This window comes from Poecilia reticulata, linkage group LG9, assembly GCF_000633615.1.
Source record: "Poecilia reticulata strain Guanapo linkage group LG9, Guppy_female_1.0+MT, whole genome shotgun sequence".
Classification (NCBI taxonomy): Eukaryota; Metazoa; Chordata; class Actinopteri; order Cyprinodontiformes; family Poeciliidae; genus Poecilia; species Poecilia reticulata.
Window position 1 is genome coordinate 22,348,897 of NC_024339.1, and position 137,497 is coordinate 22,486,393.

Below are 137,497 nucleotides of genomic sequence, written 5' to 3' on the forward strand. Positions count from 1 at the left end.
GGTCTTGTGTTTTAGCAGAAATGGTTATTTCTGGTTTTGTTGGGGCGAGTCTGACCAAACAGTCCCTGCCTCCCACCGAGTCCTTTCTAATTAAGACCGTGGTGATTACAGCCTTACTCTGGAAGGCAGCACAGGGAAGAAAAAGCACCAGTTTCCTCCCAAAAACACACCAAACTAAGTGAACATATAAACTTAAGGACCATTTTTGTGTCCTTACCTTTGAACATGAAAGGCTTTTGTTCAAAGCTGTTCATGTCCCTTTGAGTGAAATTAATTCTTTCACAAGACCTCGACTTTAGGTTATGAGCAGTGATTTACCGCCTCGCAGAAAACGAGCCGTTTGGTTGTCCGTTTTTGCCTTTAAGGGCTATGCTTCAGTTTAAAACGCTTTTTTTTAATACTAAAATATCAATCGTTTTAAAATGAAGCAAATTAGAAAAATGTTCCACATATTTGTAATTATCCATGTTTAGTCAGTTCTATGTGGAAAACCATTTTTCACTCCAGCTACAGCTGAATGTTTGAAATGGGTCTAGCAGTTTGGCACAGCTGGAGACTGAAATCTTCACTCATTTATTGAAGCAAAATATCACAATTTCAGTGCAGATTTAGGTCTGGACTTTGACTGGGCCAAACACAAAATATACCCTCATCTGTAAACCCTTTAATTGTGGCTCTGGCTGTATGTTTGGAGTGTTGGATCTACTGGAAGGTGAACTAAAACACCAGGCTCAAGTCTTTCGCTCTGTTCTTATCCCTTTCCAGGTTCACCGTCTCTGCTGAAGAGAAGTAATCCCACATCATGATGCCGTCACCGCTTTGTTTCAACTAGGATGCCGTGTTCAAGGTGATGCGTAATGTTAGTTTTCCACCACACAGTCATGCGTATCAGCTGAAAAGATTTATTTTGGTCTCATCTTGCCAGAGCACCCTCCTGGCTAACTGCAAATGCAGCTCTTTCATAAAGGCCAGACTGGTGGAGTATACAACAAATATTACTTGAAGTACTTCCATTTGAGCTGCAGATCGGTAGCTTAAACAAATAAACATCTAATTCTTGAGACATCATTTTATAAACTACACTTTATATCCAACTTGTCTTGTGTGTTCTTTGGTCATGAAAATGAAAGAACATACCAGGAGATTAAACACTTTTGCAAGGCCTTGGCAGCTGGTCAGTTCAATGCCAAAAGCCTCACTAGCCTGTAAATAAAGTTTTTTTTATTTTTTTAACTTCACTCATATTCAGCTAAACTTTCTAAACGTTTAAAAAAAGTCATCTGTCAATCCACAGCTTCGTCACTAGAGGGTGCTGGAGGTACCGTCACAGCTCTCGTCCATCCTCCCTCAATTTACGACTCATTCTTCACTCTAAGAGACGGATCAATGCTTTATTTACTAGTTCCCGTTTTACGTGTCCATTTGGCATCCAGAGTTCATTTTCATCCCAGGAATGGAAGGCAACTTCTTCGTCACAACTGGAGATCTGCAATGATATTTTGTGCATCATAATTGCTGTCCAACATACCACTAACTACTTAATGGATATAAAATGTAATGAATAATTGTCTAAAACATGCTTCATCAGATCACAGTGATCTTATTTCATGTTTGTTTAGGAAGACAAGTAAACACTTTTGACAATACGGAGTACGAGAAACGTCCTGCGGTGATTCAAACTGTTACAATCTGAAATCAATGCAGGCCTTTTCCCATCAAGCCCTCCAATCCCACTCAATAAATACTTGGACAAATAATTCAAAATCAGCAGCGAGTTCATTTTAAAAATTCTTTATTAATTTTCTTATAATCAATGTCCAATATTTGAAGCAAGGATAATGAACAAAAGAAGCTGAGCAGACCTCACCGAGGCTTTCGTCCTGGTTGGTTTTTGTCTGATCTAGTTTCTCATTTTTCATATGCGATGGAGGTTCTGCTTTTCTCTTATGGTGGTACGGGGGCAAAGGTGCAAGGAACACAAAACAGGAGGGGAGGGGGAAGACGTTTAAAACCCATCACCCATACAAACACCCTCTTTAGCACAACCACAAAAAAACAAAAATGATTCCTGATCATATTTACACAGCTTTCACTCATTTTTCTAAACCTTAATTACAAACATACACCTATCTTTCAGCGCCACTTCCACCTACATTATCCCTTTGGATTGCTGTTAGATACTAAAGTTTTTGCACCAACCATGCTATAAAATAAAATCTATGGAGCGGCAGCCTCATTAGATTTCCTGTTACCGTTAATGTACAACTCGCTGCTCAAAGTGCATCCCGATGGCCGCCGACTTCCAAGGCCGTGCTACAGCCGCAAAATTCTTGGTTTGAAATCAATTTTAAAAAGATTTTTATACCCGTACCAAGAAGAAAAACGCCAGAATGTCAGTGGCTCAATGCTCAGATTGAACGGAGAGCAAAGACGCTGCCTGGTGTACGTGTCAGAATGACTGGCAGGACTCGGTGGTGTCATCAGCACTTTAGGAACAGGGTGTCAGTACAAAGTTTAGCACCTCAAAGTGGTTTTAAAATCCAGGCACCTTTCAATTCGTCCATTCACTACACAACCTCCAACACACACTTTCAGGGTTTCCTCTATGGCACTTTCAGGTCTGTACAGTGTTAATTAACGAAGGCAAACAACAGACTGAACCATTAACCCGTCTCATCTTCCCACTGGGAAACAAATCTAAAACCTCAGAAAAATAGAGCTTCTTTTGGACCGCAACGACTCCGGTTGGACAATCCAATGGTTCTGGTATTTGGAATAACTACACTGATTTAAGGACAGAATTAACTCTCAGGATTTAAAAAGTGGAAGTGCTAAGAGGGAGACAAGCACAGCTGGAACAAGAAACAGAATAGTAATAATAAAAACAAAAAAAACAGGTAAGCGGTATCCAAACTGTTCGTTTTTTCCCAAATTATAGTCAGGTAATGTACCTTCATTTTGCTTTGAGCTGGAAACAAAGCAGGGACATCCAGGCCCGTGATTTTCATCATGAACAGCTTCTTCTATAACATCCACCTTTATCATAAGATGCTCTGAAATAAATCAGTTTGTTGTTGGTGTTTTTTTCTTCTCTAATTATACAGAAAACATAAACTAACTACATGTGGGTTTAGCAAGACCGTTTACAACAAACACTGAGATTGGAAGCTGCAGGTCCTACAAAAACAAATCAGTTTTTGTGGTAAAGACGGAAGAAAAAAAGCTCTTCTTATTCTTTCCATGTGCAGCACATAAAGCATGAACTAGGTGACCAGCGCCACAGAGCTGCTACAGCAGACCGTTTGCAGAGAGAGGAGGCGGGAACTTTTCTTGGTCCTTTCATGAACGTCTAAATAAGATCAGTGGAATGTGATTTTCTACAATAATTTCAGAATTCATGTGAATGTAGCGGGAAGGGAAGGTATGCATGTCTACATGGAGGTCAATGGAAAAGAAAGCATGGATAGATTTGTGCAGGTTTAACTAAGACAAGGGATTTGTCGTTTGGGATATTATCCGTTTAATGTTGACTGGAAAACTGGAATGCGTTTTCTTTAAACGGTATCTAAATTTCAATCATTTTACAGCTACGTTACCCGTTTTCATAGTATTAAAATGATTAAATTCTCCTCTTTATATAAACGGTCCACTTCACCAAACGTCACTGTTTGAGTCTAAAACAGTCTCACAGAAAGAGAAAGGAAATACTGTTCAGGAGGTGTAAACAATTTCAATTTGGCAACATTTTCGTTTTGGGACACGCCAACACAAAACACTGGCACCTACTTAAAAATGTGGAACTGTTGTCGATTTGGTCAGTCTAAAATGAGACGAATTAAGACCTCTTTTTTTAAATCAGCTAGGGGAAATAAAAGACTGAAACAGAATAAAAGGAATGTTCTTTTCATCAAAAAGCTAAAGTACTTTCTGCTAAATTTACCAAATCCTTCTTATTCCACCTGTGTTAGACTGAGGGTTGGGATCTGGCTAAGAAAAAGTTCATCTGGAATGTCGCTGGGGATCGTTGGCTGGCAGGATTCAGACCAAACGCCGTCAGACAGACGGAGGATTACTGCTCCCGCTCACCCTGAAGTCCCCAGCTAAAGGAACGTCCTGAATTGTAGTGGGATGGGGGGATAAATGGCCCCTAAATGGCAACTTTGGACATCTGCTCTTCAAGTTTGATGATTCGCTTCTCCTGACTGCTGATCAGGTCCTTGAGGGATTTGATTTCTTTCAAGATCTCCTCCATCTTTGCCTCAGATTTCTGTAAAGAACAAGAGACAGATGAGAATCTTACCGTTTTTGATAAAAACAGGGCACCAATTTCGCTTTTTCAGGCTGATTTCTAGCTATCCTATCTGTAAATTAATTTGTTTTCAAAAGATCACACGTTAAAAGAGAGAAATACTACAGAAAACAGCCAGTTCTGGATATATAAATGCTTTGAGTATTTAAGTCGTCCAGAAATAGTTTCAAACCAACACGCCTTTTTTCCATCCAACCAAAGTTTTTGGGGAAAAATATCAGTAAATCCAATTTTAAAATTATACATTTCTTCTTCAGTCTACCCACAAAACTTTCAAATATTTCTTAATTACTCTTTTACTCCTCCAGACTCAAGGTGCAGCAGTTTAAAGTCACAACAGACCAGACATTTTAAAGTGACAATCTTACACATAGGAAAACACAGAAAAAATTATGCAACTCACAATTGATGGAGTTGGAGAAGCAGACTTGTTGGCAGGGCTCGTTTTCTCCGTGTTCTTGTTGACCTTGCTGTCCAAAATGTTCTTTTTGACGACCTTGAACTCTCGGTTCTTGCCGGGAACGTAGCCGTTCTTTAGGGATATGAGAATGGGGTCTCCGTTCTTGCCCTCGAACCACTCCTCCGCCTCCACGGCAGGGTCCGGTCCCGCTGTGTCCGGGTACAAGTCGTCCTGGAACAGGTCCGACTGGCAAGGAAGGACAAGATATTAAAAACGACATCTACAACAAGACCAACACACAATGATGGAGAAAGAAGATTTTAAGCCAACTTGGTTGTGGACTCACCTTCCTTGGTACAGTCATCACAATAGGCTCACACTTCCTTTCATGCAGTTTATAGAACCTGACAACACAAATACACACTGCTTTATTCACAGTCCAGTGCATTACATGACAGCATAACACCATGATTTGGATATAAGTGCATCATTATGACTTTACTGCCTCCTAGTGGTGAAGTCATTAAGTGGCTACAGCATTAAATGAGGTTATGGAAAGAACACGAGGGATGTCCTTCCTCCCATCTTTGCTTACCTTGCGATTTCACACTTATTGACATCAAGGCCTCTCTTGGGCATGTAGCCCATGCCCCTCTGTGGCTCCTTGCTCACAAAGGTGTTCAGAAAGTGAACGTACGGAGCCTCATCCGTGATCTCAAAGTAACGAATGCTGCTGTCACCCTGCAGAGAAATAAAGCCGTTGGTTTATTCCTGCTGCTTAAAAGATCAAATAAAATCTTTTCCTACTAATCTAATAATGTCAGTTATGCGAGTAACAGATGGCTGAAAAGAAAAGGCACCTTTCCACAGAGGTAAACAACATTGGTGTCTGGATCATAGAAGGGCAGCAGCACCCCATTGCTCGTGTCCATCTCGTTGACGGTCATCGGCTCCTCCATGTTTTGCTGGAGAAACAGGACAAAAATATATAAATATAGTCGGAGCTTTACGAAACAAAGCTGTTTAGGATCCTTCCGATTCTTGAGGGACACACAAGAGAATAACTTTGCATGTGTGGGGCCTGGAGGGGATATGAAACAACTCACCACATTCCAGAGAGCCAGCTGCCTCTCACTCATTCGACTGAAGCCGGTGGTGAGGATGTCGCCGTTGGAGAGGAAAATGGCCCTCATGGGTCGAGCGCCCTCGTGTGCCTTTTCCTTCTCCTGCGAAGTACAAAGAGGCGCTTATTGATGATACCATTATTACCAGTTTGTGTTACTCTATGCTACATGATCAGAGTGAAAATATTAGCGTATAAAAGTGTTCCTACATATTTCTCGTTTTAAACATTTTCTGATTGTTCCAGAATCAAATTTCAAGACTTTTTTTCTAGGTATTTGATTATAACGTATTCAAACTAAACTGCTTTAATAGTTTCCTTATCTGCAGATTCCACAGATCATGAAGCACAATAAAAATGTCTTCTAATTTGGTTGGTTTTAGGACATTATGCTGCTTTCCCAGCATCTGGACTAACCAATTGCTCCTTTCAAAATCTGCAATCCTCTACTTGTCTACTTGTATCTGACAGTTAATTCGGATTCTTTAAAAATAATTTACCAATTGTGGTGCCTTTCCCAAAACAGCAGTTTTCATAGGCTGTTGTTTTAACCAGACCAAGTTTAGGACTGCAGCTAAACCTGAATTTAAATGTGTTTGAAAACATTTTTGAAAAAAATAAAATCACCTTTTTTGAGTTTTGAATGCATGTGCATGCAGTCAGGAAGTTGAAAACCAAAATTACAGAAAATGATATCCTGATTGTATAAAGTTAAAACCAAGGTGTGATGTGGTTTTCATTTCTCCAAATGTATTCATTTGTTGTCTCCAATCGGGCTCTTGATGTTTGCAGCAATCAGACAACACCTAGTTTTAGCATAATTGTGCAATAAAATAAATCTGCATTCTGTACCACAATAACAACAACCAACCCAGTTCTAATGCATTTTTAAAATCCACTTCTAATTACCTCTGACTTTGAGCAAAATAAACAGACAGAACAATTTATCTGGAAGTGGCTTACAGCAACAATGGTCTCCTTGCGGGGATCGATGACACGGATTGACTTGTCCTTGCAGGAAGTGCAGATAAGGCTACCGTTGCGGTTCCAGCTCACATTGTAAATGACATCAGGATGCATGTCCTCCAAGGAGATCATGGCCTCTCCTGTGCCCACATTCCAGATGATTATCTGGTTGTCGCAACCTGGTGAGAGCAGCGATAAATCAGACAACATGCACCTGTACAGCCACTTGGCCTTAAAAAGCTGAAGACAAATGCAGCGCTCTTACCTGCACTAAGGAGGACATTTCGTGCTGTTGGGTGCCATGTGATGATTCCCACACGCTTTGAGTGGCCTTCCAGGACCACCACTGGTTCAGACATGGCGGTCACGAGGCCATTCTCAGGAATCTGCCACACCTACAATGGACAAGGATATGAATGAGGCTCAGGAGAAAAGCACACTCACCAAGAGCCGTTCTGTATTAAAATACATTTTTAGTGTGTGTAAAGTCCAGGATGTATTGTATCACCAAAACTAATGACACGCTTTCCTTTAAATATTCATGATCTTTAATGACATCCCAATCTTGATACGGAGGCTTCAGCCTTTGCAGCTATAACAGCTTCAAGTCTTCAGAAAGTGAACAAATGTTCACAGGGATATTTGACAATTCTTCCAGAGGTACATTTGTGAGGTCAGACACTGATGTTGGACAAGAAGGCCTGGCACAGTGTCTCTGCTCAAATTCATCACAAAGTTGTACAACTGGGTTGAGGTCAGGCATCTGTGAAGACCAGTAAAGTTCCTCCACACCAAACTTACACAATGTCCTTATGGACCAAATCTTTGTGCCCTCATGGGCAGGCAAGTTATCCAATGTGGTTTTGTGTGCAGTAGTATTAAGAGTTTCCTGTGACTTGAGCCGTGCCTCTGAAAAAAATGCAACCCAAACCATAGTACCACCTCTAAAATCTAAACTTGGCACAATGCAGTCAACTAAGAACTGTTGAATTTTAATTTCTTTTGGGATTAATAAAGTATTTTTGTTCCGAATTGAAAACCAGCAGTAAGTGTATCCTGCTTCAGAGTCCAGCAGTAATGCTAAATCTGACACAACTACAACAATTCTTCGTTGGTTAAAGTTAAATCTGACACTTTGTAGTAGTAGTAGTTACATCTACATRGAAAAGTTAATGAAAAGATTAACTGCACAGGTTGCATCTCATCCTTCACTGTGCTCCTGAAAGCAACCAGCATGGAATTGACTCAATACAGTGTTGCAGGCTATAAATACCCTAAATATTATTAGGAACCTGCAGGGGGCAGCATTGACTAAGACATGGGATAAAGTCACCTTAAAGGGAAGTACAACACCAAACCAACAGAAACTTAATGTATGAAATGCTCAATAAAAAACAAAAACAAATATTGAAATCAACTGCACAGAAACAGAAGAGATTAAAGTGTTATGCCATAGAACAATGATCTAGAATCACAAAAAATAAAAGGCACAACAAAAATGTATTTTAATTTTAAAAAGCATGAAAAAAAATGCAATGCTACAGGGAAAGTTATCCTCAGCATCATCACAAGATCCCAAATTTTATGCACTTTTCTTCAACTTTCAAAGCTGGTATGTTTCATCTGTGAAAACTAATCTCTGCATTCAACAGCCCAAATAAGGACATGTGGAGGAAAGAGGAACAACAGTCTCAAAAGAAGTCAGTGACCTCAGCTCAATAAACAGCTAAATCATTCCCCTCCTCTGATTCCTATAACACATATTTCAGTCTAATCTAATCCAGAGGGTGAGGCCTGCACCCATCTGCGAGTTACAACAGCCAGGCCTCTTCCAATAAAATAAAAAAAACATGCGACCTTTAATCACTCATTAACCAAATTGTGAGCATTACAGTTTTCTCACAATTAAGATACGTGATTTTAGGTAGAACAGGGAAGGTAAACCTTACCATCACTGTGCAGTCCTCAGAGCCGCTGGCTATGATCTGGTCGTTGTGTGGGCACCAGTCGATGTCCAACACAGGGCCTGTGTGACCACATACTGTTGGGTAGGATTTGTCAATGCGTCCTGACTGTAAAGATAAACAGAACAACAAGATTAGTCTGAATCAGGTCTGTGTTTTGAAACAGGACAATTCTTCTTCCCAGCTACAGGAAGAAGCTTTCACCTACACAGCTGGATTCTTCCCACATAAAAACAATAGATGAGTGACGCGAGCAAGAAATAAAGGAAATATTCTGAATGTTGTCCAATAAAGAACCAAAATAATAATAATAATAATAAAAAAAAAAAAAACATACAAATCTTTTTCATTCATTCAAAAAAAAAAAACTCCCCAGTGTTTCTGGAGCTACGCAGAAGTAAACTCAGATTAGATTCAGCTCCAACATCTAAGCCATTGTAATTAAAGAACGTCATTAGTGGTGATGCCATGCCAAGACTTAGTTTTACATTTAAGCTAAAAACCCTAAATCAAGCAATGAACTGTGGCCTTTACATAATCTACTTATGCAACTCGTAAACTACACGGGTTGGAAATTTCTGACATACAAACACAAAGCTTTATTAAACACAACAGGTTCCGACACGTTCTCTCCAAATACTAAGCTACCTTAGCGAGCCTTTAGGTTAATGTCTTGGGTGTCTAAGACACACCCTAGTCTGCGTTTACTTCCAGTACCACCACAGGGCCAGATGATGTCACTTGCTGAGCAGCCCTGCAGCAGCGGCTCTATTTAAAGCTCAACAGTCAAATAGCAGAAACAGTCTCGCACTGCCTGCAGATACTCCACCATCGTACCGGGAAGAAAAGCAGGAACGACTGAAGGATAGCTATTAAAACTTAAAAACTGAATATTCTGTAATGGACAAACTAGAGACTAAATGGTCTCTGGACAACTTTGCTGTCCCATTCTTGTTTCACCAGCAAAAGCTTTGGTTTTTAAGAAGGACGGTTTGTACACTAGTCATGTCTGAATGATGCCTGATTCAAAAATAAAATGTGATGGTCATCAAAAAATGGCATCGCAACCAAAGTCCCCCAAAAATATAACTTTAAAAAAAAAAAAAAACACTGGAGATCATAAAATTAAGAGTTTGAGAATAAATACCATCATCCTCCCACCTGCTTTAACTTGATCCTATCAAAAAACAGGCAGTAAATGCCCAAACAGTCTAAAGTGGATTTGTGAACGCAGCAGAACTGAAGTGTTTGACTCGTACGTTTGCCTTGTTTTTGTCAGGTTTAGTGGAGAGGTTGTGAACATTCAATATCTTGCCTCTGGTTGATAATTCTGGTTGACTTCACTTTAGATAACAGATTTTGCCTGGAGACATGAGCTAAATGATGAATGGAGCCATTTCCAAAGCAGATCTCTTTACACTACCACCACTTTAGCATGTGTCTATTATTTAAATAGAACTAGTTTTAGACTGAAGACTGTACTGGCCTATACTCTACTGCAATACTTTTTTCATGTAAACAAATAAATAAAAAACGCATGTTAAGCAGACCACATTTTCAGCTCTGAAGCCGAGTTAAAACTTAATCCCTGGACAAATACTGTCACCAAATCAAATGGTCTTCACTGCATCCATGTAAATTATAGTCAAATGTAAAGAGACAACAGCAAAGGTTTGATAATGTGAAGTACTTCGACATGTTGGAGATTTAAATTCTCTTTGGAACTGGTTTCCTTTGTCTAGCTGCAAGGCTAAGTCTCTCAGGGAAACTAATCTCTTCATCCAAAACAAAATTGATCAGAACGTCATCTACTCTCTATCAAGATATTTGATGTATATTTGAATATCACATTTGACAAAATGTACTGTTTATCGCTTGTAACTGTATCATGTTTTTATGGTGTAAGGTTTGAACTGCTTTGTTGCCGAGATATCTATACAAATAAACGTAATATACTCCAATTAAAATATAAGCAGCAAGTTCATTTTTACAGAATCACTTCTAAAATGCCATCTATTTATTTATTTTTTGCTTTGGTTAAACAAAAGCTTGGTGCTTTTGGAGAAATTGTTTCCTTACTTGGAAGAAAATGATTTTGTTTCTAAATCAGACACTGGTTAGGAACCTTGACAGAAGCGTTTTGGTTTTTGACTTGATAAATAGTGGCAAACTATAAAGATTCTGCCTGGAAACCAGAGTCTACAATTAGCAAACAAAACTTTTAACATATGAACATATTTAATGCAAAAATGAAAGGATCTTTGCATTAAATGATATTTGCATTATGTTCTAAACCTTACCATGAACACGTCACCTAGAAACCTACTCTGCCCTAGAGCTGGCAAAAAGCTAAATCTGACGCCACTGTTGGCAGGAATTTCTGATCCACCATTCAGTGTCAGATAACACTTGTAGTTTATGAGAAAAATGTGGCCTTACATGTAGCAGAGTCCACTGGAAATTCCTCTTTCAACAAATAAAACTTTCAACAAAAGGACGAGACTAAATTCCTGCACACCGGACATATTAGATTCTAATGTACTTAACAGCTTATATCAACGTATTCCTGTTCTTCCATTTCCTGAAGGCAACTGGAGCAGGATGCAAAGCAGGAAGGAAATGGACTGAATACCAGGTGTAGCGACAGAAACTACATAAACAAGTGTGAGAATAAATCCTCTGATTAAGATACTGGAGTATTGAAAATACAAAACACTATCCAAATGATACGGTGGATCGCGTTCAGTCTAGTTCAACATCCCTTAGAGTATCATCACAGTCTAACCAGTTCTGGCATGCAAGAATATTTTCACAATAATTAGTACTGTACACATGTCTCATCCTTCACATTGCCAAATACTTTAGGAACAGAATGTGCAGGGTCAATGAACAAAAACTAACAATGAATTTAACTTCTACCACATAAACCATCTCAAAATGTCAATGCTTTAATCTATTGTTATCCAGCACATTCTAAAATGAAATGGGAAAAAGCTGGACAAAATAACTTTAATCAGATATCAGATTAGACCTATTGATTTTCTCAAGAGGAGTGGAACCAAGCAGCAAAACCTTCCTCACCTTTCATAGCTTGGCCAAAAGCATCCAAAAATATGTGACTACTAAGAGCAAAGATACGTCAAAAACTTCACCCTTTGATGCAACGCTGCAGCAAACAGGTTTTAGTGGCAAACACCAATTTGCTGTAACCTCTGAGGTCTGATCAGCCGATTCAGAGTTATGGCATTTCAAATTACAAATGCAAACTAATTTGTTTTAAGATTTATAATTCAACAGAAAATGTAGTGCAGGTCAAGGTAATAATCTGAAATTAAAACAATTCAGGGTTTATACAATTTTCCCCTTATAGTAAATGTAATTTTTTGAGGAAGCAAGGCACAATATTAGAAATGAACAGCCCAGAAAGAGTTGGCGTTTTTATTGTGTGTTATTGGATCAATAGAGACGTCCCATATTTGCAATGCCAAACAACTCTGGACAAAGGAGCATCGGTAAAGAAAAGAAGTTGAAGAAAAACTTTTACTGTTAAGTCAGAGTAGACAAGAGATTCAAGGTCACCTCCGTGACCGCTACTCCTGGTTATGATAGGGCTTGGTAGCAAACCTGACAAAAGGGTGATGCGCTTTATTACTGTCGTTTCTTCAAAGGGCAACAAAATTGGTTCTAAATTTGCTTGGCTGTGTAAAACAGCTTTATGCAGATTTTTAGCCGATCTTATTTCTTCTGAAATTGTCGCCACGACTTAGGTTTTAATTAATGCATTTTACTTTTTTGAGGAATTTCCCTGTTACTTTGTAAGTCATTTTAAAAGCAAACATTTCTGTTCGTCATTTAAACAGAAATAAATCATATTGTTTTGTCTGATATGATTTAAACAAGCTTTATTCTCACCTTTGCATTGCTGTGTTATGATTGTTGCAGGTTCATTGGGAACAGTTATGGCTCCTAATGCTATAAGCAGAGGTCATTTATGTTTCCAGTCCCATTGTACTTTATTCAAAAACTAAAGATGAAATGGGGCAAGTGCTTAAAAAGCTGCTCTTCCTCTTGACCGCCTGACTTCAATCGTTCAGCTATATTACTACATTTAGTCATGTCCATTAATCTTTATTTAAAACATGTTTACTAAAAGTGACTTGCAGATATCCTAATTTACCCAAATTTAAACTCAATATCAAACTGACTTTGCTTCAGTAGAGGACACAAAACCATTTCTAAAACTTCTAGTTACCAGCCAGCTAATAGGTCTGCTCAATTTTAGGAAAAAAAAAAAGATAATACGCAAAAATACTGATCAATGTTGTGATATCACATACAATAGATTCAGTATTGTGAAATGTTGAAATCTTTCTGCTTTGGGTTTCATTCTATCCAGCTCCTGTAAAATACAAGTAAATACACAATTCAAAGTTTAAATAAGTTGCTTTCGGCTGCCATCTGCTCTTTCACTACTGAAACAACTTTGTTTTACTTTTTCTTTTGCTCAAGTGTCAAAATAAATGACAAGAAAAGAGACTGGATGCATATTATTTCATCTAATTCTTTTTGCAGTCCAAGCAATTTGCATGTTACATATTGTAATTTTTCATGCAATACATTGAGCCCTAATATCTAAGGTTATTAAATTGTAAATAGTGTAGGTTTGAGTCTTCCCTAACAAACTGTAACCTTAGCTAACACTAACCAGTGCTAAACATGACACTACCAGACTGTGTTAGTGAGTCACTTTCAAATAAGGTGGCCACCAAGTAAAAGAATATCCAAAAAGTGAAATGCACTCACACCTAAAAGCCATAAAGCAGCTACCCATACAAGATGCAGGGGCTACACGCTCACACACTGCAGCCAAGCAGCTGAATATCTAACATGTTCATGACTAAACTACACTTCTTTTAAGAGGAATGTCTGTCTGAGGCCTCAAAACAACCAGTTGCATGGCAACACGTATGGTTGCAGAAAATGAGTGAATCACAAGGCGGTGGATACAAAGCACAGCACTGAAACACACACACACACACACACACACACACAGGGAAAAAAAAAACCATGAACAATATTCCCTCAAGGCAAGAGAGGACATTCTTTTCATTCAAATAAGAGGGCTGCACACTTCCTTTTCTTGCAGTTCAACATGTGATTCTCTTACACACACACGCACACACACCACTGAAGGGTCTTCATGCATACTGTCCAGAGCTCCATGGAAATTTCCACTTTTACAAGCCTTCCAATGGATGTTTAATGCAAACAGCCGAGGCAGCGAAGGTAACAATGTTACACCTGGATTTTTTTTTTTTTTAAACAATTTATGATTTGGCCTATCTTTATGATGGGGAACAATGCCATGCAATAAATACACACAATAAAACTGCCTTCTACAAGTACCAAGCATACGAGTGGTGCATACTCCATTGTGCGAGAAGACTGACTTGATTAAATTCAGAGAAATTGAGCCAAGAGCTAATTTACTGATTTGGAAGTGCGTGTGGAACAAAGGAGAAATAATAAAGATAACTTTCAGTATTGAAGTTCTTCAGATAGATGCTGTTGAGAGAAAACCAAGTATGCTCCCGCTCTGCAAACACACATGCCACAGCATGTTGCTGCCAATCGGGGGCAGTCTCAACAACACAATGATCTTCAGTTTAGCGTGGGCTAGTCTTGGTTGAGCTGTAGATCCTGTCATTCTGCTTGGGAAGGGAGAAAACTCAAATGAGCTTCCAAGTGGGAAGGAATGACATTAAAGATTGAAAAGTCCTTCATGACAATAGTACCAGAGTGTGAAGCTATTGTTTTGGTATGAAAGACATGGTGCTTAAAAAAGAAGAAAAAAAAATCTGAAGAGTTGACGACACCCTGTAGGTGAGAGCAAAGTGACGTTTTTTGAGACGACATCTTAAATCTGTCCTTCATACAGTTCGCATTACTAACTAATCAGACTGTATTAATTTTAGAATGGAGGCCTTTCACCGTTTCATTTCCAAAATTGAGCACGTTTCCTAACAGAATCACTCAGTAGTAATTTTCACACAGAGTGCTCTTAGCAATACATAATGTTTCTAGTGTATGGTGTGTGTAGTGAGAAGAAAAAGGTCTTCAGTCAAGCTGAACATATTCAAATTGTGTCCGCCGTCTGATTTCTCTGTCCATTTCTAAAGGTAGCTATGTGGAAGACTGCATCTGAATATCCAGACGTCTTTCACTCTGGAATGTGTGATCAACTCAGAAATAAATACACAGACTGTTGAGTTCAATATTATTTATATACGTCACATATTTAGGTTTAAAGTTACCTTTTAATTTACTGAATATAAAAATGTTGCATTGGCCCATGAAGAGTCAGAACTGACTGATAGAGAATCTTCAGATTGGGGTGTTGGCAAGAAGGCCTTCCAGCATGAAAGGCCGAGTTCATTAAGGAAAGGTAAAGCATCAAAGTACAAGTCCAAACAAGCTGGTCAGCAAACACGAGGAGAGTTTGATTGCCACAATGTTAATTTTTTTTTAATACAATTAATAAGGATATACAGGTACATGACTTTTGACAATCAAGATTTCTACATATTTTACATTGATTTATTATCATCACTTTCCATCAGATACAAACTTTTTGGTTGAACCAACTTAATTTTAAACCCAAATCTGCAAGTATGAATAATTGTGGACTTGACTATAACGATTTCCATGTCCAATTGTGTTGCCAGTTTGTTCAAGGTCCAAGTGCTGAGATCAGACGGTTCATGCAAGTTAAATCTTCAATGAATTTCACATTCAGGGGTCATCGGGTTTCTGCTGTATTATTGATCAAAAAGCTCATAAAGGATATTGTACATCCACAGAGGGAAATACATTTGTGCAAATGTTATCAAAATCTATGTGCAGACAGTTTAGCTAAAATTAGTCCACATTACTACAAATAATCTGGAGTACATAAAAAATGCATCTTATCTGTAAAAACGGACAGCCAGATTGGAGCAGTAATATCAACTCCAGATGTATTTTGAAGTTGTGCCATTTACAGCATGCTTTTAATTAGTCAGACGTGGAGGGAGAGGATGAGGGGGGGAAACGCACTGGAGTCTGCACCTGTTTTTAGTAAAAAATGAAGCAGATTAAATTCAGGGCTTGCTGCTTAAAAATAAATAAATATGAAAAACTTTAAGCCCAGACAGACTAAATTAAAACAACTATTTAAATATGGGCTATGAACACAATGAATGTCTTTCTGATAGAGACGACATCCGACTTCAACCCAGTTCTATCATCTTGAGCGCTTCTCTCATTTTGACCTATCCCAGATTTCAGAATTGCACCGACACGGCATGAAGCAGCCAATGGCAGAGCATGAGGAAATGGTCTTGGAAGCCTGTCAGGCAGGGAGCAGTGAATGACCATATATGGTAAAATCTGCAGTCAGCAGGAATGGGCGGTAAAGGCAGAGGGAACTGAGCAATACAGAAGTCTTTAAACACAAACTGACCAAAGTATTGTGAAAGATGTGGGATATAATGTACATCCAAAAGGTTTATGCACTCAAAGGCTGAATGAAGCTCGGTTAGAACTAAAGATGGTGTGAAAGGACAAATATTGTGTCATTGTACACACACCCTGGGATTACTAAAAGCTAAGACTGAGCACAGGATGAATGGATCATTGAGGGACTGAATCCAAATCAAATAAACTCCACATACAGTGGATAACAGTGGGCACGCACAGCATGGAAAATAAATGTTTCAGCTAAAACAATGTTAAAAATGTTCCGATGCATGTATAAATCACTGTCAATTTTTTTCCCGCAGATTTAAATCAAAGTATTTGGAATCACTTCCCTTTTCCTATTAAGTACATACAGAAAGGAATCACCAAATACTTGCTAGTTACCATCACTCCCACAACTTCCTTCATATGGAAATCAGGGAATAAATTAGCTGGTGTTCAACTAAGAATGAGAAGTGGAGATTCAAAGCATGAGGGACGAGAAAAGAAATCTGTTTAGCTGGACATCTGATCCCCCCTGAGTGTGTGTGTGTGTGTGTGTGAGTATACATGTATATACTCTTGTTCTGACAGAATGAATAGCAATAATCATATCTGTGATGAGTCAGGGGAACCTGCTGCATTAACCCACAGCCTAAGGAGTCAAACAAAGAGTCATCACAATATGAGACTTAAAATTTGCTCAAAAACCTGCAAGTACCTCTGAATTATTGATGACACTCAAATTTCTAATAAAAAAAGAAACTGATATATGAGAACATAGGAATGTAGAAAGACATTTCTTTCAACTCCTATTGTTACACCACTATAACAATGACTGGCTTAATTGTGAAGGGGGAAGGAGCATGATCATACTTCTCTTAGCAAACTAAACCCCCAGCCCCTCCTCCCAATACTAAAATGCAATAATGACAAAAGGCTTCAGAGGGAGTAAGTGCAGGACAAAGGCCCAGAGCAGCTGGCTGCCTATAGAGACGTATAGCTGCACAGCACAAGCAGATGGGCTAACAGAACAGATGCATTAAAGATGGGACAGGGTGAGACGATTGCAGCAGTGACAGCACTAAAATAAAACAAAACCCAAATAAATCACACTTTCAGTTTTAAGCATCGATTATGGCTTACTGCTAAGGGGAACTGGAAACTAGAGTAACACTTAATAAAAATTTACGTATAATTTAACAATGACCTACAAGATGATGAAGAAAACTCTAGACATGTCCATATCATGAACTCCTACCGCAAAGAGGGTAAAACATGGAAGATCAACAAAGTTGAGTTTCACAGAGTACTTTATCAAACAAAAGAAAAAGAAAGTTAAGGGGAAGAAAAAAGTACAGGAGAAGGTTGGCACAAGCAACAAGAAAAACCACAGCCATGAGAGCACTGTGAAGCTATGCCAATTCACAGAAACACAAGCTACAAACGCTGAATGGAGTCACTGCTTCAGTGGCCACCAAACAGCAGCCACATCCAGGAGACAATCACAGCCATGTTAATAAACCGCTCCAAAACCAGAGATACCAACACAGGTCTCTATTAGAGCTAAAGAGTAAAATGACTATCTTGTTGCTCAATGGGCCAAAATTCTCTTTAGATGCAGATTTAATTTTCCAGCTGGACAGCCCACACTTCCAAAAGTACCCATTTCTGGTTTAATACCCATCACTGTCCGTGTTTGGCCAGCAAACGCTCTTGACTTAAGGACCAAGAGGAATATGGGATACAGGAAGCCCAACAAGACATTCAAGCTGACGGCCACTATTAAAGCAACCCAGGCTCCCTTAACCAGTCCCTCCAGGATGCTGCAATGTTTTTTTGTGATTGATGCAGCCTAAAATTACCGATTTTGTGGCACCTTTTTCAAAAAGATGTAGTCAAAGTTACAGATTTTTTCTTAAACCTTTATTTAGCCAGGATAAAACCCTGTGAGATCAAAGATGTCTTTCACAAGAGTGTCCGAGCATATAGTTAAAACAGTTATAAGCTTTAGCTTAGCCATAATATGGTATTACAATAAAGCTGAAGTTGTTGCACATAACCTCCTCTTTCCTTCTCTTTCTCTCAATTATAATCCCTCCTTACCTGAGAAAACCCTGCATCATCATCCTGCTGCTGGCCTCTGGTCTAATGTCTCCTCCCTGACTGATCTCTCTAGTGTGACAAACATTTCTGTTAAATATGTGGAAAGCAACAGAGGGCATAACTTCTGTACAGAAATTAAAGAGGATTGGGTTTATTCCTGGCATTAAGAAGCAAGGAGTGTAAAATAGATAACATTAGTATTCTTCTTAACCAGCTTAATATTATAAACTAAAATTGATTAATGATTTAGCCAACATTTGCTGCATGTAGCAGCATTACTCAGCTTACAGTTTGTTTGGAAGAAAACGGCGAAGTCTTTTGTGCTTTTTGACTCTGGCTAGTTGAACATGACAGACCCTGGAGCTCTCCCTTCGCTGATCAGTTCCACAGGTATAACCTGCGTCAGCCTGTGAACGCGTGGCTCGCGGTGCGTTGTGAAACAGGAAATTAAATCAGAAATTATCTACCCGGTTAAAATTTAGCTGAGTTGCAGTGATTAGTCAGAAAAGAAGGAAACACAGAAACTATTAAGGTGATTGGTCAGATTTGCACAAGAGATGGCGAAAATTGTATGTTCGCACAAAATTTGCAAATGAAAAGTAAATTTGTGTCAATAGTTGCGATCGCAACATTGCAACTTCCTGAAGGGACCTCATCACAACCACAGGCTGATCGAATCCACCGATGTGGGGGTAAAAAAAAAATTAATCAGACATAACAGACTACCCTGCTGCTGCAGTTCATCACTTAAAATGTACACATACACACAGAAATTGTACGGGGTTGCTGCTGTGTAGTTTTGTTAACAGTACAAAAATACGTTTTGCAAACAAGGAAGTGACTTACATTTTCTATTTTTATAAGGGTGAATTTCCATTTAGTTATTAGTTTTGTCCTAATCAAGGAAGTTAAAACATGACCACTGTAATAAAATATGTAAAAATGAGCTTGTAGCTGTAAAAAATGTCACAGCATCAACACTTGTAGAAGATCATTCTTGGTATTGGCAGGATAATGTGCAGTGGATCCATATAAAATGAATTACTTAAATGTAAATTTTTTATGAAATTCTGGTTTCCTGAAATGAACTTTTGGTTTATTGGAACATAACACACACAGAGTCCAGGTTTACAAGAGTAATTCACCGTTTCTACTGTTTGCAGGAACAGTTTTTGTCCCACTTCTGAGAGCTGTACAGCCTCCTGACACTACATAGTTTTATTTTTGTCAACAAACTTTTTATAATTCAGAAACCTATTTAAGAATTATACAATGATAAAAGGCTGAAATGATCTAAAGAAAAAAATAAATTAAAAAAGGCAATCTACATCCAGGGGAAAAAAAAAAAAAAAAGCATTCAAGTTGGTAAAACCTTTTCACTAGCCAAATTGTGAACCCGGCTCATTTGCTGTACTCTGCAAAATGTCTCAAGTCACAGAATACATACAAAGTTCTTCTGAAAGATAGTGTTCCCTTTCAGCTCCAGTTTCTCAATGAATAGGTCAAACGCTACAGCTGAAGGACTGGTCTTTCAAGTTCAACCCCATCAACCTAAATGCAAGGCGGTCTGAAAATGTATCCGTTCTTCCCACTGTCCGATTTGAGGTAATTGCCCGGGGTTTTCTTCAGCAGCAGATGTAGTCGGGAAAGCAGAGTTTGTTCTCTGGCTGCACCACCGCTGTGCATTCACATGGCATGCAGAGGGCAGCTCACACAAAGATAGACGCAGAAGGAAGGGCAGCAGGAACGTGAAAGCCCTGAGCCAAACAGCCCACCTCCAGCACAAGCCCTACATTGAATGAGGTGCTGAGAGGTGTAAGCTGTGCGATGACAGCCCTGAGGATCCAGTTCCCATGCCAGATCCTTCTCATATGACATGGCAGAGTACCACTGTACACTAATTACAGACTTTGGGCAGATCTGTCAACAGATTGCAGTGCTTATGTCGCTCATAGTGTTAGAACCTGCCACCTCGCCAGTGTCTGCCTCTGCTGAAAAGAAACGAGAGGCTAAACAGTTAACTGCCATTAACTATGATGACATCTAATTTGGTGTTTTTCAACCTTTTTTGAGCCAAGGTACGTTGTTTCAATTGAAAAAATCACGAGGCACACCACCAACCAAAAATGTAAACAAAGATACTCTGTAGCCGCCTATATTACATGTATAATCATTCTTATCAAAATGTCTTGAATAAGAATCAAACACAAAAAATTATCATATTTTACATTTCTTATTTCAAATTGCACTTAACATGTCCACTTCAAAAATACACCTGAACAGTGCCACAACACTGTCGTGTGTGATGGTAACATTCATGAATCACTAATTCTCGTTTTAATGTAAAATGCTCTGTACTACTGTGATAATAAAATTACATGATTACGCTGCTAGTCACTACTACAGCAAAGACACTCAAAGTCAAAGATGGCAGATAATTTGCATCTTTGAATTAATTAAAGAATTAATTATTACGAATTAATTATTTGTAGATAATTCGTTTTCAAAAAATCTTTTAAGACCAATTACCGTATTTTCCGGACTATGTGTGCACCATATATAACCCTTCAAATTTTTTGAAACCTCCCTCCCCTCTGGAAACATATATACATCAGCCGCACCGGGCTACAGGCCGCTGGTAACTCCGACGCTCTCGGTTTCCCATAAGGACCCAGCAGAGGGAAGCAGAGGGCTGAGTCCTAATAACTGCAGGTTATATTAAGGACGCAGTTCTCCGTCAACAAATCCGATTTTGTTCACGCCGAGTTTACGTGCAGCGGCTCCATTTCCCTCCTGTACTGCCAGATCGAAACTCCTCAACTTAGAAGCTGCATCATATGAGTTTGAAAACATTCCTCTGTCGTGCCTGCTGCTAGCATGTGCTTGTTCTAATTGAAAATTAGCGCGTTCTTCTTTGATTTCTAATTTTGACTTCCAATGATTCACTTCCTGCTGAAAAGCCCCCTGGTGGTCGAAGAAATATCCACCAAAAAACCACACCGGGCTATAAGCCACATGGTTCAAAGCTTAGAAAAAAAAGTAGCGTCTTATAGTCTGGAAAATACGGTAGGTGAAATTGGATAATTTCCACGGCACGCCTGACGATCACTCACGGTACACTAGTGTGCCGCGGCACAGTGGTTGAAAAACTCCGATCTAAGGGTTTGGGCTTTTTTGCTTTTAAGTAGAACAGAGGCTGGTTTAAGATGTGGTTTAACCTCTGCCACACATTAATTAATCCCATTATGACAGCACATTTAAAGACAAAAAGCAAGTACACTCAGTTACTTTGTTTACATCAAGACGCTCTATAAAAGCAGTCTTGCCCAACAAAAGTCTTAAATCTTAGGAATGATTCCTTATATGGAGAAAAGAATCAGGACACTGTTAACTTCAGAGCTCTGGAGTAGTTTCAGGTTTACACATAAGGGCGTGTCAAGCAGCCTGCTGGTAAATATTAATCCCAGAATACACCGACTGGATGGTTCAGCAGAAACGAGGTAATGCTCGCTACAAATGACCATTTGTTTTATTTTAAAAAAGTGGAAACTAAACCAGTGCATCCCTTTAAAATAAAACCAGATATTTCATGTTAATTTTGCATTCATCCAAATATGCGTTCAATTTAACTTGACAATAAAGTAATCATATGTATGTAACACCAACAGGACAACAGGACTTCTTTAAGCTAAAGATAATGATGCACTGGGAAAAATAAATAAATAAATAAATAAATAAATGAATAAATAGTCATTGATCAGCACAAGTCCTAACAGGGCACTTAGAGAGGAAAGGAGACTTGAAGTTGAGAGTTTCTTCATCAGTGAGGGTTTGAAAATTCATGTTGGAAAAAGAAAACCATATTTTCTGTGACAAATTAAGACGTACAGGCTGCAAAATAAAGCACAAGTTAAAGGCTGATTAGACGAGCACAGAGTTGCTCAGTTTCAGCCTTTTTAGCTTTCAACAAGCTCCGTCTTTCATGAAGCATGTAAAATGTCTTAACCCTTCCAAAAATCTCAGAACGAAGGTATGATCTATAATCTACTGTCGAGCCAGAAATCAAGCTTTAAGCAAAAAAAAAAACAAAACAAAAAAAAAAAACTTATCAGCTAATCTGGATCTCTCCATCTTCTTCCAGCGCCGCATGTACAGTAAAAACAAACATTCTCTAAATTATCGAAAACTTACCTTATGAAGAGGGAGAACGAGAAAAGCTCCACCGCCGCTGGCCTCAATAATTATGGCAACAAACTTGGGGTTGACTGCACAGAAGGAGCTGTCCCATGTGACCCTTGAGACCCGAATGTCATCGTAGCATTGGTCATACTTCACTGCCTGGCCAAAGATATGACGGAATTTGCTCTGTCGTACAACTCGTCTCATATCTGCAGGGGGAGAAAGAAAAAAAGTTACATGCAACATCTGGAAAATTAAGGCTCGCTTTGCTGAAATGAATGAATATAAAGAAAAGCAACAAAATTCAGCAGAGTTGTAGTGAGGAGAGTGAAATATTTAAGACGTTCAAACTTCGGTGAACTCCTTACTGCAAACTGAAAGCATTTCTTTCACTTGAAAGTAACATGTTTGTAGATGTGTTAGGTTACTGTGTGTTTGTGGTTTTTTAAAAAACATTATCACTGGTTATTTTGACAGCTGAAAGCAAGCCAATGTTATGTAAACTGTACATATATTTTATGGGGAAAAAAGTGTAATATCTTAAAGCCTTTATACAGGTTTCTTAGTTATTTTAGGGTCCCATCTTCTAATAGGTCAAATATTAAACAAGAACGTTTATCAGTGGAACAGGACAGAAAGGTCCACTTCCAGAGGAGGATATGCCATACCCAACCCAAACAAAAACAGACTTTGTGGTTGTTTCAAGGAAAATCCTCACCAAGACAAAAATCTGCTGGCAGACAAGAGCTTTGGAAAACATGCTCATTCAGAGGATCGGGTCCCATAGCTCTCTCTACAATAACACACCACTTCCAAAGATAATGGAAAAGCTGGCCAACATCAGATTAAAAAGGAAAAAAAAGGGGGGAAAAAAACCAGGTCCGACTTCACCTACAACCTACAGAGACAACTTCCATAAATCACTTTCAAAAGCTCCTCGCGTCTTATTTTGAAAATTTTCTTTGATACGCCCCACAAACGCATTTCCAGGCTGAGTCACCACGACCAAAACAACCCACAGGATGTGGGACATGTTTTGCAGGTGGTTTTCCCATTGTGTGCGTACATGCAGACAAAAAAGAAAAGAATCAGCAATGAGGAGAGATAAAGAATGTGATTTAAGCTCGGTGAATCGTTTTCTGACACAAAACAAGAATTGCAACACAAGAAGCGTGTTGATTCTGCTAAAAGAGAGGAGTGACCAAACGCTGCCATAAAACAAAAGTCATGTGGGATGGTAATCAAGCAATAGTGCGGGGTGGGGCTTGTTTGCTTACACCAATATCCACTTATACAACATAAAACGCGGGCTAGAAGCACCTTTTAACCCAAACTGCACAATTAGCTAACACACAGGTCAGTAATGCATCAAAACAAGTGAAAAAGTAAACATAAATGCATTCTGATCATTTATAAACCGTTTCTCTCATGTATCCAACATGAAATCTGCTGACTGTCGCGTTGACTGTGTGGCCTGATCGTCAGGAATGTCTGCACACGTACACAAGGCAGCTCCAAGGAAGTCAGACGTCATTCTGCTCAACGAAGGTGAAATGGTGTAAGGAAATAACACTGACCTGAGGACATTTTTGACAAGAGACAACATGTTGGTGCCTGCATTAAAGAAATGAGATGTGATGGCACAACTGCCTTCAGATCAGATTATGGTGAATGCTGGTGTGACACAGTACCCAGGAGGCTTGAGACGGGGATAAAGGAAAAAAACGTCTCACTGGGAAGGATTTTTAAATATAGATAACTTAATTTCTTTTCTGTTGTTTCCCTGGAACTCATTTCTCTCTGCACCCGTTGTATGAAGCAAGAAATGTTTTCAGGTTCCTTTGAAAAGCAACTGTTAAACGTGCAGCTCAACTAAACCAGAGCTGGTGAGACAGGAAAAACTGGCCTTCAGTTTCCAAAGTGGGAGGCGGTTAGAGTTTTACAGGACGTCAGCAAATCATTCAATGCAACGCTTACAACTTCCACAGATGTGTGATCCAGAGGATCGAAAGAACAAAAAGAGGAACAAAAAAGGAATTACAAAAATAGGTACATCTACCACCAGACCAGAGGTCAACGAGCTAAAAAACTTTTGGTACAGACAAAGTTAAAACAACAATATGACCTCCAAAAGGCAAAAAAATGGCTTAAAAATAAATTCAAGAGAGTGAGGTGATCTGTCCATTTATCTGAAGTAAAATTTTTCATAAAGACTCTAACATGCTCTAGCTTCCTTCTTTTAGCAGCCCTCCTCCAGAGCAAATATGGATACTCTGGTTTCCTGCCAGTGTTGGAAAAACATGCATGTCAGGCTAAATGGTCTCTCTAAATTGATCTTATGAGTAAGTGTGTATGCACATGGTTGCTGATCCGGTGTCTTCATGTTGACCTGTGAATGAAGACTGACCTGTCAGGGATGTCCCTTGCCTCTTGCCCCAATGGCCACAGGACACAAGTACCAGTCCTCTAGCAAGACTACGCTGAAAACTGTGTGTAAACTATAGATGAACCAACATAGTAAATCAAAAATGTGACTGTGTAATAATACATTAGAAAAGTTAAAAGCTTAATAATGAAATTATTTTAATTTGACCATTCCTATATAGCTGGAGCTCAATCTATTACCAAGTTATGTCATAAAAGCAGCTGCATATTCACCTCAATCTATGTTTTTCCTCCTTGCAATTTCTGATGTTTGTCTTCTGTAGGGTTTTCAAAAATTAGCCCAACAGCTAAAAGTTTTGGTCTTTCGTGTGTGTGTATATATATATATATATATATATATATATATATATATATAAGAATCCCTGAGGACACCGTGTGATACCTGAACACATTTTTTAAAAGCTTTTGCAGCAGTGGTAGTCCTTACTGTGTTTTCAGTAAGAGAAGACGGGTGTGTATTAAAGATCCTACAGTGGAGACATGAAGTTTCTCACTGCATCAGATGTCTAGCATTTGTTTGTTTAAAACACTGAAAACTTTGTTCAGCTAAATTCTTAACAGAAGTAAATTCAAATGTAAAAAAAATAATAAGGTTTTACTTCCGTCTCTGCTTTGCTAGTCTAGTTCTTTTTGTTTAGCCAGCGTAGCAAAATATTAGTCCTTTTAACATTTAAAGTGCAACAGCCGTTTCTGTTCCTTGAGTTGCAAAGCATTTTAGTAATGAATTATCACCCAACTGAGCATAGAAAAGCCAAGTTTGACAATATTTCGTCCTTTTACTGTACTTTAAGTTTAATCAAACCTTAAAGTACAGATCTAGAGCACAAGCTTAGTGTCGGAACATATTTGCTGCAACCTTTGCTGAAGATATGTGCTGCTTAAAAACAAACTTATTAAAAAGTCTTTAAAATACATTTGCCAGAAAAACCAGTAGAGTAACTGGAGTTAGCTATAAGTAATCCAGTATAGCTCCTCCCCCAATCGTTGCTGCCAACTGCTAGTCAGCAGGATGCAGAAAGTCTATATACGCAACACTTTCAACTCTGTTACAATCGAGACAAATTCTCATCAGTCTGAAAATAGTTTTGATAATGAAAAGCAGGTGTGAAATCTAAAACAGCAGCACAATTTCTGTTTTAAAACTACAGCTGCCAAGCTATGAGTGGCATGTTTGTCAAGCAATCAGCAGGAGGACGTCTACCAAAGAAAATAACTTAACCAACATCAACTTGTTAGGCTTGTGTTACCGGAAAGCAAAAATATTCTGCAATCTATTTTTATGTCATTGATTTGATAACATGGTATTTTTTAAGACAAACCTAAGGCATACCAGCAAATGTCTAGTACGCTATAGTATTTTTGTTACATTGAAGATGTTATTACTGCTGCCATTTTTAAAGTTATTGCAAGAAAAGCATTTCAGATTTTATTCCAGTTACACTTGTAAAGGGGGCTGAACACAATGCATAAAAATCCAGAAGAATCACATTTTAAAAATCCTAGCTATAGTAATGTTTAGTCTTCTTTATTCAAGACGAAAACAATCAAACTTCACTGATGACATTTTCCATGTCCTTGCTGTTTATTCATGCACTCTACAAAGAAGCACTCACAATGTATTAAGGAAAATTGTTTGCAACTTCTATAAACATTGCCAAGTGCTTTAATATGAGCACTTAAGACATTGCTTTAGTTAAAAATGCAAAAAGTTCACAAAAATCAACTCTTTAAAATTGTATTCTTAAACTAGAATGCAATGGCTCACAAGTGGATTTGCAGATATAACACAGACAAGTAATTTCTCTGAAAGCACAGGGAAGCTCAATATTAAATTAAACCAGATAATGTACATTGATTAAGCTGATCTAATAAATACAAAGAAATATGTCACAATCCCCCAAGTCTGAGTTGCATCCGGCTGACAACAGCAGCAAAAATCTGGAAGTGTTTTACGTTCATCTTTTTTGAGTCCTTTCTTAAAAATGCTTACAGACCTATTTTACCCACACTTGGCTTCCCCTGTCATAACACACACTTCCGTGATGCCACCTCAGAGCGCTCCACACTGTGTCTGTTCTTTGCCTTTTGTTACCAAGACCACAGATAACTGGCAGCTAAATCCTCTTCCTGTAAGTGAGGCCACAGGCCGCTCTGGAAGCCAGATTCCAGTCAGATTCCACTGAATCGCAGATAAGGAACTTTTTTTTTTTTTCCAGCTCTGCTCAACGCCACATGACTGTGATAGAGTACCATACTGACAAGTCAGGCAACAACCAGTCCGAAATATTTCCAATACTTTATCCATCACCTCTTTTTCCAATATGCACTCCACCGGGGAAAGCCTTGTTGCTGGGCTATAAACGGGTTATACAGCAGACGAGTTGCCAGTTCTTCAGAAACTTGATCTAATATTTACAAATACAACATTTTCAGCTCTTAACTTCCTCTTTCTTGAACAGGAATAACAGACTCCTTTGGTTCAGACATAGAAAAATGAACTAGATAAAGTCTGGAAGTTTAGTGTGAAACCGACTATGGTTTAAGCTCAACTGCCTCCTTTCTCACTTCAACTTTCTGCATTGAGAGACTTAAAACTAAATCTTAAACTTCTTATCCTACTTAAGTCCCGGTTTACAAAGATCACTTATAGTAATGCAAAACCAATCAAAAACAGGGAAAGGTCCTGTTTTTTTGCCAGCAACAGTGTGCGCACATGTATCAAGTTGCAACTGTATGAAAAGCCACGTAAGTAGAACATCTGCCTGCTTACAGCTTAGATCCTAAGAAAAAAAAAGTCCTGAGGACAAAGCAGTCGCCTCCTCTTCCTGATCAGCCACTTCCCCCTTCCCCTAATGAATTATGCACAAAACAGCACTCCGTTTCAACACATGTCACTGGTTTTGGTGGGAGACGACAATGCAAGAAATGATTTTGCACCTGCCTGAACTGTTAGGCTTGAAAGAAGACAAGAATCAGAGATGATTCAGCCATTCACAATGCAGCATAGTCTCTATGCTTCACTAAAGAGACATTGTGTCAAACATGTAAATACCTACGGTTCATTTAGTGACAAAAATATCGTCTACATTTACATCAGGAAAGACCCATTGTAATTATAAATCTCATTTACCAGGATGTCCTGGACAATACGACTGCATTAAAACAACACACACGCTGTAAAAATTGTCAGTCAAGGGTCATTAAAAAAAATAAAGAAACTATAACCAGTCCAATAACATGTTCAACAGTGGAATAAAAAAAAAATAGATTAACAGATTAGCTTAAATGCAGCCATGTTCTCCTGAGTAGTTCTGAAACCGGCTGCATAATATTTAGAAAAATATTGCTGAAAAATGCAACGATGACACCGATTGCTATTAACCCACATTCACACAATTACTGATGTCCCCACCATTTTGTCAACTTTAGGATCTTTGTCACTGAAATCCATTTCAGACGTGACAGTAATGGACCATCCAAGTGGATATTATTAGCAATTAGAGTTTTAAAACATTGCAGCCCAAATAATACAACATTCCAAATATTTCATCCAAGCAGTTGATTTATTGGACACACTGATGCATCTTGTAGCTGTATCTTTTAGTAGTGCAAATATTTTGATACAAAGTTTCATCTTCTGCAAGCTGGGTAAAAAAAAAAAAACTTAGCAGATTAAGATCCACCTAATCTACAAGTTTTTAACAGGAAACAGCAGCTGAGCCTGTTCAGTTGTGCTTAAAAACCCCAAAAGAAATCTCTATTGATTTAAAAAAAAAAAAAAAGCACATCATGCAACATTAACATTGCATTTTGAATAATATTTCCTCCATTTAATGTTCTTCTTGAAAACATAGTCGAGATAAAATCAGACAAGACTGGACACCACCTGAGGTATGTCATACATGTCAGAGGAATGTAATCTATGACGAGACAAGTCAGTTCTTTCCAAAGAACATGTTCTAGCAGACAGAGGTTTTGTGGTTTTAATAAAGTGCCTTGTTATGCAATTATTTTTTTTTAATCTTTTTTTTTTTTTTTTTTACACACTGTAAATATGACCACATCGGCAACATGTCAATTCTTAAATGCGTTCAAAAATTAACCCCAGCCCTCACACCATGCTGCAGTTCACAGGACCAAGCCCTCCATTACATCTTCTGCTTGGTTTGCCTCCGCTTCCTGACCCACTTCCTCAGTCCACAAAGCCATAGGAAGACAGGTTGTGCACTTCTAAAGGCTTCGTGCCGCACCATAACCAGCGGAGGCTGCCGTGTCTGAGACAGCTAACATATCCAAACACAGCTGTACTACTGTTGACCCCTGGGTGCCCTCTCGGTCAGCCTTCACCTCCGTTGAGACTCACAGCAACGTTCGAGAAGGGTTAGATTAATACCGGAGAGAGTAGTAACCCATTTCGGCTAAGAGGGCAAATGTATATTTTTCTGGCAGACTAACCAATTGTTACAGACTAAACTATCCTACATTTGTGGACAAGAAACGTGCAAAAAAATGAAGAGTATGACATACTTCACTAAAGAATTTACGACTGCTAGGCCATTCATTCATTCGTTCATTCATTCATCCAACACCTTACAGGTGAATTAATTTCCCACCATAAATTTTTGGAGAATCAGAATACTTTGACTCCAGGGACTAATTATGTTGCGTCAGCCACTTATTCTAATTGTACATCTGAAACAAAATAAATATAAAATAATTAAACTGGTCAAGAATGAGTATAAAAACGTGAACAATTTAATGACATATCATCTTAGCTTGATTTGATCACATTAAGATACTTAAAATTAAATGCATCACTTCTGATTGGGCTCGTTTCAGAAAACTACCGCTGACTTGAACTCCCCCAAAAATAATCAGGAATTCACCGAGACGCAAACTCAAGATATTTCCCTTGTCTGTCCTCAGTGAGCGAGATTAAGACAGACCGACCCCAAAGGATTTCACACCAACAATTCTCCACCTGTGATAGCTAAAAGAAGCAGAACCGGTGGAGGATGTAGTGTTTGTATCCAGCTGGGAAAGCAGCCGTGAAGTCGGTCACCCTCACCTTTTTTCCCTCTTTTCTCTCATAAACCATGATGTTAATGGGTCAAGTCCGAATTACGCATCTCGACGGAGACATTTTACTGAGGATATCCGATTTCATTCTAACGGTCTGCGGAAAATACAAGAGTTAACCACTGCATATTTCTGTATGGAGAAGCTATTGTTCAGTTAGGAGAGAAAGCCAGGGGCCAGGGCGCGGTTGTACTGACTGCACCTCGGTCTGTGTGTGGATATATCGTTCCGGAGATAAGTTTTGCTGCCGCACTACGGTTAGCCTACCCCACCCCGCTCAATAACGAACTACAGCACATTTCAGCTTCAGGAGTTGGCAAAAGGAGCACAAACATTGCACCTAGACATGTAATCCATTTGCCTTTTGATTGGGAACTTCTCAAAGATGTCGGTTGATAGCTGTTTTAAAGGCCGCCGCTAGCTAAGAAACAATTCCCATTAAACCGACTATCCTGATTCATTTTAGCTAGCGCATGCACTTTCCTGTCTGGACTGCTGTGGTTAGATGGAGGAAAAGAAGAGCACTAGTACCAATGCAAGATAAAAATGCACATACAAAAACACTAAAACAAAGCAAACAATATATTACCCACCTTCCTAGAGGGGAAATAAAGGTATTCCTGAACGGGAATTGATAGAACACAGCCAAACGCGAATCCCACTTTATTCCTCCCTCTACCGGAGCCGCTGCTGACACAACAAGGCGTTCTGTGCTCTTTCGCCTCTGTGTCATAAGCCCCGCCCCATCACTCCTTATAAGGAGTCATGTTGTTCCCAATTTTCTTTGACAGACAGCTTCATCAGCCAATCAGTGACATTATGTATTGAAGGGATCGGAGTTCACGCTCTCTCTTTTTTTCCTGTCGTGATGGAAATTGCGGCTCTTTTCCGGGAGCCGGAACATTTTGCTCAGTTTTACAAGAGCCGACCTTTTTGGCTCCCCAACGTCTCATCTCTCATTATCGCTTCTAGATCCTTCGATACTTAATTACTATGAATGTATCTCGTACATAGATACTAATAATATTAACCGACAGACTCTGTAAGATATAAACTGATCGACACTGTTTAGTGTAAAATTTACAAAACTCAATTTAGGTATAGTTTGCCACATGATAGAACAGCCTGTCATGGTCAGTTTTTCTTTGTTCTGCTATTTTGTTGTGAATTGTTCACAATAAAAACAACCAAAGGCAAACTTTCCAAGCACGCGTTTGATGACGTCACATACAGTCAAAGTTGGGGCTACTTTAGTTTTTTCTTCTTTATTTACATGATTTTAAACAAATCATACTTTAAAAAGTGTCTACTCGAATTCTGCCCAGTAAGAGAAACATTTCTGAGTGGTATATGAGAATTCGTAGCTATAAAACTCGCAAATTAAGGGGATGCAGGCAGAAGATGACATTTAAAAAAAAAAATTATCAGTTATGGAGACCAACCAATTGGGCTGAAAGAAAAAAAAAACTATCTGTTCAATGAAATTTGCAGTTCTTTCTTAAATTAACTGACAAATGCATATTATTGACAAACAATATTCCCATGCAATTATGTGCCATGGGATCCACATTGTGGTTTCCTTGTAATTTTGAATTATTATATTTTCTGCATGTTTAAATATAAAACCTTTAAATATAATAATCATATATGATGTCATGCAGATGACTTTATTGCTCTATTGTAAAAAGTAATGGAGTTCCAACAGAGATAAATAAATTTATATTTTGGTCATGGATTGTTTCCAGTAAGAAAAAAGCAAAGCAACAGCACATATGTTATTATTTATTCAACAAATCACCTGGTATGATAAGAAGAGTTTAAATCTCTTGAAAAAACTCTTTTCTATTGAGGGCAAAATTGCCCCACAAGATGGCGCTATTCTGCTAATTCAGAGTGAAGCAGATCCAACATCTGTTTTCATTAACTTCCTTCATTTTAGCTGGGAAGGTGATGTATGAGATTGTGGTCAGCCTGGGAACCAAGCCATTTACATTTCATAAACAGAGAAAGCAGACCTTTTGTCCAGCTATTAATGTATTTGTTGTCCTGGACGTCCTAAAGTAGGTACTTTCCTTGGCATCAATGTGATCAGTGTGATCATATGAAGAGAGAGGAGTAAATGAAAAGCCTAAATCCAATGGATAGGGAAATTCAGGGAAATTCCTAACTTAAAGAGTTTAAAACTGAGAGTTTGAGATCATTATGTTCAGAAAAGCACTGTGAAAAGTATTTGACCCCTTGGAGTTTTCCTACCGTTTCAGTTAATACAATTGAAATATTAGACAAAAATAATAATCTGGGCAAATACCAAAATCAGTTTTTAAATAATGGTTACATTTATTACATTAAAAAAAATAAAAATCAAATCAGCCCAGCTTGATGAAAATAAGCCAGAGTTTGATTTTAGAAGACACATCCAGGACTGATTATACTGAATGTAGAATAAAGAAATACCTTAAGTCAGGGTTGCCCAAGTCCAGTTCAAGCCAGTGTCTTTGACTGACTAGAGTTGGACACCCCTTACCTAAAATACCAGGCTGAAAACAAGAATAAAGCTGCAATGTGTCAAAACACGACTCCTCATGCTCAGATATGAAGATATTCCAAAGCAGATGAGAAAAAAAAAATTTATTAGCCTGGAAATGACCATGAAGCCATTTCTAAAGCTTGGAACTTCAGTGAACCACAAAAAGAAACACCATCCACACATGCAGAAAACATGGAATGGGGTGTACCTTCTCAGGAGTGACCAGCTTGCATTAATTATTCATCCAGGAGGCTACAAAACATTCAGAACAACTCTGTAGACTTCACATGTCTCAGTTATAGTTAGTGTCTCAGTTATAGTTAGTGTCCATGATTCAACAAAGTCAGAGCTACAAGGCCAACAACACTGCTCACTGATTGTCTCACAATTGCCAAGAAACATATTTTTGATTCTGAAGTTTTATGGAAGATGTGCGACCTGTTACATCTGAGAGTTTACATAATATGACAGAAAACGAGCATAACATTGACAGTAAAAATAGATTTTTGTAGTCTGGAGTTGCTTTGCTGCTTCAGGACCTGGACAATAACCAGTCATTCATGAAAAAAAAAATTCTGCTTCAGAAAATCCTGAAGAAGAATGCCAGACTTTCAATTGGGGCCATAAGCTCAAGCCCACTTGGGTTATGCCACAAGAACATGGTCCAAAACACACTCGCAAGTCCACTTCAGACAGGCCCCAAAATAAACAAATAAAGATTTTGGAGTGGCCTAGTCAAAGTTTGGTCCAAAATATAATTCCACAACACTGTTTAATTACCTTAAACAGGCTGTTGTTGCCTAAAAACCTTTGAAAATGGCTCAAATAAAACCATTGAGGAAAGAAAAGTGGAGCTATCTCTTCAAAGTGTTTTTTTTTTTTTTTGTGCTTTTTTGCCTAAATCCATCTTTTGGCAATAAAAATTGTGTTTTTTTTTTTTTTTTGCTAAAAGGCTTTTTTATCAGAACTGTTGGCATTTCTTTCTGCCATGAGTTGAGCAACCAAAGGTTTAGGGAGCAACGGATATTTAAAAATAGTTTAAATAATTAATTTCAATTATACTTTAAAAACTATAATCTGCATCTACCCTGGCTAACTTTGTGTGATATTAAAATGTGATGAACTTAAGCATCTAAATGCAACAGAACAAAAATTCAAAACAAGACACACCTGTTAAGGTTGAAAATATACCTTTTCCCTTCACTGCATGGTGATGGTGGTCACCATAATGTGGATTCTCTTACCTCTCCTCACTGATGGCTTCCTCTCAATTGCCTTGTCTGGGGTTTTTTGAGGCGAATCAAAAGCTGCTTTCATCTGCGCCACCTTCACGGATTGGGCCAGCTCCTCAGCAGACTTAACTTCTGCTGGTTTGGGTCGGTCATGGTGCTGCAATTTCTCGTGAAGCTGAATCGTCTCTTTTATGAGGTCAGAAACAGGCCTGGGTCTTGGTGGGCTCTGGGACTTGCCTCTCATTGAGACCCCATCTCTCTCAGTTCCCTCGGCTAGAACATTTCCTGAGTTGCGATCTGGTTGTGTGCTGGCTGGGATCTGGCAGATTTCTTGTGTGATAACCAACCCATCCACCACCATAGGTGCACCAGCATCAGCAGGTGGTGCAGCCACATCTTCAGGACCCTCTTTTGCCACCTGCCTGTCTCCTAACAGAGCATCTGCCCCATCAGAGGCAGATGTTTTGGTTTTGGTTTCACTCTTAACTGCTGAAGGTTCTCCATTGGCATCAGCCTTCTCCTCATTAAGTTTCTTAGAGGAGTTAATTTCCCCACCGCACTCTGTTGACTGGGCCGAGGAAGGTTTGGATTCCTCAACAACCACACCACTCTGCTCACATGATGTTGTCTCGTGTAAAACAGCTGATTGCGGGCTGTTTGAAGACATGCTCTCAGGGGGGCCCGTGTTTGACCTTATCTCAGCATCTGCTTTCACTGAATTGTCTGTTGAATCGAAGTTCTCAGCTCCTGGGTAATGTGATTCAGTTGGTGAGCTATCACACGTAGCATCACTGCTGGCTGCAGGCAGAAAACAAACTGAATCTGAGGTTGTATTTTGAGCCGCCACAGTCTGTTTCACATCCATCTTCACATTGTGGGAATCTTTTAATGCAGGATTTGGTTCAGGTTGTTTGCTCAGAGTCATTTTTGTGTCACCTGCAGGCTGATTGTTCCAGCTGCTGAATGCTGCTGCTGCTGCTGTGCTATTAAGGATCATCTCCTCATTAACAGGATCTTCTGTTGTGTCGATATGAACCTCTTTAATTTTATCCAGAGATGGAGTTGCCTCTGTTTTGTTTCTCTTCAGGAGCTTCTCCAGAATAGAGCTCGGCTCAGTATCCAAGGCTGCAGTTGGTGCTGACTCTGACGTTATTGCATCATTAGTTTCAGCTGTGTCAAGGAGTGACGGCTGCATCTCTGTCTCCTGCTCACACACATTAGTCACCTTTGGCCTGGCTAAGGAGCAGTCACCCAAAACATATTTTAGTGTTACTTCTTTTTCATTGATGTCTGTTTTCTCCTTTGAGGCTCCCCTTTGAATGGTATCACTCATGTACAATAAAGACTCTTTCTGGAGAGTGTTTTCCAAAGGATGTGGGGGCTGAGCTGGAGGCGGTTCCTTCCTCTCAGTTAAACCGCCGACTGTTCCTTTGCAGAGCTTAATTTCCTCATTTCCAGCTTCAGCTCTAATAATTTCATTCAGGTCCACAGCAAGTAGTGACTCACTTCCTGTATGAGCTCCATATGTGCACTTCTTCAGCATCATAGAGTCTTGCTCACAGTGTCCAAAAGAGCTTGCATCCTCCGATTTGTCATCTTTTTGTGTGGAAGTTTCCTCCGCCTGTTGCTCCATCCTGGCCTTTGCAGATGCTCGAAGGTGGTCTGCAGTTTTCCTCTTTCTTTTGTTAATTTTAGATAATCTGTGTGTTGTTTTAAGCCTGTCTGTTCCTGAGGTACTGTCTGGGTTCTCCTCGGTCTCATGTGGAGACAGAGGAGCAGTCCAGCCTCCTGCTCCTCCTTGTTCACCTCCGCCCTCCTTTTCTGCAGCCCCTCCCTGTCTCACCTCCCTTGCAGTGTACTGACTCTCAGACTCGTGCCTCTCAATGGAAGTTATTGTTGGTTCATAGCCGGGCCTCTCATTCGGATGATAACAGTCTGGCTCATCTGACTTTTTCCCATCCTCGTCGTCGCATGAACTTTCTTCCTCTGTGATCTCACCAGAATGAGTATTCAAGCCTCCAAATTCTTGAGATATCTTAGTTTCTTCCAGGTCCTCATCAATATCCTGTTCTCCTCCTTCAATTTTATCCTGGTTCTGTCCCATATTGATCTGCAAAGAAGGACAATAAGGTTACCCTTAGACTACAGAGGCAGTGAATTGTACTCTCATATGCTAAATGTCTGGAAGCGCTTTAAATTTAAGCCCTGAAATACTACTTCAGAGTAGATTACTTGCCTACTCTGCTTTACTCAAGCTGTTCTTATTTGAAAAACGTGTCCTCAAAATGCTAGGTTCAGAATTCAGCTGGTTTTTAATCCAGAACTGAGTCTAAAATTAAATCCAATTTTTGGGGTTAGAGAAGTTTTCTGACCCAGATGGCAGATGTAAGTTTTGTTTTCCTTGTGACTTAGACTTTGTATTAATTCTGTGATTTGGTTTGTCATTTTGGTCAAGGAATTTAACTCTTAGTTTTTGATTATCTCTGCAGATCTTTCTTCTGCTTTATTCTGGTAATCTGTCCTCCCTTGTGCATTGGGCTCCATTACCTACATTTTCCCTTCTTCCTTTTTTACATTCGTTCCTTTTTGTGTCACTTTTGATCATAACTCTGCCTAGATCCTGCTTGTTTTTGGGTGCTAAAGAACAACACAAGACACTGCTACCTTGCAACAAAACGATCTTGTTTTAAAATGTACTAAACTACCATAACTCATGTAACAGAATGATTGGTGAAAAGGTCAATCTCCTCCACCTCCTATGTGCTGCTATTGCCATCTGAAGAAATTCAAAAACAACCAATCTAAGCCAGGAGGAGTGTCTTAGTGCTGTCAATCACCCTCATTGACACACTGCTAAATGTGCTGATGGCAAAAAAATAACTCGCCATTCCAGAAAAAAATAGAAGGCTGTGTGTTTGAGAAGTGCGTACATGAGCAAGATAGACAGCATTATGGCCCTCCTTCTAACTCTGATTGGTTGTTTCTAGTTGGCACTGTTAGCCCTGGGATAAGGCAGCGATGGGTAATTTGTTTCACAAGTTATCTGTCTCATACCATGTTGTCATGACATAGAAACAGTTTCAAGAAATGTGTAAAATATATATAAATATAGACTATATATATTTTTTATAAAAGTTACATACTGCAGGTTTAGGTCTTAAGTGGATAGTACAGTTCATGCTTTAAACAAGTCATTGTCACACAAGAGACGTTTTCAAGGAGATGGTTTGTCAACTCTTAATTGTTACTGTTTCATCTGACTCCGGTTCCTTACAATTTTTCAGTGACAACATTTAAACCAATTAATATCCTCCTTGAATTTGTAACAGTCTTTCAGAAACATTTTTATTAAACCTTAAATCGTGTTTCTCACATTCAGTGGTCATTTTTGATTTGGGTGATATGGCTCAAACAGCAAAACTTGATTTTCTAAACCAGTTTTCTGTTGTGTATTATTGGTATGTCTGGTCAACAGAGAGTAGACGCCCCCTGTGTTGTCTGCATAAAATATTGCTGTACTCTGCATTGTACAGCAACATAGTCTGACTCCCAGTTTCTTATTCTTCAAATATGTAATTGTAAGTTCCTTATTCAGTGTTTTTTTTTTTCCAAGGAAAATAAACTGCATTTTATATGATCGGATTTAACAAGGGGGTGGTGCACAAGGGGACTCAACCAGGATGCCATTCATGCAAGGACTACCACTATTCTCATGTCTTACTGTCATAAATCTTGACTGATTTACCAACATGTCATTTAGGGAACAGTCACAGTTTTTTTAATCAACGCATATTGACTAAAGTCATTACATTAGCACTAAGCATTCCACTCAGACATCTGGGTATTTTTTTTTAAATTCCTGCTCATGATGAAGAAGCTTGACCAGAATAGGGAGCTGGAAGGAGGACGCAAACTTTTCCATGACATTGTCTCATTGCTAAATGAGTTTGCAATCACAAAACTGCAGCAGTAAGCAGGGAAAATTGCACAGCACAATAAACAATGATCATTCTGGAGCATGAGTGTGTTTCCTGCCTGTGTGCTCATGCCCTGCTTGTGTGAAAACATATGACTGACTGCTGTCTTCTCATCTGACAGCCCCATTTGACAACCAGATGCATGGTACAACACCCAAAAGACAGAATAAAGCAGAATAGCAGTAAAACATAGAAGACATCACGGTATTGTTTTCCTTCAGTTTGGGTTGAAGTTGCTGTGAGTGGGCAGAAGAATGAACTTTTATTGGTTGTTTTTCAGCTACTCTACGACTTGTTGGGAACTCCTTCCCTTAAGCAAATTCTTCCTCTCTAACAACTGGTTCATTATTTCGTCTCAAGCTCCTTGAAGAGATCATTTGATCACCATGTGCTCTGCTGCTGCTGCTGCAACAGGAATTCAACACCAGGGAACCAACGACCTCTCACAAACCAAAGTTTTAGCATCTGCAAACCACATCGCTTTATTGGCTCAATCAATCAGCCGTGATAAGAGAACATCCACAAAAATATGATTCAGGTTATGATAAAGACAACACAGCGCTGCTCATACGTAGCAGCTGACACTTACCGGTTAGGATTCCTGGGCAAAGTCGATGGCGCTCTCCCTCAGGACTGACACAGTGTTCTTTGTTGGTTGTTTAGAGATGATCAGTCCTCCCTCGAATGGCACAAGCAATGGGAGCCTTATGTTACATCCATGTGATGTCACTGCACATTTGACTAACACAATCAGGAAATCTTGGACATGTAGTATAACTCGCAGCTATCTGAAGAAACCTAGGAGAAAGTTGTTTAACTTAAAATCCCATCTTCATGAGGGCTAAGACACAGAAAGAGATGTTCAGGGAAGTGGACTGGGGATTGTATGCCTTAAGGTTGTCTTTCACTTTTAAAAACACTCTTCTAAATGTGTGTAGTAATAGACAGCTATCTATGAAAAAGGAAATAAAGCATTGTGTAAAACATTTAAGTGATCACTGTCTCAGGTAGAGAAAAAAAAAACATTCCCACAGTACTACACTGCCTCCACTGTGTTTTATAATAAGGATGGTGATTAACTTACACACAGGTAGACTCTCATTACTGTTCTCTACATGTGTTTATTTATTAGCATTAATATAGAAGTATTAGAGTAAAAGGGTTGGAAATGCCACATATCTTAACTTTTTATTGATAATAAATGCTGAAAACCTGTAAAGCATCATCTTCCTTCTACTTCAAGTTGTGTTGGTCTTTCTCATAAAATCCTGATAAGAGCACATTGAATGTAAGGTTGTAATTTGACAAAAAGTTTAAAAGGTATGAATACTTTTGGAAAGCATTGTTTGTTTTCAAAGTTCAAGTCAAGGAGTAAATTGAAAATGAAAAAAATAAGTTCCATGGTTCACAGGTGAACACAACCCAGAGGAAATAATGATTGTGGTGTGTGAAATAATATTGTGATTTTGCATATCAACCTCATCGCTGTTGGAAATTAGCTTTATTTTCACATTTTTGCTTCAGATGAGTCATGCATTTCATTTTTAAATTTCATTTTGTCTTTTGTTGAAAATATCTTCCACCTTCAGTGTTTATAGAGAAGTTCTTGAAACGTATTCCTAATTTCGAGGGTAACATTAGGCGTTGCCATAATTGACGGCGTCTTGGGCAGTCAGATGTGGTACTATGTAAAATGTTATCACCTTTAGGGTCTCTGTAATCATTAGCAGGCAGCCTGGGCGGAACATCATCTGAAAAACAGCTCAGGGGGTTCCTATTGTTTCTTGCTGTCTCTATAGTAATGACCAAAACAGGATGCAGAGTCGGATAATAAAACAAAAGTGCAAGCACAACGGCCAAGAATTCACCGGCAGAAGGAGAAGAGGGGCTGGACCACACCCATTGACTCCAAGCTGAAGGCTACTGTTTGTTCCTAGACAGAGTGATTAGTGTTTTCACCAGCCAATGTTTCTGCGCTTGTAAAGTTGGAGAGGTCACCTCATTTAGAGTAAAGCTAACTAAAGCAACCGGGTTATTTTAAGATTATTGATTAAAAGCAGGCTAAATATACTCCTGCAGTTAATAACTTAGATGGTTACAGCATGTTTTTCAACGTACACACAGCATTTCCAGACATCCATTTAAAATGCAGTCTTGGGAAGGATTTATGCCGGTGTTCACAGCACTCCATAACAAACGGCACTAAACAACATCTCTGCCTCTTCGGTCCCCTGTTGCATCCAGAACTGCAGCCATTTAGACCCAGGACACATTTAACTTCAGTAATTCACTGATGTCATGCAAAGAGTAATGGAAAGCCAAATGTTATGTAACCTGGCTGTTAGAAAATGGTCCCCCTGCCAAAACACACAGATGAGGGCACCATGATGTAATTCAGGGTCCTCACGCTACAGTATGGGGCCCATACTTTTTTCCTTTTTAACCCTTTTTTACATCATGACCACAGATTTCGCAGTACTTTGTTGGGATGTTACTTATTAAGCCCAACACAACCACAGTGCGCAATGGTAAAATGAGAGATGAGTTTCTTTTTTACAAATAAAAATCTGAAAAGTGTGGTGTGCATTTGTGTTTAGCCCTCTGTACTCTGACACTGAAAAATGAAGCAAACAATTGGTTTGCTTTGTTTACTAATTAATGAATAATTAGTAAATGGAGCCCATCTGCGTGTGATTTGATAGGGTCTCAGAGATTTATTAGGCAGAGCTTCGTAAAGGCAGAGCAGCACAGCAGGCAGCTCAGGGAGGAAGCTGTGGAAAAGTTTAAAACAGGCTTAGGTCATAAAATAATATGGCAGAAAACTGACATTGCAATTCATCCTTAAAACTGCGTCCCGACTATGACCAACTCGTGGCGACAAGGCTATTGTATGAATGATGGCTGCGACATGCCAGTTACCCAATATTACAAAAAAAGGACATGCAAAATGAAATAAATAAAAAGTGTTCAAACAATGAAAACCACATTCAAAATAAAATCAACCAGTTAAAACCGTTAAATGTCTAAACCTCAGGAATACAAGGATCCCTCAGCATCTCAAACAGTAGAAAGACCTGTGGCACTCTCACTCGAAACTCCATTAAAATCTATGGCAGCTGCACAGTAGCTTCAGATTTGTGTGTGAAGAAAACAAAAATAAAACAAGATTCGGGGTTAAATTATGTAAAAGAGGATTTTATTTTCATAATTAGCACATACAGTACATTATTTTCTTACCAACATAAAAAGTGCAATATGCATTCAAACTACAGCAATGCACAGTACAAAAATTACTGCATAATTAAAATATAAAAAAGGAAAACGGTTACAAAACTGTGAAGTAACCTAGTGTGAACGTCGTCACAAAAGCTTTAAAACTCACTGATGATATGAGCATAAAAGCCTAACAGCTATGAGCCCCGTGACTCCTCAGATTCTCTTTGACTACTCCAAAAGGTGCAAAAAAAGAGGTGACAGCATTTAAATATGTACGCGATTGACATTAGGATTCACATGTTTCGTACAGCTTTCAATTTGTTAAGATGGCAAAAAATAACTTTGGTCTCCCACACTTCGAAAAGCACAAATGAGCTTAAAGACATTGGCAGCACTTTTAACTGAATTTAAGCCAGAGAATGCTTACAGGTAGTGTTTACACTGTGTTTTTTTATTTTTTATTTTTAAATGTCAGAAATGTCCACACAAATGTGAGATCTAACTCTCACACTAGCCATTTTCATTTTGATCTCAAGCCATGCTGCGTGACTTCTCGTCACTACGCTCCCCCCAAAATATTATACAATGTAGGAAATGATGAGGTTAACAACATTACTCCAATGTTATTTTGGAAGATAGCTCGCCAGAATCGACTCAGTAACAAAAAGCAGTGCAAAAGGAACAACAAACTCAGAAAAGATTCTGTTCTGTTTGTTGAAAACAGCAAGTATGCCTCTGGCAACGGTTGTTTCTCTTCCCACTCCCATTCGCTCACTCATACGCAAGTGTAATTAATACATTACACATTAGTTTTAAAAAAACAACAACAAAAAAACAATGTCCTCACTCTAACCAAGCATTAGTGAAAGAAGTCCAATTAAAGGACTAGTTCAGGATTTTTGAAGTGAGGTTCTGTTCATTTAATATAAATCCAGTTTAGACGGTTTCACAGACCAAACCAACAATATTTTATTCTCTTAAAACAATTCTGGTCTCAAGAACATCAAAGCAGTTTATAAAACTGATAAAACTTTAAACTGTTTTCTTGTTTGCATCGGGTGGTTATTAACACAGAAGCCATGTTCAAATCGCAGTAAACAGAGGTAAGAAGATGCGCGCCGCTAATGATCTTCCTGTGCAAAACAACTACTGAGAACAGAGCATTTAAAGGTTTCCAGTCAGGATAACTGTCTGATTGCCAAAACTGCATGTTATATATATTTTGGTTGTTACTCTGCTTCTGCTGTCTCTGAATAAAAATGCATTACATGTTGCGTTCTTAGCACTTGTTTCATGGGGAAGCTCATTGTGGCACACCGCCTCCTATCTCAATTTCCTGCTAATAATCGTTTCAGGCTAAATAACCCCCAACATGAAAGACACAAGGTTTCTGTAAGTTTAAATTTAAAATGTTTTATGACCATAATGATTTAAACGTGATTACTAGACATGACAAAATTAAATTTAAAACCAAGTACTGAAAACTTGGAAAAATTAAAACCTTTAAAAAATGCCCAGAAACATGCAAAAAGCTGGTCAGCAATTATTATAAGGATTTGAATGCTTTAGGCCTACTAAAATTTCAACAGATAATCGAGAATGGCATAAATCCATCGTAACATAAAAATAGATAGAATTGTTTTACTATTCTTTTAAAAATGTCTAATTTCCTGTCAAGTAATTTTTGCCTAAATGCCAGGAGTATGAGTAATACTTGCCGTAACAGTGCAGCGTATTAAACCAAGACTCCGACAGGGTTAACATTTCTACTAGAAGTTAAATATTAACTGCTTTTAACCTTACTGCAGAATCTCACTTCAAAAATCCTGAAATATTCTGGACAGGAACTCACTGAATGCAACATGAGGTAACCTTTAAAAAAAATTAAATAAAAAAATTGTTGTCAAAACAACTCTGCTTTCACCAAACCAAACTCTCAGTTTCTGGGAAGCTCGTTGAGGAATTCAAGTTCATCAATGCAGGCTATAACTTTGTACCTGACAGGTAAAGGTAAAGTAGGAGCCGCTGGAAACCAGGTTAAAGGTCGCAGAGCGCCTCGTACCGTCTCAGCATGCAATCTGTCACACAGATCTGTGCCTCTGGTCTCTTGGGTAAGGCACTTGTTTGTCTGTGATTCAGAGTTAGAGGTGATCTGATGGCTTAACAGGTTTGTCAGATACAGCAGTATGACTTTGATCGCTATGAACAGCAGTTTGAGAAACATTGTGGCCTCCTTGTGTAAGAGTTGGCATTGTGTTTGCGTTTGCTCAGTTTCGACTCGCTTCTCTCCGGAATGGGTGCAGCCCTCCACAACCACACGGCGCGACAGGAGGGAAGGTGAGTGGAGCTCACAAATGTATGAGTCCCACTTGATTTGTCAGCTCCTGGGCTCACCTGGAAGTGCTCTTTCTGGAGTGAGCAGGTTCTTGCCGGGTCTGGACAACGACGAGGCATTTGGAGAGTCCCACTCCAAACCCTGGTCCGGCTCAGGGGACAGCGAGAGGAGCAGCAGCGTCCCTGCGTCTGAAGAACAGGCCGAACACAGGTCATCGGAGGAGAGGTTGAGGCTTCCCAACTTGGCCAGCGAGTTGGAGCGCTTCAGCCTGGAGGGCACGGTCAGGCCTGCCAGCCGCAAGCGCGTCTCGATCTCCTGCGCCCTCTGACGTACGAGGCCGGGTTTCCCCCGCACGCTGCGCAGACTGTCGCTGCTGGAGCTCCGTGTCAGCGTGGAGCCGTGAGGGGAGGAGGTGGGCGTGAGGAGCCCTGAACCCACCACCCCCAACAAGGCCTCGTTGGTCAGTGGCACTACCAGTGGCTCTAGCCGCACTTGGCACGGGGTTGAAGTTTTAGCGAAATCCCCGGTAAAACTGGAGAACTCCTCCTTTTCCTCGTTGTGAGACGCACACCTCTTAGACTTCTGGCATTCCTGCAGGGACATTCCTGAAAGCCTCTCAAGCCTCTCTGCCTGACGCCGGACCAGGCCAGACCGACGCAGCTGCAAGAGGCTCTCCTGCTGTTGGCCAAGGTAATAAGCCACTGCGGGCGTCTCTCCCTCAAAATCGGCTCTCATCAGTTCAGGGAGAACATCCGAGGCAGACTCAGATGGGCTGTCTTGAAGCAAATGGCTGCTGTCCTCGGCCTCCGCTGACCGCTGTGCCTCTGAGGACGGCAGAGCAGTGGCAGAGGCTGCACAGTTGGCACAGTCACACAGAGGACCACAGGGGCTCAGAAGCCCCTCTGAAGACGAAAGGCCTTCAGTAGACGTTTGAGAATGACGCAATGAAGCACTTTGGACTTCAGAAGGAGGGCGGGTGTTAAGGCGAAGCTCAGAAGACGGAGAAGAAGAACGCTCTTTCTGATGAGACCCAGACACCAGAGAAGCATCTCTCTGAAGAAGGAAGGAGGAAGAAGTGTCCTAAATAAAGACAAGATAAAACACGTCTGATGAAAACACTAGTCAGACAGAAACCGCTGAATAAATTCTGATTTATAATTTATATGGATTCATTACAAACAGAGTGATGCAATATAGTTGTTAATTCCTGGTCTGGAAATATTGATTATTATGTTACAGCAAAATATTACCATTATGAGGTTCCAGCGCAATTTTAATTTTAAAAACAATTACTTTCCAACGCTACATCAATGCTTTTGATATCTGGCCAAAACCAGCTCTGGTTCAAAAATTATACATTTTATATTTACCCATAGCGATTGTGGTATTCCACAATAAAAGTTGATTCATTAAGGGGCGATTTTTGCTATACAAACTTTGGTACCATTATTTTATTTGCAAAAAGAAACACATAGTGAGTGAATCAGTTAAAATCAAAAACCAAAATACTAATGGGAACGATATCAAAATCACAGTGTAACGTGATAAAAAGATAGAAAATTATATTTAAATTTAAATATAAAGAAATGTGAAGCAAATTTAATTCATGAAGCATTATTTCATTTAAGTCATTTAGATAATTGATGAGAACTATAAATAATTTTCCATATTTAAATTTCTGTTTTCCATTCTTGGTCAAATAAAAAAAAAAAGGTAAAATAAAACCCCTTAGTTTTCCAGACTTCTAAAAACTATGTAGGAACTAAGGATGCATAAAATATCGCAACTACATTTTCATCGCAATATCAGTATGAGCAATATTCGTATCACAAAGGACAGTCTGGAGTGCAATGACTGTTGGCTAATTTATTCATATGAAGTTGCATTTCACCCACTAAAGTAATATTAAGTTGGACAGAGTCTCACAACATGAGACGCTCAAACCAGACGCAAACGACTTTGCCAAAAATGCTAAAGACTGCAGAGTGATGGAAGCACAAATGAGAAAGAAGAAAATAAGCATATACTGCAACTGATATCGTCTTCGCAATATTTACCAATATTGTCATCATTGTAATATTTATTAATACAGTGCAGATGTAATAGGAATTTGTCTATAATGACTCTTTTGTATGTGTTCTGTTCTTTTGGTTTTGGCACTCTGCGAACAGCATATTTCTGTATTCGGTTTATTTAATATTCAAATTTTGTGATAAACGTGATTTTAGGCTAACCACAGTCGTCATTAAAATATTCCTCAAACTTACCTTGTGGTTTTGTAGAAGGCTCAAATGATTGTTGTTGTTTGAATTGTCATTAAGGGATGCCAGATCCATCCCGATCCCCTCCGCATCGCCCTCGACCTCCACATCCTGAGTCTCGCCAGCGTATCCCTCGCCTCCCCCTCTGTCATCTGGCTGCATCAACACCTCCATCTCTGCCTCCTCCTTTTGGACGTCCTCCTCGTTCTCCTCCTCCACTGTGCTGAACTCCAGCCTCAGCCGCAGCTCCTCCAGGGGTTCAGGCCCCCGGCTGCAGGTCTGGGCGGCGGTGCCCTCTGCTGTGGGTCCAAAGTGAGGGAGCGGCAGGCCTTCCCGCCCGTGAAAAGCCTCGTCGTCCAGCAGGGCGTCTCTCTCCACGTCCTCGATTTCTATGAAGACTTTCTCCATGCCGAGAAGAGGAGGGCCACGCACAGGTGTCGACGGCTCGCTGTCGAGGGCCGAGTCGGAGAGCCGGCGGAAGTAGTAGTTGTTGTAGGCGGGGTCGATGTCGAGAGCGACAGTCCTGCGTGGTGATGAGCAGGCGGCGCCTTTGTTGGAGGATCCCTCCTCACAGCAGGGAGACATCCCTGGGTCTGCAGTGGGATCCCCTCCGTCCTCTCCACCACAGAACTGATGGCCCTCGGCCATCTCGCAGTCTGCGTCCGGGTGCCACAGCTTGTTGTGCCGCTGTTTGCTTGGGGGGGGGGGTAGAAAATCCCACCGAGCACAAGAGGAGGACACATAACAAAAATAAAAAAGTTTATTTCAAAAGCACAGATAGTTGGCAACGCTTCAGACGTGTACGGAGTGAATGAGCGTACCTGGCATCTAAAATGCCCTCATACTCTGCCAGCTGCCTCATGAAACCTGCGTTGGGTCGTGTGATGTTCCTCTTCTGCTTCACAAAGTTGTACGCTTTCTCCAGAGACCAGCCGTACTCCTTCATGGCGTAAGCAATGACGGTGGAGGCAGAGCGACTGACGCCCATCTTACAGTGGACGAGACACTTGGAGTCGTTCTTTCTGAGGGTGAGAATTACACGTACATCCGTGTGATATGTGTATGCATGCCACCTCTTAAAACAAGAGGAAACTGGCCCATTTTTTGGCAATCACATTTGTCTTTTAAACTGACTTTAAAAAGTAGGAAAACAGATGATAATGGATAATGAAAAAAAACTTCCCAGGATTTAGAGGCACTCATGGAAAACAGCTCTGTCCTCTGATTTCTGATTTTGATGGTCAGTATGTTTTTTTAGTACGCTTCAATCATTTTTTCTTTTTTTTACTTTCTACAGCAGTGAACAAGTAATTTTCAAATTAAATTGTGAACATAGTTCCATTTTACTATGTTTTATAACATCAAATAATGGCTAGTAAAGAATTACTTGGTTTGGTTATTTATATTAAGGGTAATCAAGTATACCCAATACTTGGATATCTTACATAACAATAAGAAACCACCTGAAAAAAGGTCAAGGTTATCATTTAAGAATTTATAAAATAAGACTGCGCTGGTATTTGAAAATAAAAAATGTCTGCCTCACTTTGGGGTAATTTTGATGTCCCTGAACGCACCTATAAAAAACGTTCAGCTCCCACTACAGGCAGCAGGATCTGAACTTTAGTTCCTTTTTTTCTCCTGTGTTCTGGTTTCTTTTGCCGGTAAGTTTTAAAGCTATAAGTTGAGTAATTTGAGAATTTATCTTGATCTGTTTAAAATAAAATATACACTTTAATCTCTAAATGGAGAGCTTCGTCGTTAGATTCCACCACCCAAAAACTGAGGTTTTTGGGTGGTGGAGTTATCAAATATTATATATAAAATTCTGTGACTCACTTTGCTTTCATGATGAAGTTATACGTGTCGTTCCAGTGAGCGAGGAGATCCGTGGCGTCTTCGTCGTAAACGCGGATGTTGTGATAACAGAACGTCCCTGGGAAGAAGTTGTCGATCTCCCTGGTAACGTTGAGGATGTAGCCCACCCTGGAGAAGAAACACAGCGCTAACTTATCACCAGCATTCCTTCTCGCTTAGATCGTAATAAAAATATGTGTTGCGTGTGGTTATCTTAGTTCTCGGATAATCTAAAACAAATCACCCCGTCTCCTGCAGCTCCTCCAAATTAGACGCATTCCATTCAGATCCCTAAAAACAAATGAGAGAAAGCTCAGTTTAGTCTGAGTGTGTTTTAACTCCGTTTAAGGTTGTTTTGTTCTTCACGACATTTGTTTCACCAAGAAGATTATTTAAACAGAAATCTGTTTCTTAACCATAAAGGAAATTGAACATTTGCATCAAGTCCAGCAGACATTTTTTGTGACAGTCGAGGAGAGTTTAACGGCGCTCACCAAGTACACGTGGTCAAAAATGAGAGTGGCTTTGTCCATCTGGCCGAGGATCAGCAGCATCTCATTGTCAATGAACTCCTTGTATTCTTTCAAGTTGCAGTTCATGTGCTGCTCCAGCTCAGTTCGGATCTGAAAGAAAAAAGAAAAACTTAATGCCTTTGTTTCCGTCTCAATGGTTTTATGACATAAAACGCATAAATTCTGCCTACAGTGCTGAGGAATCTTCAAGGTTTTAATTTCATCTGCCTCCAAAGCATGACAGATGTGTAATGTGTCACAATCTGAGAGAATAAAACTTTCAGATAAATCAGCCAAACTTCAAACAAAAAAAGGCTAAACAAAACCTTCAATTCAGAAGCAACTAAGCAGATCACACAATAAGATTGTTTATTTAAGTTTTATTTAATAAAAAATATATTCTCCGTTTAAGTACAGGGGTGAAAATATTGCTCTCTAGGATATAGTAAGAAAAACTGTGGATCAGCAAGGAAGCTAATCTATTTTAGTCAGAAAACTAAAACCCAGAAATGATGCATGTACAATAATGATCTAAACTAAAAGAAACAAATCAAAAACAGAACCTCAGATTGGCTCCAAATTTAGCAACTGCGATATGGAGTCAATAAAGCTTAAACTAAGTGAGAAGCTCAAGTCTTTAAATATTCAGTAATGTTTCCTTCTACATTTATACTGAGCAGAATATTCAGAGGTTGACTATGTGCAGGTTTGACTTCTTTATGCACAGCTGTTTCAACAATGATCCTATATCAACTAAAAGAAAAAGTAGCAGTCAAATTTTCCACAAATACTGTAAAGGTTATAAATATCAAAACCTGATTGATTTTGAATAATAGATAAGCACAGGGACAGCGTTAAGTCTACAGGTCAAAACAATCACCTGGTTTTTAAAGACGTTTAAGAAGTCAGAGACTCAAACTGCAGCATTTTAAATCATCTGTATACAGGATAATTAAGTAATTAAATTTTGACGCATCTCATCAGAACTTTGAAACTGGAAGCTACAGAAAGGATGCAAAATTCAGCATCTTAAGTCATTCGGGGTGTAAATGAGAGATTCCTTGGAATGAGATTTTTTTTATTCCCCTCCTAACATTTACGCTCTTACCTGTTTGCAAGTGACGTTCTCAAGGTCCTGGGAGGTCATGATGCTTCTTAGTTTGGATTTAATAAGGCACTCCGTCCTTTCCCTCTCTGAAGGCCTAGAAATAAAACGGCATCATAACAATCTGAACCGCAACGCACAGAAAATTTGCTACCCATCAAATCAGAGCACATTCCAATTAAATTGTTGAAGTATTCACTAAGAGAGGTGCTGCTAAGGTAAATAGTTTCCTCACTTGTCGACAAACATGATGGGTGAGTCTGGCCGCGTGGTTTCTAAGTCCTTCATGGCGTTCCACTCGTTGATGCAGCTCTGCTCAGAAGCGATGCAGCTCTCATAGTATCCCATCCAGGTGAGGGCCATGCCTCCAGGGAAGTAGTTAAACCTGCGTGACACCTCACAGGCCTTGTGCAGCACCTGCAACGCCGACCTAAATCATTGATCACACAAATGAAGATTCTTTTTTTAGAATAAACAAAAGCACTGAAGTGTTCAGAAGTTGACAAAACGGACGCAGGTACGTTCTCCCGCCAGCAGGTGGCACACTTATTTCCCATGCATCACTGCAGCCCATCTGACTGGGTGTCAGGGGAATTACTGTGCTATTCCATTACAGGTAAACTGTCAGCAGACAACCACGGTGACTCAACAGGTTAACCATTACTCACCACATAGCCTGCACCGACACGGGCTTGAAAACATGAGTCCGACCTGCTGTGTTCACAGTGAAGCCCCTGAGGAGCAGACAAAACAGATGGGAGACTGACTGAGTGTGGAGAGAGTTGCTGCTTTGTGTGAATCAAATTCATCTGAGGTGTCAGAGAATTGGTGCAGGATTTGGTAAAAATCTGAAAAAAATTAAAAATAAAAAAAACAACCAATGCTGTAGTTGTGTCCCCTGTTCTTTCTGACAGGGAGATTTAAATAGCTCACCCGTCTCCATCCAGATGAATCTTTGTATCGCTCCAAAGAGGTAGCACCATGCCGATAGAACAGCTTTTACTGACATAAACACACAAAAAAAACTCATTTTAGAAATACTGACATAAGAGTCTAAGAATTAAATAAATAAACTATATGTTTAAGATTTTCTTTTTGCAAACATTAGTCTAAATGACTAAAACAAGAATCTCCAAACTGAGAATAAAATGGTTATACATTTCTAGCCCCTATATTATCCATTTGTTCAGTGAACATAACCTGTTGGACAAAAACAAAGATGAAAACAGAATCTGAAAGTTGTAAATGGACTCAGAATGACATTTCCATGCAGTTCAGTATTTACAACTGAACAGTCAGTGGTTTGCGCAAATTTTCCATTTGAAAATTCTCAACTTTTCCAGATTCAATTTCTGTTTTGTTCTGGTTCTCCGATTACAAAAAAAGCTTACTACTTGTGTACCACTATCTGTATGTTTCATAAAACAACTCAATGCTATTCTTAGGTTCCGATTCATCACTCTTTTATCATCTTATTTTTTTAAAAATATAGACACTTAACTTTTTTTTTACTTGACAACTCTACACTAATTACAGATTATTAAAGTCACAGTTTATTATGTATGAAAATCCATAAAATAAGAATATAAATACTTTGTTTTGCATCTAAACACGACCCAGGTTAAAAACCACAAATCCAGATTATCACTCTGATCTAAGAGGGTCTAAAGGTCACTAAAGCTGTTGTTAAACAGCCCAATCTTTATCTAGACAAAAGCAATAATGAAATGGATTTACATACTTCTCCTAACTTTTTAAAACTAATCACTTTTGGTTAGTGACACCAAGAAAACAACTCAGAGCAAAACAGAGCCTGAACTGCGTAAAACCCAAGAAACCGAGCGCATTTGTACCAGTCTTTGTTGGTGAAGTCGATTCCCAGAAGGATGTTCTCCTCCGTGTCCTGTCGCCCGCTGGTGTACAACACCACCATGTACCGCACCCGATCTGACCACGCGCTCTCCAGACGCACTGCCTGCAAAGGGAACAGGCAGGTCAACAGGTAGGTTACTCCCAAGTTTCCTGTTTAATTTATTAACACAGCAAAAAGAAAACACAGTGACTGCAATGACTGCTGTAGAAAAGAAGATAGAAGGTTTAAATAAGAAATCAAAGGTGAAAAAAAGTAACGTGTCAAAATGCATAATTGATGGATATAAAATTTTTATTTTATCTCTCTTACCGAAGACACCTTACACTCTTCAACACCCTCATAACACAGACCAAATAAGCACCAGAGTGCACAATAAATTGCAACCTGCTTGCTAAAATGATCTTATAGTCGCTGTCTTGATTAGGCTTTATGTTTCTGATGTCTCTCACCAGTTTGATTCTGTCCTCTGAGCGGAGAATGTTTATCATCACCTGCAGGTGCTGAGGTAGTTCACCTGTCCAGGAAGGAAGGAGAGCGTTTGGAGTCAGTTATTATAAATTAACATCATTAAGCAACAATGGGAGTTGATTGTACGCTGTAGATATTATGAACTTATAAAGTAAAAAGGTTTTCCAAGCATTAACTAAGGCCTGCTGATTTTTAAAAACACTCTTTAACACGTTCAGTGTTAATAGTGTTTAACACTCAATTAAGTTCAAGTTGAAATTTTTTAATCTCGATGCTGAACATGTTTAAAGATTTCTGAAAATGCTACATTTTTGCTAAAGAGAGACGTCCATATTTATTCACGCAGCGTCTCTTTCCATTATCACATAAAATGCCAAATGTGTCCAGGTCGTGCCCAGCTGGGATAAATACCCCGAGGAACCAGAGTGACATGTTTGCACTAGCAGGGTCTGTCGCTTAGATGTTCAATGACGAACTTTAAGTTGCAGATGGTGAGGTAGCAGGTCTTAGAACAAGAAAGCCCTCATTAAATAACTCTCTATAGGTCAACCTCCCTGTCTCCCGCTTCTGGGTTAAATACCACAGTTCCTGAGAAATGACACAGCTATTTCCCCTGGCAAAAGTTCCTGACGACACAGTACGTCTGGCAGATATGTGAGCTACCTTACAAAGTGGCCAGTAAATACGGTCAAAGTTGCCAGGAGCAGTCACAGCTTGCCAAATGACTTGGCAGCCGATGTGCTGTTGGCTCATGGTGAATTCCCATCATGAATGCGTGCTGGCAGGTAGGCTTTGTGTCTTTAAAGGAGCGATTGTGGCTTTCAAAAAGAAAACCTTTACGGATACTGGCCATTCAGACTGACTTCGGTCAACGCAATAAGCCATATAAGCCACTTCACAACAGGTTTATTCTTTTACAAAGGTAACTTCTCTTCCAGGGTTACAGTAGAAGAAAAACAAATCTCTAAATTACACACTAGGATTGCTACTCTGGCACTGCTGGAATAAATGTTATGAATACTGAGTTTATAAGAAGAGAAGAAAACACGTGAGGCTCCGCAAACGGTCGGGCCCTCTTTAAATCATCCACAGAGGTTCCTCTATCTGTGCTACCATACGCTGGATTTAAGCTCTAATCTGCCTAAGCTACGGGTCTGGAACATGCTTATCAACGACGCACCCGCCATCCTTCTCACCCCCGCTACAAACATCTGCTGCAACGCTTAGGAGCGCCACAGCTGAACTCCTCGTTCACCGGGACGACGGAGGATCAAGCTGAGCGATTAACACAGAAAACATGTTTCATTCTCACCTGCATGTTTGTGAGGAGGATGTGCTTTTTGGCCTTGTTGACTGCTTCCTTGCTGCAAGAAGAGAGCGGCGCCCTTCACCATGAAGAAGCTCTCGCTCAAACTGCCAAAAATAAATAAATAAAAATTTTAAAAACAGGGAAACTGTAAGTCAGACTCCATGATTCAGGGTAATGTGCATAATGAGCAAATAAATGAAACAACGAGGGGGGCAGGGGGGGAAAGCAACATTTTCAGTTTTAACAGGATTGTTTTGTTCAGTTCGATGGAGCCAACGAGACAATCGTAAATCACGGCTGTCTGCTTCTGGCCAATTCACTCAACAGCTGAGAGGAGAAGCCAAGCTGCCACGTTAGAGGCCGACCTCAGGATTGATGCTTTGAACTGAGTGCTTATCTATCTTTTTTCTGCTGCATGGGCTTCTCACTCTGATTTGACTAGTCAGGTCTTTGCTCGCTGGGTCTAACGCAGCGAGGACCTGAATACTGACCCAACTTTTTCACTTTTTTGAATAGGCCTCCAGTGCATGTGAGGAGCTCTAATAAAAAACAATGAGATGTTTTCCTCAGGCTGAGTTCAATCACTTGAATTTAATGGAGAGAAATGTGAACATATCAGTAAATCTACCTGACAGCAGGGTGGAACTCATGTTCCGCGTATTCAACGTGTGCAGTCTGGCAAACCAGGTCATCAACGGGTAAGTACAAAACCGACGAGTGACAAAATCAAAACAAATTCTTACATGTGCTGAAGACAAACCTGTCTGTAAATGCTGCTGCCATGACATCACTGTGTGCTGATGGAGGCTAAAAGAGCCCATACGGAAAAAGCGGACTCTTTTTATTAACATTCAGGGAAAACTAAAACATTTCATCATAAATGATGATACCGGAGGGATGATTGCGATTGGTTTCCTTCACTTCTCTTTCTATCTCATCGTCATGACTTCCCCACCACTCTCCTTCAGTTTAAGCATATCTGTATTTATGAGCACACAATTGATGCACAACACTGAAAATGTGTCAAATATTGCAATCAAGCAGTCGTTTGTTCCATGCAGAGATACCAGCCAGGGATTTGAACACAGGGCCTTCTAGCAGTGCTACTTATCAACTGCGTACAAATACTTGATTGCAGCTGCTGTTGCTAATGTTTAATATACCTGCACAATTAGTTTTTTTGGGTTTTTTTTTAAGTCATGTGACTCAGCTGCACTTCCCTTGGATTAGAGAAGACCATTTTTTATTCCTGATAACTGCACAGTATTTGTATTTAATAATCTTTAACAGTATATTATTACTACTACTAATGTTGTTGGAACTTGTTGTGTAAATCTATATATCTGATGCTGATGTTACACCTAAATGTTCCCTCTAAGAAACAATAAAGTCTGTTTCTATTCTTTAATATGGTGAGGGTGGTGCAATCAGTTACTACGTTTAAGAGCCAATCACTTTTTCACACAAGAGCCATGCAGGTTTGGATTTTTCTCCCTTAATAATAAGCATCTTCATTTAAAAACTGAGTTTTGTGTTTACTTGTGTTGTCTTTGACTAATATTTAAATTAGTTTGACGTTCTGACTGCACCGAGTTTGACTTTTCACTAAGTAGTCATTCTGAAAAAGTTCCGACGCATCGCTCTGTAGATCTCCAAGAGAAATCTGACTAATCTTCCTGTCGTTTTGGTCCAACAATCAAACCCCACATGCAGCTAAAAGGCCTGAACCAAACTGAACATTATGTGGGAACAATGAGTTTCATTTTGTGCACCACCCCCAGAGCTGCAAAAAAAAAGGAGAAGAAAACCGTAACAAGGCACGAGGGTGGACAATTTTCAACGAGAGCTTTTGTGTCACTTTAGTACATTTATGGCCTTACTTTGTTCTACGTTTGATGTTTATGATGGCGGGTCTAGTTGCTGAAGCAAGAACAAAACCGAGGCGGCCGCCTCGTCAAACCAAGATCCTGTCCAAATTCGGGCTAATAATTGTTCACTTTTCTAGACATGTGAAATTGTGAAACCCGTTTTTATGTTTTAAATCACAAGCTGTCCAACTACAGATGTCCCAACCAAACAGCCTAAGCTCTGCTTTTCCCCATGCAGCACCCTGCTATCAGCTTCTCCACAAATGCCGGGACTAAAAATACATCTACTATCAAAGGAAGTCCAGACTTTAACAGAAAGCCTGCTCACCACCAACACACCTACAACTTCTGCTAAAGAGTGAGAACTTTCAGGTAAAAAGTTAAAAACATGGGTAATAATCAAACGGTAACTTCTCCTGAAGCTGTTGAACATTTCGTAAATTTACAAGGCGATCTGCATTTCTCCAAAAACCCCATCAACACTCACATGCGGTTTATCTCATTCTGGGTCAAAACAGCATTCTCCACAAAATAAGGTAGCATCTTCATCACGGCCTCCTGAAAGGGCTCCACGACCAGATGCATCCTGTTCCCCGGAGTGTCACCTAGGTTTGCCTGGTGCCCAGTTAACGCCTCTGCATCCACATCCAGAAACAGTTGAGGAGGAGAAAAGAGGAGTAATTACAGCTTCAGTTTGGTCCCAGCGGTTTTGAGTGACAGACTGCCTGACAGTCTGAACTCATCTGGGCTGCTCAGCGAAGCAGCGCCGTCTGTTTAGAGGCCCCTCCCCCCGATCGCCTCTTCCTCCTCCCCTTCATCGGAGCGTCTCTGTTTGTGAGTCAGCCCGCTTGCCTGCAGGGACGCACTGCAGCCTCCACCCGGTGCCTCAGGCGCACATGGCCCGTCTCCTTAAGTCCCTCAGTCTGTCTTGTCTCTGTCACAATCTTTCTGTAGCGTAGAGAAGTCCGTGAGCAAGAATCTAAAAGCTAAGAATAGCTCAGGAGGTGGATGCCTCTTCCCATCAGTGGGACCTCGCCTTCGAAGTTTCCGTAAACTTCAGGTCAAAATCTGAACGAGGTAAAGATAAGGCTTCCCCCTAAGACAAGGGAAGAATGTCAATTTCAAAAACAGTTGTGAAAAAAAAACTACACAAAAGCCAATATTTATGCCTCTTTTTTCACTACAAGAACAAAAAACCCTCTTGGTTTTGCCAAAAATAATAAAAAATTGGACATCTAATACTGAAAACCACATCAGGGGTCTACAAACTTTGTGGTAGTGTCTCAGCAGAAGTCGAGCAAAAGGTGGAGCAGGCACTGAGAAGAACTGGCATTGTCCCAAAACCCCCAAATCTCATTATAGACGAGCTTATAGGGGGAAGGATTATCTCTTTCCTTCAAGTGCCTGGTGCTAGTTGTCACTCACTCACATGCCATCAAACATGCCGACTGAGATTATTAGAGATTATAGCTGGTTAAGGAGGACATACCTTTTATGTAATAAAAGGACAAACCTTTTATTTGTCCCCAAACTCTGCAGAATATTTTTAGATGTGTAAAGTATTGTAAAAAGTTATAATATTTTTATAAATATTTGTATAAATAATATAAATATTTATATAAATAATTATATTTATGAATGAATAAAGTCAAACAAATATGCTTTAATGAAACCTGATAACAAGACAGAGCTACAACTCAACTTTTTTTCTGAGCAACATCATGTCAATGACTTACAGAGCACTGTACACATTCGCAGAGGTTCAGTAATGTTCATTTGAAACTTCGGGCAGCTTTTCATTTCCCTCCTGAAGGACAAAGCAACTTCCCCGTAAAACTAAGGTCCAGGGTTCAGAAGAATTTGGTATAGATGATGACATAGCTCTGTGTTAGAGCGGGGCTTGTTGCTCTGTAGGCATCCAGTTGGATCTGGACGGGGCAAAACAGGACCAGATGTCCTCTAAGCCACCACCTTGAGTTGCTGGGCGAACGTGTGAGACAGCTGCTCCGAGTTACTCTTTAAAGAGGCCACTCAGAAGCTGTTACCAGGCTGGTTTAGTCATGTTTCACACACAGCAGCACAATGAGGGGAGAGAAAAAAGAAAAAAATAAACCCCTCTGGAGGCTCTCTGTTGCATAACACCAGCATTTTTCTCACTGACACTTTTCTCAGAAAATAAAGGGAGGGGTGCAGAAGTGAGCAACCACCTCAGGTATCAGATGATGGGCCCGAGCAAGAAAAATTACATCATGAACGTACCGAGGAAAAATACAGGAGAAAAAAAAAATGTGACCAATATGAGGTACTTCTGCTGCAGTTTCTGTACATTTCTTTTACCTTTGTGCACCGTTAGTATTGACCAATTGGAACCGAGTCACAAATTTACAGGATGTTAGAGTCAAGATGATGAACTCATGTAGCTCAACTCAGACTTGAAAATAGTTGATGTGCTCCACAAAACAAAAAGTGTCTGAACTAACATTAAGCTGAATAATTTCCATAAAATTTTACAATAGTCGTCATTTTCAAATTCATCCAGAATCCCTAAATTTAAAACATCTATTACAATTCCAGAGAAAAAGCAAGAAGAAATTGAAATTGAGCACCACAAGGGAAAATACCTGATAATCTGACTTGTTTACAGAAAGTATAACAAGGTAGGGAAAAAAGAAATGCAACTGAACCAAACTTGCAATCAAGTTTTGTTCTAGTCTCATTTTCACTAAAACAGAAAAACCTTTTTGAAAAACAAAGCACAACAAAAAAAAATAGAAGCATGGAAAGTCATAGGCAAGCATGTCTTGTGTGTTCTCATTATCTCTGTTTGAAAATTATTATGCAATTATAGTCCTACAAAAATATTTTGCAAATTATTGTAAAGAAAAAAAAAAGCTCAGTAAAGTACAGTTAATAGGAGAGAAACATAAAAATCAGACTGTTTTTGTATTGGGTTAATATTTATTATGAAATACAACATGGCTCGAAACTCTAAATTTAGGAGGGATCTGACACGAGACTTTTGACCAACTTATAAGATGCAAAATAATGACTAAGTCCAATCCCTGCATGGGACTGTAGCATTAAATAATCTTTCTTTATGAACCAAATAGATAGCGGTTCAACATTTTTCACTAAACTCAAAATAAAACACATTAAGTTGCCTGCTGTTAATTGATATGTTCACAACCTGGAAACAATGAAGGTTCTTAGTTTTGATGCATTTATTGAATCAGAAAAAAATTTTATACTTCAGTGTTTGACTTAACAATCATCAATCAAAGCTGATCAAGGGAAAATAGCCAAATTCAATCGTTGCCTGATTCATAAAATTTTTGTCAATATTTCAAATAATCTTGAAAGTAAGACAGGCCTTAACCTTGAACTAAAGTACCTTGCCCGTTTTTTTCAGTTTACAAGCCAGATGAATGAAATCATTCTTTGGTTAACTTCCAAAGACACCTGCACAAAGTTTATGTTGGCCCTCATCAACTATCTTGGTTGTTCTTCATTAAGGTCAGCCAGCAAGAACAAACATCCCCATTTGGCAGAACATCAGCTGTCCATCAACAGATGGTACTTCTCGAGTTGTGTGTCAGATGGGCACACCTTGCTAAATACGTCCATCAAATACGCATCAACTTAATGCATTTATACTATAAACATCAATTTACTGCCAGTTTTATTACCCAACGAGGCTCACAGAGCCTTCAAAAAGTGGCAGAAATCTAGACGCAAGTCGGGACTCGCACCATGCATAGATCATGCATTACCTGAGGACATTCCATAGGCTGTTGCATAACGGAAAACAAACAGAACAGCTTGTATGATGTCGTTTCCCTCAGTTCACATTTCTTCTGAGGCAAAGTTTACAGGAATGAATGTGTGTAGAGTTATAGGGCTCATAAAAGGACAGGCCATTGTTCGCAAGGGAAAAAGACCTGTCAAAGTGAGTGACATATAAACTCCCACATTGTTATCTTGACAACTACGTTTTTTTGGCTGACATGCTATTAAAGAAGCTTTTGTCCTGATAAGCTCTAAATTGAAATTAAATCCTTGGGTTTGCTCCACAGAGTCTGGGTAACAATGGTGTCCAACTGAGCTTGACTGCACTTGCTTTGCATAATTATAACAAATATTTACATGCTAATAAATTGTTACAGCGTTTTGTTGCGAGGCTGGCTTTATTAAATCTGCTAGAGCTGATTGATGGTGAAAAAAACCCAAGTACAATTATTTTGGTCGACACACATGCAGGTTTGTCAGAAACCTGCTAGACTTTTTCCATTAACCCAAAAACTGAGTTTGCACTGTTTGGGCAGTAGACGGGTAGATGACTTTACATAATACCCTCCCTTTAAAATAAAAGAAGCCTTTCAACTGCTAAGTTAGCATAAGCCAGAGCTAGCAATGGGCGGCTTAACATTTTTTAATCAAGATTTATGATTTAAAGCAATAAAGATAAAAGTTCAAATTCTAATTTGAATTTGTCTGACACAATAATTTCCCATGCCTATGATGCAACATTCAAATTTGGACCAAAGAATTGATTATAAAGTTAGCATTAAAACTCTAAAGCAACATTTATTTCTATTCTGAGTTTTCTTTATATTATTTTTTTAATTTTAGTTCTATTAATTGAATTATTAATTAGTTTTTTTGTTGTTGAAGAACCTAAATAATTTAACTCAGTGTTACTATGTATGAATTTTGGCATTATGGTGAGAGTACACAACTGCAAAAAACAAAGACTGTATTGATCAGAACTGCAAGTAAATGTGAAGGATGCATATATCAGATTTGCCATTTTGTAAATGTTTTAATGTTGCATATTTTTTCTCATTGAATGTAAATACTAAATATTGCTTGGAGCAAACAACGTTTGCAGCAACACCCAACTCAGTCAATGAAAGAAAACGTAAAATATTCTAAACTTATTCTTTCTTAGTTGTCAATCTGTAACAAACAGATGGTGTGTTTAAAGAAAAAAAAAAAAACTGTGAAAAAGCAAACAAACAGACAGACCATTCAATATATTCCTTCAGGGAAAGTAACACAAATGTTGCAGTTGGCAATTAAAAAGACAAAACGTGCCAAGCAGACAGACAAACAGGTGTTTTACGACACTTGCTCCTATTTGCCGATGCCAGAGAGTCTGCCGCCACTCACGATTTCACAGCATGAGTCAAGTACAGATGCTGGTAGTCTGTAAATAACACCTGCTTAATAAATGTGAAAGACTTTTGCTCAATGCTATGCAACAGAGAAGCGTAGCTGCACTTTAAGATAAACATACCTCTGATTTATTCGCCGTTCATCGTCACTCCCGAAATCCTGCAAAGACGATAAGAAATGAGCGATAGTAAACTGGTTTAACTATGATCGTGAAACACGCTTTAAGCTGTTGGAAAGATGCTTCATCCGGAGTGGTGGGCTTTTCAACCACCTATGAGTTTGAGTGCTGAAGATTTTGTTTAGATTTAAAAAGAGGCTGTGGTTTGGTAAAATGGCAAATTGAGAGTGTATATATTCTCTATGTTCTAATCAAAAGACTGAAAAAGTAAAATGGTCAAAGTGTTATCATCTAATTATGATTTGGCAAATCAAACTAAGAAGTAAAACTGTAAAAAATTTAAATTATATAAAACAATGCTGTTTATGTTTATGGCTGATAATTTCTGGAAACTCAAACATTTTTTCACATTGAATCAGAGAATCTTAACCTTAATCTAAGTCTTAACTTTTCATAGCATATACCCGGATCTCTTAACGTCAGCAACTACAAATCTTATAAAAAAAAAATATATATATAGATCTGGAGCAAACCTGTATGTTCTAGGTATATTCTCTGCAAAATTTGACAGACTTGGCCAACAATAAGTCAGAATTTAGTGACAATGTTCTGTGTTCATCACACTGCACAAATGCATTGAGAGAAATGTCCTTTTAGGCCAAAAGATGAACCTGAGTCACACACTGACTGCTGCTTTCAAACATGACACCGCAAGCAAATTCAAGCACAGACATGGGAAATGTTTGCTTTGTGTTTTTTTTATTTATTTATTATTTAACAGTATAGCAAAAGACAAAGACGCTTTCAGAATTTTACTGTAACTTTCTATCTAACACGGACGTACTCTTAATTTGAAAAAAAAAAAGTTATTTAATGCGAGAAACGGTATATATGTATTTGTAACAAATGTATGAGCGTTACTGGGCGCAAATCTAGTTATTCGCTAAACAAAATGCATGACTACGTTTGTCTTCATTACTGTGCATTAAGGTTAAATTGTCTCAGCTGCCTCATCACTTCATGGCGGCATCCCCCTATGTGCCTGTTTACATAAGCTCTTTTTCCCTTCACTCCTGCACAGCGCTGCTCCTCCAGCCCTCCCACCCCCTCGTGACCAGATGACATCATGGCTGCGGCAGATTTCACTCAGCATTTTCTGTCGCACCTGAGCACAACATTCAAAGCAGTAACAAGGTACACAGACAACACAAAACTGATCCTGCACAGGGCAGGGTCTATTTTTAAAAAGCAACTATGCTGAGACAGATCAAGTGCTGTAAAAGCCTCAACATGCAGCAGTAATATGCAAAACGTTTTTTGGGCGTCGGGGAGACAATAAATATTTATCCCAAAGAAAATCTCAGACACAAAAATATGGTCTTCATCTCAGCAGCTGTAAATAAATGCAAATTCATTCCTGATTGTATGCAGAGGAAAACAAGGTGAGCTCATGTGTTTGTAAGTAGTAAATAGCGCCCTCACCTGGCTACTATTATCTGTGCGTGGACATAGTAAAGAAACCTGTTTGTGACTGATAAATAAATGAGTGGAATACACTTTCAGCATAGTGACCACTGACCAGTAAACAAGAAACTCGGAATACAATTATGACTACTGTAGATCAATATGAGTTAGAAGTAATCTGATTTTTTTTCTTAAAGAACGTGTGTCAGTCCGGAAATCTACTTCTCACAGAGGAAATGACCAACAGTTCATAAAACTGTCAACCGACAAGCGTATCCAGAGCAATGTTTCGTGTTTTTAATTTAAAATTAAAATACCTTTCCTGTAAATTAGCTGCCAAGACAATATAATTCAAATTTTAACAAGGAAATGCTCCATTTGTCAGATGTACTTCTTTGTAAACAACATTCTGTTATCCTTTTTTTTTAAATGAATAAGATACAAACAAAACCAGATTATTAAATGAGTCAGTCACGTCATAAACAGCTAACATTAGGGTTAGCTGCTGCTTCCATCATTCATAAGGTATTAAGGATTATATTCAGCCAACATTAGCACATATCAACATTGTAACAGACGAATTTAACACTTTTTGTCATTCAGCATAATGACATGCTGACTTATTACACACTGCAGGTTAATTTTTAAGTGAAAGTAAGGAACGCGTTTGATAGCTAACAGCTTAGCATAACGTGATAAAGCCTAGCATAACATAACTAACGGTGCTAATTTAGCTTCAATCAGCGGCCCTTCCTCCAGCAACATCCCCCTCATCCTCACTGCTTCCCGGCTAGACCACCACACCGGAGCATCGCTTTAGCTTCCCCCCTCGTAAGGGCCGAAACTGACCTCCCCCGCAGTCGTGGTCGCTGTGCTGGCGGTGGACGCGGCGCTCGGAGTCGGGGACCGCTGCAGTGTTACCAACGCCATGGCTGGGGGCTGCGGATGCTGCACCGACACCGGGGCGGCCGCTGTGGCCTGGAGAGCTGCAGCTAGCTGCCGGGGCTAACGAGGTGTGGAGGAGGGAGGCAGACCGGGGTGTTATCTTGCAGGATGGGACTCAGTGTGTGTGTGTGTGAGCGTGCGTGCGTGCATGTACACACAAACTGAGTCCCAGTGTGTGTGTGTGCAGGAAGAGCTGCCTTCAAGGCTTTATGTATTACTATGGGACTCTAGAAAATGTAAATATTACACAGTAAGACAGACATTACTAAATAACAGCGACATATCTGTGAAAAGTATTGCTTGTGTATGCAACTTATTGCTGTCAGACATATTGTAGTTTTTAAGACTTGTTTTAATATAAAAATTTATTTTAAACTAATTTATCCAAGTATAAAAATAATCTGATACTATTACAACAGATTAAAAAAGTCAAAGTGCACAGTAGTAGCAAGTACAATAAAGAAACATAACAGTTCTAAATAAAAAACATTTATGCTCTAAAATATTGAAGTACTTTGAAATAAATACCTGTACATTATTTCAAGTTTTTGTTACTTTTATTTAGGTTGCATAAATATTACAACAATTCTACCTAACGTCCAAGCTTTTCTTTTCTAATTCCTATTAGCTTTGGTACCTCAGTTTGGGATTCTTTCAATTTATTTGGTTTCTGAGACACAATAAAAGTCTAACTTGACACTGATCTTATCACACTCTGATTGTAGAGATAAGTTTACCCAAAGTGCAGCATTGCATCATTTTACAGAACATTGCTACAGACATGACTGAATAAATTCCTTTGTTGTGACATTTTATTGCTGCTATATAAATTCAAAGAACAGAATAGGTCTTAACACGGGACTATTATGTTTCACCATATGCAAGTTCAGTCAATATATAATTTGCTAGAAATTATGGAACAGGTTATTTCCAGCGTGGAAGCTTGTGACTTGTGTCATTATAATTGATTTACACAAAATTTTGTGCAGCTACAGAAATGTAAATAGATAGAAGTAAAAAAAAAAAAAGTTTATTTGTAAAGTGGCAGTCACACAATTAAATACAAGCACAAAAAATATATGCAACATATTTCAGTATATTTCATAAAAGAAAAAAAATACAAAGAGAGAGGGTACACCCCTGGACAGGTCACCGAATGCTGATATGTATTTTTTCTACAGAAAACTAAAAACGTTTTTTTAATTTAATTTAATTAATTAATTTATTTATTTTTAGCTTAAACCGTTTTGAATATGATATGAATGCCTCTTTTATAAAAAAAAAAAATAGATTTGTTTTATGCGACCAAGTTTACTTAAAGTGCTAAGTTTTGATAAATAACATTTTCACCATTTTGAACTGTGGTTGCATAATCGTGCAAAATAAGTAGGTTTTTATTTATTTTCAAAAAGCTATTAAATACCATGTTGGTGACGTTGAATTACAAGTGACGTGTGCCCCCATGTGTCCGCTATGGTTGTGCTTTCAACGATGGGACGTGAACGCAACACGCACGCAGCTGACCGCCTGCAGGCTCCGCCCTCCTCCATGTGACATATGGAGCAAAATGGGATTCAGTCAGTGACTGGTAGTTGAAAGTGTTCAGCGGAGTCTTGATCCAAAGGTAAGTCAAGAAAATAACTTTCTTATAAACGTCCGTTTTGTGATTTAAGGCATACTTCATAAATTTGTGTAGATTCCACTGCTTTTCCTTTTATTTTTTATACACTCTTAACCAAAGTACATATTTTGCAAACTCGTCGCCCCCTGTTACATAAAACTCTCTGCATGGGAACTGCACAAAGTCCAGAGAACTGCAGAGCATAGCCTTTTTGTTTCTGCTGGGTCTGGGCAACCATTTACGTTTTCCCCAGAATCGTGTAACTTTTTTCTTTCAGTACATCTGATTTCATTCATGCACAATTTCATGCCACAGCGTGCAATATTAGCGCAGATGCACGGGCCTAAGCAGCTTTGTAAAGTTTTATGGGGTGTTATTTACCAGTATGTGGAGTATATCTGTGTACATAAAGAAGTCATTTCAGATCAATCAGTGTTACTGTGTCTCATTTCAGTGCAAAGATGCGAGTAGCAGTGATTGGAGCTGGAGTCATTGGCCTGTCAGCAGCTCAGAGTATATATGAGCAGTACCACTCCATAGTCAGCCCACTGACCATTGAGGTGTATGCAGACCGCTTCACCCCTCTGACCACCAGCGATGGAGCGGCTGGCTTATGGCAGCCATACCTCTATGATAAGGGCAAAATCCAGGAGACGTGAGTGCAGTCTCTATAATTGTTAATTCATTTTTTTTCTTCATCCATCCATCCATTTTCTTACACCCTTGTCCCTCAGTGGGATCGGGAGGGTTGCTGGTGCCTATCTCCAGCTAGCGTACCGGGCGAGAGGCGGGGTTCACCCTAGACAGGTCACCAGTCTGTTGCAGGGCAACACAAGACATACAGGACACACAACCATGCACACACACCCTCCCACCTAGGGGCAATTTGGAGAGGCCAATTAACCTGACAGTCATGTTTTTGGACTGTGGGAGGAAACCGGAGTACCCGGAGAAAACCCACGCATGCACAGGGAGAACATGCAAACTCCATGCTGAGAATTGAACCCAGAACCTTCTTGGTGCAAGGCAACAGCTCTACCAACTGCACCACTGTGCAGTTGGTTGTCATATTAATTCCAAATATGACACTTTTTCCTCTTTCTATCTTTAGGAAGTGGAATAAGGAGACCTTTGACTACCTGCTGAACTGGCTGAGCTCACCTGAGGCAGTAAAAATGGGCATATTCCTCCAATCAGGCTACAACCTCTGCACTGAACCCCGTCCAGTGAGTTCTGCTTTGATCTTGTAAAATGCACTACAACTCTGACCTTAAAGATAAGACATGGACTTGTTAGCCTTTTTTACAACAAAGAGCGAAGCTAAAATTTAATCTCCTAAAGATTATTTATAGAATTATTACAAGTTCATTGTCGGTCACAGATAATAGTTCAGCTACACTGAAGCACAGCTTTGTTCAGACTAACAAAATATGGTTGCCAGCAGTGGTTGGGAAACATAGATGCCTCTCTATGGGTCGGGGATACACACAGAGTTAATTGTGGTTCTATACACTCACACAGATAAGGTCATTTTTGTGTTGCATTTTCTTAGTAAACCTGTTTCTGATTCTAGGAGCCATCATTTAAAGACATCGTCCTGGGCTTCAGACAGCTCACAGAGCGGGAGCTGCAAATGTTTCCTGGATACAAGTGAGTTCCTCCAGAAAGAGCCATAAAAACCAGTCAAGCAGCCGTCTGCGCCTCTTATCAGGTTCCCAGTGTAACAGCAAATATTAAAACGAAGCCCATGCTTTCCAGTGGCACACATGAAGAAAATAAACTATGTTTTCAGTAGACGTGATTCCTGACACATAATTTGTATTCCAACTTTGTTTCTTATTTTCTAAATAGCAGATTATCATTAAATATGTTTTTTTTTCAGCTTTGGCTGGTTCAACACAGCTCTCATGGTGGAAGGCAAAACGTACTTACCATGGCTGACAGACTGGTGAGAATGTTACATCGTGTCAAATCTGCATTTTTTTCTTATTTTCTTTCTTTACTCCTAATATATTTGTTAATAATAATTACACAGTTTTATGTTGTGTAGCAACACAGCCAAAAGTAATTTATATCTAAAACTCTAGTTCCTATTGGAGTTTATTTTTATTTGCTTGTTTTACTGGTAACACTTTATTTGAAGGGGTGTGCAAAAGACTGACATGACACTGTGATAAACATGACATAACATCTGTCATGAACATAAAGAAGTCTTTATGAATGTTTATGACAGTTGTCATGAAGTGTCATTCGGTAAATAATGACACTTTAATGCAAATTTGCTCTAAAAGTTGCATTGAAAGTCCATTAAAAATGCCAACTTTGCATTAAATTATCATAATTTACAAAATTGTGCAAAGTTGTCATTTTTAATGGACTTTTAATGCAACTTTTAGAGCAAATTTGCATTAAAGTGCCATTATTTACCGAATGACACTTCATGACAACTGTCATAAACATTCATAAAGACTTCTTTATGTTCATGACAGATGTTATGTCATGTTTATAACAGTGTCATGTCAGTCTTATGCACACCCCTTCAAATAAAATGTTACCAGGCAAAGCATCGCAAGATTATTCATAATCTTGTAACATCCAAAGTTTTTCAATTCACAACTTTAAACATCAGTGCTAAAAAAAAGCATCTGCCACATCATGACACCCATGTTTCATAGTGGAGGTCAATATCAACGGCTTTCTTTTTGACACTCTTTTATAAAGACAGAATCTCCCTCCTGAGGCAAAAAGCTCTGCATTACAATGCAGTTTGACTTCTAAAGGCCATTGGTCGCACTAAGTTTTATCCAAGATAACCAAGATTATATTCATAAAATCACAGTATGTAACTTGTCACAAGTCTTGATTTCCACAGAGATCCTGCTAACGTTCAGACTTTAAAAAGACAACAACCTTTTTTGCAGGTTGAAAAAGAGGGGCGTCAAATTTTATCACAAGAAAATAGAGTCATTTAAAGAGGTACGAGTCAACTTTTTCATGTTTACGACTGAACGTTTTGTACTTCATGTTTGTTTATCATTTTACATATTCTCCATGACTCCTTTAGCTTTCTGATGCTGGGGTGGATGTGATAATAAACTGCACTGGGATCAGATCTGGGGAGCTGCAGCCCGACCCGGACCTCACACCAGGCCGTGGCCAGATAGTTAAGGTGAGCTGAGGACGATTTGAAGAGCCTGTGCAGACATTACAGAAACTGATCTTTTTACTTCATTTTCTGGCTTTCAGGTGGACGCCCCATGGCTGAAGCACTGGATTATTACCCACAGTACCAATGGTGGAGTGTACAATTCACCGTATATCATCCCAGGGTATTTCCAGTAACACACTGATAAGCAGTGGATTGCATTAGCACACTGGCATTACTTTTGCACCAGCGTTTGTCCTGGTCAACTTTTAAACGCCATGCCTCAGATGTTTTTCAGTGGGCAGTTTTACCTCATTCTTTTCTGGTGGTGTTGATTTGTGGCCGCAGACCTTGTTTGGGCTGCTTTGGGATTGTTGTGCAGTGAGGTCAGAAAGTCAGACCTGTTTTCTTCCGCTCACAGACTCTCTGTGTCTGCAGGAGCCGTCTTGTGACTGTGGGAGGGGTTTTCCAGCTGGGAAACTGGAGTGAGCAGAACAACTCCACTGACCATGAGAACATCTGGAAGACTGCGTGTCGGCTTGAGCCCAGTCTCAAGGTGAGCTGACGTCAGAAGGCCAAAAAGAGCCACTTTGTTTCAGCTGAAGTTAATTACTCATAATGAGCCTTCTGTGGCGAAGACACTTTTAATCTTTCTTCAGCCACTTTTAGACACATTTTTTAAAAAATGCAGAAATTGTCAGTGCGTCAAAATGAACAAATAAAAAGTCATGACAGCCAGATGTAGTGATTTGCAAAAGGATTTTTGTGATGGACCAAAACACATCATTCTGAAGGAAAACGAATGCACATTTTTAACCAATAAGATGTGAAAAGTGTACGCATCTGCATTCTGCCCGAACTTTGACTGGACCATTCTGACACATCAGCATGACATAATCTAAACCATTGTAACCCACTGCATATACTTTTGTGAGGTGTGGACAGAGTTGAGAGAAAAATGCATTTTTGTCACATGAGTAATGGCTACAGTTTAAATGTTTTTCACTGAAGGTAATGGGTTAGTTTTTTTTTTTGTTTTTTTTTCTCCGCAGCATGCCAGGATAGTGGAGGACTGGGCCGGTCTCAGGCCTGCTCGGAGCAAAGTCCGACTGGAGCGAGAGACCATACAGTCCGGTGGCTCCACAATTGAGGTAAAACTGAGCAGAAAATCAGCAACTGATTGTTGACTTTCTGCTGTCCAGCTTCATAAAAAACAACCCAGTGGTTCTCTCTTCCTCTTCTAGGTCATACACAACTACGGCCATGGCGGCTTTGGGCTCACCATTCACCGGGGTTGTGCTCAGGAGACGGCAAGGCTGTTCGGTCAGATCGTGACGCAGAAGGGCAAACGCCCCAAAGCTCGCCTGTAGTCCTGAGCAGGGACTGGGGCTCTTCTTTTTCCAAAATCCAACACCAGCACTCCAGGTGTTTTTGACAAAGCTAACATGTAATACAAAAAAAAATACTCTGTAGACTTTATCTGACTTTATCACCACAACCTGAGATGCCTTAGATAAATAATGAATTTGAGTAAAAAAAAAATTCAGTGTTTCACGTCTTTGTAACCTTAGTTTGTTGTAAATCCAGTGATTGTAGAATATAACATTTCTCTATTAATTTTTTAAATAATAATAAAAAATGACTTAGCATTTTTAAAATGTTTTTTATTGTAATATCATACACATTTACATCTAGTGCATTGACATTTAATGCTGCACGATATCTCAAACACTGGCGAGTCAAAGCATCTTGGTGGACCCGTGTGTGGTGATATCTTGTTGTCTGTTGGAATAACCACAGTCTGTCTCCATCTCTTTATCAGTTTCAAACAAAAGACAACAACCGAACTAGGTGTTGTGTTTTTTTTTGTTTGTTTGTTTGTTTTTACATCATTTACATCGAGAACATGACATCCAGTAAACGTTCACAGCTCGGGTCTATGTATGGGAGGATGCTGTTAAAAGTCTGGATCAGTAGAGGAATAGTTGACACATGAGTAATAACATCATTACTATAAAGCCCTCCATAGGCAGTCCATTTTGGCTGATCACATGAATACTAAGGCTGAATTTCTGGATTATTTGTCAACTTTTCATAGTCTTCAAGAAACAAAGCTTAATGTTTTATTAATGCACATGTCGTTTTCTAGAAAACCTTCCAGTCTTCTAAACTATAATTACAAGATGCAGCTGGAAATGTACTTTCAAGATAAAATGGCCAAATTCCTGACTTCTGTTGGGCCTGAAATTAAGTAAATATGTAACAGACTCTAACTTTTTCATCTGGACTTTACCTTCACTTTGTATTGATAAACCTTTGTCCTGTTGTATCATATTTTGGGGGGAATTAACACTTACAAAGTAGAACATGTTTAAGAAAGTTGAGATAGCAGCTCTATGGAGAGGCTGTAAAACTATTCATACCCCTTCAGCATTTTCACATTTGTTCACATTAAAATCACAAACCAAGAAATTTTATGTGACAGACCGACAAAGTATTACATATTTGTGGCATATAAGATAATGAGATCCCTGTTTTCCAAATCTTATAATAATAAACAATATAAATAGTGGGTGCATTTTTTTTTTTTTGCTCCATTTACTCTGAAACCTTTTATATGAAATTCAGTGAAACAAACTGGCTTCAGATGTTCTCAAATTTAGTGAATAGTAATTAATGCAATTTATTCTTAGTACAAAACCAGATGTCCTGTGAACGTTACAGATGTTTGCTACACTATAGGGAACACTAGTGACAGAAATCTTCCGGAAACACATGAGATAGGTCAGGGATGTCATGGAGAAGTGTTAAAGCAAAGTTATAAAACAAAATTCCCGGCTTTGAACATTTCACAAAGCTCTGTTCAATCATGTCAAAGTAGAGGACTGCACAACGATGGTCTTAATCAAAACGTATTTGTGTAGTTTTGTGAAAGTCATGAAATACATTTTAAAATCGGTATCGAGTTTTGATAATTCGTGTTCACAGATTATCTTCACTCAGTGGGACTGAGATTGAACTGTGTTGCAAATATGACAGCAAATATTTCAGCCTTGAGATGTGTTAAAGTAGTAGACGTCACCAAAAGACTGGAAGCTGAAACTACAGGGAAATGTGTCTTTACAAAGTACTGGCTTATGGAGGATGAGGACAAATTGATTTGTTCATTTAAACATTTTCAAATCATCTCTAGATGTTTCGGTTTCCTTCATAATCATGGGCTACTTGGTGTTGGTTTGTCACATATAATTAGAATATAATGTATGGAAATTTGTGGTTGTAATGTGAAAAAAAATGTCACGAAATTCAAGGAATATGAATAAGTTTGCAACATACTGTAAACTTTAAATCTGCCGATATTTATATGAGTGAACAGAACCATTTAAGAATAACTACACTTTTGGAAAACTCTCTCGCTGCTTGTGTTGAAATGTTGAAATGTAGAAATGCTTAGTTTCTACATTTCAAATTTCCTGTCCTCCACTGACAGCTTCAGAAAATCTACAAGTTTGTCATAGGTAAAACAATCACGTCATGATTAATCTTTCAAAATCACGATTTCAGTCATTTATATGTGCAGTTTATGTTAGGAAACTGATGAAAGTGAAGCAAATCATTTCTTAAAATTTCTGATATTTGCAATAAAATCAAGGGCTCCTATATAGGATCTGTATTTACCTTGATAACTGGGACTGTTCAGTGAAAGAAAGCGTAATCTGGTCAGTTCATCTGAGGAGTTATTTTTGTTCTTCAACAATACTTTTTTAAGTTAAAGTGCATTTCAGCAGGCAATTTCCATGTACATGAGATGATCGTGGTTTTTTTTGTTGCTAAGAATACTTAGGAGATGGTACGTTCAGTATGCTTTGTGTACTACAGAGGCTGCTTTTTCATTGGTTTCCTAAGTGGTTTTTGTCACCTACTCAATAGGTTGTTTTAAGGCTCTTTCTGTATGAAGATAGATTTCAACACTTTCACATCATTTATCTTCCCCTTTTCAGAAACCTTTCCCATTTTCACCATCATCTCCTGTAATCCTGAACATCGCTCGGTCTTTCTAATTCGTCCTGTGCGTACGTAGTTTTACAGTGGCAACCCTGTGACACCAATGGTGTTTAAAGACTTTACATACAGTAATGTGATGTAAAAATGGTGCTGCCTGGATCTTAGGAGAAACATACAAAAAGGGCAGAAAGCTGGCTTAGCTTTCTCCTCTCCTCTCATCTGGTCTCGCCTCCAGTTTGTACCACAGTGAGCATGTCCTCAACCCTGTGAACCAGAGCTGGAGTGTGGGATTTCTTCTGATCTGTGGCCCACCATCTCCTGTCCCCACTCACGGTTGCTGGACTCTTGCAGACCCCGACCTGTGGTTTCAATGGGCAGAGCGCAGGAGGCGACGGCAGCAAACAAGCAGCAGCAGCARTACACAGAGAGGGCCAGGTACACCGAAGACTCCAGCATCACCTGCAGAATGAAAGTCCCAGAAAACCAAGATGAATAAACTCATGCAACCAGTTCACTTCAAATAATCAATACTTTTTTTTTAAATTTAAGTGTTACCTGTGCAACAAAAGGAGTAATGAGGGCACCAACTCTGGCCATCCCACTGCTTGTTCCCAGACCCAAAGCTCTGGTTGCTGTTGGATAAACCTGCAGAAAGCCCAGAGAAAACAACCATCTCGTGCTCATCCATCACCCTGCTTTCACTGTTTCTCACAGTGTAAGCTCATACAAGAGTCTGCAAGGATATATTACCTCTGGAGTGTAAACGTAGGCCGCCTGGAAGCCTCCAGCAATAAATGCTCTGGCTATGAATATCAACACCGTCATGGATGCTCTGCAAAAGAAAAATGGGTGTCAAGAGGAGCAGATAAAGATTAAACAATTCATAAGACGTAAAAGCTGTATTTACCTGCCAACACATCCATACAGAGGGATGATGCACAGAGAGAACACGAGGAAACACAAAGCCATGGTCTTTCTCCGTCCCAATCGATCAATAGCCCACAGTGTGACCAGTAGTCCTGCAGGAAGTGAGCACAGTCACTAATCTTCAACACACAGAGGCTTTTGTCCCCTTTAAATGTGTGATAAATAATGTGAGCATTACTTATTATAGCAGAGAACTGACAAAGAAAATGATCTTTTGGACTATAACAAAACATTTATATATTTTGCTCTGCATGTGAGATCCTCTCCTTAAACTGCTAACAAAAACATACAGGTGCATCTTTTTACCTTAGAAAAACACTGAAAAGAATCAAGTAAAACTGATACAGACTCATTACGTACACACTGAAATTTTTCAAGAATTAATTTCTATTAATTTTTATTATTTTGACTTTCAGCTAACAAAAACCTCAAATGTCTGTTTCTTGAATAACTAGAATAAAAAAGTTGAAGAGACTATGACTGTAAGACTAGGGAGCTCTGTAAGTCAATGTCTCAAAGGAAGGGTGCAGAGTCACTGAATTCAAGTAGCCTGAGATCCAGTGGAAAGTTTCTGTTGTCAGTAATTATTTGAAGTTTCGTTATATCTTCTGGTGTTGCCACCATGTTGAAGCACAGAGTCTTCCTCGGCAGAACCACTGACTGACCACCTCCGTACGTCGCTGCACTGATGCAACAATTCATGCAAATGCAGCCCCAACCTCATATTAAGTGCATGTAACACTGTACAAGGGCATGAATTACCATAGCAACCGAACACTGAGGAGGGCAGAGATGTAGAGAACTACAGAGACAACACCTTGGCAGAACACTTACTACAGAAAAGTATATTTGTTTTATAATTCATTTACCACCAATGACAAAAGAAAAAAATATATATATATATATTCGCTTTTCTGCAAATTCACCAACTGCACAATTCTTGTTAAGTAAGTAGTGTAAGATAAGTAGTATTTCAAAGGAGCAGAAAAAATCGTATGTCCTTTGAACAATAACAATATTTGTTGTTAATCTGTTGCTAAGAGATGAGTGTGTTTACTGGTAACCAAGTGCCATGAAGTAAACATCAGATGTTTACTTTTGCAAAACTTACCAACTGTAAATTTATTTTGTTTAAGCAGATAAGCAGTATTTCCAAAGAGCTTCTGTTTAATAAACAATAATATTACTTGTCATTAATTTGGTGTTAAGACATAAGTAGTTTTTTTTCTGGTAACAAACTGTCACAAAGTATAATTAAGATTTTTATATTTTTGTTGAATATAAAAACGCAAATATAGCACCAATGACCAAAAAAAAAAAAGTAACTTTTCTGAAAAATTCAAAAACTGCACAATTCTTTGTAAGATAAGTAGTATTTCAAAAGAGCATAAGAAATCTTATGCTTTTTGAACAATAACAATATTTGTTGTTAATCTGTTGCTAAGAGATGAGCGCATTTTCTGGTAACCAAGTGCCATAAAGTAAACAATCAATTTTTAATTTTGCAAAAGTAAAAATCTATGTACTCACTCTATTGAGTACATCGTAGCTTACTTTAACATTGATGCTCATTTTTAGCCCTGTTTAAATTTCTTCAGAAATGTTCTAGTTTTTCTATGTTATTCTAACTTACACCTGCAAAAACTTAAGCTTATGTCAAATACATCCACCTAATTTTAGCACAGACGTGCAGTTAGAGCTAACAAGATGCTAAAGTAATCAATAAAGAAATAAAATGTATAAACATTTATTGAATTCAACTTACAAATATATATCTGAGTTAAGTGATCTCTTTTGCCAAACAGTATTCTCTGATGTGTTGCTTTACACTGTTGTGCATCTTTTTAAAACATTTTTTTTTATGTTTTTGTGTCCAAGATACTGCAGAGGAAACATATTTGTTAATAACAATGACATAGCAAAACATATTTGATTTATTTACCTGGGAATTCAGACAATGTAGTCCAGAGCAGATCTTTATAGTCATCAGAATTGAGATATTTACACTCCAAGCTGCATCTGAGCTCCTTTTTTCCGCCTTTGGGCACTAGAGGGAGACATTAAGCAGCAAAACGTATCTCTCAGTCCATGTCTTGACATGTTTTGATAATGCTTTTTGCTAAAACGCTGCTGTTTCTATTTGTGCGATGACCTCTCTGACTCACTTCCACATGCGCCTCCTTCCTGAAACAACTCTGTAGTGAGCAGCACTAGTCCGTAGTAAGAGAAGGCGTTTGCAAACCTGCACTGACAGAGATGCAAAATGAAATCAGACTCAGTGCCTGGCAAAAGTATTCATGTCCTTTTACCTTTTCCATGTTTTGATACGTGACAGCCACAAACATCAAAGATCTATTTTTTAGATTTTTAATTGTAAAAACTGTAGAAAACCACACGTCTTCATTTCCACAAATACTCATTACTTTGTGTTGCTCTATCTAGAACATAAAAATACAATGAAATACATTGAATTTTGTGGTCGTTATGTGACAAAGTATTTAGGAGTTTAAGGGGTGTAAATGTTTTTACAAGCCACCATGCATAGGCAATTTTTAAAAAATGATTAAAATAGTAAGCACTAAAATCCTGAAGCTTGAGCAGGTCTTGAAGAGGACACTGTGCTTGCTTTATCGTTTGTTTCATTTACCAAATGAACCAGAGCAGAACCGTGGTGCATCGGAAGTGTGACGAAAACAAGTCTCGGATCTTCCCCCGATCTTCCTGATTAGAAAGAACAGATACAAAAGAAAAAAAAAGAGATAAATGCCTGCATAACTGGATTACACAGCTGAGAAGAGTCGTTACTCAGAGCATGCATGTCCTGCACCTGTCTGGCAACAATGAGTTTCCCCAGAGGCATGGGGACGCCGTTCTCTGTGGCTATGCGTTTCAGAGTTGCCAGAGCCTTTTCCTGATTCCCCGTCAGCACATCATACCGAGCACTCTCTGGCAGCCACTGTGAGCACACACATGCCGGCAATGAGCATGTCATTTCATAAAGACGGACAGCCTGTTAAACTGCTGTACCTACGTAGCACAGAAAGGCGAAAATGAAGAGAGGGATGGTGGAAAGGCCGAGCAGCCAGCGCCAACCCAGAGTGGGCATCACAAGGATCGCCAACAGGACCTCAAACACTGTACCGATTGCCCAAAAGATCTAAAAAAAAATAAAAAAAATAAAAAATACAAGACACAAAAGTAGTTAAAGGGGAAAAGGACACTTGTTACAGTGTGACAGTCTGGAGCAAGTCATACCTCAATCAGCAAAATACATGTGGCTCTGGATCTCATGGGAAGGAACTCAGCATACAGCGTCACCCTTAAAAGAGCTTCAGTGTAAATACCGACTCAGCTCATTTGTTTCACTGTTGCTTTCAGGGCAGTGAATGAGGTACTTACGACTGAGGCGCCCCTCCTATACCGAAGCCCACCAGCGCACGCAGGACCAGGATCCATCCGTAAATGGGTGCAAATGCACTCATGAGGCCGTAGAACATGGTCCAAAGCACACTCAGAGTCAAGCCCTGTTGGTGGATATGATCAGTATGTTACTTATGTAGCAGATGCCTTTTTGTGAATTCGAATCACGTCGTTAGATATTTTCATAATCCTAAAATCTAGAAACACTGTCACAAGCACAACTACACAAGCAGTAACCTGGAAAAGTATTCAGTCCCTTTACACTTTTCTGTATGACCAGGAATATTGCATTTTATTGAGATTTGATTTGATAAATTAATGATTTGTAGTGTACAAGTGTTACCCATTGTCTGGGTAAGGACAAGCAGTCTTTACCCAGACAAAGCTCCAAGCTCATTCAAGTTGAACAGAGAGCCTCTACTAACAAAACCTGTTTAGCCCCAAGGGGTTTTAGAAGTACTTTCCACCTGGAAATATATAACAAAACTGTTGTCACCAGACCTAATTTATTAGTCATAAAAAAAAAGAATTTTAAAAAATGTATTGAGCCTCACCTCAATGTTTCTCCAAAAGGTGCAAAATGCTACAAAAATCCTTGTCAGAATACAAAAGATATGCCTCCGACTGTAAAATCTACATCTTGACTAAAACTAAAGTAGAACTGAATCAGCTGAAGTAAATTTACTCTGGAGGTTTAGAGAAATGTACCAAGCTGAACTGTCATTTTAGCATGATTTAGCCAAAAGGGCCAAATTTGATTTTTACCTTATAAGAGGGAATCTAGTCGAACAAAAGGAGATTCTTTCTGTAACATAGCATTTGGTCTTGACACTTCTCTTGATTATCATCAAAATGTACCCATTCTGCACAACATCAAATCAGTATAATGTAAAGAAAATAAACTGATTTGCTGTGTAGATTAACTGGAATCAAGGGATGCATGTTCAATCAAATAAAGTCTCAATAAAGTTTGGGACACTGGATGCTTCAGGGATTCTAAACACTATGGCAGTGAATTGCATGAATTATTTTCACAAGATTTGCAGCAGAACTCACCATCTTTCTGCCGTATTTATCAGATATGTTTCCCCAAAGAGAAGAGCTGATCATCATCCCAATGAACACCGCCTGCATCATTAATGGAAATAAGTATTTAGCATTTTGTGTGAGAAGGTTTAGTAGGTCACAGACAGTTTCACGTCTCTGCAGTCTTGGTGAATTTCAGTTTAATAATGATCATTAGGATATCTTTATAGCCTCAGTTTTATTGTTTCTGGGGTTTAGGTTTAATCTTTCTGTTTGAATCATGTTTAATTTTACAGTATTTAGATTTCTACAGGAGTCATTTCTATTAGCTTCCCTTACTTGCATCGTGTTAGCCATCTGCTTGCACTTCCATTGATATATATCCTCTTTGGTTGTCATGGTTATTTGTCAGATTCTCTGTTTACTTTTTATTTTGTAATCTGAACCTGCTTTCCAATTTCCCTCTTAATTTTCGAATAAACCCCAGTATTCTCATTTATTTCAATTACCAGCACAGTCATTAAGCGCTATATGCAGGATCACTCTGCAAACTTTGGGAAACTCCTACCGATGTGAGCAGTGCCACCTCAAGGCTTGGTAGTCTCCATTCACAGTGGAGCTGTGGGGCTAAGATGCTGAGTATCATCATCTCCATGGCATCGGCCATCTGCACAAACAGGGAACCAAGAGACACTCAGGAAATTAGTGTGGGAGTGGGCAACAACAACTTCTGTCAAGCTTGCATGGAGTTTGAGCAATTCTCACCCAGGATAAACCAGTGAGGATGGAGAGTTTCCACTGAAATGTGCCAAAACCTATGGCCTCCACAGCATCTTCTACCATGAACGTGTCTGAGAAAATGAGACAGATGATAATTTGGTAGTAATCTGAGTAAATCATTACTTTTATTGAACAGAAAAGTATAGGATTTAGAGAAAAGGAGCAGATTACGCACCGTCGGTTGGATTGGCAAACTCTCGAGGCACCGGAGCGCCTTCTGCCAGTGCCACAGACTCCAGATCAGCAGGCTCGGCTGGCCTGACCTCCTGCTCTCTGCTTTCCACATCTTCCTCAGATCGCGTGCTCTCACCTGTGCGACGAAAACGGACAACACTACCAACAAAAAAAACAACAAAAGAGTAAAAGATCATAAATTATTTAGTAAAAAATACTAAGAAAAGATGTAGCTTATTCGAAGAGTTTAGGTATATTCCTTTATGCAAAGACACATTTGTAACTGATGCTTGTATTGTGGTGCCAAAGTATTCAACCACAGGGAAAATAAAATGCCTCCTAGTCACTTTACTTCAAAGATCAACAAAATATATTGTTTTTTTAAACTAAATTGAAAAGATTGCAAGATTCCTTTTTTGTTGTTTACCTTCTAACAGGTCTAGAAATGATATTTCGAGGAACCACAGTGTCCATGATTTTGGAGCAGCAGTGACATTGCAGGCTACTTACCCACTTTTGTGAGTGTGAAAGAAATAATATCAACACCATGTTTTCTAGCTTTGCCTATAAAGTCTGAACTTTCTCAAAGAAAGTACTAAACAATGTCAGTTAAGGTAAAGTTGATTTATGACAAGTTCTAGCTATAAAACACAAACTATTTCATGTAAAAAAGAAACAGCAGGATAATTTGATTTCATATCAATGTTCGGTATGGTTGGTGTAAAACGAATTACAGCAGTAGACTTGGTTATATGAGACTTTGTTGGGTGTAAATCTACCAACATAATGACATTGTGTATAAATGATATCTAGACTTTCAAATGGTGCAAACTCCCTTCTGGCAAAACCCTATGAGAGGTTAGATACCCAGACAATAGGCAACATATAATCTTCCCCCACATACAAAAAATTGCTAGTTGCACTCACAAATAATAGAGAGCGCCTGTGATGTCTTAATCACAGTAATTACAGAACATGACCTCCAGGCTATGTAAAGCCTCAGGGTTGCATTTAAGTGTGTAAGAGGTCCATGAAGATGTCCTTCAGAATGCACAAATGGCAAAATTAAACCAGTGCTATTCTTTACTAACTATATGCGAATAAGCATATTTACAATCCACATTTTTAACAGATTTATATTTATAGCAGGCCTAATTAGTTGTTGAGGAAGAAGAATGCAGCTAGAAACCAGTCTTCAGTTTAACTGATTTAAACGTAGACGGGTTTATATAAACCACGTTATGAGTCATGACTGTAAAGTCGGCAGCAAGTCTAGATCAGTCAGTCTGCAAAACACAACAAACCGGCTTGTTAATAACTGTGTATACGAAAAATAATGTAAAATATCAGAATGAAATTAATCTTTATGAATCTAACACTGTCTTTGCAGTCTATACACTGATTTAAGTGTGTAAATCAGTGCTGTGTTTGAGGACTGCCAGGCTATTTGTGGTGAGCTAATGAAACAAACACGAAGCAGTCAGAGACCGACGCATCGGTCGCAATATGTGATTTAAAACCAGCCCGGCATTGATATATTAACTATGCTCTACTCACGGAAGTTGTCTCAACTGAAACAGGTCATCGTCCATTTCGTATGTTTTTTTAACGATGCTCCGTTTGGCCTCATCGCCGTTTACATTATCGCGACGGTCGGCGATTTCAGCACCGAGGAGAGCGACTCGGTCCGGGGCGTCTGCCGGCAGCCAATCAGAGGCCGCGCAGGATGAGCTCAGGGGGAACCACGTGACTCCTGATCAAAGTGGGGGTCAACACAAGACTCTGCAACCTTCACAGAAAGGGAGACGAGGACAGGTGTCCAGATTAATAAAGGATATGTCAGTATTCAAACGAGGCGATTTTAAATAATATACAAACGGACAAAAGTTAATTAGAATATGAGCCAAATCACAGATTTAAATGATGAAAAGAGGTAGAAATATTGATAAATAATATTTCTTTATGAGCATTTATTCTTTGTAAGGATTTTGAAAGACATTTACAAACATATTGCAAGCATTGTAGTTCTCAAACTACAGTATAAGATTTTTAAAATGTGTTAATAGAGTTTAAAAAAAGGAGGCATGTACAGGAATAGAGAAGACAGAGAAAAAAAGTCACAGTAAACTGAAACTATGACGAGTGACGTCAGATCAAATGAGGGGGAGTGAGACACAAGAGTTATGGTGTCTCTGCATTGTTAGGGGTTTGTTGTAAGTGGTAGCACTGCCTACTGAACAGTGTGACACTTCCAGCAAGCCCCATGGTTGATTACATTTTGTTGCCTTCTCTTAAGAATGGCAGTAATAAATGTCCTTTAACTGAGGCAACTGAAGCTGGTTGCACTTGATTTGATTTGGGGGTATATGAGTAAATATGGTTGAAATTAGAAAAAACAGCGTCAGACTAAAAGCTCTCAGGGGTCACAGAGAAGTTTCCAACAGGTGGCGCCATTGTCAGGTCACTGTTACAGAGTATGGCTCATTAGTTCTATCTATCTATCTATCTATCTATCTATCTATCTATCTATCTATCTATCTATCTATCTATCTATCTATCTATCTATCTATCTATCTATCTGTGTAAAATTATAAATAATATATATAATAAATTAAACCGATATTCCAGTGTCAATGGCGATATACTGTGAAAATAAAGAAGACTTATGTCTATTTATTTTTTATGTAAAATTATTAATTTACAGAACCAATGCAACGGCTGAACTTTATCAAGTGCCATTTCCACAAGCGTTTGTTTGGCTGGTTTGCGCTCTTGAACAAGTCCGTGTGGAAACATGCTCCCCAGGACGGTGGTTCCACATGGACAACAGAATGTTGTGGTGCAGACCAGAAAGCTCGGATAAGCTTGTGGGGGAGTTTCTTGGCACAGGACCCACAATCAGGTAAGATCTCCATGTGGTAAACAACAAGTTGGTGATCAGGGTCAGCTCTCAGCAGGGCAGCTGTAAGTGTAGGTTAGCAGGCCGTCTGGGCCGTCTATGGCCAAGAGAGCAAGCACGCAGTCTGAGTTATGCCCCTAAATCTCATACCCGAGTGTGGTTAGTGACACGTTAGTGCATTTACTTGTGTTTTTGGGACAGCATCTGAATGTTTTGCATTTGTGAAGTTACCTTAGTGTTCGGAGTGGAGCCTGGCCTCGGTGTTGTTGGTAAGTTAGCCTGGAGGCTAAAGCTAGCTCGTTTTTACACATGACAGGTCCTGGAGTTGATGTGATCAGATCATGTTAAAGTAGTGATTATCTGATGATATTAATAACAATGTAAACTTTGATTCAAACTAGGTCCAACACTTATATAGTGATCTTAAATCGATAATTGTTCGCGGAATTCATTTTCTTTATGGAAATGTGGTATTTAAAAAACGATTTTCATTTTATTTTTTTTAGGTGGTCATTTAACTCAACCTGATATGTGTGAATGGAATGGCTTAAAGGAATCCTTAAATGCATAGTTGGATTTTTTATTTATAGAATAGTGATTTCTCAAAACAATGTATGTTTAATAGAATCTGTATTTCGGTAAAGACTGATACTGAAAAAATAGTTCAGGTGACAAAATAAATGTGGAATAAATCAACTTTTTGCAAAGCTGTCGTTTTTGCAGTGTAGTATGAACCCCTCATTGTATGATTACCCTAAGTAAGAAAAAACATGGTTTTACTGAAATATTTACAGAAACATTCAAAATAACAATCTAATACCTTTTATTTAAAACTACTGCAAACGCATTTCATGTATCAATACAGTTATAATAATGGTATTAATATAAAGAAATATCGGCTCAAATTTACAGGGATGTCCAGGCAAACATGCTTATTGTGTAGAATATACCTTTTTTGTATCGTTTCAGAATTATAAAGATGGATGATGGCCCTTTAGTTTCCTTACCAAAACTATTTGATCACTGAAAATTGTTCTAAACTCCAGTTAGTCTGTCTTGTAAAGTCTAGGCGTCATCTTTCAGGCCGCTCAACAGCAGTGCACAGCAATAAATGAGGAAGGAGCTACACAGAGTAAAAACTCCAACCCCTCTGCAATTTTTCTAGCATCTTATTCCCCAAGACTTTACTCCATAAGAATGCTTTTCGTTTCACAGCCACACGTTGTCACATGTTTAGAATGTGCTTCACTTGTAAACCGCTTTCCATATAGTCGAATGGCTGACTTGAAATTCTTCTGCGATCTTTTTAAATCCCTCACCAGACTTACAAACACCTACTTTTGTGAGGTGTCCAAATCTTAAAATTTGTTAGCAGATTCACAGTCGTCTTTGCAATGCAAATTTTTTAACAGCACACTTACAAAAAACATTGTGGTTGGCAAATTCTATTTGCTATTACTCTCTGTGCGGCAGTAGTATATTTACCCAGCTAAATGGACTTTCAGTGCCTGTCGATTATCTCCCTAAATGTGTGTCCATTCTCCGTTGTCTTTATTTTTCAGGAACAAGATGATAAAAAACTGGGGTCTCATCGGAGGGATCGCGGCTGCTATTGCAGCTGGAGTATACGTCCTGTGGGGCCCGATCACTGAGAGGAAGAAGAGGAAGAGAGGTGAGAAGTGAGGGGATTTAAACTGAACCCGTTTTAAACTATAGGACAGAATTTATGTTATTAAAATGAACTATTAGAGCATGAATGTGTGTGTGAATGAGTGATGACTAGAATCTGTGTTTCGGGAAAGACAGATTATGTAGCGCTTGGTACAGCGCTACATAAATACAGACCATTTACCATTCAACTCTTGGGGGAATATAACATTGAGAATAGCTACTGTCAATTTAATGTAACTATAACAAATGAGGGCTTATGGTGATTGTGTGTACGCAGAGCTAAAGAAGTAACCGCATTGCTTGAAATGCAGGTTTGTAGAGTTTGGTAAATGCAGATACAGGATCAATATTCCCTCAGTTCTATCTAATTTCTTGGTATTGCTTGCAAGTAGCAATGCCTTTTTTTCCCTCTCTTTTGCTGCTGTGTTACATCAGCAGTGCTTCTTTGTCAGTTGATTGGGAGATTAGATTGGCTTTGGAAAGTTGGCTGGCTTCTTCCCCATATAAGCAACCTCCCTCACTGATTTAATCATTAGAACCGCTTAGTAACAATGTCACGTCTGTGACGAGAGTACAACTAGAACCAACCTCAAAATTTTTAAGAAAAAAATAACGCCTACTCTCCCTGAAGTTACGGAAACGGGGCGTGCGGGTAGGCCTCGACATTTCTGGCTGTGATTTGCCATGGCTTGGGTTTCTCCACAGGAATGGTGCCAGGTCTGCTGAACTTGGGCAACACCTGCTTCTTGAACTCCTTGCTTCAGGGTTTGGCAGCATGTCCGTCTTTCGTCAAATGGCTGGAGAGGTTTTCAGGCCTGCCCTCGATCCAGTCATGCAAAGACAACCAGCTGTCCTCCACGCTGCTGCAACTACTCAAAGGTAAGTGTGTAGGGGCTGTCGCATGAAATAAGTAGAGCATAAAGAACCTATCAATGTTAGTTTCCCTCCTCCCATCACGGATTGTGGTCTGACAGCTCTGTCCAGTGAGGAGCCTGGAGACGAGGATGTTTTAGATGCCGGATGCCTCCTGGATGTTCTCAGACTGTATCGCTGGCACATCAGCTCATTTGAAGAGCAGGTCGGACTGCTTTTTTTAATCATTTGTGATCAGAACCTAATATAAACTGAACATCAGCATGAATGTCCTGTTCATAGCTTTTCTTTCTGGGTGGAACGATTAAACAAGAAGCTGCACCTGACCATTCACTTTTTAAACATCAATAAGTCTCTCTAATAATTATGGCTGGATATTTGCAGACTCTTCTTGGCAGAACTGAGTTCATTTAAATTGGTTCCTTTCTTGCCACCGACCTGATATTTATGCACAGTTAAGACATTTTCAGTAGGATTGAAATCAGTGCTTTAGGATGATGATTCCTTAAACTTCACATTCCCTGTATTATCCATTCCAAATCCAGATCTCATGTGTGTTTGAGTAATTACCTGGTTGAAACGTATGTCAATGAGTCCAAGTTTTACCTTCATGAAATGAGGTCAAATTAAAGAACTTGGAGGTTGTTGTCCTTCTTCCTTACATTATATTGTCTGTGCTATGTACTAGCACCATTGGCAGCAAGATAGGCCCTCAGCATGGTGGTGCCACCACTATGCTTTACCTCTGGTTTGGTGTTTTTAGGTGTGAAGCCTTTTCTTGACTCCTCTGCGTATTCTTCTAGCCATCGTGTATAAATTAATCGTTGTCTCATCGATTAATTTATGAGAAAAAAACTTTCTCCAGAAGCCATTTGGCTTGTCTCTGTGATCAGCTGTGACTCAAATGTATAAATGTTTGAGCAGCTTTTAACTGAGGATGATGGTCTGGATCACAGGTTTGAAACTGGGATCCACAGGACTATGATCTAAAACACATTTGAACAATGGCTTTGATTCAGCCTTCTGAATAAAGTCCTTATAGCAGCCGTAATTAAAATTTTATCTCGCTTAAAAGCCAGATGCGTATATGCAAGAAAACAAACTGACCTAAAGGCATTCTGTTAATTCTGATTTTAAAAAGTTGTCAAATATTCAAGAATTATTGTGCTAGAAGCTTGTTGAAAGCTATAAAAATAACATGTGGTCCATTTGCAGTTTTTAAAATAAGTGATTAAAATGCATAATTAGAAGCTCAAACTTAACCTGGCATTCATGCTGATGAGGTGCACGTGTAAACTTCTGAATGGAGCTTTAACTTATTGTGCAACATCTAAAAATCTGATTTCTTCCCTTTTAAGGATGCACATGAACTTTTTCACGTCCTCACGTCTTCTCTAGAGGAGGAGCGAAATCGGCAACCCAAAGTCACACATTTGTTTGACGTGCAGTCCCTGGAGGTAAGTTGTCTCCACATCCACCGGGGATCCCAAACTGCAGAAGTCACACAAATCTTTGTTTTTGTTTAGTTTGTTTTTTTGTTTTTAGTTAAACGTTCTCCTACTTTGTGTTTGCTTTGTTTCTAGTCTCTTCCTGATGAAGAGGACAAAACTGTGGCCTGCATTAGTCGAGGTATGAAGAAAAAATAAAAATCAAGAGGCCAAATTAAGAATACCAGCAAATGAGTGTGTTATATTTAGTTCATTTTCTCTGCAGCTCCTCTTCATCCGATCCCAGGCCTCTGGAAGTCCCAGCATCCTTTTCACGGTCATCTAACGAGCAATATGTCGTGCAAGCACTGTGAAATCCAAGTGTGTTTCTTTATGAGATATAGAACTAAGTAGCATGCTAGATATGATTAATTTGTGAATAACAACTCAACTTTGTTCATTAATAGAGTCCAGTACGGTACGACTCATTTGAGAGCCTGTCTTTGTCCATCCCTCTTCCTCAGTGGGTAAGCTGAAAAGGCAGGATTATTAATGTAGCACTTTACATGATTGGTTAGCGCATTATTGTGAAGTGGGAAAAAATGGATTCTTGGTTTTCAAAAGTCTTTACAAATGAATATCTAAAGAGTTTGGCATTAGTAACTTTGGAGGAGCTGCAGAGATTCACAACTCAGGTAGGAGAATTTGAAAACAGGACAAATTATCTATGGTGCACTTTACATATCTAAGCCCTATAGAGCAGTGGCAAGAAGAAAGCCATTGTTGAAAGATGTTTTTTGTTTGCTAAAATCCATGCAAGGGATACAGCAAACACTGGATTCATCCTGAGCACACCTTCTATATGGTGAAACATGGAGGTGGCAGCACCATGTTGTGGGGATGCTTCAGCAAGGAAAAGTCAGAGTTGATAGGAAGATGGCTACAGCTAAATATAGGGAAATTCTGGAAGGAATCCTGTTACATTTACCTGAGCTAAATGTCTAGGTTCTAGGTCTAGGAATACAAATCCACACTACATGTGTCAGAGCTTCATTTGTAATCAGCTTTTGAAAACCATCTACGGTTTTTATTCCTCTTCACAATTATGCACTAGTTTCTGTTTGCCTACCTCATGTAAGTCTAATAAGTTGTAACGTGGAAAGGTTTCAGCTCTGTAAATGCAGTGTGTCGCTCATCAGTAGCTGGTTTTTGTTTCTATTCACTTAAGCCGTCTTTCCTCTCAGGGTCGGCCTCTCTCTCTAGATCAGTGTCTGCAGCATTTCATTTCGTCAGAGACAATCAAAGAGGTGGAGTGTGAAAACTGCACAAAGGTACTTTAGTGTCTGTAAAATAATTCCATTGTTTGTGAACAGACATGGTGGGATGGTCGGTTGATCTTTATGTCGTCCTTCAGCTTCAACAAAGCTCGACAAGAAACGGGCAAGTTTTCGAAAGCCAGAGGACAACGTTTGTTAAACAGCTGAAACTTGGAAAGGTATTTTTTTCTTTATCGGTTTTCTCCCTAAACCGTTAGAGATTTTAATTGCTGGTACACAATGAATGCGTGTTTCATATTTTTATTCATAGAGGGGAAAGAAATGCAACCCTTGTTTCATGTATTTTAAGCTCCCTCAGTGCCTCTGCATCCACCTACAAAGACTGACGTGGTCCAGTGAAGGAACGCCCACCAAGCGTCAGGAGCACGTCCAGTTCACGGAGTATCTGTCGATGGATCGCTACAAACACAACAGCTCCACACAGAGGAGTCAGCGGTTCACATTGGCTCCTAAAGCCATAAAGACAGAAAGTTTGGAGGATTCCACAGAAAGGCTAAAAGCCAATGGGACAGGTGTGTTGGATCAATAGGTGTTTTTATTTTTAACAGGATCGTTCGCTCTTTCTTTGCTTTTTCTTGCATCAATTTTCTTTCCCCCTTTTTTGTTCCAGGTGCAGAACATCATAACAACAACAAGCCTTTCTCTAATGGAACCTGTTCTTCTGTATTTCTTCTCTCTCCTGGCTTGAGCCCACAGCTCGGTCTCACGTATGACTTCAGGTAAACTCTGCAGCAGCCGTTCATCATCAACGCTTTATGACATGGCCACCTGTCAAAGAGTGGAGCCTTTAAACAAGCCTTTTATCTTTTAAGAGAGATAAAAGTGCAACTAAAAGTGTTTCGCAGAGGCTTAAAACAGGCCGGTCAACATACACAACACAATAGAAATGATTAGACTGATGGTGGTTCTGATAGCTGTTTGGGCCAGTTGACAGAACCAAACTAAAATAAATCTGAGCAGCCTCCTGCTGGAAGATAATGGTTATTTCCCTCACATAGTCTCATTAAAATATGATTGTCAGCATGTTGGAGAGAATCATTCAAAATTATGATTAGTCAAAATCTGTGATTGGTGTAAAATGTCCCATGGGAGACTTTTGTTCTCAAAGAAAATCTGAGCATGAAATGATTAAAACTTCAAAAGCTTAAAATGGCAAGTGGATAAAATTAATATAACTTTTACAAAGCAGGACAGTTTTTGTGCTTATAATGCAAACTACAGCAAAAACTTCATTACACCTGAGCGATGTAAGGTTGCACAGGTCGGACACCCAGGCGGTTTCACCGAGCTGACGCCCGGATCTCTGCGTTTCCTTCCAGCTCCGCGGAGTATTTATTCCAGCTAACAGCGGTGTTGGTTCACCATGGTGACATGCACTCAGGACATTTTGTCACCTACCGCCGCAGCCCTCCCTCGGCCTGCAGCGCCTCACCCTTCAGCTGTCAGTGGCTCTGGGTGTCTGATGACTCCGTGCGGAAAGCCAGCCTGCAGGAGGTGCTGTCTTCCAACGCGTACATACTCTTCTACGAGAGAGTGCGACGGCCGACGATCGATCGAGTGGTCGCCTGATCGACCTCTTGCCGTGGTTACCACCGGGTGGCTTCGTGACGGCAGCTTTGCACAGAGTTGTCACACCGTCGTGTCGCAATGGAAACCAAAACGGATGCCGGTAATCCCAAAGATGATGGACCTGCAGGGTTTCTCTCAGATATGATTGTCGTATAAGCTACTTGTCTTTAACACTTTGAACAGTTTCCTGTAACAGATGATAGGAACACTTGACAGTGCCCTGTGATTACACTGTAAATGAGTTTTTTCAGAATATTTTTGACTTTATCATGCAGTGGTGTAAATATAAATGAAAAATGCTGTTGGATATTCCTGTTAATTTGTCAAAATTCCTTTAAATCGCAGACACTTAATAAAGTGAAATAAAGCTGTTGCACATAAAAAAAAACTGTGAAATAGTCCCAGCTGCAGCCTTGTTGTTTAATTTACATTCCCATCATTCCCAACAGCAGCTGTAAACTCTTACACTGGTAATTTCAGCTACTACTCTGCCATTTTAAATCTTGTTTATGCTGTAATTTGTAAGCCTGCACGGTGGAAGATAAAGTGCCATGTTGTTAATGTTCAGCATTTCGATCATACATATGAAACCACTTGTGCAGCAACTCTTAGGGTTGTCCTATCTTACCTAAAATTACGATGCATCCAAGCAGCTGTTCATGGTGTCCAGGTTCTGCAGATTTTTAGTCGGCTTCGTTAACGAGACTTGATTATGTGCAGATGCTTCTGGGTAATTTATCCTGAAAATGTTTTTAAATCCTCGGCAGTAAATAACTGCAAGTTTCCTACCAAACCGAGAAAATCTAAATGCAGCAGTGTCTGTCCACTATATGTATTTGAAAGTGATTGTTTTCAAGTTTAAAAAAATAATAAAGTTTTACTTTTGTGTTTTATGCGAGATTGTTGCAAATGCACTAACATCAATGAGGTTTTTTTTTAAACTATGTTAAATTGTCTTTGACCGAAATGCACATTCTGCCAAGTCATGGAAGATTCAGATGATCAAAAACAGGACTTTCTAAAAAGATTTAGGAAATTACATTTTTAAATTACAGATTTTTTTAAGATGGGAACTAATTGTGTGACAAAACTCACTTTAAGTTGGGTATAACTGCATTTTCTCCACTGACAAATGTATCATGATACTAAAACCACAGCTGAGCAGAAAAGCACAGATTTCCCCAGTTAATTTCTAGAGTGCATAGAAAAAAAGAAGTTAGCTTTCTGTAAATTTTGTCTGATATCACAAGGCAGACACAACTCAAGCTGGTCAGCTGAGATTAGTTAAAACCAATTATTCACATATTTGCTTGACATAAAAAATGAAAAAGAAAAAAAAACTCAGCTCTGCCTTTTGTGATGTCACCGTGACCATGGGCATGTGGAAGATTTCTTCTTGATTTAAAACAAATTGAAATGAAAGAAAACACAACCTGTTTCTTTATGGGTAACAGGCAACATCTAAAGTAAGTTAAACAGATTTAGTGGAAATGTTTGGACAGTGTATTAAAATCTTTATTTACCATAGCAATATTTGTTAAAAATGAAAACTTTAATCCGGTTTTTTGCTGTTAATGTTCCTCTTTGACTGTTCAGTGATGTCCTCCAAGATGCGTCTAAAGGTGAGATTAATGCGAGGCGAGAGGACCTTCTTCCGAACCGGAAGGCTGTGGTACCAGAAGGTATTGGTGGGAGGGTTCATGAGCAGTAGGCTTCCGTGAGCCAGCTCCAGCTTCACGGGATCGATCTGTCGGCTGCTCCGTTTCCCTCGAGTGTCTCTGTGTCTAAAGATGAAGTCGCGAGCTGCTCCCAGAGAGACGGAAGCGATGGGACAGGAAGGGTCCAGCTCCTTCTCGTCGTCCCGATGCTCCCCCATGTGATCTTGTCCATCTTTGTACCTGGTGGAGATAACCGAGGCTCAGGATTGAACTTCTCTCTGGACTTCTGGAGTAGGCGTTGGGAAGTTTGTCACCTGTTGATCAAGACGAAGTTGAACTGCTGTCCGGTTGAGTCTGTGACCGCGTTTCGAATGTACTCCAAGGTCGGAGTCCAGGGGGAAGCCAGACGCCTCACTCCGGAGTAAGTGTATGTGAGGCCTGTGTTCCCATAGGTCGCCTGTTTCCTTGGTATGTTGTACACCTTTCCAAACACTTGGACCTTTGCTTCCTCTCCTAAAAGAAAACAAAACAACCAGCTGTCACAATATGAAACTGCAAATTCAAGCCACATCTTTACAAAAAAAACTACCTGTTGAATACACCACCTCCTCCTCCAGCTGTCTGAACAGGTTATCTGCCTCTTCTTTCAAGAAGAGCAATGCATAATCACAGTCCAGCCCATCTGCTTCTATTTTTTGCCAAGGAATAGGATGAGAGAACTCTTCAAAAGACGGGTCCCTTTCCTCCTCCTCCTGCTCCTCCTCCTCTACGCACTCATGTTCCTCCATCTTTATCTTCTTTGTCCTGGGACTTCTTCGTGGGACATCATTGCTGCACAGACGTTTATTCTGTCCCCCAACCAGAAACTTGTCCATTTCTGTAGCCTGATGTGGTGACACACTGATGGGGAAAGTTTTCCTGTGTAAACCAAGGGGGGAAAAAAAGAATTAAAACTAAAAGGTTTATTTCACTGAAAAAGCATATTATATGTATGTTGATGTTGAGTAGAAAAGCTTCATATTTTAAGTAATCCCTAATTTCTACCTTTTACATTTTATATCAGGTCAGTTTATTTATTTTTGCTGGAAAATATTAAAATATAGACCAAGGAATGTGACAAACTATCAAACTATCCTGTATGAAGGGTATTAAACGGTACAGATTAATTTCACATGCTCTATTTCAGTAAATTCATGGCTTTCTGTTAATAAAACGTGAACATGAGAGGAACAACCAGCTAAAACAATTACCTTTGTGACTTGACTCTCGTTGAGTCTGTCGACAAATGTTTGTTGGTCTTGCGTAATATTATTTTCTGAGAATCTTTTGTGTTTTTTATTATCCATTATTACTGAAAAAATATTTAAAAAATTATTTAAAAAAATGTTTAAACTACTTCAGTGTAACAACTAATTATCATGATTAATAAAAACGCACTTGTAACCAAAACATTTTTTTTAATGTAAAGTTGTGTAAGAGCAGAAAACTCTTGTACATCTTGAACACCACTCAGCTCATTATAATAGCTGCTTTCGTCACTTTGTTTAGGCGCGAATTCTTTTAAGTTATCGTACTGACAACGTTAGTTTACCTGGGGGTCTCGTGATCTTTAAACAATTAAGCCTTTTATTTCTTTCCGCAGCTCACCGCCAAAGTGTTTGCAACAAGAATGATTGGACAGAAAACTATCAATTCATTCTTTTCGCCGGTATCGAAAAAGAGAGCTAATGAGGTAAACGAACCGGAGGAGAATGCACAAGAGCCGGTGAGTATCGCTACTTTTACAAACGGGTGGAAAAATCATCATTAGAAACAGCTTGTGAACCTAAGCCGAGGCACATTTTAATTCAAAAAGACTTACAAAATAGTCGGTGTTATTTTGTAGTATTTCATATCGTTGAGTTCTCCCGCTACAGGCTTACTCCAAGCTGCGTTCAGGATCATCTCTGTGTTTGAACGTTACCAAACGTGTTTACTACCATGAAACTGTTAGCACCGCGTCGTCAACTGATTTTAAAGCAGATTTCTCTCCGGGGAACGCGTTTCTCACCGGCTTTGTGTTTTGCTCAATATACCAAAATCCTGCAGAAGAAGCAGAAATGCGCTTCGGTGCCGCCGGAGCAGCAAAGCCCGCCTCCTAGTCCTCTGTCCTCGGACCAGCTGGAAAGGATGGCTCGCAACAAGCGAGCGGCACTAGAGAGGCTGGCTTCCGGTCAGACTCCTCCGGGGTTCGGGGCGAGCTGGAGGAAGGAGCTGGCTGCAGAGTTTGGAAAGCCCTACTTCAAACAGGTCAGAAGAGATTTTACACACACACACACACACACACACACACACACACACACACACACACACACACACACACTGTTTACTATCAGGTGTTTCAATTATTTATTTATTTTTTTCACTTTTGCTACAGTTGATGCAATTTGTTTCTGAAGAGAGGAAACGCCACACAGTTTACCCACCTGCTGAACAAGTGTTCACCTGGAGCAAGGTGTGCGGCATCACAGATGTAAGTGTGGCTCATGGGTACGCAACTTTATGCCTGGAGAAACTGAGTGATTGACGTGCAGAACTATAATATCCATGTAGGTATTGAGGGTAGAAGTACTTGCAGTTAAACCCAAAATAATTTGTTTCTGATAGGATGTTGGATTTGAATCTGTCAAATAATAAAGTAAATATGCAAATGAAGTAAAAATTTTAAAGAAAGAAAAAAAACATTTGTAGTGTACTTCTTATTAAAAACGGAATATCAAAAATTATTTATACCTTTGTCAATGATAAGTAGCAATGAAACCTTTTTTGATATTTGCTGAAGAGCTTTGCATGTCTCCTGCTATGTTTTATATAAAAGTAACAGTAAAAAATTGAATTACAGATATTTTTGTACCTCAAACAGCCACAATTCATAACATTTTACCATCACATTATTAAAATTGAAGTAACACATCTCTTTATGAAGACACTGTATTTTTGTATATAAATTTCAATTGCGTGATAGTTTTATTGAGGCGTGCTTTGAGCCAACTCAAAGCACGTGTTTATTAGGTCCATAGCTCTGACGTTTATTTCTAAAGTACATTAATTAACTACACACTAATCCCACTTTTTAGCTTTTTAGCTAGAGTACCTGAGGGAACCACATATGCAAACTCCATGCAGAAATACCCCAGGCCAGGTTTCAAACCCAAGACCTTCCTGCTTACAAGGCAACATGCTCCCAACTATCAATTTCCCTTTTTTTATCGAAAAAAAAAAAGGCAAAGACCTATAAAAACCAACCATGTTTTCCCTGGAAAGAGTTGTTAAATGTAGTAAAGTCTTTGTCTTCGATTTTAGGTTAAAGTGGTCATTCTAGGTCAAGATCCATATCATGGTCCAGGCCAAGCGCACGGGCTGTGCTTCAGTGTGAAAAGACCAGTTCCTCCTCCTCCAAGGTTTGAAGTTTGTTTGTTTTTGTTTTGTTTACAATGAATAGAAACTGATTATGCAGTGTTCACATTTCAGGTGTCCTGACTGTCTTTCCACACAGGTATTTCAAGTTAAGGGAAGACTTTGTGTCAACAAAATAAAATTTAAAAAATGACCTCAAACAGGAATTATGATGTTCCTTTATTTACCTGAAAAGAGGTGTTTTGTACAATTTTCAATGCATCTTTCGTACCACAAAAACTAAGAAAAGTGACAAGATTTTCATCACTCCACCACTTTATTCATGAAAACAGCAGACTGCATTAATTGAGAGTAATGACAACAAAGTTTAATTTTAGATAATTTTGTTGCCGCAACTTGGATAAGAGATGTAAGGTGAAAGGTGAGGAATTTATTTAGGCTTTTTTCCAGATCTACATTATGGTAAAAATGTTCTGTATTTAGACTTTATTCCTTTTGAAATAGAATAAAATCTAATGATTCTCATTAAATGCCATACAGTCACACCCATATTTTGATATTCTACCCATCGGTAATTTAGTTTTTAAATTAAATACTCTCATTCAAATAATTAGAAAAAATACCCTAACCTGCATCAAATTCAGGTCCAAACTAAGTGAAGTGCTCTCAGTGTCATTTAGTTGGCTGAAGCTACTAATGTTCACAAATTATGCTTTGAAAAATCTGCAAACTCATCTAACTTTAGAGGACGGCCCTGCAGTTGAATGAGCACTCGAACCAAAGTTTTTTTTGCCTTCCATTTTTAACATTTTGCTTTTTCTTTGCAGTTTGGAGAACATGTACAAAGAGCTGGCCACAGACATCGACGGCTTTCAGCACCCAGGCCACGGCGATCTGACTGGATGGGCCAGACAAGGTACTTCTATTGATTTACATTCTGTTAAATGATTAAGCAAAAAAAAAACATTTTTCTTTCATCCACAACTTTCCTGTCTTTATGTTTGAACCTCTTTTTACCTTCTCACCAGGTGTGCTGCTGCTCAACGCCGTGCTGACTGTCAGGGCGCACCAAGCCAACTCCCACAAAGACAGAGGCTGGGAGACCTTCACTGACGCTGTGATTCAGTGGCTCAGCAGCAATCAAGAGGGCGTCGTCTTCATGCTGTGGGGATCGTACGCACAGAAAAAAGGGGCTTCAATTAACCGAGTCAGTCTGCTAACTCGTACGTTTTAACACTCGGCAAAGCTCACTTGTGCTGAATACTTATGAGGATGCACTCCTTTCTGTTATAGAAACGCCACCACGTCCTGCAGACCGTACATCCTTCCCCCCTGTCTGCTCATCGAGGATTTTTTGGTTGCAGGCATTTCTCCAAGGCCAACGAGTTGCTAGAGAAATGTGGAAAGTCTGCCATAGACTGGAAGGCTCTTTAACTTCTATGTTGGCTTTTCTGAAGCCCATGTAAACTACAGACCAAACCCACCTATAAGCTTCTTAGTTCTTCCAGCAGTTATTCATGTTTTTATAAAACAATTAATACCAGCAGATTGTTGTTTTCACTGCATTGTTCTTTTAGTGGTTTAACTTCTGTAAATATTTTTTCTTTTTCTGCCCTTTCAGTTTGCACCTTGTTTCCGTTTTTACTTTTTTATGTAATGTTTGGTACATTAAAGGGTTTTCTACATTGCGTAATGTTTTGGGTGAATTTCAGATTAACTATACATCTATGCTTGGCACCATTAATGATCTATATTTGATATTCTATGCTAAATTATTGAAGATTTAGACTCACTGTTTGTGAAATCGTTCTTCATTTTGCTTCAAGACTTAAAAATCACATTAAAGGAAAACATTTTGCAGGTGAGACTTTTAAAGAAAATAACGAGACTTTCATGGTTAACGTATATCTAACGTTGTGTGGCCTGCATGCTTGGAAATCCCCCAGAATGAGTTGGAAAGTGTTGCAAGGAAGCGTAACGTCTTGGATTCTCCTCCAGTCTTGCATAGTGGATGTATGGATGGTTATGAAAATATTTCCTCCAAAACAGCCTTAAATTTGTTTTAAAGCTTGCGAGGTAAAATATCTTTCATGAGCTGCTTAAATTGATATATTTAAAAATTTTTTCTGGTCTGTGCAATATTGAGCAATATTGTCCTCTTAACGCTTGATGAAAACGGGCACAAAAAAATCTACAAAAGTTATTTATACTTGTGCAGAAATAACATTTTTTTTAATTAAATATATTTATCTTAGTTATAATAGTAATTATAATTGGCGTACTATAATTTTTTGTATTCCAATCCCACCACATTAAAAATAAACAAGTCACTTAACATCACTTCCGGTTTGACGTCTACGTCGGGGGGGAGTGGCTTCTCCTTTGACGCAAGGACGTGGACAGGAACAATAATGGGACTCGCCGACCTTTGTGGGCCAGTGTTGCAGAGGTTGTAATGTATGAATACTGTAAGGAATAACAATGCCCGTCCAGAGCCTGCCAGTCCGGGATGGGTCCTTTCATTTCCGTCTGCTCCAGCAGTATTTGATCCTCCTGAAAAAATACCCGATCCTCACGAAATCTGTAACCAGGTCGGTTTCTGTGCTCCTGAACTGGCAGCTGTCCTTGTTTCCAGCTGTTTGAAAGTTCATTAGTAATGTTTACTGACTAACGGAGGAAATGGTTGTCGTTTCGTTTTATTATGTAGTTTTATAAGTCAGATTATGTATGACTCTTGCTGTTCCTGACCACTTTGTTTGCACTGAGCACACTCTGGTATTAGCCAATCAGTATCTGCCATGAAAACCTCCTACTTAGAAGTTTGTTTTTTTGTTTTTTTTAACTTTAAGCTTGTGAAACTGCTTGTTGCACATTGACAGGAGGATGTGATCTGTCCGTCTGCTCTTCGTTCTTCCAGTGGGATCCTGTCCGCTTTAGGAAATCTACTTTCACAGTTCTTGGAAGGCAGAAAAAAGGCCAAAAGTGGAGGTCCGGTTGAGGAGATCGATGTGGCTGGAGCCACACGATATGCCATCTTTGGGTGAGACGAAGCAGAATATGAGAACAACGAGGGTGCCCGGCACGCCAATAATATACCCATCCACCTTCTTTTACAAAATCACACTACAAGCACAATTTTAAATGTATTTTTTTGTGGATTTTATGGGATTGAGCAACATATATGGAATGCGATGCATGGTGTTATTCAGAATGTTGCAATCCAAACCATGTTGTCGCTCTGGCTGTATGTTAAAGGTCATTGTCCTGCTGGAGGGCAAACCTCCACCCCAGTCTCAAGTCATCAGCAGGTTTTCTTCCAGCATTGCCCTTGACGTAGCTCCATCCATCTTTCCGCCAACTCATCTGACCAGAGCGCCTTCATTCACATGTTTGCTGTAGACTTAGAAAGGCTGCCGTCAAGAAGTCCTACTTCTCGTCCCCCTACCATAAAGGCCAAATTTCATTCATTGCTGATAACTGCACTGTTGACACATCCTCCCATCTGAGCTGTGGTTCTCCTCTACAGCTACAGTGGCTCCACCACGTGCCTGTTTGCTGCTTCTCTCCTGTGGTCCTTATAGTTTAAGTGGAAGCCGTGTCTTTGCAGTAGATTTGCTGTGGCCTCGTTCTGTTCTCCATGATGGATTGAACAGACCTCTGTGAGATGTTGTAAACTTCAGGATGTTGTTTTATAACCTGACTCCGCATTAAACTTCTGCACAACTTATTTATGGGTGTCAGCGTAGGTGGGGTCTGAAACCCAATAATGTACTTTAAAGCCATGCGTCACCTTCATTTCCACTAGCTGCTACATTGCGTTGATCTTTCTCTCAAAATGTAAATAAAAGACTAAATTAAGATTTGTGATTGTAATATGACAAATTGGCAAACATTTTTAAAAGTAAGCACTTCCTCCCATGCACTGAGTATATAAATCGGTTAACTCTTGGTAAATACATGGAGTTTTGTGTTTGTTACTGGTTTAATACTTTTTTCCTCTTGTAGGTTGATTATCACTGGGCCAGTGAGTCACATCTTTTACCAGCTGATGGAGGTGTGGATGCCAACCACTGACCCGCTCTGCATCGTCAAACGACTGCTACTGGACCGACTCGTCTTTGCTCCCGGCTTCCTGCTCCTTTTCTACCTTGTTATGAACATCCTGGAGGTGATTTCTTTTCGACCTTCTCAAAAGTGTCTATCAAATGTATTAATGTACTGCTTTCAGTAGAATATAGCTGTGTTTTGTGATGGTCTGATCAGGTTTTTCCCAGCTGAAAACAGATTCCTGGTTTTGTTTTGCTAATCAGAGACAAAAGAAAATTGTCTGATTCGTGTGTCTGGGCCAATTCTCATTTACTGGCTGGAATATTGAAATCCAAAATGTAATAAAAAAAAATGTGGTGTGCTTTTGTATTCAAGCCCTCTTTACTCTAACCCTGAATATGAACCAAATATGAATGAGTATCATGCAGCTGATTTTCGTTATTTTATTTCCTGATGCCGGACTCTCTGTCAAATTCTATGCTCCAGTTTCTACATAAACTCAGTTTCAAAAGCATATCACTTTTATATACTGATAAACATATTTCTGATGCGTAATATAAGTATAGAAGCGCGCTCGCTAATTGCACACTAAATATACTTTACAGAAAATAAGTATTTCCGTGTTCCTCAGGCTAAAGGCTGGGACGATTTCCAGAAGAAGATGAGAAAAAGTTACTGGACTGCTCTGAAGATGAACTGGAAAGTCTGGACTCCTTTCACATTTATAAACATAAACTTTGTGCCTGTTCAGGTACGCTGCATCACTGACATCCTGTTATGTTGAGAATTAGGAGGAACCTCACACTGACTTCCTCTGTGATGTTTTCACCCCCTCCTCTCTTTACGTTTCAGTTTCGAGTGCTCTTCGCCAACATGATTGCCTTATTCTGGTATGCCTACCTTGCCACTGTGAGGAAATGATGCTTCTTTGAGGGCTAACGAGATGCAACCAGCTTCCATATACGGCTGAAGATTCTTTACATGAAGCTGCAAGGCTGATTACTGGGATATTGCTTTAAAACGCTAGAACTAAAAGAATAAAAGAGTATTTTTTATGCTTTGTTTCGCAGGGACCTGTATATAAAAAAAAAGCTCCAGAAAGTTTAACATTCTGACATTTTTTTTACATAAGCTGAGATAGAGATTTTTTGTTGTTACCTTTAATGAGCTTTACCTACTGATCTGAACAAACGCAGAAATAAAATACTAAAGAGACATGCCATTTGTCGTGACTGACTTTTATTATCAATATACTACATAATACATTAAAATTACACTTTTTAAATACAAAAAAAAAAAAAACTGGAATGTGTTCTTCATGTTGACAGCGTCCTCAGCCTCCTCTCAGACGCAGAGTCAGGAAGATGGTGCTGAGCTCCTTCACGTTGTAGTCGGATAACAGATTTCCAGACTGCATCTCCCGGCCCTCATGGATCAGCCTCTGCTGGTTCGCAGGAACCCCCTCTCTATTCTCCACTCTCCTCCTGAAGCCCTCCACCGTCTCGTCGGGTGTGACATCGTAGGTGCTGTTCGTCCCCTTCTCGTTTTTCAGGAACACCTGGAAGGTGGACGGCTGGGTGATCAGCAGAGACACCTGGGAGCCCGGCCCAATGTTGTAGAAGCTGAGCGGCTTGGAGTCGTCGTTCAGAGGCGTGTTCGACCCGTTCGTGAAGACCAGCCTCTGCGTCGCAGCGAGAACATCCAGCTCCTGCTGGATGCGCAGCTTCAGAGAGCCCACGGTGTCCTGTGGGTTTACTTTCAGCGTGCGGGGTGTCCCGCCCAGCATTTTGATGACTATATCCATTTTTAAACTGATCTGAAAAAACAGTTCAAAAGTTTTCATCACTTTTACAAGATGACACTATACAGAGGTAAGATCATAAACGCTTTGATTAGGAAGAGCAACTTACCTTGGAATGGATTTCTAATAATAATAATAATAATAATAATAATACAAATGTCCTTCTAGCTTCAGATACCCGATAATCGTTGATCCTCAGCGGTTGTGCTCTGATGTTGGTCAGCTGTGTTTATATACAGACCGAGTCCTCCGGTCTGTGCCCTCCCACTGCACTTAAGATTCGTTTTCCCTCTCTGTCTTTAAGTTTCGGTTTCTATTCTCCAAACATGAGTTTGCTGAATTGTGTTTAGTGACGCTGTGTCACGGCGTTCCCCGCATACCTGCACACAGGTGAGGTGGAGGAACGGCTGGGCTTCCCCCGCTTATCTGGTGATGGGTGGAGGAGGGAAACAAAAACGGGACAAGAAGTCAGATGGCAGCAAATCAACAGATAAAGTGAATGCGAGGCTGAAACAAAACAGAAAATAAAATAAAAAATCCGCCTGACTGGCTCATGATCAAATGATTAGGATTATATAATAAGAATAGAATAGAATAGAATAGACTTTATTGATCCCCAATTGAAATTGCTTGTTTGTTGACAAGCTACCAAATAAGCAAGCATAATGAGTGCAGAGAAAATTAAAAACATTTTTTTGGGGGGTGAGGGGTTGTGTTACGTCAATCCGCGTTTCCCCATCAGATACGGTTCCCCCTGTGTCTTCTTGCCGCTCCGCCCCGCCCGCGGATTGACGTAACAGGGGCATTGTAAAGCCTAATGATTTTCTGTGCTGCACTTTGGCAAAATGAGTCTCTGGCTGAAGATGCTCCTGTATCCGGCCCGCACGTCATGAAGTGGATGAGACTTGTCCAACATGACCCTCATCTTGGACAGGATCCTTCTCTCTGACACCGCTGTCAGAGAGTCCAGCTCCAACTCCAACGACGTCGCTGGCCTCCCAGGTCAGTCTGTTTAGCCTGCTGGTGTCCTCCACCTTAAGCTGCACAGCACAGCATGCAGGATGGCACTGGCCACCACAGAGTCATAAAACAACCTGAGCAAAGTCCAGCAGATGTTGAAGGACCTCAGGCGCCTCAGAAAGTAGAGGCGACTTTGGCCCTTCCTGTACGCAGGGTCAGCATTCTTGACCCAGTCCAGTTTATTGTCAATGTGGAGTCCCAGATGTTATACAATAAACGACCCCATAAGTTAAAAACAATAGTATGAATACATGTGAATGGTCTCATTCAAAGCGTTCTTTATTTTAGGAATTTAAGTAAAACGGCAACAAATGAATTTGGATCCTTTAGAGTTCTAATTGTTTTGGATGCTCTAGATCATCAAACAATATCAAAGACAACCCAAATCAATATAAAATACAGTTTTCAAATTATTTCATTTATTAAAAGCAAAAACAAAAGCAATCCAAACCAGTCTATGTAGAAAAAGTAATTATGTACCAATAACTCCTGGTAGCAACAGCTGTAACCAGGTGGACCAACACCTGCAGATGACACTGCAGGTGTCATCAGCCCCAAATCACTGATGATTTGGGGCAAGCATGACTCTGTCAAGCATGACTCTATCTCTCCACTCTTCCACCAGACTATGGGGCCTTGATTTGAGAATGAAATTGTAAATATATTTTCATCTGAGTAGACTTCGGTCCTCTGAAGTTATGTCTGTCCTGAGGTCAGACATAACCTGGAGCCACATTTGACTATAAGAATGAGTCACGATGCCATGTAGAGGCTCTAGGCTTTGGCCTCAGCTGCAATCCACTCCTGGGTAGATTTTGTTTAAAAATCTTTCCCAGAATGCAGTTAGCCAAATGAAAAGATGTTGTGCTACCAACAGCTGATGATGGCAAAGAATGATTTGTATTTTCATTATTGAGCACCTATGAAGTATTTATGGACCCCTGCAAAACTCCTCGGACCCCCACTAGTCTCTTGGAAAATGTCTGAATTTTTTAAAGCATCTGATGAGCAACAGATGGAGATTTTACATGAAGTCGCTTTTCTGTTTAACAAGTTTAAATACACTTCTTTAGAAACTGCAATCAAAACAACAGAAGTATTTTTTATGCTTCACTTGCAGAGACTTGTATTGCAAAACTTGAGAAAGTTTCAAATTAGGACATTCTTTACAAAAGTGAGGTTTGAGGTATGCTTTATTTATTTCAAACAGACAATAAAAAGTCAAACCAGAAAATAGGAATAAGACAAATATGTCAATTTACATGCAATTTTACACCATTTATTTTGAACAGGAATGACCAGAAGATAAAATATATAATGACTTCCTCTCATAGTCACTTAAGTCGCCCCACACCAGATCTACTAAACACAATGATATACAAAAACTTTTTGGTTGTTCTGATCCATTGTTTTTTCTAAATTTCCTTCTCTTAAATTCTAACCCCCATCTTTGTCACGAAACATGTTTTGAATATTGTGTGGAAGTTGATGGTTTCTTGCTTTGAACATAAATTTTACAGTTTGGATTTTAACAAATTCCCAGAATTTCAGTACTAATTAATAATAACATCTAAAAAGCTATACTTACTGATTATAGAATGCAGAAATAAAATTTGTCCTGACTGACCCTTATTCATGCTCCTTGATCACTTACTTCAGTAATATATATATATTTTGCATGTGTAAAGAAAATACAGTTTCTCATAAAAGTGCCTTAACAAATAAATAAAAACTGGAATGTGTTCTTCATGTTGACAGCGTCCTCAGCCTCCTCTCAGACGCAGAGTCAGGAAGATGGTGCTGTGCTCCTTCACGTTGTAGTCAGACAGTTTTCCAGACTGCATCTCCCGGCCCTCATGGATCAGCCTCTGCTGGTTCGCAGGAACCCCCTCTCTTTTCTCCACTCTCCTCCTGAAGTTATCCACGGTCTCGTCATGTGTGATCTCATAGGTGCTGTTCGTCCCCTTCTCGTTTTTCAGGAACACCTGGAAGGTGGATGGCTGGGTGATCAGCAGAGACACCTGGGAGCCCTGCTCAATGTTGTAGGAGCTCAGGGTCCTGGAGTCGTCGTTCAGAGGCGTGCTCGACCCGTTCCTGAAGATCAGCTTCTGCCTCGCAGCGGGAACCCCCAGCTTCTGCTGGATGAGCATCTTCAGAGAGCCCACGGTGTCATGTGGGTTTACTTTCAGTGTGTGGGACGTCCCGTCCAGCATTTTAATGACTATATCCATGATTAAACTAATCTGAAAGATAATTTAAAAACATTTCATCATGACAATATTTAGAGGTGAGCTCATAGACGCATTCATTAGGAGATGAACTTACCTTGCGTTTAACCTCTAACGAAAGAAAATCTCCTTCAGGTTTCAAATGTCCAGTAATCGCTGATCCTCAGGTGTTTTGCTCCTCTGAGTTTGAACAGCTGTGTTTATATACAGACTGGACCCGCCCACTTCATTTAAGATTCGTTTTCCCTCTCTGTCATATCTTGGTTTCTATTCTCCAAAGCACACGCCTGTTCAAATGTTTTTCACGACGTTTCCTGGACACCTGCCAACAGGTGAGGTGGTGGAGGAACAGCTGAGTTTTACAGCTTACCTGGTAATGAGAGGAGGGAAACGAAAACAGGACAATAAGAAATCAGATGAAGTGAATGCAAAGTCAGGCTTAAAGCTGAAGCAGAACAGAAAATGAAAAAGCCCAGATTGTTTAGTGGCCCATTTTGTTTATTATTAGGAATAAAACAAAACGAATATAGGCAATAATCACGAGTTAATAGACAACTAGTTAGCCCATAACCTAAGATCAATAGTATAAATGTGAATTATCAAAACCATGATTTAGTTTAGGAATTTAAAAATTGGAACTCAAAAATATATTTGAAATTTCTTTCAGATTTCTTTTGTTTTTGCTTTTTTTTTTACACAAGCTTTGTGCTTCATTTAACAGATAACTAAGATAATCTGAGTTAATACAAAATGCAGTTTACAAGTTATGATTTCATTTACTGAGAGAGAAAAGCAATCCAAACCAGTTTATGTGAAGAAATAATGAAATACTGTAACCATTAACCCTTAGACTCTGTGATTCTCCACTAACTCCAGTTGCAGTTCATTCTTGGGTGAGCTTGGATTCAAAATCTTCCCAAGGACACAGTTAGCCAAACCAACATGTTTTCCTTCCACAGAACTTTCTGTAAATACTAAGCTCCTCTCTGCAGTCAGCTTCTTTAGCAGGGAGTGTTGCCATTCTTCAAGAGTTGAGACATCAGTCTTTCCCATGACTGTGCAGATCACAATGTGACACTTCTGTATTACAATTCCTTTATCAACACTGATGATTTTTTCATCAGTGTGAAAAAAATTGTATTGCTTTGTTTTCTTAACATATTTCCAAGATGTGTTTTGCATCAAATTGGGCATTTTTTCAATTGAAACTTAATGAATAAGTGGTAGGAGACGAAGAGTTGTAATGTTCTTGACATTGCTAAAAATATGAAATCCCAAACTCCCCTTTTAAAAAAATATCCAGTTAATAAATTCTAATTTAAAATTTAACAACTTTAAATACATTTTAAAGTTAATAAATAACTTTATTTATTGGTCTTGCACACAACGTGAAAAGGAAAAATGTGAAATAGATTTTAAATTTTTATTCCTTTATTGTAAAATCAATATTTACAGGCATATTTAGAAGAGCTTAAGACATTTGAAGAGTCTTGGGTCAGATTTTAGTGAAAATGTTATGTAAAATATGACAACCAGCATAAGAAAACATAACATGTATTTCCCTGTGCGATGTAATATCTGTCCTGTCTTTACTTTGCATCATCACAGCTGTAGTCAATATGTGACATCAACTTCATGTGAAATGATACTGAAACCCGAACATGTTTGTCAACAACAGGAAAATTAGAATTTTAGCAGAAGCTGAGCCAATAAAACCAGCTGCACATCTCCCAGTTTCTCCCATATTGTTTTATGGCTGCAGATAAACTGCAGTAAAGACACGTACAATTTTCCATAAAAAAAAAAAGAGCAATAAATTATTCACAATCATGTCATCAGAATTCCGAGTGTCTGAGGATGGCAGCCCTCTCCTCCCTTTTAGGCAGAGGAATGTTTCCTGGTGAAAAGAAAAAGAAAAATCGTCACGATTCTGCACTTTCAGACCTAAATATCTTCAAGAAGAATACAGACGCTGGCCAATAAACGTAGTCATTCTTCTCATACCTGGTGGTGCAACAAAATATTCTTCCACTGTGTTTCTTGCGAGCTTAAGCAGCTCCTCTGCGCAGTCACCCTCTGTCACTGTGTCGTCCCTCAGATATAAAGCCCTGAGTGGATGAAGCAAAACCACATTTAGCAACAAAACGGCAATAAGTTACTTTTCTATCAGGTCCAGCTGTTATTCACAGCTATCTGGGCAGCACCTGTCCTCCAGGACTGAATCCATCGGCTCGACCCCAGACGTGTCAACAACGTGAAGCTGATCAGCGAAACGAATGGCTTTCTCCAGGCACTCCAGCCCCTGCTTGGTCCGGAAATCCACCAAGGCCAGCCGCTCCAGCTTGTCCACCAGGTCAGCAGGGATCCTGGTGGGCTGCAGCATTAATACTGTGTGAAGTGATGTATGACCACTCTTCTCCTAAATACTATAAGTAAAATCAAACATGGATCTGCAGCTTGATTCATGTTGTAAAATGCTTCAATTAAGCATTTTTATCTACTAATTATGGGCCTCATACTTGATCATTAAATAACTTCAGAATTTGTGTAATGTCTGTTAAATACAAAGAGACTTTAATTGGTATGTGTGTTTTTGTGCTGCTCAAAGTCTCAGTCTACAGAATAGCATCTTCACATAAAAACAAAGACAAAGTTTGCCAGATATGATTTTGATTTTAAACAAAGAAAAGAGAGAAACCCCTGAACAAAACTTGAAATGTGTGGAGTAAGGAATGCCTCCGAGAACAAGAAGAGGTCTAAGCGAAACAAATACGATTTCAGATATGGTTGGATATTTATTTGGTCTATTTGTCTTGTACAGCTTTGTGAATTTGCGTTATACATTTAAACTGAACTAAGTCTTTTTTCCTCTCACTTGTTAGTCTTGTTTGTTTTGATTAGACAATTGGGACGACTTTATTGGACGAAATATGGCCGCCTTATATGAACATGTGTCCTTTGATGCACGTTTCCCACTTGGCGGTATGTCCACCCATCCATCCATCCATTTTCTTGCACCCTTTTTCCCTCAGTGGGGTCGGGAGGGGTGCTGGTGCCCATCTCCAGCCCTTGGCGGTATGTACAAAATTCTTAATAGATCACAGTTTTTTTTTTTTTTTTCCATCGCTCATTACACAAAATCCAGACTTCTTTAATTTATTTGACTAGGATTTTATGTGGCAGACCAACACAAAATCATTATTGTGAAGGGCGAAGAAAACAATGCATAATCCTGAAAAACTTTTTACAAACAAAAAATTGTCTGCTGTCTCAATACCTTACAGAACCACATTTTGCTGTAGTTACAGCTGCAAGTCTTTAAGGAATGTCTCTATAAATTTACTGCATCTGGAGAATGAACATTTTCTCTCTTCCTTCTTTGCAAAATACCAGCAGTCTCGGTACAAAGACATTGTCTGTCAAGTCTATTCAAGGCTTTTCTTTACACCAGTCAAACGTCTGGCACACATCAGATTTTCATTTGTAAAATAGATGACAGAGTAGAAATTTCCTCTGCTTCACAATTATTCATTACCTTGTGCTCATCCTACTTGGTTATTGTCCCAAATGGAAAACTTGCTGTGTTGGCCTATCAAATAAATCCCAATGTGTGACAAAATGTGAATGAGTTTAAGTTTCTCAAGGCACTGTGAATGTCCTCCATGTGACAGAACCAGATGCAGAGCATGACCTCCTGAACTTTAGGGTCAGTTTATAACGGGTGTTCTGTGTTTACATGCATGCAGCCATGAGGATGTTACCTGAGGAAGCTGCTCTTCTGGTACAGGCTCCCATGTTGGCACTTTTGGGACCTGTAAGATAACCAGATATCCTTAGTAAATAAATAAAATGTTGTAGAATCTTTAATATGCTACATTTGCCCTACCTTTGGGTTATGTTGGTGGGAGCTGAGCGGTCTTAAGATTTGGCTTTGCAGGCTTCTGAGGCTGCATCTCTTAGTTATGGAGTAAACATTGTTTGCCAACAGGTTACATGGCGAACCAAGGATTTCCAGGGAAACGACACGAAGCGTTTGAAATGCCAACATCTTCGTCATATTTACTCAATCACTTCTGCATGTGATCTAAGCGAAAACCGCCACATTTTCTTTGTCCTCTTCTCCAGTAAGGTCAGCTCCACATAGCTTGCAGCTTTGCTAACAACATGCTAAAGAAGGAGGAAGTAAAACAGAGGCTAAACTGAACGTATTTCCTGCGAAACAGGAAATACGATTTATTTATTTCTTTTAAATACATATTGTGTAGATGTCTTTCACAATAAAGACTGCATTAATATAGTAGAGATGTTGTTTCTCAAAGTACTAAAAGAGAGGATTTTAAAGATACTAATTCGCTTGAGCTGAAAATGCCGCGATGCTGTCGACAGTTTACCGTTAACGGTCGCTGACAGTGCGTGTCAATATTGACCTGCGTAGCAATTTGAAATGTAAATACAAGGGCTATAAACAAATCTACATTTAGTATTTTAACTAAAATTTAAATAATATCAGCGTCATTGACACTTGGGAGGTAGGATTTTGAAATTGAGTAACGACGTATCACTGAACAAGAGCGCCCGGATGGCTCTACTTCGCTCACGTAAGTCTATGTTTCTCCTCCAATGGCCTTGCCCAGCTTCCATTCTCACATTGAACGGTTTAGCCAATGGCGTACCGCCTCATAATGGACCGAGCCTATNATCAAGTATATAGTATAATTTAACACTATCTGTAAAAAAAAGCATTTAAAATGTTTTCAAGATACAAAAAAACAGCTGTTACTTCATAACACTTGAACATTGATTGTGGGAAATCTTTTCACTCAAACATTGTATGGCGACTGGTAGGATCGAACTCGCGACTCTGGGATTGGCCTCACTCTTCCCCTTTCTTCTCCCCCCCTTTTTTCCCCTTCTTCCCCCCCCCAAGCAGACTATTGTTCCCCAGCTTTGGCGCAGTCGGTAGAGCATCAGACTTTTAATCTGAGGGTCCAGGGTTCAAGTCCCTGTTCGGGCGTGTTTTTTCTTTTTTAAGATAGAAACTGCTTATCGGCTTGGTATTTATTGTCCAGGAACAAATGACGACGGTGAGACATCGTTTCTTACCATTTACATTGCAAGAATTGTAAGAAACCGCTTCTTACAATTGACACTTCCTGCAGTGGCATCAAACTGCAGCTCTGGAGGGCTGGGATTCTGTAACTTTTTGATGTTCTTGGTTTAACACACTTCATTAAAAATATTTTGATAATTAGCAGAACTCTGAACTGCATGCTAAGGAGGTATTTTAACAATTTGATAGAGGTGTGATGAACCAGGAACACATCTAAAAGTTGCAAGACAGAGCTGAGTACTGTATTGGATTTTGACACCTGTTTTAAAAAAATTGTTTTGGATATTTATTTACCAAAGATCTATGATAGATTAAGAGCAAGAACAATAAACTCCCACCGTATTTCTAAATCAAAAACAGAAACAGTAAATATTACTATTAATAAATCTAAACATTATTTCTACCATTTCAAACTGAGTTTCTCTTAAATTTCTAATCTGTTCATAATGATATCAATAGGAGCTGGTGAGAGTGTGGGTCACTGTGAACAGGTCACCAGTCCATAAAAGGCTTCATATTGACCTTTAAATATTTGGCCCCGTCTTCCCCCTCTATCAAACTACAATTTAAGAATAATAACTTATTCTAAGATACTCCTTTAAATGTGTGGACCATTCTTCCCCCTCTAGTTTCAGTTTGAATAAAACATTTAGTAAAACAGACACAACAATGTGATTTGGAAAAATAATAATTCCATTTTTATTTTTTATTATAAGAACATAGACCATTCAATATATATGTGTATATATATGTTAAGTGCTATGGAATCTGATTGTTTTATAGTGCACATTTAAAACTGGCCACAAAATAAAAATATCAGCTTTACAAACAAAGCAGCATCCAGAAAAGAAAACTAACTAACTAAATAAGTACTTTGGCTTAAGAATGTTACTATAAATAAATAAAAAAGTTAATCTGAAAGCACTTGGAATCCACAAAGAAGTACTAGTAATAAATGCGAATAAACCTACTACATTCATGAAACAACAACAAGTGTCTGAAGTTTTAGGCTATGTATGACAGGCATCGACTTGCAAGAACCATTAGGAACTGGAATATAAATATGTCAAAAAAAAGAGTAATTGCTACTCATATCAACAAAGCAAATGTTGTTTATCGCAGCGATGAATCTGAATAAGGTGGAACAGCAGTTGTTTCTAGGTTAGGGTGACTAAATATGTCCGCTGCCTCGTCTGTCTTTTCTGTTTAAAGAGGAAGTTAAAGTCTAATTGAACAAGCAGGCACCAGACAATGCAAGACAATACAGAAAACAAAAGTAAGTAACTCACTCGATTGACAAAATAAGCAGAAGATCACGGAACAATGCAAAACAATTCACATGGATTGTGAAATTAGGCTCGTCTTTTCATGTACACGTCTGTGTGAATTTCTGCCCACAGACTCTTTAGTCACCAAAGTATCAGGTTAAGAGTTCACAACATATTCTGATCACAATTTTCTCCGAGGACACAACAAATACAAAAGTAAACAAACTGGCAGAAAATGCAGTTTTCGGAAACTTAAAACACTACATTTTTCTGTAACACTGACTTGCAAAAGTACTAATACCCCTTTGAACTTCAATCAAATTCAATGCATTTTATTGAGTTTTAAACGTTAGACCAATATAAAGTCCTGCGTAATTTTGAAATTAAAGAAAATAATGAACAATGTGGATTTCTATTCAGCCTCTCAGAACCTGTAGAACCACATTTTGCTACAGTTACGGGTGCAACGTCTGGTGAGCCGCCCAGTATTCTGCTTCATGTTGATTCCTGCGATTTCTTTAAAGTTAATCTTGTCTGATTAATGCTCCTCTTGTTAATTTAAGTGGGTGTCTCACACACACACGATCAAAGCTTAGGATATTGTTTTACGACAGAATCCTGCTTTAGATTTCTCCGCAGCTATTGGTTGTGTTTTTAGGTCTGTTGCGATGCTGCTTATTCACTTTTCATTTGCAATAAACCTTGACAAATGTCTGATTTTCCTTTCACTACAAAATCATGTTCTACTTTCCATTGGTCCATCAGATAAACTTAAAATAAAATACATTAAAGTTTGCGGTGCAATGCAACAACAATGTTCAGGGGTGTGAATACTTTAGCAAGGGACTGTAAGCTAATTACACAAAGTTTAAAGCAACAGGTTGGATTTCTGGCTACCAGACAGATTCAGGTTAACGTTTAAATATTTGCATGTAAATAACATTAAAAAAACGTACCTATAATCTTATTTTGTTAAGGGATGACTTGTAATTTGTTTTGGGGTTTTTTTAATAGTTGGCTACTAAAATAATTTATAGAGCAGTATCACAATCTATTATTCTCATAAATATAGTCTCTGTTTGAATTCAGCTTTACGTTTTGGCATGAAATGTGCATCTGGAACGTCTTTATACTAAAATATTAAGTGCACTCGGATCGACACAGTTCTCACAGTGCTGACAGGACAAAAACCACAGAGGACAGTCCGTAAGGCTCATAGCAGCAACCTGTGAATGTAAAGGCCTTGTGTAGATTGTATGAATTCATGTGTGTTACACTGTTGTGCTACTACAGCCGACTCTTCTTTACATGGAAGGAAAGGAGGATGAGAGCAACAATCACTTGTTTTCTATCAGCATCTGCACTTTGCACACCAGATCTCTGGCCAGGGTCAAAATCTGCTTGATGTTGTGATGCTCAGCCATTTCTGAAAGACAAAGACAAAAGAGTGGCACATCAAAGCTTTGATGCATAACCACTGATTAACTGTACCCAAAGGCTTTTCCCTCACTCTCTCAAGATTTTAGTTGGTTTAATAGAGCAGAGCTTGTTCTGGATAAATGTTTGCATGAGTGTGTAGTTGGATTACACACACAGTGGGATGAATTACACCAATGAGTCACTGTGTACTTACACCCAGCTGTTGATAAAACTAAAGTTTCACTGAAAATCTGATGTTAAAGTGAAAAAGTGCAATTTTCTGAACCAAATTAGGGTAAGGTGAAGTTTTCATGTTTTAACTCTAGAAATCAGCAGAAAGAGCAACAACCCAAATATGATAAATTTGGGCTGCACAGATAAAAGACGTTCAAAGGACGTAGAGAGCCAGAAAATCTACCGTCTTGCAAATGATAGATTTGTAAAATCAAATTAGTGATAGATAGACTTTATTTTGGCCAATGATCTGCAGGGGAAAAGAGCTAAATGAAAAAACAGAGCAGATCATAATTTTATAACCTCTAATGTTTGCCTGGGAAATGGTTCAACCTCTGCACAAACTTCTCCATGTCATGTTTCCCCATTTCTCCATTTTCCTGTTTGGTAAATCAACTCAGCTAATCAAACACCATCAGCAGCATCATGTTTTTCGTCAGCTAGCAGAATGGAAACAAACTGAGCCTCGACAGTAACAAGGTGAGAAATGCGGATGAGACTCTTACATGTGTTGTGAGTCGTCTTAGTGTCTGGGCAAATCAATCTAAGCCTCATTTGGATTTACACTGTGAAAAAATATATTTCTATTGTATTTCTATATATCGTTTTTCTATCTTTTTCTCTACTTGCAGTGATATTTTTACATTATCAGAAAAAAAATTTATTAGAAAAAAATAATGTTTTCAAAGGATGATTTTACCATCCAAAACAACCAAAGGCAAAAAAAAAAAAAAAAGTAGTTGCTCTCCTTGTTAAATCATGAATTAATGTTTGTTTTAAAAAGCAGAAAATCTAGAAGGTGAATATCCAATAATTCATAAAACAAGCAAAATGAAGGCTTTGGTGTGACCTAGTCAAATTCCTGAATCGAATTTGAGTGAGATGCTACAGCATGATCTTAAATGGGTCGTTTATGCTTAAAAAACCCTTCAATGGGGATGAGTTGTAACAATTTAACTGGTCTGATTTGATGACCAAAGCCAAAGAAGCTGAACTCAAACTTAAATTCTCAAAACCCCAAATTCATCACAAATTTATTTGGTTTTTGGTTCGCTTGCTTTACCTGCATTTTTGTTGTTTTTAACAAAGTTGACTGCCCTGCACAGGGCTAAGTGCTAAGAACATTAGCGACAGGGTGATGTGTTTTACCATTGAAGAACTTGATGATGTCTGTGAAGTCCATGTTGTTCTCCAGGATGATGTCCCTGTATACCTCCACCAGAGCAAGGGCAATGAAGAGCACAAAGTGACTTGATGAGGCATACTTGGCGGCCCAAATGGTTTCCCAGACAACAAACACGTCATCATAAACCAGCTCTGGACAGAAAGCACAAAGAAACAGAGAGTTGGATTTTTGTTCAGAGATTTTTCCATTTCTTTATTCTGTCTACTTGATTAACCTTTTATACTTACGATTGCTCCAATTGCTTTTTTTTTTTTTTTTAACTCTATTTGTGTTATTTTTTTAACCTTTAACTGCACTTGCTCAACTGCAGCAAATATTTGACTAAAACAGAAAAAGCTCTAATCACTTCTTTGATGCTTCTCTCCTTCTAATAGGCGCCGACTCTGTTAGCCTGAGCCGTTACATCACCTCGTTTGAAGTCGAGCAGGAACCAGCGGTAGCAGAAGTAGAAGTGGGTGTAGTCTCCGTTCTGGTGCATGAGCTCAAACAGCTCAGAATCCAGGATCTAAAATCAGAGAGGGAAAGAAAGATAAAAAATAAAAAAACAACAACCTCTAAGCGATGACTGGATGTGCTGGCTATTATCGGACTCTATTATAAAACTCAAGCTGCGTCACCTGGATTAGAGAGCGCATGTTGGCAAAGTGAGTGTCCATGGCTCCTCCGTGTGGAAAGTTCTGATTCATTCTCTTCATGAGTTTACTGAAACAGCTGAAAGCTTTGGCCTCTGAGAGGAGGACACGGAGAGGGAAAGCGAGCTTGCCAAGTCTTTAATGCAGCTCAGAATATCACTGTAAAAATACATCAAATCAAGTGGGAACAAGGAGGAGAGTTTCGACTCACCGTCATCGAGAATGACTAAAAGAGGAGCCAGCAGGTCACACATTCCCTGAACGTATCCGATGTCCAGGTGCCTCCAGATGTAGCTGTGAATATGCAGCGCAGAGAGCTGACCTTAACCCCATGTGACTGCTTCTTACTCTGACTCACACTCTCTCTGCAGGTTTAGAGCCATTCTGCAGACTAATATTCTGACACTGGAGACAAGTGTTTCAGAAACGATATTCATCATTGAACAGGTCAACGACGTTTGTGGTCGAAACTGAGTCTCAAAGCAAATAGCTGGAAATATAAAACTTTTAGAGTTTAAGAGAGGGCAAACTTGCAAACTTCTTCATGTTTTCTCATGGCGCAACTATGTAACAGTGCAAAATAAAGCAAAGAATAATTGTGAAGGGGAAGGAAAACTGTGCAAAGTTTTACAAATATTTTCGTACCCTGAGTAGCTGCAGTTGTGATTTATTTTCCATGACTCATCTTGTGTTTTAACAAGTAACGATTTCATAAATCTTAAATTACATTAGAAAGAATAAAGTCTGAATTTAAAATATTGAACTAGACGTGTTGTTGAAATGAAGAACTAAATCCTTAAAAAAGTCTTAAATTGCCAAGCCACATTGACTGAACATGCTAAACTTAATGGAAAACTTGTTTCCAGCAGATGAAGCTTCCTAAATGGACTGTTTGTTTTTGTCAGTCAGATAAGTTCAAATGATTGAGCTTCTTATGGATGTGAGAAAGCATTGCTGTGATCTATTATTTGACTATGCCCCTGCAGGGGTCACTGTTTTACCTGCACATGACGTTGCGCAGCTTCTCCAGGTTGGCCGGAGTGAAATACCAGTAGTTCCTGTCACACCGCTGGACGTCTTTCTCGATGCGGTGCAGATTTAGTGTGTATAAATCCAAAAGATCTTGCTGTAACAAATGTAATTATGACAGTAAATAAAATAAACTTACTATCTGGTTGACTTATATCTCAATAAATCAGTGGTTATCAAATTATTTCAAGCTGGAGGTTTCTTTAAAAACCTCTCCTCAGTGTTGCCTGAGTTCAATTTGAGAACCACTGCTGCGCATAAATGTAGACTCGTTAAAAATGGTGTGCATACAGAGTAAGGGCTCCCAGTCGCTCCCTGAGAGGTCACTTCATCCTTTGTGTTTTCGTCGGCTGGAAGAGAGTCGAAAGGAGGGTAAAGGCTCTCCATCTCCGGCTCTGACAGGATGGACTCTGTTCCTTCGGGACTGAGCTTTTCTACCTCCTGCCTCAGATCTGCAGGAGTTGCTGAATCCTCAGAGAAGGACGGAGTCTCGCAGTGTCCTCTCCTGCTCCAGGGTGCCATGGAAACCTTTGCGTTGGGGATCTCCTCCATTTCTATGGCGGAAGGAGACTCGTCAGACTCAGTCAAAGCCTGGGTCTCGTCTTTCTGAGACGAGCTGTAAGCTCCTCCCGATATCGAGGCGCCCAGAATCTGTCCCTCCTCACATTCCTTAAGGCTTTTTGATTTTTCTTTATCTTGAGAAAATGTGACGGTTGTGTTTAATTTTTCCATTTCTTTTATCGGTGTCACGTTTTTTTCTTTGTGTTTGGAAGCTTCCTCGGTCTTCAGTGGAGCGTGTTTCTGAGGACTTTCTTTAATGTTCACTTTTGGGTCTTTATCTTCAAAATTAGCTCCTTCCTTTTTCACATTTCCAGACTTTGTGTTGTCCTGTGTTCCAGGATTCACTTTGGCTCCGTCTTTATCCGTGCTGTCAAATGTTTTCTCCTCTTCCCCTTTGTCCTTCTCTTCACTCGCCACCTGACTCTCGACTGTCAACGCTTCAGCCTCTCCCGCTGCAGCTTTGGCAGAGCTCTGCGACATCGGAGGCGCAGCTGTGGATCTCTGGGACGCATCAGGTGCGGAGCTGTCCTCTGTGCTGAAGGAGCCATCTGAAAGGCCAGAGGTGACGGAGAAGTTTCGAGAGGAAGGATGCCCAGAGTCGGGAGAGCTTGACTCGTTTTGCACAGCTCCGTTGGGCATCTTCGGCAACTGTTTGGCCTCTTCGGTCTTGGACTCCGACTCGGGTGGGTCCGGCTCCTCGACGGACTCAAACACCTGAAAGAACAAGCCAAAGGGAAGCAGACTACTCCAGGGGAAGGGATGGGAGGATGTGAAGAACTAGCAGGAAGGAGAATGCAAAACATTGGTTCAGAATGTCTAGATTAAATGAATAGTTTAGACATTTACAGTATGTGCAATGGTTTCTGATTGTGATTTCAAGAAGCCAGACTTTTTTGTGATCTTTTAAAATGGCTTTCTAGGCTAAAAATAAAAAAAATGTACTTTCTTTAGTCCTTTTTCACTTATTTTCTCTCCAGCTCTTATTGTTAATAATAAAAGCATGCTGCTTAAAATAGATAAAAGTGGACAATGAAGATGATTCAAGGCTAAAAGCTGCAGGATATTAACATCTGATAATCATGTCTCAAAGAAAAGAACAAAGCTCTTACTCTGTCACCCTTCAGCTGATCAACTCTTTATTCAGTTAATAACACTTCAGGCATCACCTGGTAAAATATTATTCTATATCAATCAGGAAATTGTAAATTGATTTCTAAAGCACTCCTTACAAGATAAATATTCATCCATTTTCATCTCTACTGGTGACAAGACAAAACTGTAAAATCAGAATTTTTCCTGATTAGTGACTGCACCATTATGATCACTAAGACTGCACTGGAAAAAAGTGCTGGATTCTGCTGGCAACCATTTGTAAATCTCAGGTTTAAAGTAAGGATTCCCATTTTCTAACCAATGCAAAAAGAGAGAAACTATTGTTTTCCTGTGACAATGGCTGCTCACGACAGGCAGACCTACACAAACAGGGTTCAGTTTCTTACCCAAAGACATTTAGACACTATGAGAATCATTCTTCTCCACTGAGCTATGAACACTCCAGTCACTCCGTTATCTTTGGCATTTTTCACAAATGAACGATATATAAGAAAACCCGTTAATGTCCATGTGATCACATGCAACAAACAACCTAAAAATCCAAGTTGCCCTTTAACATGCAGCCACAGCACTAGTTCATCTCTCAGTAAATGGGCTCCAGAAACAAATGCTACAGAAATAAAAGTTCCTCTGAAAAAGAAGGACGTCCTTCATGAAGGACGTTTTAGAAGAACACAAAAAGTAAAGTCTGCCTCTGAGAATGACGGTCTTTGCAGAATGAATGTAAAGTTTGTATTTTGTGTGAACAGAGTCAACAGAGGAATTGACGGAGTTGGGTTTGGATACCTGTGTGCTGCTGCTGGAGTCACTCTGGAGGCGAGCCAGACTCTCCCTGTCTGAGCTGTGAGACGAATGAGACTGGAATAAAGGTCCACAGGAGAAATGGTCATTTCTGTGTTGTTCTAATCGACAAAATAAGTGATGCTAAAAAATTTAAAAAGCATTTTCTTTTCTCTTACGCACAAAACCCTCTGGAATTTAAAAGGAGCACTCATTCCTTGTTTTATGCATATACAAAATGAGTAAAATCATGTAGATTCAAGGAGGTGGACTTTTGTTTGAAATCCTAGAATTTACTGGGGATTGATGTTCTTTTTACATACCTAAAAATTGTATTAAAGCATCATATTTAGAGAAGCATTTTTTTTTTTTACAAAAAGTGCAAAATGCTTTGCATGTTTTCAAGGGAGAGTTTACTTTAATGTCTATAATCAAAATGTCAACTCTACAATCTAGATGAAAGTATTTTTGCTTCATATGCTTACAAAATAATACGCACACCAAAATATGGTGAAACTTATGTCAAACAAGCCTCTTCAGCCTTTGCTAAACAGGTATTTATAAAAAAGAGCATAGTTTTACGTACTTCACTATTCTCATTAATGATGTGAATAAACATGCTAAACGTTCCAGTTTAGCTATTCATGAGTCATCTCTGTCTGAACATTTGTTATAATTTATATTTATACAACAAATAATCAAACAGATTATTTACCCCTAAACAAACTGGTTTTAGCTCTGAGTGACTTCCTGTTCACAGATAATATCTACTGGACTCATGTAACCACAAACATGCAGCAAAACTATAAGCAGGATGTAAAAAATGACCAGCGGCCTTTATTTTAAACTGTGAATAATGTTGTTTTTTTTTTCTTTCTGCTTTACCTCGTTGCTCACAGTGGAGTCATGATGGGTCATCCTCTGACTGGAACTGTCCACGCTCGCCACAGAGGAGCACTTCGCCAAAGCGGCAGCATGCTGCTCCTTCTCTCGCTCGCGGACAACCTCCTCACATGCCAACCACTCGCTCATGGTCTGCTCGTAGGAAGCCTGCATTTGTTCATCCACCTGCGGCCAAAGAGCGAGCAGTCAAGCGTCAGTGGTGTTGGTGCAGAAGACCTCCGAAGGGATGGAGTAACAGAGGAGCGGGGCTGACCTCCCTCCTGTCGTCCTCTGACGTCCCAAACTGGTAATGACCCAGCAGGAAAGGCCACACCTCCTTACGCAGCGAGGGGTCCACGCCGCCAAAGTAGACCAAGCGGAGCAGCTCCTGCTCTTTGTAGGTCTAACGAAAAGCAGCACAAGCCTTTGATCGACCCAGAGCTTGCCTTTTGATCAGTTCTATTATCTGCTTTATTAAAAATGACAATGATCTCCCACACACACGCCTTAATGTGCCAAAACAACACCGGCTGCCTCACTAATGATCAAAGCTTGCATTCAATTATTCATGACAGAGCAATGTTTTAATGTTTTGAAATGAGCCAGGCTATATTGCTGACCCCTCATGAATTTGATTAATATCTTCATAAACTTCAGAAGTGGTGTTTAGGTGTAATTTACAAGACCATTAGTCAGGCTTCATGAGACCGGCAGCGTGAGCCGCATCGCTAGCAGGCTGAGCAAGAGGCAGAGGAGACGCTGAGGTTACATGTGTATGTGTGTGTGAGCATGCGGAGAGCCTTCTGTCTGCACTTAAAGTCAAAGCATGTGCCGTGGTGCTTACGGTGCAGTCCTTAAGAAATGTCTGCCAAACGTCCGTGGTGAGCCCCCCGGAGGCATCGCAGGGCGCATTGGGCGCCACGATGGCGTGGTTGACGAGGGCAGAGAGATGCGTACGCACGGTGGACAGGTGGCGGCAGTACGCCAGCCCTGGTCGAAGAGACGGCTAATCAGTTAATCCAACCGCAACAGATGACAGTGAATGAGAGCTGAAAATATTCAATACGGCATTTCGTACATCCATAAAACGCCCTGGAGATGATCTGATATTTCATGTTGTCACACAGCAGCTTCAGAGGAGTCCTGCAGAAAGACACAGCATGATTTTATCTAAGCTGCAGCACCTTTGCAGAAGTATTCATTCCACATGCAATGATTAATATCTGGTCAAATAATAATATATTTTAGGTGCGTTTGACGTGACAGATGGGAAAGGATGCAGGGTAAATGAGATGACTGCGCTTACAGCCAGAAGATGTTTGGGGCTGTCTCTTACATTTTTGCTAATTTAGAGACATTTCAGTCTATCATTTTTTATTAAATAGCTCTAACAATCAAATTGGAATAACCTTTGGTCTAGGGCAGCATGATTTTAGGAAAACATAACTTTCCACTAATATTAATTAATATTGAATCGACCATAAAACCTGCAATCAACCCATAATTCCTCAGGGGTCACTCCCACCCCCCAATAAAAGATAATCTCACTGCAGTCTGTACCAAGGTTTGAGAGTTTAGGGTATTACTGAAAAGTAGAGTTTTAATACATGACAACTAAAATACCATTGCCAACCAAATATTGCGTCTAAGCAGACCTTTGTGACATTCCATGGTTGATAAAACCAATGTAGAGAAAATGACCTACTTTACTTGTTGAACCATGCATCATGTCCTTTCCATTCCCCAGTCATGCACTGGTTTGTGTTGGTCTTCCATGGTAAATTACAAAAATACACTCAGGTTTGTTGTTGCAATGTGAGAAAATGTGAAAATATTCATGGGGTGTAAATATTGTAGCAGAGCACCGTACCCAGCACTCTTCTTCTACAACACCATCATTAAGCTGCCATTCTGATTTACATCTTTTTTATATATATATATATATATATATATATATATATATATATATTTTCCATGACACATCATACACTATCTCTGGTATACAGCTTATTACAGGGTTCAGGTTGACCTTCTGTAAAATGATAAACTATTGTGCTGCCATGTGGCACAAATTTGCAAAGCAGCTCGTCTTTTTTTTTTTTTACTGCCACGGTTATCAGCTAATTTACCTCAAACTCTTCTAATTCCAGTCAGCCAAATGTCACATCATTTTCCTCTGGGTAGTCTCGACGTTCTTGTATCTGTCTTCCGTCTCCAGTTTTCTTGGTGTTATTAGAAAAGCTTCAGGGCCGAATGGGTTCCTGTGTAGATTAATGGCTCGTATTTTTCTCTCACCTCTCATAGTTGCACCCTTTGTGCGCTGCGCCATCGGAGAAGTTCCCCTTGGAGCAGGAGGAACACGAAGACTTCCTGAGACTGGGCTGCCACAGGGCAGATCCGTGATCCATCAGATCTGGAGGAGGCACTACATGCAAAACCACACACACACACAAACACACACAACCTCATTATCACTTTAAAAGAGGCCGCACTTCGAAGGCTTTCAGGAGCAATTACATTAGCACAGAGACGATTGTAAACGCTACGGAAAACACTTTGGCACAAGCAGAATAATGCATATCAGCTGCGACCCGCTTAAAGTACTTCAGAGGATTGTTCATCAGCGATTCATTCCTGCTTGAGTGATGACACAAAAACTTTTATATCACCAGAGATTAATAAACAGTTTGAAAGCATGAAGGCGCCACGCAGTAGATGTTGGATCACGGGGAAAAAGGAAACATTTTGCAGTTCAAAAGCCAAATTCAGAGTTCCTATGCATTTTCAAAATCCAAATTCAATACTTTTCAGGCAATTTTAGATTTGTTTGCATGAATGGATGGATGGACTGTGTAGGAAGTGTGCGTATTTGACCAATCAACCCCCAGCTGGTGTCTGAAAGGTTAACTGCATTGAAATGTGGTTAGAAAGGCACGGCACAAGCGGCTTTAATAACGCCGCACATCAATACGATTTGCCAGAGGTGCACTTTAGACCAGAAGGGAATGAGACGCGAGGAATTAAAACGAGGAAAGCCGACAGACGACAGACTGACGAGCCCATGTGTGACAGTGTTACAGCTGCTTTCTGTGAGTGAGGGGGATTCTCCCTGACAGCTGCAGCACCTCCTGGGTGCAACCAGAGTCCTTGTTCGTGAAGCAGACTGTCCACTCAGTTCAAGGGGAAGAGAAAAAATCAAATGGGGGAGGTGGGAGACAGTCGCTGTAACAAACAAGGAGCAACATTTTCATTTCAACGCAAGCTTCTCAAATCGGTTTGCTTCTGCACAAAGCGAGAAAACTCACCAAAATCAGACTGGCTGTTTGGAAAGATGATGCGGAAGACGTAGTCGGTGGCCTCGTCCTCCTCCTTGTCAGAAACTGACTCCGTGGACCCGGATCCCAGAGGAACTCTCTTCTTCAGTTTGGGAAACACCTTCCCCTGGAAAAGGATCAAACTGAAGTCAACAACAATGGGAAATGTTTTGAAACCTGCTGAGTCAGTGAGTTTTTATTGTCACACTTCAATTATTTAGATTAACAAGATTTTAATATTATACAAAGATAGACAGAAAAACGAAAAAACAGTTACCAAGTGACTATTTCATACATTTTAGGAAATAGGCTTTCCAAGCCACCTTGGCCCTAAGTGGATAAGTAATTACTTCCTAAAGCCAATAACTGGTACCCATAACTAATAACTGGCTGCAGCAGCAGCCAAGTGGTAAAAAGAGCTTTACATAGAGGTGGATACATATTTGCACACTTATCTGTGCAGAATTATTTGAATTCAAATAAATTGGAATGTTTTAGAGCATTAACACTCAATCGATACAGATTTCCAGACTTTGACTAGGTCATTCAGGACTGGACTTGCCGGTGTGCTTAAATTGATCATTTGGCAGATGTCTAACTCCAGAATGCTCCAGCTTAATCTCACAATCTGATCGTTCTTCTTCAGGATTTTTTGGTAGACAGCAGAACGTAGAAGCAGTCTCATACATTATCCCTAACCACCACCACCTTGTTTGACTATTAGTGTGTTGTTGCTGTCCTGAAATGTTATTTAATGCCAGATGTAACAGGATGTACAACATTTTAAAACCTTAGCTTTTGTCTCTCAGGGCATAAAATATTTTCCCAAAAGTTTTGATAATTAAGGTGAATTTATTGACAAATATGAGTCAGCCCTTTTGTTCCAATTGGTTAGTGCTGATGTTCACTTTGGAAGTCTGAAATGGATCCATTTTTTTCTAATGGTTGACTGAGGAGGGCTGATGCTCTTCCAGTCACTCCTGAGACGGAAGATTACCCATAATTCCATGTTTTATTCATTTGTAGGTAATGGCACTCAGTGTGGTTCACTGGAGTCCCAAAGCATCATAAATGAACTTATGACCCTTTCCAGAATGACAGATGTCAATGACTTTGTTTCTAATCTGTACTTAAATATTTTTGAAAAAAAAAACTCAATTTTCTATTTACTCAGGTTACCTTTGTCTGATATTGAAACGATCTTGATTATCTGTAATATTCAAGTGTGACAAAAAAAACCATACAGAATAAATCTGTATGGTTGCAAATATGTTTTTCGCATCTGAGCAGAAATGACAAGTATCTAGTAAATCAACAGAGTTGAGACAAATGTAGCTTAACTAGATGCTTGTTGTTTGGTGGCTGAGAGAGAACTGAGCACACTGTCATGTGCTTGAGACAATTTGTCAATTTCCAAACCCAAATCCCATTCTTATAGATTTTTAGATCAGATAATCTTTGTTTGCCATTGTATTCAAGCTTCCTTTAAGGATCCCAGCTGCAAGTATTTGCATTGTGTTTTGGAACAACGATGCTGACCTTTCCCCTCTGGGACCAGAGAGGAGGGTCCAGCTGTCCGTGAGGGAGCAGACCGTTCTCCAGGCAAGACAGGAACTGGAGCAAATGTCCTCCTCTGGGGAAGCGAAGTGGAGGTCTTTGGATCCCATCCTGACTGACCAGCACCACCGTCCCCCCACTGTCCACTGCAGGACACAGATTAACAGTGTACAGATATAATACCTTACTGCAAACAATCAATTCTTACTGCAAAGAATGAGATTTAAAAGTAAAAGCTCGTACCTTGTTGATGGCAGTGCAAGTACACTATTTCCTCTAAATTGATTGTCATGGCATAGTCCCAGTATACACTGAAAAGTGACAGAAAAGCAGGCAGTCACTGAAGCGACGACCCTTTCCTTTTATTCTGCACTCCAGGTCAAAAGTAAGAAACAAATAAACTATAAATGGTTCAGTAAAATCAGAATAAAAAAAGCAGCCATCAGCGCAGCAGCATGAACACAAACGATCGATCACAAAGGATCGATCGTTTTGTTGATGGAAACCATGTGCAGGTGTGAGACGCTAACATGGTTTTTGCTAGTTTGATGGAGCTCTGACAGTGTTGAAGTCAATAAGCCATTGGCTGCTTGGTAAGCTGAAGGCCGGCTTCATCAGATCACCAGCAGTAACTCAGAGGACTGAGCCCCCAAGCACAAACACACTGTATTATTCAGCAGGAGAGTGTCATTAAAACAGCACAGCAAGTGAAAAAAAGGCACTTAGCATGTTATTTTTTTCTTGGAATGAGCAGGAGAGCAGGACACCAACAATATAAAATGCTGATGCATTTTTCTATGTTCAGAATAAAATTATTTTGCACCTGCGTTCATAGTCCAAGTCTGCAACAGACCCGTTCATGAGCTGATTGGGCGTCCACTTCAGGGTCATTATGTCAGCAGTTTGGTGCAGAGAGAGGTAACCTGGGATAGCCTCCATGTCATCCCTCTGCAGCGGGGGCAAGATGGCAGAAAGGACAATAAAGAGAAATCGGTAGAAAATGGTGAACGGAAACATATCACACTGGGATTATGTGGGATTACAAGTGGAAGAAAAAGCATACAAAGTTTTTAAATATCTCCACAAATAAAAATCTGAAAAGAATGACATTTTGCATTCAGCCTCCTTTACACTAACACCCCTAAATACAATCGTCTTCAGAAGTCACCTAATAGGTCCATCTGCATGTAGTTTAATCTCAGTTTAATTGCAGCTGTACAACATGAGAGGCGTTGCTGACAGAAAGTCATAAGAAGGCCCACTTGTAGTCTGCAACAAGTCAAGTATGAGACAGCAAATAAGTGAAAATGTGCAAAATGTTTGTTTCTGGGCAACATGTAAAGGGCTATTTGTGTCTCCCTGCACACACTTTCATGCTGCTATGTCAGGCGTTTGCCACCTTTATCATTAAAAGAGACATTTTGCCCTCAGTCCACTTAGCTGAAACTTGTTTTAGGGCAGCAAATGTTACATTATCTTTAAAAAGAAAAAAAAAACTGCTTCCATTTTTTGTTTAATATCTGTAATAGAAAATATGTCCTTGAGCCATCATTTTACTACACATAATTTTTAGCAATAAAGCAGGTGGATACATTGTCTTCAATGGGATGTTGATATTTGAAGAAAATACCTAAAAAAATATTAGTCTAAAACACCAATTCTGAAAATGCACTTAGTTTCCAGCCTAATGATAGAAAAAGATCTAAAAATATTACCGGTACTATTTATTTGATAATGATTCTTTTGTGGATTCGAAAGTGTAATTATTCCACCAAAACAATCTATAAACTGCTAAAATTGGCAAAGTGTGTCAAAACAATTAAGAGTGAAATGTGAAACATTTTAAGGGAAATAAATATGTATGAAGAGTGAGATGCTGCATATAAAGCATCACAGCGTTACCGGTTGCACCAGCACATTGTTCTTGCCAAAAAGCAGCGTGGCCCTGCTGTTCTGATGAAGCGACTCCACATATTCTCGAGCCGACGGGGAAGGCGACGGGCGCTCATCCATGCTGCTGCTGGAGTGTCGCTTCTGGATCTGTGCGATCACAAAACACACCGATGACTCACACTTCCTTGTTCATGTGCATCAACAAAGCTGCCCTCATGCATCTTGTTTTCCTCCAAACACACATTTGCAAACAGCTCCGCAGCACACGAACGCCTCAGAGCATCGGGAGTTTGTGAGATGGGCCGAGCTGACCCGCTCCACTGACAGCGTAATGGGTAAAAACGTGCGAGATGCTCTCTGTTCCTGCTTCTGTTATGCACTGTGCTTCACTTAATGTGTCTAGGGCAGTGAATGTCTGCTAATGCAGCTGATCAGTCAGGATAAAAGCTGACACGTGGACAAAGAGGCTAAGAAGAACCTCTGAAATTTCATACGCACACATAACGCAGGTCTCTTGGTGGGAGAGTCCTGCCTGCAGATGCCACTGTGGATGCGATGTCTCTGAACCAACTCGTCAGCAGACGGGTCGGTCCAGAAGTGATCAGCTGTCTTCATCTTTGTGTACTCCAAAGCACAGGGTCCAACTGTCAACAGCGAGACACCGAGGAGAGACACGGTCTTCAGATAGTTTTACACCTTCCAAACATTAAAACCCAACTAAAACAGACCAGGAAAAACAACTTTTCTGTGCTAGCATTTTGATGTCTAACTTTTTAAATAATCGCTGGACAAGGGGGTTTTCTTGCATAATCAGCCCATTTCAAGACACTCTACAGAATCACAGTTAGATCTGGGCTTTGACTAGGCCCAAAATCTTTCTTAGTTCTTCTCAGCTAGTACTTGCTGGATTTACTGCCATGTTTTGAGCCACTGTCATTGTTGCTGCAGTCCTGCAGATTCAGCTTTAATTTATTTTTATCTGTGGTTTCACGTGTTCAGCAAGAGACCACAGAAGTTGAACTGGGAGATGTGCAAGGAGGAAACAGTTGTCTTCTGAAAAAAAACCAGGAAGGCTAAACTGGAGTTTATTGGCGAAAGCATGGACAAGCATCAAGACTTCTGGAATAGCAGATTAGTATGAAACTGATTTATGTGTGCACCAAAACAAAAGCCATAGTTGAGACATTCTAAATATTCCTCCAGCTGTGAAGCACAGAGATGGATGTATCATGGTTTACCTCCAGGAAAATGTATGACCATTTGTAAAAAAGCAACACGAACTGGACCTGCAACATGATAATTACCAATACGTACCAACAAACACGTCAAGAACTACCTGAGAAATAAGAAGTATAATGTCCTGGTGCCAAGTCAAAGCTCAGATCTTTAACTTATTGATATGCAACAGTTTGTACACTCAGGAAACCCATAAAGCTGAAGTGTACGTATATACATTTTCTGTGTAATTACATCACATTAATTTTCCAGAGATAAAAAATTAGACCTTACATCAATATTTGAACATGTCCTCGCAAAGAACTGAATAATGAATGTCTAAGTGGCTTCAAATGAATGTGCATTAATAGAATTTAAAGTAGCAATCAAATGGCTCCAACTATAACATTTCTCTCTACTTAAATCCCTATTATACCAGTCCGATAGTGGGAAATTACATGTAATTACACAAATATGCCCCTTTTTCTGTTTCATTACCTAACAGTGAAGCCAGAATCGGTCCGTCCACAGGGTCCATCAGGATAGCTTCTTTCTCATAGTATTTACTGGAAGAAAATAAGCACAACTTTTATTTTTCTGAAGAAACAGAAACCTTCTACCCCACATGAGTGTGGTTTGTCCTCTCAACACACCTGCTGTTCTCCACCAGGTAAAGGACAATCTTGTCCAGCACTTTCTCAAACAGAGCCGTCCTGATCCACAGGTTTTTGACCCCAGGAGGGTTGAGGCTTGGCAGCCGGGGCATCCTGCGAATGCTGTCTTGACTCTGCAGGCTTTGACTTCGTCTGCAGAAAAATAAAAATCAAGCAACCAATTTTTTATTTTATTTTAAAGTRCGTTCTCAATTTTCTCTGCATCTTGCAAATAAGATGAAAGACTCAAAGCCCCCAAATTATTCTGATTATTCAATAAAAAGAAGCTTCTTCAGAAAATACGTAATTGATTTCATTGTTCAAACAATCAAACGGGCTCTGTTGCTGTTTTGAGTTCTGCTGTGATGTGTGAGGAGAGGCTGTGACGCGCGCATCTCTCACTTTGTCTCCATGACCTGCTCCAGCTCTTGGGCCTTCCTGCAGAACTCCTCCGCTGGGGGGAAGCTTTTGCCCACCTTCATGAAGAGCGCTGCTATCTTGTTGCTGCGCAGGAAGCCAGCCGCTCGCCGCTTGAGCCCATGCAGGACACATGCCTCCACTGCAGCTGTGAGGACAGAGCATATTTTCTTCATTAAGGTGTAATTTATTAAAACCACGCACCAGACAAGTGGAGAAGAAAAAGAACAATTAAAACCACTAATTACCGCTAAAAGATAGTTATATTACTTGGTGTGTAGGGAGGTTTTGCTCCACTGCTGTTGCACAGTATAGTCACTTAATGCAGTGTTACCCAAACCTGGTCCTTAAGGCTTGCTGACCTGCATGTTTTAGATGTTTCCCTGCTTCAACACACCCCATTCAGATGATTGGAGTTCAGGAAAAGCCTGTTAATCAGCCATCAATTGAAATCATGTGTGCTGAAGCCAGGAAATGCCTAAACCATGCAGGGCAATGTGCCTTGAGGACCAGGGTTGAAAAACACTGAGTTAATGAACTGACAGGACTCCTTTCTTAAACCTGCTGCAATCCTTGTCACTTCTGCATTCTTCAACCAGATTTTTACCTTCCACTCAACTTTCCATTAATATACTTAGAACTGTACTGTGTAAATAGCTTTTTTAACAACAACCTTTGGCAGCTTAATCTTCTGTCTGTTGTACACCAGAAGTTATTCTATGGTAATAAAATAACTTTTTTTGTATTAAAAATCCTTTTTCTTAGTCTTAACTAATATTCAGCCATTGTGAGAAGCTAGAGTTTGGGCTCCAATTAGCTACTAGCAAATCAGATCAGTCAATGTCTAATTAATCCATATAACAAACATTTTACTTGTATCAATTTACAGCGACAAATTACTTTCAAAAGACGTTCTAGCTTATTGAGATGCACTTGCGATTTGGATCTGTCAGTACAATCAATGCATTGTACTGTTTTCAAACACTCATTGATTTCAGTAATGATAAAAGTTACTGTAATTATCTTTTCTTCCCATATTCATGCAGCATAAATTAATAATGTTGCTACGTATATAGGCCAGTATACGTCTCAGTGGCAGGATGGTCCAGATGAAGACATGTTGACACACTTTACTTTAACGTGACGTCGACCGGACCCTGCTTCCTCCCCAAGTCGACGTGGCAGCGCCTGGTTGCTGTGTTGACATTTGAATTTTCTGTCAAGACTAATCCTGCAGCTCTGTTCACATGGGGTCAGGGGGAAAGGATGGGGTTACCATAGCAACCCTTACTGATGGAGTGACGGAGCTTTGGGAGAGACGAGCGCAGGGAAGGGGGAGGGGGGGCAGAGGCAACTTGGGAGGATCACGATCTGCCTCGTTCCACCGTCATCGCTTCAGCAAACAACTTCTTCCTGCATTCTGTCGCTCGTTTCTGTAGAAGTCTTCTTTCCCGTATTTTTTTTTCTTTCCTCCTCACCTGACCCTCCCTTCATCCTGGTATCCCATTATTATAAGAGCAGCGAGATAAATGTCAGAACAACGAGCCTTATTAAAAGGTCTCCAATTATGTTCCAGCCTTGCTACTCGCTCATCATCTCCTATAAGTGGTCTCAGATGGCAGAAATACAACCCCTGCTGCTTTTTAAAATCTGTCTCTCCACTAAAATGCGGAGAAGATTCTGGGAATCTCTAGATCTGCTGTAAACTATGAATAACTAAACTAAAGTAAGCACAAAGGAATCAGAACACGTTTTTATTATTTTGGTGCAGGAGTTTATCGACTAAAACCTGCAAAGAAATCACCTTAAAGCCATAGCTGCAGGTGAAAATGCAACATGTGAGCAGGATCAGTACCCACCTGACGGAAACAGCTAATTCAGTAAACCGTCTCTAATCACCCTGTATCTGTGGCAACTAAGAGTTTAACAGACTGATGTCAGTGGCATGTAGCTGACCAACACTTTGCTCAGAACAGCCAGCAAGGCAACAGCACAGCATTTCGCTGTAGAAAGACCTGATATAATTACACCATTTTTACCAGAAACAGGTCCAGTTTGATATAAGTGTTGTTGGTTCTAGTTTCTGAAATCAAAAACACACCAACTTCCTCCACATTTTACAGACATAAAGTCCAGAATGTACAGTGGCAGGTATTTGTGATGGGGGGAAAAATGAGACAAAGATAAATCATCACAAATCAAAACATTGACAAGGAAATTAGGGGAGGGCGTTTCAAAAAACAAGAACGTTGCACAGGCTTGTTTCCATTAGTTTGTACGTCCTTCAATGAATACTTTGTTTTAGTGCCTTTTGATTTATCTTTCCTCTGTTTCGCTTGGATTTTCCTCACATCTGCTTATTTTCATTCCTTAAACGCAGCAACAATTTGAAGAAAGCTCACAAAGGGATCTCACTGCACAATGTTATCACTGAGGAGTCAGGAAAAAAACAATCTCACAGCATTAGATCCCATGTGCCTCAAGCAAAGGTATAAACCTCATTCTTCACGTCTGAACTCTCTCAAGACAGCTGGTAGTGAGCAAGCATGACATTTTCACAGAAATCTTCTGGACTCTCCATATGGACTAAGGTATTGAAAGGCAAGATATAATTATATTTATCCAAAGAAAACATCTAGACCTGTCTTCAATAAATCTCCTTGCGGGAGAATGTGCTGCGGTCTGAAGGAACCAAACTGGGACGTATGGACCACAGTTCCCTAAAACAGGCAACACAGTAAATCACAGAAATAACAGAAAGAAGGTGGTGGCAGCATCATGGTTTCTGTGATATTACAGTTTATATGGAAAACTATTAAGAATGGTCTTGATTATTTACATCCTGTACATCACATCGGCTGCCCTCTATGTATTGGAAACAAGAAAAGAAAACAACTTTTTTATTAATTATTGTTGTAAAAATCAAACACTTTCTTTCTACTGCAAGGAAACATAGAGAGCACTTTAAATGTTTCATTATGTATGTTTCATTTTTCTGCAAGGAAAAATCAAATATGTATGCATGCAGTATATTTACAGTGAACTTTTCCAGAGGCAAATTTGTTTCCGCTATCAAATAAACAAGGAAGACAGGACCTGAAGGAGAGCTCTGGAAATGTAACAACTACAATGTAGAAATAAATAACCCCACTGAGCATTAGCAGTAAAGTAAGACAGGAATCGAGCTTTTTATGTCCTGAACTCTGATATTTTTCACGTTTCTTCTGAAACATTTTAGTGCCTTTTATCTCAGTCAGCAAACGGGCTTTGACACATTTTCCCTCCAGTTTCTACATTTGATTCAGGCTTGTAGTTGGAAGCTCATAAAAGTAGCCACGAACGAGGAGGTTAATGGCTCCCCAGTGAGTGCTCCTCCAGTCTTCCACTCGCTCTCATCTCATCTCATCTCATCAACGACTGCAGCCGGAAAACTACACCGGAGTTGGTCAGGAGGTGGAGGAGGAAGCTTTGACAACAAAGCAGGAGGAGAGGGGTATTTTTTAAACTTAAACGTGTCCACCAGATATTACAGCAGTGCATGTAGAGGCCTCCATCCGATAGATAATGTCCAGACTGCAGGCCAACAAATCTGTTGGTGTGGCAACGTGGAAGCATGGAAGCACGTAAAGCACATCGGACTGGAAAAATGAGTAAAACAGAGCTTGCAGCAAGGAGTCTTGTAAAATGTAATTTTCATTAGTTTCACAGATGGAAATTAAACTGAAGAGGGATTCAGAATGAGCTGATTATTGGAGGGGAATAATATTAAACCTACATGGATAAAGAAGGTTTTAGGCAGAGTTGCAAATGTTTGACACACTGTGAAATTCAAATAAACCATATATAAGCAACATTATCTGGAGATAATATGTAATAGCTTAAAAAGCATTTTAAATGTTTTTTTTTACTCTGTGGGCTTAATGTTTCACAGCATGCACGGTAAGCTAACAGATTACAAGTTACCCACATCTTCTTCATTCTGCACCAGTAAGTTCAGCGACTTCACACACTGTGACTTTACTCTGTGGGCTTAATGTTTCACAGCATGCACGGTAAGCTAACAGATTACAAGTTACCCACATCTTCTTCATTCTGCACCAGTAAGTTCAGCGACTTCACACACTGTGACAAGCTTGATGCCACTGCATTTTCACAGCAGTAAGGAGTTGATAGACCTTCAGAGACCTGACAGCTCCTCCGTACCTTCACTGGTGCATCTGTTTGCACATATTTAAAAGGTAACACCATGGCGACTGCTCATTTGTTTGCATCACATCGCTACATACTGACTTGAGTCTGAGTCAAGACGAGGTTTGTGACTTCTCTCACATTTTATTGGGCTTGAAGCGTCTCACCTCACGACTTGTCATTTGTTTGCAGACCTGGTTTTTCACCAGGTAAGAATATCAGGTTTTGTGCAAGTTATTTTGTTCACACTGAAAATCCACAAATATATCAGATTCCCTGTTATTCTCTGGTCTGAGAGTTAGTGTCTGGATGTGGGCGGTGTGTTGTCCATGGCGACCAGCGATTTAATGCTTTGATTTGTACGATGGAGCAATAATTACATTTGGTAAATTATTGTAACTATAATGTGTTGTATTTCTAGTTATAGTCAATCAAATGTCACTTAAATATTAAATCATGGATGGCTTTTATACTAAATGTAGCAGAGGTAATTAGGTTTTACACAATCCAAGGTTGCTTTATGTAAAACCTAATTTGGTTGGACTTTTATCTCTGTTCATATACATCTTCATGGCTTTATAAAAAGTTCAATCAATAATTATGATAATGTATTCCTTTACTTTTAAAATATTTTTCTGAATGCACTGCTTCATATATGTTGAGGTCCTTCATTGGAAGCTGCTGCTTATATTCTTGATTTGAAAACCGCTTAAGGGGAATTGCAGTTGGTTTTGTCACTTGCAAAATAATTTTAATACTGTTAATAGTAAAAATAGATTTAGGAAATTTAGAGACAATTTAGTTACTACAGTTGTTTCTTGTGTCCTGTTGATTATATATGTTGGTTTTTAAAAATTTAAATACACCCAAATGCATTTACAATGTTCCTGATTGTTATATTTTATTAATTTTTTTTAATTCCAACTTTTGTCTTACTTAATAAAATAAATGAGTTTTTGTGTATTTCTAATTAAACAATGGCAAGCAAAATTATAAACTTTTCTATTTTTAGTGTTATCTCATCAGCAGTTTTTCTTTTCGTTTGTTGGGTTCTGTGATTTTTTTTAAATTCTGCATAAATAAAATAAGTTAGTGCAGAATGACAAAAGGTGTAAAAACATTTGTGTGTGGATTTAGTTCTGATCACGTTCTGCAGTGCATCACTAAAAATTAAGAAAATGAATAAAAAGTAATTATAAAAAAAAGTCAAATGGATTTTCAAGTTATTATTATTGTAGATGTTAGTACATGGAAACATCAGCTGTCCACAGTCACAGACGCCCTCAGCAGGACAAACCAAAAATTTAATTTCTAGAGAACCTGACTGAACACAGTGTTAACTGAAAGTTGAGGGAAAGGAAAAAGTGTGGCAGAAAATATCCGGCATATTTTTGCTTCAGTAACTGTAATGAGCAATCATCAATAACATAAAAACAATCTGAATACGTCTCTTCATATGTAATAAATCTGCATAATATGAGAATTACTGAAATAAATCGAACTTCTGATTTGATTGTAATTTACTGCGATGGACCTGCGACCATCCGAAACAGTAGGTGGAGGCCATTTTTTTTCTAATAGCAGGAAAAGAATAAATAAATATTTAAGCTTTTTAACTCAGTTGAAACATGACAATAACAAAGTCATGTGATTTTTGAATACTCACCACAAAAGGACACAATGTGGCTGCTGTCTTCGTGAACAAATTTCCTGGTGACAGCTTCCTCCATAATCTGCTTCACCTGTCAATGAAAGAGGAGACGCCGGATGACTCATTCATTACGATGTCACATCAAGCACAAACAGTCTGAGGGGCTTCTTAGAGAGGATCTGACTGAGTGAAAAACACGCTTGAGCTGAGGGAATAATTAGGAGGATTTATTAATGAAAGAGGAGTTTAGCCTTAAAAGTTAGGAGCAGGAGAAACTACCAGCAACTGCATGTTCAGTCTGTGAATGAGTCACCGGCTCTTGTGCCAAGGACCGCTGGGAGATGGAAGTCCATTTGGTGCTAAAGGAGGGCAGTTCGTACATCACAGACCTCCATTTCTAAGCAATTACCATCGCTCGGTGGGAACAGATGATTATGTTGCAGATTAAAATGCAGATGGAGACTTCATACTTTCTATTTTAGAAAAAAACAAAAGACGATGCACACTGGATGCAGGGAAGCGCTCATTAGTTTGGCTTTGTTGACGATGTGTCCTTCTCCCCGCTGACCTGACAACTGCCACGCACCACGAGTTAAGAGGAGCGGTGAATCAACTCCTGTGGTGACTATGAAGACGCACCCCGGTGTGGGCACCGCTCTGCAGTCTGGATGGGGAATATCAACCTCCAGACACGGCCACGCAGATAGCTGAGCTGTAATTTCCTGCTGAAATTAGTCTGTCCACAAAGAACGCATTACACTGCCAGGCTCATCAGGCAAGCGCTCTCTCTGCATGCTGGACATGCATATGGCTCTCTCTGCGAGGAAATTTGTGGATATAATATGTGTCACAAAGTCCCGTCAGCCCAGTGCACAACTAAGCTGAAATCCATAATCGTCACAGACGTGTTGAACACAGCAGCAAGGTAAAAAGTCACGGTGTAGCTTTCAGAGGTAACATGTTCTGCACTTTGATGCAGATGCCAACACAAAAGCTGAGCCAAACATACGGAGACAGCGACAGCCAGCAGGAACACTTCAGCACTCGCCTGACAAATGGTACTTCACATTTCAGTCATATTAGGTCAATCAGCAGAGCAGAACATTTAAATCATAAACAGTTTACTTTGTCTGAGTTAATATGTCCTTACAAGCTCCTAATAATATGCTATTTGACTCAGAAATGGTCTAATCAATGAGACACAAAATGCTAAAATATACACACATATGACCTAAATATGTTAAGATTTCAGGTCAAAGAAAGGGGATCTGGAAGCAGACTGATTTAAAGGAAAACCACACTTTCATAAATAACTAAATCTGTACTAACACAAAAAAGGAGGACAACAGGCAAACAAAATAAAGCACCTGAATCCCACTGGATTTAAACAAGAAAATAAACAGTACAAAAATATTTATACTTTTAAGCCTTCATTTCTATCAGTTATGATGAATTTGTGCTTTCAGCTGATGAAGCATAAAATTTTGGGTTAGAAAACATCAGATGAAAGTATACTTAAATATTTTTATCAAAACAATGTCATAATTTAGTCAATATGGCCGCAGATAATTTTGATGAAGCAAATATCAATGTACATTATTGAATAATATTTTACTGAAAGTAACAGTCAACCACATAACACTTCATTTATTTATATGAAACCTAAAATTTTAGAGGGACATGCGGTTTTTCATAACGTCACAATCTTATGTTTAAGTAAATTTATACTTTTACAGAAAGCACATTGCGCAATTCTAACTAACTAACTAACTAACTAACTAACTAACTAACTAACTAACTAACTAACTAACTAACTAACTAACTAACTAACTAACTAACTAACTAACTAACAACTTCACTGGTTAGCTAGCTTTAGCAAACTAGCAATGTTAGCCTTCTCACAGTTAATGAAAGATTTACCATATTTTCCGCACTAGAAGGCGCACCTAAAAACCTTCAATTTCCTCAAAAGCCGACAGTGTGTCTTATAATCCGGTGTGCCTTATATATGGACCAATATTGAGCCACAACAGACAGACAGAGGCTGTGGCGGCAGCGTGTTGGTTGGTCTGTGTTACCCAGAAAGCAGTTGGGAACAATTTTGCAACACCAAAACCGTGAGAGAAACAATGACTGGGGCAGCCCCGAGTATATAAAGTACTCGGGGACCCTTGTCCCGTATAGGTTCAATACAGGACAGGTGGCAACCGTAGCGTCGCCTTATATATGAAAAAAGTTTTCAAATAGGCCATTTATTGAAGGTGCGCCTTATAATCCGGTGCGCCTTACAGTGTGGAAAATACGGTAATCTCTGTTTTATCACGCTTGTGTAAGCTGAACCTTGCTCAAACTGCACTCTTTGAAAATATTTACTTACTCATATGGCACTGACTAATTAGAGTGCAGTCATTAGAAACAATCAGTGCCATTGTTTATTTCAGCTGCAACAGAAATGATTCATACTGCCAACACAACAGAGACAGCACAAGTCTGATGAGATGCCTAGCAGCTTCAAACCATGAATATACTGCTAAAAAAAGAACACACACACACACACACACACACACACACACACACACACACACACACACACACACACACACACACACACACACACACACAACACGTAGAACACAGGAGACTTAGTTCCCTTGGCTTCCTTTCCTAAGTTCACCTGACAAGAAGAAATTTGATTGATTTGCTCACTTGTGTCCCCTCATCCCTCTCATCTAGGCTACTGATCAGCCCTCTGAGGAATAAGTCTGGCAAAGCGTCTGTGCGCTGGCAACCTGAGGGTTTCTATGGAGATGTCACGAGTCTCAAAGTGGAACTCTCTAACCAAAAAGATGCATGAAAAAACAACATTAATTCATCTCTGACACAAATAGGAACGACTGCAGCTCCAAGCTTACAGTCACCAATAACATCTAAGTTGTCAGTAACACAGAGATCCACCACTTTAAAGTTAAGTTTTCACGCACATTTTGTAGCCAAGCAATGTTTTGGCAACTTCTAGTGCAGCAAAGCTGTGCGAATCTACTCCAACTAATCACTGTCTTGAAACCAACATCTTTACTGATAAAAGATCTGCTGAGCACTCCAATTACATCCTGTAATAGCAACAAATAGCAGCCAGAGAGAAAAACTAATTTACTAACATCCACCCTCCATTATTCAATGTCTGTGTGGTCGGTGAAGAATGAAGGGAGCAAGTAATGAAAAAAAATGAAAACGCTAAGTCACGACTGTTGCGTATGTAAAGCTGATGCATTAGTTTACGACAATGTTTTTATTGCACATGCCAGTTTGAACTCTGTGTTCGTCGATCAAGCAGTTCATCATCTCAAAGTCGAGGCAACATGTTAATATTTTAAACCTCAAAGAAGGAGGCAATCCTGCTCCAGCAGCTCCAAAAATCTCATTATGCCCATCATTCACCTAAGGGCCACAAACAGGATCACAGTCTCCAGGTGATGATGTTTATCCGTGTGCACGACGGTAGTGATATTTGATGATTTCCCTGAGCTTGTTGCCGTGGAATGAATTAACCAACCTTGCATTAACACGGTCCATCAATACACCTCAGTGGCACAGAGAAATCTGTTCAACCCTGAAACAAAGAATGAAAATGGTGCACAGGAAGCAGGAAAGTAAAGGGTGCTGCTCTCTTTCACTCACTCCTTTGGCAAACACAGGTGTGCATTTGTGTTTGTTTGTTAAAGCATGATATATGGAAAAGGCAGAGCATGACACAGTGACACAGGCAGATTGAGTGAGGCTCCGTACTAAAGACCAGGGAAATAGGAGCTCTTATTCACGCCAATTTTCTGCCAGCGAGGTAATTCTGCTGTCGCAGACGGGCTCGGTTCTCTGGATAATGGCCCACATCCAGGTACGTCTGAGCAACCGGGTGGCATAAAACCAGCTGGATGGGGACGGAGCGTAAACACGCAGCATAGAGACACCATATGGCACAGCCCACACCAAGCAATATAACTCATAAACCAATGGAAAATGGCGCATACAAACTTATTTTTTCTTCCACCTTCTGAGTGATCACAGGAAAAAAAAACATTAAGCAACATGTGGGGAACAGCGGAAAAGCAATGGAGAAAAACATAAAGTATATTAGTTTACAAATGGCTTAAGCTCCTGTGTTTCAGTGAGGATTTATTCACAGTTTATCACAGTTAGTGAACAATCTAAAATCTATGTTTCAGCAAGAAGCCTGCATTTCAGTTTGACTTCAGGTTGACAAGCATGTTTCCTCTATAAAAGATTAATATTAAAATACCTACATTGGAACAGCAACCATCATAGAGTTTGTAACATCAAGCATTGCAGCATTTCATATAACTTTTTGTAAAAAAATATTTAAGCTGGCTACATTCACGTTGTTTCTTCACAGGGTCACAGTGATCAAAAATGTTAAAACAGAAGCTACTATGTTTGATCGGCTTAACAATTTCAAATGTATTGCACTTAAACTCTGCTTTCCAGCCATATATTTGGCTAATTGGTGGCATTTCATTGCCCTTTATGCTCACATCTTATTGAAAAGCTTGAAAGGATATTGTGATGAATGGAAGATAAGCAAAGAATTGAGGAAAATGCACACAATACTCAGCAGTTATATGCCAGCATCATGATTTCCGTGCAGGTCTAATAAAATTCCATATGGGATCAACATGAGCAGTTCACATAATGAACCACAATGATGTCGGTCCGTCCACAGACCCAACCAGTCCACACATGACTCCAGCAGCTACACATAAACAATGCAAGCGAATAAAAACTGAATAGAGGAATAGAGTCACTGTGAGTGAAGATAATTGAGAACAGAGTTTAATCAGAGGAAGGGTCTGGCCTCCACAGATAAGACAGCAAATAGGAAGCAAAGGCAGACAAATCCGACCAGAGTCTTTCCATTTTCATTTAAATAAGGATGTAAATTTAAGGATTTTGTTAGCCAGAAAAACAATAGTGCCATTTATAAAGCATAAGAAAATGGTTTAAAATACTGATCTTAGCAGAGATATTTAAGAGAGATTAAAAAGCAGGTTGGAGTCTTGCTCTTGCATTAGGCCATTTTTAAGTCATTTTGATTTGTATAATTATAGTTTGATTCACAATCTATACCAAGTACTGTTGGATCTGTACAGGTTAGGGTTCAGATTCCTGTAGTATATCAAGTAAAAATACCACAGTTTAACATTACCACAACATTTATAAGAAAAAATCTAAACAAAAATGTTAAACATTATCTCACTGTTTTGTTTTTAAAACAGAAAACCAAATAACTTCATCTGTACAATGATGCTACTGTTATCTATAACATTTAGCTATTGTTATTTTGATCCATAGACCAAAGCAAAAATATAAAATAACCCACCAATGAATTCAGAGGCACTTTGTAAGAAAACAAGGTTGTTGTGCAGAACTACCAGATGTTTAACTCGGAGTTTGCCAAGAAGCACATCTGTGAAGCGACACTCTTGTAGATTGTCGTCATAACAGTCTGTGTGTTTTTTAAAATGGCTGTTCTTCCTGCCAGCTGACTTGCAGTGCACAGCAACAGGTGGGGGAGGTGCACTGCTGCTGCTCTATGCTTCAGACAGCTGGTGAAAAACCTTCGGACTCTCTCTCACTTTCAACCGTAGCAACAATATGACAGTAATTTGTAGCAACTGTTAAACTTTAATGTTTAAAAACCTTGAATACCTCGATATCAGTTATGTGTCGGACTGAGTGCAGCTTTGCACTAGTAAATGGTTCATTTCTTAAACACTTAAACCTCTCAAATAATAATAATAAAAAACCCTGCAGCTGATTCACTGAAAAGTTTAGTTAGTTGCTTTATTGCTTTCATCTCTGCTCCAGATGTGTTAAAAATAAAGAAAAGCAGTAAAAACAGATATTAGACGAGTCACTGCATAAACCTCTCCTTAAATAGATGCCGATACAGGAAGAGGTTTGCACGTCAACGCTTTCCCAGTTTGCTGTGAAAATATGGCAAAGTCTAAGACATAGTTTTCTCAGACAGCGTCTTATGGATAAACTCAATACTGTTGCTGAAAATGTGTAGACAGCTCTTTGATAAAAGCTCCCTAATCGTCTGCAAGGATTTCTTCTAATCTACAAAGGGAGTGTCGTCGTCGTTTAAATGTCAGGCCAACTAAACAATCCTAATGTTTCATTCAAGATCTGCTTCTTTATGCTTGGGAGGAAACCCAGATGATCAAATCATTGCGGCTGCTTCCATGTTTGCTTCCACTAAATGCAGTAAAATTAATTACAAGCATCTCTTCCCCTCAGCTCTCCCACCCCTTTCTATTTTCTTTCTCTCTTTCTCTCTCTATTTGTCTCTCTCTCACACACACACAAAATTATATCCAAATAAAACAACCAAATGGTGCGTCAGAAGACTGATGATCTTCTTTGCTGTGAATGCCAGACAATCTGCTTCCTTTGTGCCTCTTCTTCCCTCTGAGCTCCAGCAAAGCAACAATAACAATATCACAAAAAATTCGGAATTATTAATGTTTCTTTATTATTTAAACTAACTGTTATTTCCCAAAACAGGTCTTTCATGTCAGCCACGTCTATTCAAACCATATTCAGATATGAGAAGCGGTGCCCAAACATGGTGTGAGCCATATGAGTTGTCACAATCTCTGTGAAAGTTTGACAGAGTGCAGCTTTAGCAATAAAACCTTTATAGGGTAGTTTTTATTTTCCCGAAACGATTTTCCTGACGATGTGAAAACACCCACCTCCTTTTTGACGGTGCGCAGCAGCTTCTGGCGGGTCTCCGCTTCTGAAACAAAGCAAAGAAGACACAAAGGGTTCATTTTCTTTGTCTTGGAGGATAGTTTTCCGTTCCCATGCATTGGAAACAATCTATATATGCGCTATAAGTATAAATGTAGATAATTTTCTCCCACCTGCCATGATTGTTGCCATGGATCCTGCCTCCTGCACGAGCGCAGCACCTCTCCCTGTAGCTGCGTGTGAACCCAGATGGAGCTCGCGGCTCCTCCTTTGCTGAGCGCACGAGCTCC

The 137,497-nt window shown here is 39.4% G+C and overlaps 12 protein-coding genes across 23 annotated transcripts; 4 read left to right on the forward strand and 8 right to left on the reverse strand.

Annotated features, from left to right (window-relative positions):
* Positions 1 to 1,775: 1,775 nt before the first annotated feature.
* coro1ca (coronin, actin binding protein, 1Ca) lies at positions 1,776 to 35,539 on the reverse strand. Of its 2 annotated transcripts, none has more exons than XM_008418669.2 (11): positions 33,840 to 35,539; positions 22,557 to 22,753; positions 8,748 to 8,870; positions 7,064 to 7,193; positions 6,796 to 6,977; positions 5,816 to 5,935; positions 5,570 to 5,674; positions 5,305 to 5,450; positions 5,056 to 5,113; positions 4,713 to 4,955; positions 1,776 to 4,267 (listed from the first exon to the last, which is right to left on the reverse strand). In XM_008418669.2, the coding sequence occupies exons 1-11, from the start codon at positions 35,458 to 35,460 to the stop codon at positions 4,148 to 4,150; spliced, it is 3,045 nt and encodes a 1,014-aa protein (XP_008416891.2). In that variant the 5' UTR covers positions 35,461 to 35,539; the 3' UTR covers positions 1,776 to 4,147. The 2 variants fall into 2 exon arrangements, with proteins under 2 accessions (XP_008416891.2, XP_008416892.1); XM_008418670.2 differs by lacking the exon at positions 33,840 to 35,539 and adding an exon at positions 30,662 to 30,798.
* Positions 35,540 to 40,978: 5,439 nt separating this feature from the next.
* On the reverse strand, positions 40,979 to 62,432 carry ssh1a (slingshot protein phosphatase 1a). 4 transcript variants are annotated; one of them, XM_008418671.2, is made up of 15 exons: positions 62,215 to 62,432; positions 59,905 to 59,942; positions 52,744 to 52,844; positions 51,413 to 51,477; positions 50,944 to 51,065; positions 50,024 to 50,092; positions 49,759 to 49,824; positions 49,326 to 49,520; positions 49,094 to 49,187; positions 47,968 to 48,096; positions 47,718 to 47,764; positions 47,456 to 47,602; positions 46,438 to 46,638; positions 45,623 to 46,310; positions 40,979 to 44,435 (listed from the first exon to the last, which is right to left on the reverse strand). In XM_008418671.2, the coding sequence occupies exons 1-15, from the start codon at positions 62,293 to 62,295 to the stop codon at positions 43,398 to 43,400; spliced, it is 3,081 nt and encodes a 1,026-aa protein (XP_008416893.1). In that variant the 5' UTR covers positions 62,296 to 62,432; the 3' UTR covers positions 40,979 to 43,397. The 4 variants fall into 4 exon arrangements, with proteins under 4 accessions (XP_008416893.1, XP_017162313.1, XP_017162312.1 ...); XM_017306824.1 differs by lacking the exon at positions 62,215 to 62,432 and adding an exon at positions 55,096 to 55,243; XM_017306823.1 differs by lacking the exon at positions 62,215 to 62,432 and adding an exon at positions 55,096 to 55,704 and having other exon boundaries at positions 59,905 to 59,921.
* A 1,393-nt stretch (positions 62,433 to 63,825) lies between these two features.
* Positions 63,826 to 68,923, forward strand: LOC103470317 (D-amino-acid oxidase). The gene is made up of 11 exons (XM_008418673.2): positions 63,826 to 63,934; positions 64,386 to 64,586; positions 65,043 to 65,157; positions 65,505 to 65,581; positions 65,814 to 65,879; positions 66,853 to 66,907; positions 66,996 to 67,100; positions 67,178 to 67,260; positions 67,515 to 67,632; positions 68,129 to 68,227; positions 68,321 to 68,923. The coding sequence occupies exons 2-11, from the start codon at positions 64,393 to 64,395 to the stop codon at positions 68,444 to 68,446; spliced, it is 1,038 nt and encodes a 345-aa protein (XP_008416895.1). The 5' UTR covers positions 63,826 to 63,934; positions 64,386 to 64,392; the 3' UTR covers positions 68,447 to 68,923.
* Positions 68,924 to 69,668: 745 nt separating this feature from the next.
* svopa (SV2 related protein a) lies at positions 69,669 to 79,115 on the reverse strand. The gene is made up of 16 exons (XM_008418674.2): positions 78,966 to 79,115; positions 77,410 to 77,567; positions 77,220 to 77,305; positions 77,023 to 77,121; positions 76,485 to 76,556; positions 75,408 to 75,532; positions 75,264 to 75,327; positions 75,040 to 75,165; positions 74,836 to 74,964; positions 74,656 to 74,729; positions 74,174 to 74,250; positions 73,951 to 74,055; positions 71,989 to 72,100; positions 71,832 to 71,913; positions 71,637 to 71,726; positions 69,669 to 71,540 (listed from the first exon to the last, which is right to left on the reverse strand). Exons 1-16 carry the CDS (start codon positions 78,998 to 79,000, stop codon positions 71,340 to 71,342), a joined length of 1,635 nt encoding a protein of 544 aa, XP_008416896.1. The 5' UTR covers positions 79,001 to 79,115; the 3' UTR covers positions 69,669 to 71,339.
* A 1,055-nt stretch (positions 79,116 to 80,170) lies between these two features.
* Positions 80,171 to 88,082, forward strand: usp30 (ubiquitin specific peptidase 30). 2 transcript variants are annotated; one of them, XM_008418675.2, is made up of 13 exons: positions 80,171 to 80,310; positions 81,870 to 81,979; positions 82,684 to 82,857; positions 82,953 to 83,056; positions 84,210 to 84,308; positions 84,435 to 84,480; positions 84,565 to 84,659; positions 84,746 to 84,805; positions 85,523 to 85,609; positions 85,693 to 85,773; positions 85,905 to 86,127; positions 86,226 to 86,334; positions 86,935 to 88,082. In XM_008418675.2, exons 1-13 carry the CDS (start codon positions 80,228 to 80,230, stop codon positions 87,182 to 87,184), a joined length of 1,521 nt encoding a protein of 506 aa, XP_008416897.1. In that variant the 5' UTR covers positions 80,171 to 80,227; the 3' UTR covers positions 87,185 to 88,082. The 2 variants fall into 2 exon arrangements, with proteins under 2 accessions (XP_008416897.1, XP_008416898.1); XM_008418676.2 differs by lacking the exon at positions 80,171 to 80,310 and adding an exon at positions 80,359 to 80,576.
* Positions 88,083 to 88,598: 516 nt separating this feature from the next.
* Positions 88,599 to 90,975, reverse strand: alkbh2 (alkB homolog 2, alpha-ketoglutarate dependent dioxygenase). Of its 4 annotated transcripts, none has more exons than XM_008418681.1 (4): positions 90,893 to 90,975; positions 89,432 to 89,760; positions 89,157 to 89,355; positions 88,599 to 89,082 (listed from the first exon to the last, which is right to left on the reverse strand). In XM_008418681.1, the coding sequence occupies exons 2-4, from the start codon at positions 89,715 to 89,717 to the stop codon at positions 88,737 to 88,739; spliced, it is 831 nt and encodes a 276-aa protein (XP_008416903.1). In that variant the 5' UTR covers positions 89,718 to 89,760; positions 90,893 to 90,975; the 3' UTR covers positions 88,599 to 88,736. The 4 variants fall into 4 exon arrangements, with proteins under 4 accessions (XP_008416903.1, XP_008416902.1, XP_008416905.1 ...); XM_008418680.2 differs by lacking the exon at positions 90,893 to 90,975 and adding an exon at positions 90,704 to 90,804; XM_008418683.1 differs by lacking the exon at positions 90,893 to 90,975 and adding an exon at positions 90,434 to 90,505.
* Positions 90,360 to 93,926, forward strand: unga (uracil DNA glycosylase a). 2 transcript variants are annotated; one of them, XM_008418678.2, is made up of 7 exons: positions 90,360 to 90,607; positions 90,931 to 91,131; positions 91,259 to 91,354; positions 92,185 to 92,282; positions 93,066 to 93,154; positions 93,267 to 93,445; positions 93,532 to 93,926. In XM_008418678.2, exons 1-7 carry the CDS (start codon positions 90,512 to 90,514, stop codon positions 93,670 to 93,672), a joined length of 900 nt encoding a protein of 299 aa, XP_008416900.1. In that variant the 5' UTR covers positions 90,360 to 90,511; the 3' UTR covers positions 93,673 to 93,926. The 2 variants fall into 2 exon arrangements, with proteins under 2 accessions (XP_008416900.1, XP_008416899.1); XM_008418677.1 differs by lacking the exon at positions 90,360 to 90,607 and having other exon boundaries at positions 90,799 to 91,131.
* Positions 93,927 to 94,612: 686 nt separating this feature from the next.
* pxmp2 (peroxisomal membrane protein 2) lies at positions 94,613 to 97,503 on the forward strand. Its single transcript, XM_008418684.2, has 5 exons — positions 94,613 to 94,829; positions 95,156 to 95,278; positions 96,244 to 96,406; positions 96,917 to 97,036; positions 97,138 to 97,503. The coding sequence occupies exons 1-5, from the start codon at positions 94,720 to 94,722 to the stop codon at positions 97,204 to 97,206; spliced, it is 585 nt and encodes a 194-aa protein (XP_008416906.1). The 5' UTR covers positions 94,613 to 94,719; the 3' UTR covers positions 97,207 to 97,503.
* A 4-nt stretch (positions 97,504 to 97,507) lies between these two features.
* LOC103470325 (polyubiquitin-like) lies at positions 97,508 to 101,512 on the reverse strand. Of its 2 annotated transcripts, none has more exons than XM_008418686.2 (2): positions 101,432 to 101,512; positions 97,508 to 98,101 (listed from the first exon to the last, which is right to left on the reverse strand). In XM_008418686.2, the coding sequence occupies exon 2, from the start codon at positions 98,087 to 98,089 to the stop codon at positions 97,619 to 97,621; it is 471 nt and encodes a 156-aa protein (XP_008416908.1). In that variant the 5' UTR covers positions 98,090 to 98,101; positions 101,432 to 101,512; the 3' UTR covers positions 97,508 to 97,618. The 2 variants fall into 2 exon arrangements, with proteins under 2 accessions (XP_008416908.1, XP_017161973.1); XM_017306484.1 differs by lacking the exon at positions 101,432 to 101,512 and adding an exon at positions 98,196 to 98,489.
* Positions 100,282 to 101,508, reverse strand: isg15 (ISG15 ubiquitin like modifier). Its single transcript, XM_008418685.2, has 2 exons — positions 101,432 to 101,508; positions 100,282 to 101,349 (listed from the first exon to the last, which is right to left on the reverse strand). Exon 2 carries the CDS (start codon positions 101,335 to 101,337, stop codon positions 100,870 to 100,872), a length of 468 nt encoding a protein of 155 aa, XP_008416907.1. The 5' UTR covers positions 101,338 to 101,349; positions 101,432 to 101,508; the 3' UTR covers positions 100,282 to 100,869.
* Positions 101,513 to 102,744: 1,232 nt separating the features above from the next.
* gatc (glutamyl-tRNA amidotransferase subunit C) lies at positions 102,745 to 105,524 on the reverse strand. Its single transcript, XM_008418687.2, has 5 exons — positions 105,221 to 105,524; positions 105,096 to 105,146; positions 103,539 to 103,708; positions 103,339 to 103,442; positions 102,745 to 103,231 (listed from the first exon to the last, which is right to left on the reverse strand). Exons 1-5 carry the CDS (start codon positions 105,389 to 105,391, stop codon positions 103,170 to 103,172), a joined length of 558 nt encoding a protein of 185 aa, XP_008416909.1. The 5' UTR covers positions 105,392 to 105,524; the 3' UTR covers positions 102,745 to 103,169.
* A 2,144-nt stretch (positions 105,525 to 107,668) lies between these two features.
* On the reverse strand, positions 107,669 to 137,457 carry sgsm1a (small G protein signaling modulator 1a). 2 transcript variants are annotated; one of them, XM_008418689.2, is made up of 25 exons: positions 137,381 to 137,457; positions 137,210 to 137,253; positions 130,452 to 130,527; positions 124,583 to 124,745; positions 124,181 to 124,333; positions 124,026 to 124,093; positions 122,811 to 122,956; positions 122,322 to 122,459; positions 121,243 to 121,367; positions 120,663 to 120,730; positions 120,402 to 120,565; positions 118,854 to 118,989; positions 117,844 to 117,973; positions 116,627 to 116,691; positions 116,393 to 116,538; positions 115,823 to 115,951; positions 115,552 to 115,734; positions 114,673 to 114,744; positions 112,504 to 113,487; positions 112,185 to 112,309; positions 111,395 to 111,477; positions 111,169 to 111,278; positions 110,960 to 111,056; positions 110,515 to 110,682; positions 107,669 to 109,138 (listed from the first exon to the last, which is right to left on the reverse strand). In XM_008418689.2, exons 1-25 carry the CDS (start codon positions 137,397 to 137,399, stop codon positions 109,050 to 109,052), a joined length of 3,681 nt encoding a protein of 1,226 aa, XP_008416911.1. In that variant the 5' UTR covers positions 137,400 to 137,457; the 3' UTR covers positions 107,669 to 109,049. The 2 variants fall into 2 exon arrangements, with proteins under 2 accessions (XP_008416911.1, XP_008416910.1); XM_008418688.2 differs by having other exon boundaries at positions 112,504 to 113,550.
* Between the last annotated feature and the right edge of the window lie 40 nt (positions 137,458 to 137,497).

Coding starts and splice junctions, on each gene's coding strand:
- gatc (XM_008418687.2), bottom strand. CDS start 105,391: ATGACGAAGATGTTGGCATTTCAAACGCTTCGTGTCGTTTCCCTGGAA. Junction 103,709..105,095: donor CAGAAGAGCAGCTTCCTCAG/GTAACATCCTCA, acceptor TTAATGCTGCAG/CCCACCAGGATCCCTGCTGA. Junction 103,443..103,538: donor GATTCAGTCCTGGAGGACAG/GTGCTGCCCAGA, acceptor TCATCCACTCAG/GGCTTTATATCTGAGGGACG.
- pxmp2 (XM_008418684.2), top strand. CDS start 94,720: ATGCCCGTCCAGAGCCTGCCAGTCCGGGATGGGTCCTTTCATTTCCGT. Junction 95,279..96,243: donor ACACGATATGCCATCTTTGG/GTGAGACGAAGC, acceptor TTCCTCTTGTAG/GTTGATTATCACTGGGCCAG. Junction 96,407..96,916: donor TTGTTATGAACATCCTGGAG/GTGATTTCTTTT, acceptor CGTGTTCCTCAG/GCTAAAGGCTGGGACGATTT.
- LOC103470325 (XM_008418686.2), bottom strand. CDS start 98,089: ATGGATATAGTCATCAAAATGCTGGGCGGGACACCCCGCACGCTGAAA.
- LOC103470317 (XM_008418673.2), top strand. CDS start 64,393: ATGCGAGTAGCAGTGATTGGAGCTGGAGTCATTGGCCTGTCAGCAGCT. Junction 65,158..65,504: donor TCTGCACTGAACCCCGTCCA/GTGAGTTCTGCT, acceptor TTCTGATTCTAG/GAGCCATCATTTAAAGACAT. Junction 67,101..67,177: donor GCCGTGGCCAGATAGTTAAG/GTGAGCTGAGGA, acceptor TCTGGCTTTCAG/GTGGACGCCCCATGGCTGAA.
- unga (XM_008418677.1), top strand. CDS start 90,823: ATGAAACTGTTAGCACCGCGTCGTCAACTGATTTTAAAGCAGATTTCT. Junction 91,355..92,184: donor AGGTGTGCGGCATCACAGAT/GTAAGTGTGGCT, acceptor CTTCGATTTTAG/GTTAAAGTGGTCATTCTAGG. Junction 93,155..93,266: donor GACTGGATGGGCCAGACAAG/GTACTTCTATTG, acceptor CCTTCTCACCAG/GTGTGCTGCTGCTCAACGCC.
- ssh1a (XM_008418671.2), bottom strand. CDS start 62,295: ATGGCGTTGGTAACACTGCAGCGGTCCCCGACTCCGAGCGCCGCGTCC. Junction 51,066..51,412: donor CAGAGGACAGAATCAAACTG/GTGAGAGACATC, acceptor TTCCCTTTGCAG/GCAGTGCGTCTGGAGAGCGC. Junction 47,765..47,967: donor TTTTTGACCACGTGTACTTG/GTGAGCGCCGTT, acceptor ATTTGTTTTTAG/GGATCTGAATGGAATGCGTC.
- sgsm1a (XM_008418688.2), bottom strand. Junction 120,566..120,662: donor CTTGCACTGCCATCAACAAG/GTACGAGCTTTT, acceptor TGTGTCCTGCAG/TGGACAGTGGGGGGACGGTG. Junction 116,692..117,843: donor AAAGGGTGCAACTATGAGAG/GTGAGAGAAAAA, acceptor GTCTTTCTGCAG/GACTCCTCTGAAGCTGCTGT.
- usp30 (XM_008418675.2), top strand. CDS start 80,228: ATGGACAACAGAATGTTGTGGTGCAGACCAGAAAGCTCGGATAAGCTT. Junction 84,481..84,564: donor TGTGGCCTGCATTAGTCGAG/GTATGAAGAAAA, acceptor TTTTCTCTGCAG/CTCCTCTTCATCCGATCCCA. Junction 86,335..86,934: donor GGTCTCACGTATGACTTCAG/GTAAACTCTGCA, acceptor GTTTCCTTCCAG/CTCCGCGGAGTATTTATTCC.
- coro1ca (XM_008418669.2), bottom strand. CDS start 35,460: ATGGAGCAACAGGCGGAGGAAACTTCCACACAAAAAGATGACAAATCG. Junction 6,978..7,063: donor AAATGTCCTCCTTAGTGCAG/GTAAGAGCGCTG, acceptor TGCTCTCACCAG/GTTGCGACAACCAGATAATC. Junction 5,114..5,304: donor AATAAGTGTGAAATCGCAAG/GTAAGCAAAGAT, acceptor TTGTGTTGTCAG/GTTCTATAAACTGCATGAAA.
- alkbh2 (XM_008418680.2), bottom strand. CDS start 90,786: ATGATCCTGAACGCAGCTTGGAGTAAGCCTGTAGCGGGAGAACTCAAC. Junction 89,761..90,703: donor AAAATAACACCGACTATTTT/GTAAGTCTTTTT, acceptor TGGTTTACACAG/GAAAACTTTCCCCATCAGTG. Junction 89,356..89,431: donor GGAGGTGGTGTATTCAACAG/GTAGTTTTTTTT, acceptor GTTTTCTTTTAG/GAGAGGAAGCAAAGGTCCAA.
- isg15 (XM_008418685.2), bottom strand. CDS start 101,337: ATGGATATAGTCATTAAAATGCTGGACGGGACGTCCCACACACTGAAA.